At 41.5% G+C, this 144,179-nt stretch overlaps 1 protein-coding gene and 1 long non-coding RNA gene across 6 annotated transcripts; one reads left to right on the top strand and one right to left on the bottom strand.

Moving 5' to 3' along the window:
• Window positions 1-987: 987 nt before the first annotated feature.
• Window positions 988-3,502, bottom strand: ADO (2-aminoethanethiol dioxygenase). The gene has a single exon (XM_019444291.2). It carries the CDS (start codon window positions 3,239-3,241, stop codon window positions 2,429-2,431), a length of 813 nt encoding a protein of 270 aa, XP_019299836.1. The 5' UTR covers window positions 3,242-3,502; the 3' UTR covers window positions 988-2,428.
• A 45,358-nt stretch (window positions 3,503-48,860) lies between these two features.
• LOC109264308 (uncharacterized) lies at window positions 48,861-106,445 on the top strand. Of its 5 annotated transcripts, XR_008425067.1 has the most exons (9): window positions 48,861-51,348; window positions 51,921-51,966; window positions 52,047-52,183; window positions 56,121-56,169; window positions 60,194-60,374; window positions 63,681-63,872; window positions 67,486-67,551; window positions 97,220-97,438; window positions 101,557-106,445. It is a non-coding gene; the product is annotated as an uncharacterized LOC109264308 (long non-coding RNA). The 5 variants fall into 5 exon arrangements; XR_008425065.1 differs by having other exon boundaries at window positions 48,863-51,966; XR_008425064.1 differs by adding an exon at window positions 65,837-65,910 and having other exon boundaries at window positions 48,864-52,183.
• Window positions 106,446-144,179: the final 37,734 nt, after the last annotated feature.

The raw sequence follows: 144,179 nt of genomic DNA, 5'->3' as shown, positions 1-144,179 counted from the left end.
TAGTCTATATTGCAGTAATATATGGAACGCAATAGCAGCACATGAAGTCAGTCATGACGAACAGTTTAAGCGCAGAGGTGCCAGGTTTTGCTGCACGACATTTTGTCTTTGTAGTAAGAATATTCTTCTTAGTGGCTAAAACAAGTTCTGTTTTCACCATTAATTTACTCAATATATTAGTGAACCACAAGTTTCACTGTCCTTACTGAACTAAATTAGAGAGATACCATATTGCTATTTTGGCCTGCAACAATTTCAGTTCTTTTGAAAAGCACCTTAGTTTTTTTTCATTCAGCTTGTTTGCACTTGAGAACTTTAAAACTTTTCACAATAAAGTTTGGAAAAACAATTCCTTCTTGCTTACTGTTCTATTGCTAGAATGTTTTTGTAGTTTTAATGCATTCTAGGGTGTATTATAGCATATACATCACGGTCAATAATTTTATAAATTCATCAACTTTTTGCTATAATTCAGAATGGGTAGGCATGTGATTGATAACCACATTCATTACTGTGCTATTAAAAAAACCATTTTGTGAACATTTTTCTAAGAAAATCATCATTTGCATATCTAGGATTTAGTTTTAAATTGAATGGCATTATGAACTGCTTCAAACTGCCCCAAGGCATATTAAACTATAGCATCATGTGAAGCCACCATAAAACGTTAGCAACCTTGGAGGAAAGGCTTGGCATTATGCCTGTTTCAGGTTTTACAAGGGTGGCATTTCACATGGAATAAGCGTCTTTTTTGTTTAAAAAAAAAAATCAAGAATTTGCTTTCTTAATCTATTTAAAAAATTGGGAACAAATATTCCTTCACTCTGGGCCACAGTAACCCAGTATGCATAAAGAGGCAAAGGCACATACTGTCTCTCCAGTGTCAACACTTTCCACCAATAGCAAGTCTCCCTTTATTACATACAGACCTTAGAACTCGATTGCCATTTGGGCAAGTCAATCAAGAGGGCTTAGACAACAGCTGGGCAGATTTTAATGTGTTTATTTCTACAGTTTGTTTTTATTAAAAGTGTTGTGAAAAAGGAATCCTATAAATAGTAAAAAGAGGGAAACAATAGTGCTCCATAGCCTGAAGCAAATGGTGTAAATACATTTGTAAACAAGGTAAAGTTGCTGAGCTTACCGAAAGGACAAAAATAAAACTAGTTACAGACAGCACAACTGTTTAAGAGGTTGGTTAGTGTTTTGTCCCTCGTTCTGGTGCCCTAAAATGGCCAGCAGTATAGGTAATTCTCTATTCTGTAGCCTTGATCATGTGTGCCTTCTCTCTTCCTATAGAAACCACACCAGATGAGGCAAGCTCTGGCTCACTACTGTTGGGAGAACACTGCCATCAAAACCACACAGCTGGAACCAGCAGCCTTCTGGAACATTTGAGCTCCTGAGAATTTGAAACAGTCATCAACATTTTTCTCTATTTTTGCAGGAAAATACTGGAAGTAAACAGGGGCATGGAATTCAACAACTGGCTAGAAGTGTTTTACATTCAGTTGTTTGGAAGCATGGCGATTCAGCTCCTTTGAATCTTCTGGTTAGAAAACCCAGAATTAACCTATCACCTCTTAAAGCTCACGAAGACCCTCCCCCCAAAATGAAAAGTCATTTGAAGGTAATATAGTTTTTGCATTAAAGGTGAATCTGCAACAAGAAATCTGCTTAACTCCCAGATCTGGAGACTCAAGGGGACAATAAGCTCTAAGTGATCATCTGTCACTGAGATATGCAGGCGCTGGATTTCTTGGTAGATGCTGCCAGAGTAAACCAGATGTGGCTACCGGGCAAGAGGAGGAAAGAAAACAAATCTTGTCCTCTACATGCATAGTTATGCTTTGGGGGTGATACTCCAACTCTGGAAAAATGATCTAATTTTCACTTTACATAGTAGCTCATCTTGTTAAACCTAGTTTTTACCAGTGACTTGAACTAAAAACAATTCAAACCACTGGGTCATGCAATCAATAAATTAGAATTATAACAATAAGGAGTAAAAGGGACATAGGTGGAAAACAAATCCTATTTACCCGGGGTAGGGGGTGTGGGGGCTTTTAGTGTATTTTGTATAGTATAAAGAACAGAGAAAAGACTATTTTCATTATGGCTTTAGGATGGAAGCGCTTCAGATAGTCCCCTGCCCCCCTTTCCCCCAAACCAAAACCCCAATGGCAGTGACAGAGCCAGGAAACAACCTAGTCTACTAGCCTTCCCCGCCCCTTAACCCGACCCCGCGGCTGCACTCCAGTCGCCAGTGCTTCCCACGGCTCCGGAGAAAGCAGCTACAGCCCATTCCAGTAGATCCAAAGCCCAGGCCTGCGGGTAGGGAGAGAGCCCTTATGGTGGGTCGCGGGTAGCCAGGCCCAGATGTGAACAGGGCACGTCTTCGCCCCACGGCAACCGGGCGCTGGCGGCTTCAAGGGAAGACCTTGGGACCTGGATAGGGCTCCCCCTCGCACCAGAAGTCATCGGCTTGAGGGGTCTCCAGGAGCCACACCTCTCGGGGCAGGTCGCAGGCCGAGCCGGAGAGCTCCTTGTCCCTGACAGGCTCCAGCACCCGGTAATAGTGGCAGTCCCGGCCATCGTCCGGGTCATAGGGCGGGGCCAGAATGTCCAGGAAGGCGGCGGGCCCGTCCACAGCGTCGATCTGGTGCAGGTTGTCCTGGTGTGGGGTGAGGACGCAGGGGCCGCTGGCCTCGGTGTACTCGGCCCTCGAGCGCAGCACGCCCAGCCGCACGGCGTCCCGCTCCCGGGCTTTCAGCGGCGGCTCGAACTGCTGCTCTGGCGGCGGGGCCCGTGGCCGCTGCCCGCCGCCCGCCTCCAGCTTGTCCATGCAGCTGATGCGCACGGTGCCGTAGAGCACCTTGAGCATGCCGTGCATGCCCGGGTGGTCATGAAGCGGAATGGACGTGCCGCTCTTGAGCAGGAACACGCCGAGGCTGAAGCCGTCGGTTTCGTAGATGTGCATATAGGTGACCGGTGGTAGGTTGGGCGGCAACGGCTGCACCGTGGCCTTGCGCGGGGCGATGTTCAGGTCCTCCGCGCGGACTTGGGTCAGCAGGTTCTTCAGCTTGCTCAGGTTCTCCGGGAAGCCCTGAGGCATAGGGGCCTCGGAGCCCGGCGCCGCGCCGTGGTCGGAAGCGCTGCGGCAGCCCCCGCTGCCCCGGAAGGTGAGACACGCCTGGCGGGCGATCCGTTGGATCAGGGAGGCCATGTTGTCTCGGGGCATGCTCGGCTGATCCTCTGCGTGTCGAGGCTGGCCCCCGCCGCCCCCTGCTTTCCTCCGCCCCTTGCGGTCTCCGGTGGCCGCCACGGCTGCCAGCAGCCCGGGGCGAAGCGAGGGGCCCCGCAACTACCGGTCTTACGGGCGCGCGGCACCGCTGCCGCCAACCTCAGCAGCCTCGCGCCCGCAACGGCCCGGCGCACCCGCCCCGCGCCTCCGGCGAGCGCGCACGCGCACGACCCACGCGCCGCACTCACGCCAGAGGAGCAGGTACCGGCCGCGCGGACGGTGTAAGGCTTTGCGTTACGCCCGACGTTCCATTCAAGCAGCCCACACCTACGACGGTGGCCGGGCGCGCTGGCCGCCTTACAGAGCATGCTGGGACTTGTAGTCCGATATTACGGATGAGCGCTGACCGTTTCCTTTGCCAGCTGGAAAAGGAAGGATTGGATTTGTTTCTTATAAAGAGCCTTTCTTTAACTGTTTCAAGGTATTTGCTTGTTTGAGAAGAAGGTGAATTGGGACGCAAGAGAAGTAGCCAGTTAACTACAACTCCCGGCATCCTCAGCAGGCCGGAGTGGCGCACTTCCGGCAGCTGCCCGGAGGCGTGGTGGAGGCTCTTGGCCATCGCTAGGAACGGGGCAAGAGGGTTGTTAACCTTTCTGGCGCCGGTCGGCCTGTTCAGCCAGCCAGGGTCGCTCTTCTCTGGCGCCTACCTTTGTGAAGGAGGCTGTTGAGTTAACTTCATGTCTTCCTGGCCACCTAGGCAGCACAGGCTACCCACGGGGATTACGGGACAGCACTTTCGTAATTTTCCAAGTTTCTTGGGAGATGAGAGGGTCGAGGCCGTCCCTAGCGATCAGGATTCCTCTGCACAGCCGTCCCCAGCTGTTGTTTGCATCAGGGTGTGGTGACGCTGCTCTTCCGGTTAAAGAACCGGATAGTTTTGCTGGGATTCGAGAGGCCATTTGCTGTGGCCAAGGATTGTGTATACTAAAGGTTATTAAACCATGGTTTGCCTGAGAAGCACCTGGTTGTAAGGGGGAGGTAGGGAGGAGCTTAAAAAAAATACAAATTATTGCTTGTCATGTAGAAACTGATTCACTAGATGATTCTAGGGCATCTTATGAGAAACAATGGTGTGCGAGAACGAGGCACGCTCTCGATCATCACCTTACCCTGAGTTTAAAATCCTTTTGGGCTTCCAAAGCTAAACATGAGTTTTTTGCTCATTTTGTAATTATAGTGGTTCCATAAATCCTCTCCAGCTAAAAAAGGCATACTTTTTTAGTGGGCTGTGTAACCTATCTAATGAACACTTGATATATGCGAGGCACTCTGTTTGCATTATCTAATGAATATTATACTATTTAATCCTCATAGCAACTCTTAAAAGATCGGCTCTGTTATTAATCCCAGTTTGCAGGTGAGCGAATAAGTTGCTCAAGGATAGTAATCAGCAGGGCCTAATCAGTAGTGAAGAAAAAAGTACAGTTTTACACACACACACACACACACACACACACACACACACACACAAAGTTTGAGTTGGTATTAAAAGCACTAAATGTGGAGTTAGGAAATTGTTTTTTCCAACCTATTGTGCTAATAACAAGTTGTATGTTTTAGGCGGATCGTACCCTTTCGGTCCTCAATTTATTTACTTGTAAAATGTTGGGGTTAGGAGAACAGTCCTTCTGAACACTAGTTACTCATCAGAAGCCCCTGGGAGCTTTATAAAAATAAAGATTTGGAGGTCATACCCCAGAGATTGTGATACAGAAGAACTCGTGTGAAGCCTAGATTTTTTTTTTTTTAAAGATGCTATGCAAGTGATTCTTAATTTTCAGCCCAGTTTGAGAATCACTGCTAGATCTGTAAATTCTGAAGCAGTTCTTAATATTTGGTGATTTTGATTAAGACAGTGATTATTTGCTTTGGAAAGGACTCCTAATATTTGCTTTTCAGATTGCCATGCCATTGTTAAGGTATTTAAATTGTACTGTCAAAGTTCATCATGTAATGAAATCCCATGCAGTCTTTTTCTAAATTTTCTTTTAATACTTATTTTTGAGAGACCTAGACAGAGCGCGAGTGGGGGAGGGGCAGAGAGCGAGGGAGACAGAATCAGAAGCAGGCTCCAGGCTCTGAGCTGTCAGCACAGAGCTCCATGCAGGACTCAAACCCACAGACTGTGAGATCATGACCCGAGCTGAAGTCAGATGTTTAACTGACTAAGCCACCCAGTCTTTTTCTAAAGTGAGGAATATTTAATTTAAGAGAAAGAATCCCTGTCTTTATTTACAAATCTGGATTTTTATTTACTGGTTTTGCTTTTATTAAGATATAATTAGTGGGAGGTATAGATAGACTCGATAGAACTCAGACTTGAGTAACACATAGATGTATTTGATTTTCAAATCTATCACTTCTTGATAGTTACCTATACTTATTTAACTGAAACTCATCTATAAAATGGGATAATAAGAGACATGTGTAGAAATGTCATAATAGCATATGGAACATAGTAGCTATCCTATAATAGTAGCTATTATTATGGTTTTTAAATGGTTAAAAGCAATTTAAAAAGTAGTTAACACCAATGAATTTAAATAATACTCAGCAAATATTGAGATGGAATTTGACTTGAGAATCAATTTCAAGGTAGAGATAAAAACTCTTTATTGGTTAAACCATTTACCTGGTGATGCCATCCTTCAGGTCCTTGCTATTGTTTGGCGAAAGAGTTGAAAATTTTCAAAGACTGGTTGTATCAGAATAACTTGGGGACATTTGTTGCAAGTGCAGATTCCTAGATCCTGTCTATACCTACTGAATCTGAATCTTTTGCGTATTAAAAGTTTTAATAACTACTGAGTGTCCACAGGATATATAGTACTTTTTTTAGGCCACAGACAGGCTATCTCCATAATTCCTTTTGATGCTGTCCTTAAGAGCTGCACTAATGGATGAGGTCAATCCTAAGAGCTTTTGCCTTTAAGAAGCACTTCACTTGACCTTCTGCACCACTGCCAGTAGCATTGGGTGAGTAGGTTTCTATTACCATTAATGTTCTTTTTTATGCTCGTTGTTCTGTTTTCCTTTGTGTTGGAGCAAGCAAAATGAAGATCAAAAGAAAGTCAAAAAAGGGAACAAAGGAGAAGTGACAGTGAACAAGTGATAGAAATACAAGACAGACACAAGATTTTGGAAAAGTTTGGGATGGACAGAATCTATCATTTGATAGATTCTGGATACCAGGCATTGTGCTAGGTTTTGGGGTTTCAGCAAGGAATATCTGCTTTCGCAAGGAATTTACCTGTGTGTGTGTGTGTGTGTGTATTTTGGGGTGGAGGTCGTTACCCAGTATAAATCAGTGAGCAGCATAATTTCAGACAGAGATAAAACTTATGAAGACAAAACAGGATGATAGGATGGTGTGATATTTGTGTGTGTGTATGATGTGTTACTTTAAACTGGGTTGTCAGGGGTGATCAGAAGGTAACGTTTGAGCTGCTCCTGAATATTAAGGAGTCAGCTATGGAACAATGTGGGGTCAGAACATTTCAAGACCAGGAAACAGCCTTAAGGTTGTTAACCAGGGTATAGGATATTATGACTTTGACTCATTGGGAAGGAGCTTGGTATAACTGGGGACAAGAATGAAGGGCTATGAGATTCCTGCAGGGAGATGAAGTTGGGGAGGTAGGCAAGGGCCATATTTTATAGGCCTTCTAGGACATGGTTAGGGGGTTATGGGAATTGAGGCCCATGATGGGGAGGTGGATTTTGTCACAAGTAAATACAGTGAGCTTTTGGAGAGCTTTGGTCAGGATAATGACTTATCTGTTTTACATTTCTGAGAGACTGGTGGGAGAAGTGTGTAACAGCAAAGAAACCTTGATTGGAGGCCGTAATCCAGAGGAAAGACAAGAACTAGTGTAAAGATTGGGAATCTGTTGTGTAGGTGGATCTGACAGGGCTTGCTGATGAACTGTTGCTTTGATGACCTATTTCTTAAAGTGTATTCTCTCCACATTTTTTTTCATGAGTTCACAGCGATGTAGTGATGGGTGAGACTGACAAAACTTAAATCTCACCTCTTGTCCACATTTAACTATTAAATTTAGGAATGGGCAAGGCACACAGAAGCATGAGTAAAGCTGAATTTCTTTTTAAATAGTTAGTCAATTAACCAGGAAGCAAGAAGAACTGGAAAAACCCCCAAATACACCCCCCCCCAACCACACACACCCCTCTTAACTCCACAGTTCTCTGATCTCTTCATTCTTTGGGAATAGGCTTGTATTTTATCTTTTCCCCTGGCCTTCCTCTTCATGAGGACTTATTTTCCTTAATTCATGAGATAGATTACATTCTGATTTTTTTTTTCCCTCAAATCCTTCCTCAGGATTCATTTTGTCCATCTATTTTGGTCATACTAGGGCCCGGTCAAAAGAGTACCAAAGTGTTGACATTCTCAAATGCTCAGAGTTCCTAGCCTGCAGTTGTTTGTTTGTTTAAAGGCAGGCAGGAAGGTTTCTTTAGCTCTTGCCACCTTATTCCTAGATCTGTCTTCTATGTTAGTATAGAACATGGTAACTAAATTGGTAAAAAATTTTTCCTACTTTTAGACTAACTTACTCATGCTTAATTATATTTGAATATTTGGGGTTTATATTGTGGTTTTCCTTTCAGTTCTTAGAAAATGTTAGCACGTATCTCTCATCTATTATCATGAATGTCAGGTTATAAAAAAAAATACTTTTGAAGGCAGAAGAGCTGATTCTAGTCAGGGCTTTCCTACTAACTAGCTGTGTGTTATTGAGCAAGTCACTTGTCCTCACTAGATCCTAGTTTCTTAGTGGTTCTGGGATATGATCTCTAAGATTCCTTCCAGCATCTCATTGGCTCATCATCGATGATGGAGACAATTATAAGGACAATTCAGACAAAACCATGTATTTTGTTTTACTTATCTAAAATTATTGCACCATAACTCTCTTGGCTCTTTCCATCTCCACTAACATCTTAAAAGTAACTGCTCCACTCTACTCTGATTTAACTTTGTGTGGTTATCTGAAATCAAATCATTTGTATGTATGGGCTGTTCAGTTAAATATGCTAAGCTCAGGAATTTTTAGTGTTCAGGTTAGACTTTTGGTGTGCACATGGCACCAAAAAATTGCAGGGGTTGTGTTGTGTGATATAAGGTATAGGACATTGTTTTCTAACTGTGTGATTTCTATAGACCACTGCATGTAGCACTGAGATGGAGAAGGACTTAAAACTGGTTCATCTTTTTTCTTCCTTGCCAATGTCTTATTTCAGGCAAGGGGAGGCAAGGGAGAAAGAAGTTAAAAATTAGGAGCATGCAGAGAGAAGGTAGAGGGGGGGAAAAAGGTGTGGCTTTTGCAATAAAAGAGAATGAATGAGGAGAAGCTTTTGCTGTGCTCAGTCTGAAGCACTGCCAAAGGCCAGGTATTACTATTTTTGGAGGTGATTTAAGAGAACACTCCCCTACCAATTTCATATTAGAGAGGTTTTCCTCTTCTTCTTGAAGGAGTGCAATTATGAGAATCAAAATAGTTCTGAACTGTAAATTAAATCCAAACACCTTTTACCTCTCTTAATTAACTTTTCCCCCCAATTTCATGCTTTTTGTTTTTCTTTCCCTTTTTCCCCCTCTAAGAAGACATCAGCTGTCTCCACCTCCTCCGCTTCCCCATCTGTCCTTTTCCTCTTGGCTGAAAGAAAGATTTTTACTTTATATTTATTTTAATTAATGGATTTGAATCACAAGTGGTGAAACAGTTGATGTTCATCTTCAAGAGGCAGTAAAAAGGAAAATCATCTTCTCTAACTTGGCAGAAAAGAACTGTATGTTCATTGCTGCTGCCTGCCTGAGAAGTGACTGTGGAAGGGGAAGGGGAAGATGGTTCCAGAGTTCTGTGTTGGTGCAGGGAACAGATATCATGTCCCAGGATCAAGAGAAATGAAGATGGGAAAAACTCTTTAGAATGAAATGGTACTTTCTTGGGAAATGTCTTTCTCAAAGGATGCATAGTAAATATTGCTTGATGGTTTATGGTCCCACCAATTGGGGATCAAATTCCCTAGGAACAAAACACATCCTAGGGCATTTGACTGATTTGAAATAAATAGGTATAGTATTATACATTTCCTTGGATGAGTGAAATGCTATACAGCCTTCTTTTAAAAAGCCACTCAACAAATAAACAAACACCAAAAACCTTGTCCAACTAGATGCTCTATTCAGTATTTTAGAGAAAGCATGAAAAGTGACAGTATAATTTGAAAGTGGAACAGCGGAATCAAGGAAGAAAGCATACCTGAGAGGATACCAGTTCTTTTCCTGGTTCTAGCAACCCATTGTGTGACTTTGGATAAGTCATTTCACTTCTTGGCACCTCGTTTCTCTTATTTATAAAGCGAAGAATTTAGTTCCCATGGTTTACCGCTTTCCTTCTAGCTTAAAAAAAAAAAAAAACCTATGAATTTTAAAAATTATAATTATATGACAATAAGTAATATAATTTCATACTGTGAAATACTGCAGAGCACCACAAAAGACACTTTGAAAATGTATTTTTAAAAGCAACTTGTGAAAAGAACACTTAGTAACATGCATACAATGATATCGACTTCTCCTTTGTACCTGTGTTGTCTCTACCTAAAGCAGATTATATAGACATTTCTTGAATATAAATCATTGAATAAAATGAACAAGACTCTTGCTTAAATAATATTTACCATTGTTATTAAGTTTCCACAGTATTTTTTAAGGAAAAACTTAAAAAAAAATTCTAAACATAAATTATGCACCAAGAGTACCATGTATTGCTATTGGGAAAAGCAAAACACTCCTTGAGTTAACTGCACATTTCCACAGGACCTGCTGAGGTAATTGACAACCAACATCATAGCGGGCGAAATTCCTCTAAGGCAGCAGAACTTTAGTTTAATTAGATAATTAGCCCTGGTCAGCCTATAATGAATGCACAAGCAATTAGCAATGAATTTGAGCTGCTAAAACCTATTTTTCCTCTTTTGTGTTTCTTCCCTTTCATTAACAACTCTTAACTACTGAACAATTTATATCTTCACACTAACAATCAACTTTATTATCATCAAACTCTTTGTAAGCGATAAAGCAATGAGACCTGACTGTTGGTTGCACAACATTAAGTGATTATGTTAAGTAATGCCGTTTATTTCCCTAGCCATCCCACTGCTATATTATGTCAAACAAATAGGGTTTTTGAAAGCAGTGCACACTTCTTGATTTTGATGATTGCTTTATTTGTCAAATCCAAGCAACTAGTAAGAGATGTACTGCAATTTGGAGTTATTTCTTAGTGGCTTTGAGCAGACTTGAATGAAAGGAAACAGTTCCATAAATCTACCTACAACAAGACCGTCAAAAAAGACCCCCCTGCTTTTTTTTAGTAGCTTGGAGATTCTTCTGTTTGGAAGCCCTTGCAAGTGCTTGAGATGCATTTCAGTAAGTGAAAGTCCTTACTTGGCCATCTTTTCCTATTTGGGAACAGTTTTCAATCTCATGAATGACAGAAGGAACCATCATGGTTTTTCCTCACATGGGGGGAATGGCAGAAAAAGGAAGAAGTGAGGGGAGTGATAAAGTTAGGAGAGAGTGTTTTCCAACGTGGAAAAGCAGAAGTTACCAAAGTGCGCAGGTGCTAAGAATTAATGATACTAAAGTATAAATATTAAGAAGACATTTGGGGTGCTCTGGTTTGGTGCATATGAACTGAAACATCCATTACATTTCAACCAGAAATGGGTTTTGAAAATTGGACATTAAACATTTCTATGGGCAGATTATACATTTACAAAGAGATATCCTTTGCCACATCAGAAACCATTTTGATTCTATTCGAGTTTATGGAATCCTTAATATACAGAATGTTCTTATAAACATTGCTGTTCTACTTATTAATAATTTAACAAGATTTAGGGGATTAAATTCAGTGTTAAAAAATTAGTGAGCTAACCATTTGAATAAATATATTACTTACTTTTAAGCAGAACTAAAAATGTATAAACAGCAATTTTCTTGTGATTGGAATAGGAGCATTGGCTTATAATTTCTTATCTTGAGACTTCCCATCTGGTCGGTCTTGGAAATAATTTTTTTCTTTCTTTCCCCAGCAATAACTAGCAATTAGAGTTTCAGAAATGCCAATTTTAATCAAAACTCTTATTTCCAAAATAGAAAAACTTACATGAACTATATAAAGCCTCTTCATTTTATTCAATTGACTGTTTTGAAAAAGTAATTTAAATAATTCGGAGCCAGAATTAAGATGTTACAGAAATGTTAAGAAAATAGTCTTTCCAAATTATGGTCATTTTTACTCTTACCATGGTATAGTAATTTCACCGGCATTAATGTTTACACCCTCCAGATAGCAACTGTATAGCAGCTAGTTCATATGAAGCAGGTTTTCTCAACTTTAGCACTATTGACGTTTTGGATTGGCTAATTCATTGTTGTGGGGGTTGTCCTGTGCAACATCCTGGCCTCTACCCTCTAGATGACAGTAGCACCAACTGTCCCCCATTTCCCTCCACTCTGGGATAACAGTAAATATCTCCAGATGTTGACTAGTCCCCAGGCTAGGGAGCAAAGTCACTCCAGGTTGATAATCAATGATGTAGAATAAGACCGTGGCAATTTCTTCCTGTACAAGTATTAAAACATGAAAAAAAAAATAAAGTGTGTTGAATTTGAACATCTGGATAGTGTTTAGTAAGTGAAGTGTTAGTAGAGATAAAACAAATGAGCCTTGCTGATCTTCCAGTTTGGAGTGATTTTGGGGGCACTGAAAGAATATTCTTGCTCCCAAATTCTACTTGAATTTTCCAAATGGCCTACTATAATATTGGAAGTTGGCACTCTTATTTGCTCCTTCTATTAAAATGTAAATATTCCTAAAAGGATCATTTTTTACATTAAAACTGAAACTTTAGTTTTCAGCTAAAAACTAGCATGTTTTAATGTATATCTACCTACCTTTTTCTTTATGAAAAGGTCCTTCAGGAAGAGAACCCTGAAGAAAATTTCCTCAGGAATTGAGAGCTGGTAGGTGTATGGGAAGCAAGCACCACGTCTGGGAAAAGGAAGGATGAAAGGGAGGTGGGAAGCACTAAAAAGATCCTTTAGACCACATTTTTAATGGGTCACCCTTAGTTGCTCTTGCCTTGTTTCAGTTTGTTTTTTCTACTACTCCCTGTATCTTTAAATCCCTGCCCCCCCTCCTTTTTACATTAATCTAAAAATTTTTTTTAAGTTTGTTTGTTTTTGAGAGAGAGAAAGAGAGCATGGGCGAGTGCATGCCTGAGCATGAGGGGGTGGGGGAGAATCCCAAGCAGACCTCGAGCTGCCAGTGTAGAGCTCTACTTGCAGCTCAAACTCATGAACTGTGAGATCATGACCTGAGCCTAAATCCAGAGTGGATGCTTAACCTACTGAGCCACCCAGGTGTAGTACCGTCCCCCCCACCCCAAACTTTTTATACTGCAGCAAAGTCTGTAGTAGATTGTATGGTAGTTGTTTTTTAATGTACTTTCTTTGCCACTTTGTGTTGGGTATCCCAAGTTAATTTTGAAAAGTTAGGAATAAATGAAATCTAAAAGTCGACAGAAGGATTGACTACATTATCTAGCATCTAAACCTATCATCCATGCTGATAGAGGAGATCTGAGCCAGGTGAAGCCTGTTTTCTTCCATTGTTGTCAAACACATCAGTGACTGGTAGTTTCAGGCCTATAAGGTGGCTGCCTGGACCTTCTAGCACCACTCAGTGGAGACCATAATGGATGGCCCTGCTTGTACAGTTCACAACCTCTCATAAGTACGTGTTCAGGCTGATATTCAGCTAGAAAAAAACAAAAACAAAAACCAAAAAAACCCAAAAAACAAAACAAGCAAAACTCTCTAATGATTAAAATAACTCTCCATTTAAAGGAGCTTTCTGAAACATGGGAGAGACATGGATACCTGAAGGCCAGCATGCTGCAACTGATCCCAGGGTATTTGCATAAAAGTCTTAGTATAGCTCCCCACACTGAGCTTCCATGTAGCTCTAGGCTTTCAGTTTTTCATGCTGGGTATTTGTCTGGTTGGCTTTTTTTTAGGGAATTACTGTATCATGGCACTTGGACCATGGCCAAACTACTAAGTATAGGTTCTGTGTATTTCTGTTTTTCCCATCCAGTGTCACTTGCCTCTTCATTTCCTGATTTCTTCCTAAAGTGAGGAGGCCAGAATACATTACAGATTACAGCTGGATTTAGACAACAGGCATCTGCTTTGCAGGAACTTGCACAGAGCCTGATTAATTTATGTAAACATTTTACTGCTCACTATGTAAGATTACAGATTCCTTGGGGCGCCTGGGTGGCTCAGTCGGTTAAGCGGTCAACTTCGGCTCAGGTCATGATCTCGCGGTTTGTGAGTTCGAGCCCCGTGTCGGGCTCTGTGCTGACAGCTCAGAGCCTGGAGCCTGCTTCAGATTCTGTGTCTCCCTCTCTCTGACCCTCCCCCGTTCATGCTCTGTCTCTCTCTGTCTCAAAAATAAATAAACGTTAAAAAAAAATTAAAAAAAAAAAAGATTATAGATTCCTTGACTAGTTACTGGTCTCATGTCTTCTAGTGGTTAATCCAACATGCTTTCAAAACTGAACATTGAAATAAAATATTCTCATTTGTTCACAAGTTTTTACTTTCAGGCTGTATAGTGTAACATTCTGCATTGACCTCACTGTTTTTTTTAGGTTCTTTGCCTCAAACTGGACTAAATGGTTCCTGTTTTTAGTTTTGACTTATACATACTATGTAAGCAGTTGTCTTAATATTATACCCCACTGGCAAGTTTCACATTATCCCTTTTGGCATAATTTTTCCAATCTAGCATTATGTTTTTACCTTTCGTCTCTCAGCTCAAGATTTTCCTACAAGATTTCGCATAGACATAGGTTTTTTATTATTGATAATAATAGCAATAGTACATTAACACTGATGGCCATATGAGTGTTCACCTTTGAGTAATTTGCTCTAGCCTTTTTTCTCCTTAAAATATAAGTGTCTCTGAAAATGATCCCAATCCTGCTTTCAAATGTTGTTGCATGTTTCCCTTAAGGTTTTGTTTGTTTTTGCAATACTAGACATTTTCTATAGCATTTCTAACTCTAACAGATATGCGTGATTTCATAGAGTGAAAATTACAGACAAGGTGAAACACGGACTGAAAGTTTAAATTGTTCCAAAAGAATAAAATTCTTAAAGGATTTTAGGAACTCTAGGAAAAAAATCCTTAATGATTCTGAATTCATGTTATCCTTACTTAAGTTACCATTTATTCTTTATTGTTAGCTATCCTGGCCCCCATTTATTCAGACAGACATTTGTAAACTACTACCAACAGACAAAGGTGAGTAGAAATCCAGGGACAGGATATGAAAACTAATGTCCACATCCAGGACAGTAAGAATCATGCCACCCAGCTCTCCTTGGATTATAGTTCTCTGAACAAACACAGTTTAGAGAAACTTACTGCAGAAATTGTTTGGTGTTGTCAGCAAACAACCATGAGATACCGTAGACCAGAACAAGTGGTCTGTTACTGTCTTGAAACTCCATGGATTTTGCAGCAATTCCCTGAATTATATTACTGATAGAAAATACTTTAGTTAATAAGTTGTCAACCAAAGAACCATCCTATAAACATTTTATAAGGCAACATTAGATGGAAATATATTTGTTTTAAGATTTTGCACAAATCTGCGCAATTTAGTTCCTTTTGAGAAACTCCCACTTCAGGCTGTGTGTCTTACTGGAGTTGATGAATATAGTCACCAAAACCCTAAGGGGTAAAATGGCAGAAGCCCCAGAGCGCAGCCAGAGGATGGGAATCCAACATGGTGCCACCTGGGCCATCTCCTCACTGTTGGGGGCAGGGATGGCAGGGGGAATTCATGGATTGGCTTGTACATTTCTTGAGGACAAAGACTACAATACATCTAACTGACATATTTTTAGCAGAATTCAGAATGGTACCATGAATATCTTAGCACACGTTAATGACTGTGGGGCTTATTCCTTTTGCACTTTTTAAATCAAGGCACGTTCTGGAATACACTCCCAGAAGGAATAGTAATTGGGAATTTTCTGGGGAAGTGAGGACAGCACTGCAAAGGAAGAAAGAAAATCTGGTGCAGAGAGTTGCTTTAATGTGTAATTTGCCCAAGTGACAGAGGGTTAGATTCTGAATTACTTTCCTCTTTCTATTAAAAAAAAAGTTGGGAGGGGGGATAAACAGTCTATTTTAGATTTTTGAGCATCAGGTATGAAGCATTAAAATGAATGGTCAAAGACATAATAAGTCAATCTAAGAATTTGTGATTAAAGGGGCACCTGGGTGACCCAGTTGGTTAAGCGTCTGACTCTTGGTTTCGGCTCAGGTCATGATCTTGTGGCTGTTGAGTTCGAGCCTTGTGTTGGGCTCTGTGCTAACATCTTGGAGCTTGCTTGGGATCCTCCCTCTCCTTCTCTCTCTGCCCCTTCCCTGCTCTCTCTTTTTCTGTCTCTCCTTCTGTCTGTCTCCCTTTCTCTCAAATAAATAAATAAATAAATAAACTTAAAAAAAAAAAAGAATTTGTGATTAGTGATGGCACTGTCACTTTTCCTCCTCTCCTTTCCCTGGCATGGGGCGTAAGTTGGGAAGCATGTATGACTCTGGCTGCAGACTTTGGCCAAGACGAGAGCACCATTGATCCATGTGTGTTACTGCTAGAGAACAAGTTTTACCTGAGGCTGGAAAGGGTCCCATGAGGAGACTGCCTCTGCCTCTCATATCTTCAGCTGGTCCTTTGAGTCCCACAGGGAAGCTGGTCCTCTCCTGGGCCCTTGTACTGAGTAGTCAGGTGATCTGGGAAGGCTGCCCCGAATGGCCAGCAGTGGACACTCGGAGAACTGAGCCCCAGCCATGACAACTTTGATTTCCTGAGAGGCTTTATCTAATTATTTCTTATACTACCTTGAAAGAGAAATGAAGTGCCAGAAAGTATCAACATGGAAACGAACACCTTAATCAGGGGGGAGACCTTGGAAACTCTAAAGGTTTCAGTTATCACACATCATGAGAGCTGGGTGTGGCTTGGGAGATAATATCCTGGGAGTGCATCTGGCACTGGAAAGCAGTTTAGGGGAAACCTTCGCCTAACAATTCTTCTATATCTGGCAGATGAACTTGGTTGTGCTATAACTGTGGACTGTTCTCCCATTCACCTTTCTCCTACCTCAGTACCCCCCTCACCCACACACACCCAGAAATGTTCACTTTGTTTCACTCTTGGCTCAGCATTTGGCACATTTTTTCTGGAAACCCTCTTCTCATTTTGGTTTTAGTGCCACCATTCTCTCCTGACCTTGAGTCTTTGCTCCTTCTGGATCCCCTCAGTGCTTCCTGTCCTCTCCTTGGCCCTTAACTTGTACTGTTTGGTTCAGAGGTCTTTCCTTGCCCTCTCCTGGGTGAATGCCAGTCTTCTTTACCTCTTCCTCCTTAGCCTAATGTGTTTAATACTTTGTCTTCCTCCAATCATACTCCAGTGTTCCCCAAAGTCCAGTTCTTATGCAAGGGCCCCCTGGTCTTCAGGAATGAATCCTGTGAGAAAATAATTTGCTAAGTCATTCTGCCAGCTTTTATTAAATAACCGATTTGCGAGAATACTGTACCAAACTGTGGGGAGATAGGGGACGTACATCCCTCATGGTGGGGAGATTGTAGGCTACCTCAAGACAGGACACAAAGTGGCTTGAATGAAAACAGCAGATTAGGGGGATTTGGATAGTGTCTATTACAAATTAGTAAAGACAGGTAGGGGCTCACAAAATCCATCAAAGTCAACCCTAGGCAAGATGTGTTAGAAAAAGCTTTGCTGAAGATGTGCAACCTGACCCAGATTTCCACGAAAGAATTGGGAACAACTTGATGGAAAGGCTAGAGCAGAGAACTCCAGGCAGACAAACTCAGAGGGAAGGCTCAGCCTGAATCTTCCCACTTGTCTGTATGTGCAAGAGTCCCACATTTTTCTGTTTGGCTTTGTGTGCATGGTGTATCCCATGGAGGCATGGAGTCTGGCTTGCTTAACGGAATTCTCTCCAACCATCTGGTAATCCTGCCCGAACTTTCCCATAAGAGCATCTCCTGTCTTCTAGCTTCTCCCGTGATACAGTCAGCAATGTGTGTTCTCTCCCACCTGGGCTTTTATTCTCCTGTTTGGGGAAGCCCACAGCGATGCACTGTAGCTGAAAGCCAGACACAAGCAGCAGATCCCAGTTTGTCATGTTTTCTCTTTAAATGTACCAAATGTATGAAGTGGACTTTTGGTAGTAGTGCAGTTTTCTTGCTCTAAAACTAAAACAGAGAATTTTCTGCCTAAGTGAACAGGATTAGTGAAAATGAATTTTCCGTTTAGCCATAGTCTCACTGTATGTTTTTAGTCCATCATAAAGAATGTAGGAAGCCTGGAGGATGCAGATATTTTTACCTTGGCCCTTTGGCATCCAGCTTCTAATTATTTAATTCGCAAAGTACGCTAAATACTGCAATGTTTATTTTATCTGCAAAGACAAATCTTCTTGATACTTCTTACTGGTTGTGGAATTTTTAGCTTAGCAGGTGACTTTTTTAGCATGGTAGAATCACATTGGCATAGCCAGAAATACTGTTGGTGGGGATAATAGATTTATGTAGCATCTGACTTCTAGTGTTTCCAGATGTAGGATTTGGGGCTCTGCTTAGATTTCGCAGAAGGAGTGGAGGTAAGGAGGATGCAGGGACGTGGATAAAACAGAAATCATTTTGTACAGCGTAGGTACTGAAAAAGATGCTCAGAGTGCAAAGTAAAGCTCTTGGTGGGCTTTTCAAAGTTAATGATTTTACTCATACCAAGTTGCTTTAAAATAAAGAGGTGGTCCTTGGGTGCAGCAGCTCCCTGGGAGTCAGAAGAAAGATGAAGTGATGGTATATATCAGTAAGAAAAAGTAAGGAATAATTCTGTTTTACAATTGTGATTCATAGTCTGGTAGTTCTATTCTCTAATAACAGCATGGACTTAGAAATTTTATTCCTTAAATTGTTTAGATAGTCTCAGCGACAATAGTTTTTCCCATTTACATGCTTCATTTGCCAGGTACCACTGGGAAATGAAATTCTCCTCACAAGAACATTTATTAGAAAATCCATTAAAAACAAGAAAATCCACTATTGATTTGGTCATTCATTCATTCATTCGTTCATTCATCCAACAAAGCTGTATGAACCCACCCATGTGTTAGGTACTCTTCTATGGGCAAGAGTCCTATTTGCGTAGAACTTACATTCTAGAAGAGAGAAATAGACAAAGAAAGAAAACAAAGGAACAAGATAATTTCAAAACACCCTGAGTACTGAGATAAAGATCACATAGTGACTATGACTGGACAACTGCCTTAGTCTGGAAACTGAGAGAAACTCTCTTGGTAAATGTAGCTTTTGAGAGGGACATGAAGGATAAGAAGGAGCCAGGAATCCTAAGATCTGGGTAAAACATTCCTGGCAGAGGTTCTAGGCTGGAATAAGCTTGGTAGTTTGTATAAACTAGTTTTGGAGTATACTTCTGTAGTGTACATTAAATATAGTTTTTTATTAACAATTCTTACCTCCTGTCCTTCAGACCCTCTGTCTTTTCCTGGTGATGGTCTTATTCTGTTGACCGTCTCAGTGGGTCATCCTCAGAGAAGCCCTCCATCCCTTCTTGGTATAGCCTAGGAAGAAACAAAGCAGTCCCAGATAGACAGGTTTATAAATTGACAGACTCAGTTTATACACACATTACAAAAAGAGCTGAGGAAGCAAAGAGGAAGCTATGGGTTCTTAGAGTGCTAACCTGTGTGGGTCCCATTCCTTTCTCCTTGCCTGGATTTTAAACTTCAGCACTGAGGTATGGGTCTACATGTTTGGAGTCAACATTTCCTACCTCCTGTGTCCTCCATCTTCTCATGCCAATTTCTTTAGCCAGGCATTTTCCTTTGCTAGTTTTTAGACGAAATGACTTACTTCTGGTTCTTCATCCCAGCTGGTTAATAGTTAAGATGAGTAGAGCCATACAAGCTGCTTCTGTTTCATTACACCATGCACTTGGACTATAAGTAGACATAGTTTTGAGTACATGTAGATTCTGTCCCAGATTTTTCTTCTCTTCTGGTTTGTTAAGGGGCTGTTACCATGAAAGATATTTAAAAGGACCTGGTGACTTGATGAGTGTCATATTTTAATCCATAGAAAGTGAGAAAATTTATTCCAAAATTCACTGGCATTTTCTGGTGAAATGTTAGTGGATGAAAGCTATTCGGAAGTATTTCCAAGACCTTTGATACGTGGTAAACATTTGGGCATTGCCTGCAACTAAGGTCTCTTCAATATTTTAAAAAGCAATCAAAAGTTTTCTGCTCTGGGGTGCCTGGGTGGCTCAGTCAGTTAAGCATCTGACTTCGGCTCAGGTCATGATCTCACAGTTTGTGAGTTTGGGCCCTGCATCGGGCTCTGTGCTGACAGCTCCGAGCCTGGAACCTGCTTCAGATTCTATATCTCCCTCTCTCTCTCTGTCCCTCTCCCGCTGGCACTCTGTGTGCATCTCTCTCGAAAATAAACATTAAAAAAAATTTAAAAAGAAAAGTTTCCTGCTTTGTTCAGATGCTAATGTATAATGTAGTTGTAATGCTGATACCCCTGGACCTGACTCCTCTTGATGGTGCTGCCAGAATATCTGACAGTTGCGATAAAAGAATGAATTGATCAAGGAGGTGTGTATATGTGAGTCAATGAAGATAAATGATCTTTTACTGTGAAAATAGTACCTAGTCACTATTTCACAACTGAAAATCCCCCTCTCTTTCACACTCACTAGTCAGGCTTCTCTTCTATTTAATATTTAAAATAAAATAGTTTAGCTCTCCAGGGGCCTTGGGACTTCCCCGGTGCTACAGGTTGTGATGTGCCTTTTCACACATTTGGGCTGGGGAAACCCCACACTGGGCAAAGGGCCAATTTTAGACCTAGCAGCTCATTAAGGGGATTCAGAATCTAAGGAGCTACAGAGAGACAATTAGAGGAAGGAGAGAAATACAGGGAAACAATACCTGAAGCTGGCACTTTGGCCAAGTTAACAGTTATCTTAATATCTTAGAGGCATGGGGATTGGTGAATGAGGCCATGTGCAGATTGGGAAAAGATACTAGTTTGGATATGTAAAGGGAATTTCATGGGTAACAATCTTTGGGAGAAGATAAGGCCATTTATTTTAAATGACTCAAAGAGATGGTATATGAGCTGTGAGAGAAAATCATTCTCAAAACCTCATGGTCACAGCACTTAGGAACAAAAACCAGCTCTAACTATGGAAGGGGCTCTTGGAAAACATCTGGTTTATCCTCTGACTCCAGGTGCAGGAACATCTTTCAGGAGCTCCCTAACTGATGGTCACCTGACTTCCATCTGGCCCTTGTGGTTCTGGAGTGCCTATTGCTGGACATACATGGGTGACACAGCCATTCCTTGGCTGGCTAGTACACTTGGCAAGAAAGTTCTCATGTCAAGATGAGATTCCCTTCTTCTTTTCTGCAGCCAGAGTTCTTCCTTTGACATACTACATGTCTTCTCTCCTTTTCTCATGACTTATTCCAAGAATTTGAGGTCAATTAACCATCTTATAACTTCTAAGTTTTCTCTTCTGCATGCTAAGCATGTCAGATGCTTCAGCTGTTTTCATGTTTATAGCTCTCATTGTTCTAGTCATCCTTTTCTAGACTCATTTAGTTTGTGGAGGTCCTTCATGAAACCTGGGGCGGGGAGTAGAACATAATCCTCTGGATAGGGTCACTTCAGGTGAAGACTATTTGTCTTTTTATGGCACAGGATGTGGTTTATCTTGGTAAATGCGCCATGCCAGCTTGAGAAGAATGTGTATATTGCTGTTGTTGGATGAAGTGGTCTATAGGTGTCTGTTATATCCAGTTGATTGATGATGCTATTGAGTTCAACTATGTCCTTAACTGATTTTCTATCTGCTGGACCTGTCCATTTCTGATAGAGGGGTGTTGAAGTCTTTGAGAGTGGTTTCATCTGTTTCTCTGTGCAGTTATGTGTTTTTGCCTTATGTAGTTTGATGCTGTATTGTTAGGCACATTGTTAGGTTAAAGATTGTTATGTCTTCTTGGAGAATTGATCCTTTTGTCATATGTAATGCCCCTCTGTATCCCTGACTACTTTCCTTGCTTTGAATTCTACTCTGTCTGAAATTAACATAGCTACTTCTGCTATCTTTTGATTAGTGACAGCATGTATATTTTTATCTATCCATATACTTGGAATCTATATGTTTTTATATTTAAGGTGGGTTTCTTGTAGACAACATATAGTTGGGTTTTGTGTTTAAGCCATTCTGATAATCTCCTTTAATTGGTACATTTAGACCACTGATGTTTAAAGTGATTATTGATATATTTGGATTAATGTCTACCATAGTTGTTACTATTTTTTATTTCTTGCCCTAATCTTTGTTCCTATTTTTGTCTTCTACTCTTTTTCTGCTTTTTGTGGTTAAAATTGAGCATTTTATAGAATTTCATTTTATGTCCTTTATTAGCATTTCATTTATACTTCTTATTTTAGTAATTGCCTTACAGATTCCAGTATACATATACCCCAACTGAAGTCCACTTTCAAATAATGCTATACCACTTCACAGGTAGTGTGACTACCTTACAATAGCAAAAGAATCCAAATTCCTCCCTCTCATTCCTTATACATTGGATACATAAGCATACATAATTGAATATATTGTTGCTAATAATAATTATTATAATTAATATATTATTATTTTGAATAAACTGTTATCTGTTAGATCAGTGAAGAATAAAAAAATAAAAGTTCTTATATTATCTTCACATTTCTTTTTTGATGTTCTTCGTTTCTTTGTATAGATAGATCTGAGTGACCTATATATTTTCCTTCTCTCTAAAGAACTTCATTTAATATTTCCTGAAATGCAGCCATGACTTACTGGCAAAAAATTTCCTCAATTTTTGTTTTTCTGAGAAGGTCTTTTTCTCTCCTTCATTTCTCCCATCCAAGTACTTACCAGGGCCGACCCTGCTTAGCTTCTGAGATCAGACGAGATCGGGCACGTTCAGGGTGGTATGGCCGTAGACACTCTCCTTCATTTCTGAGAGATAATTTCACAGGGTACGAGGTTCTAGGTTGGTTGTATTGTTCTCTCAATATTTTAAATATGTTACTCCACTCTCTTGTTGCTTGTGTGGTTTCTGAGGAGAAGTTGGGTGTAATTCTTATCTTTTTTCCTCTATAGGTAAGGTGCTTTTCCCCTCTAGCTTCTTTCAGAATTTTTCTTTATCTTTTATTTTCTATAGTTTTAAAATTATATGACTGTGTGTTGAGTTTGTTTTTTTTTTCTCATTTTTTTTTCTGTTTGAAATTTATCCTGCTTAGGGTTCTTTGAGCTTTCGGGGTCTGTGGTTTCATGTCTGACATTAATTTGGGTAACGTTCTGTCATTATTGTTCCAAGTATTTCTTCTCTTTCTTTCTTTCATCTCCTTCTAGTATTCCCATCACAAATTTATTACACAGTTTTCGTTGTCTCCCAGTCCTTGGAAATTCTGTCCCCCCTCCCCACCACCAGTTTTGGAGGTTTCTTTCTCTCTCTCTCTCTTTTTTGAGAGAGTGAGAGAGAATCTTAAGCAGACTCCCTGCTTAGTGTGGATGCCCAACACGGGGCTTGATCCCATGACACTGGGATTATGACCTAAGCCAAAATCAAGAGTTGGATGTTTAACTGACAGAGCCACTCAAAGTGCCCCTGGAGGTTTCTATTAAGATATCCTCAAGCTTATGGGGCACCTGGGTGGCTCTGTCAGTTAAGCATCCACCTCTTGATTTTAAGTCAGTTAAGTGTCTGACTTCAGTTCAGGTCATGATCTCATAGTTTGTTGGTTCAAGGCCACGTCAGGATCTGTGCTCACAGCTCAGAACATGGAGCCTGCTTCGGATTCTATGTCTCCCTCTCCCTCTGCTCCTTCCTCACATGTGCTGTGTCTCTCTGTGTCTCTCAAAAATAAACAAACGTTAAAAAAAATTTTAAAAAGATATCCTCAAGCTTAGAGATTCTTTCCTCAGCCATGTCCCGTCTACTAATAAGCCCATTGAAGACATTCTTTGTTTGTTACAGTGTTTTTGCTCTGAAGCATTTCTTTTTGGCTTTTAGGATTTCCACCTCTCTTCTTAAACTGCCCATCTAGTCTTACATGCAATCTACTTTATCTAGCATATCTCTTAGCATATTAATCATGGTTGTTTTAAATTCCTGGTCTGATAATTCCAACATCCCTGCATGGTTCTGATGCTTACCTTTATTTCTTCAAATTATTATTATTATTTTTTTTTTTTTTTTGCCTTTTAGTATGCCTTGGAATTTTTTCTTGATAGCTGCACATGATATACAGGGTCAAAGAAACTGCTGTAAATAGGCCTTAGTAATGTGGTGAAGTGTAGGGAGAGGGAAAGTGATCTGTAGAGAGATTAGGTCTCAGTCTTCTAGTGAGCCCATGCTTCTAGACAGTGAACGTCAGAAGTGTTTCTCAGTTTCTTCCTATCCCCTTAGGTGGGATAGGATGACTAGAGTAGGCTAGAATTGGGTATTTTCCCCCAGATCAGTGAAACTTGGATAATAATCCATAAGGTTAGGCTCTGGTTGACTAGTTTCTCCTGAGTGCTGGCCTTATTAAGAAGCACAGTGTGCTCTGGTGTATTTCTGAATGGTTCCTTTCCTCCTCTCTCTCTCTCTCTCTCTCTCTCCAGTCCTGGGACAGTGGTTTATCCTATGTCCTCCTACCTCTTAATGATCCAAGAAGAGTTGTTGATTTTTCAGTCTGTTCATCTTTTTCCTTATTGTTAGGATGGAGTGATGACTTCTAAGCTCCTTACATATGGAATCAGAAACTGGAAGTTTATTTGCCTTTTTAGATACCAATACTGCCCTAGTGGCTTATATTGAACTTGTCAAGTAAGACTTACTTTATATTGAATGTGTCAAGTAAGACTTACTTGCTGTTGTTATTTATTTGTTAATTTGTTTTAATATAAACTATTATAAGCCAGCTTTTCATACTATATCTGCAATTAAAAATTATTGTGTTCATATTTTATTGTGTACATATATGTACATATATGTATTTATGTATTATGTACATATATGTATTAAATATATGTTAATATATACATATATTTAATATATATAACGTATGATGTTGAATTCTAGGTCAATTTTTAAGTTTCCCTTTTTAGCATTATGAAGTGCAGATTTGATAAACATGTTTGCTATTTCTACCCCAAGTCATTAATATAGCTGTGTCGATGGGAGGCATGCAGCACACAACAGGTGATATTCAGTCCTTTATTTGCTATGGCTGTTAAACCACCCAACTCTTTTATATCCTCCGGGATGTTACCAGCATGCTGCTATATTTTTCCAACTTGTCTACAAGGCTATCACTAGTAGTGTTAAAAAGCTTTTTGTGGAGTGAAGATACATGGTCTCTGTGGTGTTTCTCGGTCTAATTGTTTATTAAAGATGGAATTTGTTGTGACTTTGTGGATTCTATTGGTCCTTTTCTGAGCCAAATTCCTTTAGTGACCATAACTTGATTTTTTAAGTGTTCTAAGAAAACATCAGGACATAACCCAAGTTATTATCTTGATTTCCCCATTATGCTTAGTTTTATGATGGTAGGCAAGTCAATTTGTCTCCTTTACCTTCTGTTTTTTTTTAAACCTGTAAAACTATAACCTTGATTATTTTTAGAATTTTATAATTTGGAGTCATCTGTTTAACACCCTGTTTTAGAATTTTTCTAGAAACCATGTAGTTTCTGGATTCCACATTTTCCTCTACTGTACCTTCCCTTTGAAATCAGAGGTTTTGATCTATTCCCAGTCTTTCTCCTTGATTTCTTAAATGTCACTGACTATGGTTCTCTGATTACATTTGGAATGCTTTTTACCTTTCTTTGTGTGTGTGTGGTGGGGGAGACACGTGGGAGATAATACTTCTCATTTAAGTTAGTATTTTCTAACATCTGTCTTAAACTTCAGTGCCCTCTTGTTGTTGTTGTTGTTGTTGTTGTTGTTGTTGTTTTAAAAGTTTTTATTTAAATTCCAGTTAGTACAGTGTTATATTAGTTTCAGCTGTACAATATAGTGATTCAGCACTTCCATACATCACCCAGTGTTCCTCACAACAAATGCATTCTTTAATCCCCATCACTTGTTTAGCCCATCCCCCCATCCACCTCTGTAGTTAGAAGACTGTTTCCTGGTTTGCCTCTCTGTCTCCTTTCTCCCCCTTTGCTTATTTGTTTTGTTTCTTAAATTCCACACATGAGTGAAATTTGTGTATGGTATTTGTCTTTCTCCGACTGACTTATTTTCTTTAGCATTATACTCTCTAGCTCCATCATGTCATTGCAAACGGCAAGATTCTGTTCTTTTTTATGGCTGAATAATACTCCACTATATATATTCACCACATCTTCTTTATCCATTCATCAATCAGTGGACATTTTGGCTGTTTCCATAATTTGGCTACTACAGATTATGCTGCTATAAACATCAGGGTGCATGTGTCCTTTTGAATTAGTATTTTTGTATACTTTGGGCAAATACCTAGTAGTGCAATTGCTGGGTCATAGGGTAGTTCTATTTTTAACTTTCTGAGGAAACTCCATACTGTTTTTCAGAGTGGCTGCACCGGTTTGCATTCCCATCAACAGTGTACGGGTTCCCACTTTCTCCACATCCTCACCAACACCTGCATTTCTTGTGTTGTTGATTTTAGCCATTCTGACAGGTGTGAGGTGATACCTCACTGTAGTTTCATTTTGCATTTCCCTGATGATGAGTGATATTGAGCATCTTTTCATGTGTCTGTTAGCCATCTGGATGCCTTCTTTTGAAAAGTGTCTGTCATATCTTCTGCCATTTTCTAATTGGATTATTCTTTTTTGGGGTGTTGAGTTTTATATATTCTTTCTAGGTTTTGGATACTAACCCTTTATCGGATATGTCATTTGCAAATATCTTCTCCCATTCCACAGGTTGCCTCATAGTTTTGTTGATTGTTTTCTTTGTTGTGCAGAAGCTTTTTATTTTGATATAGTCCCAATAATTTATTTTTGCTTTTGTTTCCCTTGCCTCAGAAGGCATATCAAGTAAGAAGTTTTGATGGCCAATGTCAAAAAGGTTACCGTCTGTGTTCTTTTCTAGGATTTTTATGGTTTCAGGTCACTTAGTACCCTCTTAATAGTAACTGCTTTATCTTTTCCCATTTGAAAATTGTTCTTTTTGGTGAATAGGTGAATGTAAAACAGCACTAACCTAAGTTGGTAAATGACCTCATTCACTAGAGTATATCTCAAAAGATTGTTGGCTACTTCAGTCTCCTCACAATTTCTCTAAACTCTGCCCACCCATCACCGAACAGAAGAAACAGTTAAATAATAAAGGTTCACTACTATTGAGGATATTCTAAAGAACTTGCTGAAGGCTCTGAAGGAAATGACAAAAGAGTCCTTCATGTTTTAAACAATAGCAACATCCTTAGGATAAATGTATACTTTCCAAACTGCCTACCTAGAACCCTTTCTAGGTTGAAAGGTTTTGTTATGTTTGTTTAAAAACCAGTGGTGTTGCTTTCCATTGATCTCCCAGAGCATCCTGAGCTACAGTCGCTGACTCTGCTCTTTTACTTGGTCTGGAAAACAGCACTTGATTGCTAGGAGCAGGTTTAGTTTCCACACTGCTTTTGACTGAATCAGTTCTGACCTCAGTCATTTGATCTGAAGGTGTCACTGAACAGATTGGGCCTTAATTGGCTTCTTTGGGAACCAGTCCCTTCCCAGACTGCATGATTCTAGGTATCTTTGACAATGCAAATTCTCCTCATGGAAGAAGGAGTAAGTGAGGGGGCATTTTTATAGCAACCCTGAAATGGGGTTCAGAGAAGGCATGGTTGCGGGTCATCAGAAGAGAGAGTGTAGGGGCGCCTGGGTGGCTCAGTCGGTTAAGTGTCCGACTTCGCTCAGGTCATGATCTCACGGTCTGTGAGTTCGAGCCCCGCGTCGGGCTCTGTGCTGACAGCTCAGAGCCTGGAGCCTGCTTCAGATTCTGTGTCTCCCTCTCTGTCTGACCCTCCCCCGTTCATGCTCTGTCTCTCTCTGTCTCAAAAATAAATAAACATTAAAAAAAATTTTTTTTAAAAAAGAGAGAGTGTAGCTCTGGGAGTCCTGGATATTAAGAACGATACATGATTTTCTTTTGCAAGATTTTCTTATATAACAAGCAGGCAGCTGTGCACCACAACTTTGTTTCTGGAAAAGAAAAAGTGTGTGTATCAGTTGATATTTTAGATACTTAACTACATTTGAAATCATTTCTATGAAAAGATAATTTATGATTAAACTGTTTAATAGAACCAAATACTTTTTTTCCAATTTTTTTCATCTCTCTATAAAATTTGTGCACAAGACATATAATATCTTAGTTTATAGGAATAAAAGCCCCAAGTTATAGTCATTTTTTTCAGGCAAATAACTTTTTTTTCAAACTATTTTATGATTTTCATAATTATTCTTCTTTAAGTTTCTGATGCTCCTTTGCCTGTGACTTTAGGAGCAGTATTGTGTGCCCTCTTACAATTAATGAGGGACATCCTTATAGGCAGTTGTGGGTGACTGAGGGGAAATAGAGAATCTTTAAGTGGTGAACCTGCAGAGCCTCAAAACCTTCTTTCACCACGACTGAGGTTGTATTTTCTGACCACGTGGATTTCAGAATATCTGGTTCTGCTAAGGCTGATCTAGCAGTGTGGAGTACCATGATAAATCAGCTTGAGCTTATCAAAGAGCTGCATAGTGTCCTAAAGATAACTGGGAATTGATAAGAGCTTGATGCTGCTGATGGCTAAATTAGCTTATTAATGTAAATTTAGAAACCGGGACACAATGCATATGAGTGACAATGCTTTGGGCTCACAAACTGTAAGTCTCTTAAATAAGGAGGGATTTATTATCTCACATAATAAAATGCTTAGAGGTAGGGCACTTTCAGGGTTGGTCAATTCAGTGTTTCAACAATGGTATCATGACACTAGTTCCTCTTTTGCTATTCTCAACATGTTGACCTTTTCCTAGATTTATTCCCTCATGGTTGCAAGATGGGTGCTAATGCTCCATGCATCCTATCGTCATCTATTTTCTTTGAAATGAAGAAAAGGACAATTTGTGTCTTATGAAGGAAGAAAACTTTTCCTAGAGGGTCCTTAGCAGACTTTTCCTCATGAATCATTGGCCAGAATTATGTTGCATCCTCATTCTTAAACCAATTCCTGATTTAGGCAGTAGAATTATTATGATTGGAGTAGATTAAGACTCACCCCTAGATATTAAAAGGGGCATCTTCATTGAGTATATGGTCACACAGAGGGTGATCAATAACAGGGTTTAATTAACAAAGGAGAACTGGGGCAAATTGTTGTGGGGTGGGCAACCAATATTATCTGTTACAAGTGCTTTCTCTTTGAACAGTATACCTCCTATCTCACTTAATAAAATGATTCTAGGACACCAGAAGTGAGAGGGTAATGCATTTTCTGCCATGCCATCATTGGAAATAATTTAGAAGAACTCTGCAAGGAAAATAGAAGTCTTATTTTTTGCTTCTCTGTAGCAGCAAAAAGAAAACCTTAATATTTTCATCAAGATGGAAAATAAAAATGAGGGAACACTTAAGACACTATTCTTTGACTACTCAGCTGCCGTTTTCACCTTCTTTGCTTTTTCCTCCTTGCTGATGAAACTTGACTTCTTCTGGAAGCATTGTACTGACTGACTGCTGGGGCTGAATCATGATTATCCAGGCTGATCACAGTACTCTCATAACCAAATGCACACATTTCCAGCTTGCCTCAGTGGCAGTAGTAGCCATATGATATAGTTCTGGTCAACAATTAGAAATCCAGTAGAGGTGAGGCTTCTAGGAAAGCTTTTGTGTCCTTGATAAGAAGGACAAGTGTTAGAAGAGGACTAACTGGGCCCTCCCCATCCCTCTTCTTCCTGCCATAAATGTAAATGGGATGTCAGGTGCTATAGCAACTCTTGACAAGATGGGATAGCAGTCATGGGGAAAAAACATCATGTTAGCAAATGGTAGAACACAAATATATATAAAAAAAGAAAAAATTCCGAGTCACAAGACCAAACCTGGAACTACCTACTTTCAAATTTCTGGTTATGTGAGATAACTTAACGGCCTTGTTGCTTAAATTACTAGAGTTGAGTATTCCGTTTCTTGCAACTTAATGCATACTAACTGGCACAAAAGAAGTGAAGAGTATCTTATGTCGCTTCTACAGCTATCCTCTCACCTCTCTGCCCCCAACTCCCTTCCATGTTAGTTTTACTTTGACTCTGGCTTCCGACAGCCTCAATAACTTGCCCACAGCTATATAGCCCTTCAACTCCCTCTCATTCAGGTCACTTTGTTCTCATATACCTTTAACACTTTAGGATACTCTATTCTCTACTTCCTTTCTATATCCCTTCATGTTTTCTTTCCCAGTAAGATTTGAAACTCCTTCAGAAGAGACTCTGGGCCTCTTACTCTTTTGGTGTTAATTCCTGTACTCAGTGTAGAGGAGGGGGTTCTCAGTGACAGGGCAATGAATGAATACTGTGACTTTGCTTCTTTATCTCAGCCAGTAGTGAGGGAAGTAGGCAAACAACGTAAGAAGATACAAACTTACCACCTTTTTGGTCTGTAAATTGGAAAGCAGAAACCCTGGAATATCCTGTGGAGATTATTTCAGGTTACATCTCTAATCCAAGGAAGTGGATGCTATTTGAATTTTGGTTACATATCAATATTTCTATTCTTTATGAACAATGTAGATGCAGGGTTCAGTCTGTAACCATCCTGTAATGGTTAGCTTGTAACAAAGCATTTTAGGGAAGAACCCACAAGTATTTGAGTTCTAGTTGGCAAATGTGGAATAAGGGAACTTCTTAGTTTAAGGAAGATCTTCAATGGACGTTGTTCCTTTGGGGGCGTTTGGATTGCTACAACGAAAAAATTCCCTTGCGTGAGTTTGTCAGTTTCAGGGGATTTTGGTCATGATTCAGTGAAGTGGAACTTTTCAGTTCAAATGGGAATCTCATGGCCTTTGTGTATCCTTGCTTATAGCCAGGGTGGCACCTTGTGAGTATTGATGCCCCTCACCAGCTTTGCACATGTCCCTGCTTATGGCACATGGCTCTCACTGGGTCACCTTTTCGTCCAAAGCCTCCGTTGCCATTTATTTCGCTACAAGCACAAGTGCTTTCTGTGGCCATGAGATGTAACTCCAATACAGTGCTTTATACTGACGACTGTGGGTTTTCCTTAAGGTAACTGTGGGTGGCCCTTCCATTTATTTTCTTGCTTCCTTTTTGTTTCTGTAAATTCTGCCCTCCGCTTTCCCCTGAAGCACATGCTGTTCATGTAATCTGAATGGCCATTTAGAGGAAAGATCAGAAGTTTGTTGTTTCATTACCAACATAAATCAAAACTTTGTGTTCGCACTGCAATCCGAGTGAGTCCAGGAATAGCTTTGGGATTGCTAAGTGTCTGGAGAGCACTGACTACACAGACATGTTTTGAAGCTGGCTATAATAGTTTCTACAGCTGTTAACAGTTCATAGAAGAATGGCAGCATTATATATCAGTGTTTAAAATGTGCATAACTTGCATTGCACAGAAGTCAGATTGGGATAGAATCAGATTTTTTTCTGAATCTTGGCCAGGAAAGTCTTTAATAACTAGAGAAATTCTTTTCACTGCTGAAATCAACATGAAGGACATTGTGTTATTATAATTGCTTATAGCTCCCCATGAAAGTTGTCTTTGTATGAGTGGATGTACGGGCTGTACTGTTTTGTTTTTATTTATTCTGCATTCTTTATTCTAATGTCCTTTCCTTTTTCCTGACCAGAAAGATTGTTATTGAGCCCTTCACAAAGCTGAAATAATGCAGTGTGTTAAAAAAAATGCTAACAATTCAAAGAAGTTATAAAAATTTATAAGTTGGCTAAATGCTTGAGAAATTTCTGCATATTTTAATATAAATAGGTAATGCAAATATTTGTTCTTTGCATTGAGAGGTGAGTCTCTGTTTTCTGAAAGGCCCCGCTATTTAAATTAGATTTACTTTATTGTATTGAAATAAGGATAGTTTCCATTTTGAATGATGGTAAAGATTAAATATCATGGTTGTTATCAAATGCAAAAAAAATCCTTGATAAGCTAGATTTATTACTGCATCATGGGGTTAAAAAATTTCCAGAAATTGGTAGTAATTGCTTTATGATTAGAATTCCCATGATGGAAACTTGCTCAAGAATTTTCTTGAGATTTCCAAGTTGAGTCTGAGGTTTTGCATATGACAAGAACTATTTGGACCACCTCTGTACCCTGTCAGTTTCACTATTTCTTTAAAGACTTAAGTGACAGACTTAATTCAAGGTAGGAGTGGGAGAGATATCTTGGCAGAATATGTATAAATAAAGGAAAAGAAATTGAGTAAAAATTAGAAATCAAATTGTGAGAGAGCTCCCTCTAGAATGTCAAGATACACACATTTGGAATGACTATGGGTCAGGGATCCTTGCAGAAGGATTTGGATCTAAGGTCTAAGGCCTTCGATATTTCTGAGGTAGTATGCCAAGGCTCATCCAGTGGGAAGCCAGAGCCACCCTGGTGGCACCACACAGGGGAAAACCCACCTGGCAGAGTCAGTTTCCAGAGGTAAAGTTGAGATGCCTCAGGGATCAGGTTCCAGGCCTTGGATACTCAGCATCCTGGACACTGTGGGCTGCTCCTTCACGAGCCATGCAGGCTGTTGTGTCAACTTGAAGATCTGGGAAAAGCTCAGCACAAACCTTGAGGTTCCCTTTGAGAGTGCTGATGAATTCTCATACCTCACCTTTGTCAGCCCCTCATTTACCACCGAATGCTTGGGCAGATATCCATTGCGATGAGAGAGGGAGACAAGAAAATATGAAGGAAGGCTTCCAGGGTGAAGGCAGTGTCTCCCACAAACTTTACACACCAACCTCAGTTTTACCCGGGATTTGGCCATCCCCTCACATCTTCACACTTGTGGCATGCATCACCTGGGAAGCCAGCCTGCACCTTCCCTTTGGCCTCTTAGGCTTGTGGAAACTAAGGACACATCTGGAGGAGTTTACCTTTCCTTGGGAAAAGGAATTAAATTGATAATGTTTTCCAGGGAGAACTGCCATGAAATTTTATGAACTTCATGAAAATGCATGAAAATATTCCCAAACTAAGAGGCCCTGTGTGACTGAGAAATAAGATTAACGGCTAACATTTTGTGTTGGGTGCTTATGATGTGCCAGCACTGTATCGTCGTTTAAAAACAGAGATGCCAGTGGGTAGGAAATACAAATGTAGTTTGATGGAAGGTGGAGCCATAGGCCAAAGGTGAACTAGAAAATAAATAGGAAAAGTAGACTTAAGTCTAGGTTTCTCCAGACACTGAGAATCCTTGGTAAATACTTCCTCCTTACTTAAGCCTGGTTTGGTTACAAAATAAGAATAAAAACAGTCTGGAATATACAATTCAGATTTCTCAGTTAGCAAATGGCTCTAGGGCAGTGATTTTGTTTTGTTTTGTTTTGTCTTTTTTTGTCTTTTCATCATCAGTACTTACTGAGAAGTAAGTACTATGGGCTATCTCTCAAGGAAGATACACACACATATATGCATGCAAACGGTTACACACAACTTCTGGGGTTACCAGCTCCTGGAGTCAGTGTTAGGTTGGTAGAATGTAGCATCTGAAAAGTCTGGTAATAGGCAACACTTCTAGGTCCAGGCAGAGAGGATGGCTGGCAGGAAGTTCAGAGATAACCTAGTGGATTTTCCCAACCGTAGGAAGGGAGCAAACAACAAATTATATTTCATTGAGGTTGGAGCTGGTGCTGGGTATGTCTTCTTATAGGTGTCAAAGCCTAAGCATGGGGACTGAGATTTAAAGGTATAATGACGATATGGAGACTCTTGGACTACTGAGAAAGGAGCCAAGAGAAGGCATCTGGACTCATATAAGAAGAGAGTAACTAGGCCTGGGTTAGAAGGTGCAGGCCAGGTCACAAAGAAGCCCAATAACCAAAACTAGGGTTAGAGCTGATTTGAATGGGCTCAGGATTACTCAGCAAGATTTTCCCATCCATCAGGTAGGGCAGTGTGAGTCTGTCTCTGGGAATCTGGTGGGAAAGACAGAGCTAGGCAAAGACTGCTTAGTAGGTACCACTCTGGTTCAGTCTCTCATCAATGCGTTAGTAACTTGGCTAAGGGTATGGTGAATTATCATTTTCAAATCCTCATAACTCATTAACTCTGAAACTAGAGAATGTATTTTTGCACTTCTCTCATCTTGTGGATTTTGTCCACTTATATACAGTTACCTTTAAACCTGCCACTCCTGTACCATCAGCCAGTTCATTTCCAGTCTCACTGGGAGACCCCACTGATCTTCATCCTGTGGCCTTCCTCAGCAAAATAAAAAGTTGTCAGCATTTGTTAGTCCATCAAACATTTTTGGAATTTTACTGGTCTGTAAAATCTAAATATTGGGAAACTATTGTATTATAGTGTCCTAGATTGGGTAGAGTAGGTAGTCAAGAAATATTTATAGTTATATTGAATGAATGATTAAATGAAACATGAATTGTATCACATAAAAGTAAGGGCTTAAATATCCACTGCTTGCTTACCTTTCTTTGATATCTCTTGAAAGCTTATTGCTGAGGCAGGCTGAGTTCCACATATGCATGGCAAATTGGGCCATCTTGACTATTCAACAGAGTAGACAGTCTGTCTACTTAAGTGCTGGCAGTTTCTTTTATGACATTTAGTCTATAAAATAGTGCTGTTGTCTTTGGTAAAGTAGTGATTGTTTTCAGCTATTAGTTGCTGGAATTTTGAAGGAGAACATGCATAAAGAAAGAGACAATTTAGCTGATGGGGTAAAGAGGGACAGGAGAGACTCCCAGTTCTGACTCAATCTGGTGAGTGCTGTGTCATAGAGTGAATCTGTGGCCTAAATCATGGATATTTAGTAGCAATTAATGACACCGCTGTAGGAGCTTAAGTAAATTCTAGCTGAAATTTAAGATGTGAAATTCGAAAAGTCCTAAGTAAAATGAAGATTAGAGGAAACAAGTAATGAGATATGAGAGTCATAATTCTGGCACAAAGGTCAGGCCAAGTAGTGCAAGAGAGCTTTTGTGCTTCAATTGATGAGAGTTGTCTTCTTCAAATTAGATTAAAATTATAAAGGGGAGGCTTTTCTTGCTTTTGATGGCTGTATTTAGCAAGAGATTAGTTGCTTAAATTTACCCTTTTGTCCAATAAAAAGAAACACAATGTAACTTGAAGTCTAAATCAATGTAATTTAAAATATAATTATGTGTGTATGGGAATGTCCATGGTAAATTAGATGAATGTGGTTTTGAAGAAGGAATAGGAATCTAAGGATTGAAGAGATTCTTGTCAAATAGAAATCGATAAGTAAACAAATTTTCTCATTAAAAAAATGGAGCTCCACATTTCTGAGATAAATGATAATGTAAAAGTGACTGAAAAGAATATAGCACGGCTTGTAGAGATTCATAATGCTTTTAAGTGGCTGGGTTTGTGTGTGTGTGTGTGTGTGTGTGTGTGTGTGTGTGACAAAGCACAGGGTAGTAGGAAAAGAAGAAACAATGAGAGACAGAGGAAGGAGATCCGTTGGCTAGGGGTGATCCTCCTAATTTTTCTCTGCTTCTTCATTAGCACTCTGACTTCTCACCGCCTTTCGATGCCAACACTTTCTGCCTAGGTGAGCACTCAGTTACTTCGAAAATGGATGAAACACTTTAATCTTGCTTTCTTCTTTACAATGGTTAAGGGTGTGGATCAGGACAGAGGGAAAGAATGAGATGGAATTTCAACGTGGGCCTTGGGAAATGGCAAAGTTTATGTGAGGTGGATGTGATACCAATAAAGGAAGGATAGAAATAAATATTTCTAGAAGTTCTGAAGGAGAGATTACCTTCATGGGCAGCCAGGCAAGTAAGTCTTCAGAGAAGAAGTGACATTGAAACTGGGTGTGGAAGGATGGGTAAGGTTTCGAAAGGCATGGCTGGAAGAACATTCCAGGAAGAGAAAAATGGGCCAGACAAAGGTGTCATGGCAAAAAATACAAACCTGTTCCAGGAATGATATGTGATTCAGTGTAGCTGGAATGATAAAATGGGTGTAGAGGTAGAAGGCAGGTTATAAGAGGCCATGAATGCCAGGTTAAGATTTTAGTTGATATGTAAGTAAACTCCTCACACAACTCACCAATATGAATGTCCATCTCCTAAAATTTCTGGTTGATAAGGATTGATTTTTTATCAACAAATATTTTCTTAAAGAAGAGGCACGATTGTACTTTGCTAAACCTTCTGAAAGAAGAGGCACAACTGTACTTTGCTAAACCATCTTTTAGTGTCTTAAAGGCAGGAGCTTGGCCAAGTTAACCTAAGCCTGGATTATATATGAGGTTCAGATTATCACAGAGCACTTTGGGATTCTAAGATGTTGTGTGGGGTGTTTTTTTTTTTCTTGTTTTTAAGATTTATTCATCTTTATCATGTGGTCACTTACAGGGTAGATGTGGCAGATTGCATTTTCCATAAATGACCAAATCAAGTTCTGTCATCCCACACAATCTTATTACATAGTTATCTTGACTTTCCTCTTGTCAAGTGGTGGGATCGTGTTCTCCTCCCTAGGCTGGGTCATAAAAAGCCAAGCAGCTTCCTCCTAGTTTTCTTTGGATGTTTTCCTTGGGAACTGTAAACCTCAGTGGAGGAAGTCAAGGGTCTCCATGCTGTGAGGAAGCCCAGGTCACTTCTGGTTGGCAGTCAACATCAGCCACCAGAAATGTGAGTGAAAAATGTCTCCAGATGATTCTTGGTCCTTGAAGTTAAATCACTCCAAGCCTAGAAGTCCTTCTTGCTGAGGTCCCAGATGTCAAAGAGCAGAATAAATCACCCCCACTCTGCCCTTTCCAAATTCCTGGCACACAGAATCAGTAAGCATAATAAAATGGTTATTGTATGAAGCTAGGTTGGGGTAATTTGTTTGCTGTGGTAGTAACTAGAACATTAAGAAGAAAATTAACAGTAAGCACTGATGACCTTTTGCAGTTATCTCTCTGTTCAGCATGATCATTGTTGTAAAGAAGGGAGGGAGGGAATTATCATTTTTTAGAGGGCCTTTTCAGGTGATTTACATATATTATCTCGTTTGATCTTCCTCATGACATTGTGAAATTAACATTATCAACTCTATTGTATAGAGAACCAAGGCTCAGAGAGGTTAAATGATTTCCCTAAGGTCACACAACTAGAAAGCAAACCTAATTTTTGTGGCTCTACAGTTCAAAGGATTTCCCCAACCACATGAGTCTTCCCTAGGCTGGGTGGGGGCCACTGCAGTATCATATGAACAGTGAATTCTTCTGCCTAACTTACCTCTCCATCAGATGGCACCCTTGATGAGCACCAGGGCCAGGAGCTGTGAGGGAGATGAAAAGAGAGACACGGCCCCTGCCTTTGTAACAGTGATAAGTATTTTGGTGGCTAGTCAGCTGTAAGTCCTATGGGAAGATACAAGCAACACAAGGCAGTATCTGATCCAGTACTGTGAACCTTCACAGAGGGAAGGGGTCACTTTGGAGTCTTGGGCAAGTAAGTGGCCTCCTGGTGATCTTCTTTCTAACTGGCCAAAGTAGGAGGGACCATATCTCCCACTTCTCCCAGACAGTTTTGTTTTGTGCTTGTTGTCCCAGGGAAATTATTAATAGCACCTCTTTTTAGTGTCACAGATACCCTGTTTTGGACGATAAATTGCATGGTCACCTTCAAATTGAACTTTTTTAAGGTAATAGGGTGAAGCACTATTGAAGTGGCATGAAGGCAGTAACTAATGGCCCCAAACAAGTAGCAGAGTGTGTTATTTTAATGAAAAAACTTGTCCATTCACTGTAGAGCAAAAGAGCCAATTCGTGATTTTGTTCAACTAAGTGAATGTTTATTGGGCGTCAACTGTGTGCCATAATTAAAAATGAATTGACAAAAACAAACAATAAAATCTCACCAACCAGCCAAACAAACAACCACAATTGAATTGGTCATCTAAATTGACCTAATTGGTTTGTGTCTGGCCAAAATGGCAAGGACAATCTATATCTCTTTTGAGGAAAATGAAGGTAAATAAATCTAGTATAAGGACCAGGCTATACATCTGAAAGTGTGGGCATTTGCTTGGAGTAGGAGATGAAGATTGGGGAAGAGAGCTTAAAATACAGATTCTGGGAATCTATCCCAGACCCCAAAATCATTCTCAGAAAATGGACCCATATCTTGGCATATTTAGCAAGTTGCCCAGGAAATTCTGCTGTACCCTAAAGTTTGAAGATATCTGGGATTAGATACTTAGTATCAAGGAAACACTAAGGCCCTAGATAAAGTTCATTATTTGGAGAATGTTGTTAGTTTGATTTAAAGTCACACATACATTCAGAACTTGGACCAGTGGACTGATCCCAGGGGTAGAATTAATCTCAGTCAGCACTGTGAAAAGAATATGAAGCTAGTCTTAATTCCAAACCACGTCCCCATGTTCTAAACCCACCCATGAGGATGGGGAAAGGGTTGCATCATATTACAAGAAAAGGGGATATGTTTAAACATCAATATTTTTTTATTACCTCTGTCATTGGGATTAATCCCATAATAGATTTGCTAACTACTCTCTAAGTAGTTTAGGAGCTGCAGAAAATGAGTTGTGTTGATCTGAGTTTGCCCCATTTTGACCAATTCTAACAAAATGAACAAAGGGGAGAGAGGTACAAATGGTGCCCTGCAATTCAGTGTGGTAAAGATTGCATAGGTCACTTTCTGAGGATATTTGTGCCTGTGTAAACAGAACTTCACAATGGAGTGGAAGAGCTGGGATGTTAGAGTTGAAATGGAGCTTTGAGTTCATCAACCCAACCTTCTTATATATGGATAAACTGAGGCCCAGAGAAAGGAAGTGGCTGGATAAATCCCAGCTCTGCTGCTCCCTCTCTGTGTATTCTTGGACATGTCACTTGCTTGTCATTTGTCATAATGATGCTGACTTTTTGTAGCTTTGGGGAGGAGTAAATGAAATGAGAGCATGCACAGGACGTGTTGAGCACACCGCTTGACACTCCTCGTTGACGTGCTCTTTACCGTTATTATTAGCTACAGTCATAGAGCTGGTTAATGACAGAGCCAGGCCCAGGCCCCAACTTTCCGACTCCACATTTTCTGTGGTGTCCGTGGGGTTCCAGAGATCAAGCACATGAGATACCTGTGTGTTTCCACGTTGTCAAATGCTATTTTAAGACCTTTCAGAAGGGCCCCGGGACAATGAGCTCTGGCTGGATGCCTCCAGCCGGACAGTCTGTTCTCAGGGGCGTGTGGCTTCTGTGCTCTGGCTGGCCATCTGTCTGTGCCCTGCAGGGCCCGGCACTACTGGCTCCTCACTGCTCCTAAACCACATGGTGGTGTGAAAGGGAGACTGAGGCCACAGTTGCCAGAGCCACTTTGTAGGGGAACACTCCTCAATTGTGAGAAAATCAGGAGGCCTGGGAAATGTAGGGGTAAAGTGTGAGTGTTATGAAGGCACACTGCCTTGTTCTACCACTTACTGGCAATGGGGCTTGAATAAGTTACTTGCCCTTGGGAAAAATCCTCAGTTTCCTCATCTGTAAAATCTACAACAAGCTTACTTCACAGGGTTGTTGTGAGGGTCAGTGAGGAGATTCACACACATCAAAAAACCTGGCCCACAGTCTACAAGTAATGGCTTTTGGTTAACTTTTAATGATGTTTCATGAATTTAGAGCATAATTAGGATATAGAGAACTTCTCAAGGGAGGGGACAAAAATCAGAACAGAGAATTTTCATTTGTAATGAGTAATGCAATAGGATTTTGAATATCATAGAAAGGTAAGGCTGAAATTGAGAACTGGTTGAAAATATTGTATAGCCATTGGTGGGCAAGTTAAAAAAAAGTTGGCAGTAGCTTTGCAAAGGAAAAATTGGAAGTGCTCTCCATACTTCACTGCTTTGTGAGGTTCTCCCCTTCCCCCCATATGCCTACTTCTCCTCAGGGATGGTTATGGCTATTTAAGAAATTGGTGTAAAAATAAATTTGCTGGAAGTTTCTATCCGTGTTTATTAGCTCACAATGTACTTTGAAAGTACATTGTACTTTGCACAATGAACTTTGAAAGAACTTTTAATTAACAATAAATTATATCAGTAGAATTTATTATTAGCATTTATACTATTTTATTTATTTATTTTTATTTTTTTAATATGAAATTTATTGTCAAATTGGTTTCCATACAGCCCCAGTGCTCATCCCAACAGGTGCCCTCCTCAATACCCATCACCCACCCACCCCTCCCTCCCACCCCCCATAAACCCTCAGTTTGTTCTCAGTTTTTAAGAGTCTCTTATGTTTTAGCTCCCTCCCTCTCTAACCATTTTTTTTCTTCCCCTCCCCCATGGTCTTCTGTTAAGTTTCTCAGGATCCACATAGGAGTGAAAATATATGGAATCTGTCCTTCTCTGTATGACTTATTTCACTTAGCATAACACTCTCCAGTTCCATCCATGTTGCTAGAAAAGGCCATATTTCATTCTTTCTCATTGCCATGTAGTATTCCATTGTGTATATAGACCACAATTTCTTTATCCATTAGTCAGTTGATGGATATTTAGGCTCTTTCCATAATTTGGCTATTGTTGAAAGTGCTGCTATAAACATTGGGGTACAAGTGCCTCTATGCATCAGTACTCCTGTATCCCTTGGGTAAATTCCTAGCAGTGCTACTGCTGGGTCATAGGGTAGGTCTATTTTTAATTTTTTGAAGAACCTCCACACTGTTTTCCAGAGTGGCTGCACCAGTTTGCATTCCCACCAACAGTGCAAGAGGGTTAGCATTTATACTATTTAATTAATAATCGAAGCCCACTGGCCACTATATAGTAGGCAAGTGAAATGTATTCTGCTAGGTTTCAAAGTGAAGGAAAAAACTACTAACTGTCTTTAAAAGAATTGCTGCTTTAGGTTAACTAATTTGGGTGATGACCAATGTAAACCTCTGGCTGCATAATGCTTCTGCCATGGTGGATATTTACTAGTCAGGCTAGGTCAGGTAATGCTGAGGTAACAAATAACTCCAAAAACTCTGGGTGGCTTGAACAAGATTTATTTCTTCCTCGTGAGACATGCCCATATCAGTTTGTCTAGGGCTGTGCTCCAAGCTGGGGACCCAGGTTGATGGAGCAGCCACCATGGGGCATGTTGCCAGTTAGCATGGCCCAGAGAAACAGTAGTGGATTGAGCCCAGGGTCTTAAAGCTCCCACCTGGAAATGGTACACATCCATTTCGAGTGGACACACTCGACTGTAAGGAAGCATAAAAGTACAGTTGTACCATGTGTTTGGCTAGAGAGCAGGGATGTTGGGTGACCAGCACGAATACTACCACATTTACATACATGTCTTGCCAACCATAAACTTCTTGAAGGTAAAGACACTGACTTGTTCCCCTGTCTGTCTGTCAGCACCAGCCCGCAGTAAGAAAGTGATACATGTTAGGCAGTTGGCTGCCTACAGAGCTTAGTATGTGGCTGGAAAAAAAAATGGGAAAGAGAACCAGTAAACTTGACTTTCTTTTCCCCTCCCATTTGGCACATCTGTCCTTCCCTTGTGCCAGGATTCTGACTGCAGCTGGAAAAGGGGGATATTGTTACTGTCTTATAAAGATGGAGTAAGATGGCATATGTGAAAGGCACTGTCCAGTAAAGTCTTGTGGCTCTAGCTATTGCCAAATGCCCTCTCTGGGGCCCCATGGGTGTCCACTACCATCTGTTTTGCTGCCCCACTGAGGCCGCTGTCCCCAGGCAAAGCCTTACTGTGCATTCAGTCTCCTCTAATCTTTTCCCCAGTTTTCTCTTTAGATGTCTCTATCAAGACTTACCTGCCCTATATCCTGTTTCTTCAGAACTCAACTTTCTATCTACTAAGTAGGATAAAATAATCTCTATTAATTCATTAATAGATATTAATGGGTTAAAAAAATCCCCCCAAACTTGGCAGTTGCTTGACTGAAGGGACAGTTGACGCAAGGTAAACTGCTGGTAGTCACAGATTCTCAGTGTGTCCAGAATAAAAGGTGCCTTAGAGATCATCTAGTATGATGGTGTTGAACCTTTTTTTCTTTCAACTGAAAGATAATTCAGGACACTACCTATAACACAAAAGGGGCAATGCCCTGATTGAGAGGAGGTAGGCAGCACGTCCCTGCTCAGCTTTCCCCAACCTCAAAGTGCTAGAGACATGCACAGAATTCCACTGATTCTACACTAAGACCCAGACAGAGGAAGGGAGCAAGGATCCCCCAGATAGGTAGGACCAGGGTTGAAGCACTCCTGTCATGTGAGTGCTGACAAACCTCATCTAATCTGACAAACTTACTTGGGAGAAGGTGGTAGCCAGAGAAGGCGGGGGTTATTTTTGATGAGTCATGGAATTTTTTCATCTATGGGCAAAACACGTGTGTGTGTGTGTGTGTGTGTGTGTGTGTGTGTGTGTGTGTGTGTTTCTTCTAAGGATCTAAACGACTCTAGCCAGAGATAATAAGATACAAAAACTTTACTTCTGAGCTACTCGTTTGAATGTAGTACAGACTGTTAGTTACTCAGGGTCATTATCATGTGATGGGTTATCAAAGGCCTGTGTGGAACGTGTGGGATTTTTATGAGCTTGTTTTTATTATAGTAGAATGTTTAAAGGCCCCTTATGTACAAAGGGCTTTGAAAACTCTAATGGGGCTTCATAATCACCCGCATGATTATGAAGGTCAAATTGTGCTGAACAAACTTGAGAGCTATTTTTGAACAAAGTAGTGGATGAACAGAACAATATTAAAAAAAAACCCTCCAACTCTTTTGGTCACCCCTCTTAGCTCTTCTGGGTACAACACAGTCTCTCTCAGAGCTGGAGAAAATTGCTACTCTGATGCATGTTCCCACTTTGTTATAAACGCAAGGAGGTATTCTTTCCCTGGGTTTAAGATACAGAATGGACAGACTGTACACTAGGTTTCAGAGTAAAGAGTTGGTTGTCGTGAGTATTCAGACATACTTGCTAAGGAAACTTGCTCCAGTTTGTTTTTAGCCCTGTCCCCCATTGCCCCACAATCAACACGTGCCCTCAGGAGCAGGTTGGGCCTCACCGGATGTCCTTCTATAGAGACGCCTGCTGCTTTCACTTGCCATCCGCAGTTTTCCATCTCACACTAGGAAACTACAAGGTTAGAAAAACAATGGACCGTTTCCTTCCTCTTTCTTTAAACTAAGAGGCTGAGAGGAGGGCTTCGTATTCATTACTCACAAGCCAGACTTGAGGATAAAGGTCATTATAGTTCAAGTGTAACAAAAGTGAAAATCCACAGGTCTCAATGGATCCTCAGCCCAACTGGGGTCAAATAGCCCTCATCCTGTCCTTAGGGTGCTGTCTCAACCCGAGGTTCGCCTTAAGCTTTGCAAATATTTTGGGCTGACATTTGGAATCTGAGCTTGCTAAAAAGAGCTCAAGATGATGGGCACAGGGAGAGGGGAAGAATGGCCACAAAACAGCGTCAAGTTGGGGAAAGTCTCCCCTTCTAGAGCCTTGGCTGCCAGGCAATCTGGAACTGTTATTATTATTGGTTGTGACAGGTACATTTCTTAGAACCCCAGATTTGAGTGCTCCCATTGAGCAGTTAAGATGGGTTTTCCTGACATTTTGTTTCCTCTCTGTAATATCCTTTTGCCGTAGACTGTTTTCTCGTGGCTAGACACTTTGTGGCCAGAAAACCCTCCTCCAATGGGTGATGCAGACACCCTGGTAGCAGTGTTTCCTCATCATGCTGAAAGGGAGAAGGAAACCACCTTCTAACAACTTGCACCAGTCTCCCAGGGTATGCTGTTTATGCTAAAGAGGTGCTGTCGTGCTTTTTACAAGCCAGACTCTGTCACACTTGACATCCACAGAGCCCGAAGTGACAAGCTGCGGTAGTGTGACCTTGGGGGCAATGGGAGAGACACATGAAAAATTGCATCAATGACACAGAGTGTCTGAAAATCCTGCAGAGACAACAGGCAGGGCCATAGTCAGACTTTCAGGGGGCCCTCAATGTTTTTGCCATTGTGGCCGCTTCCTCCATGAAAATTAAATAAGTAAGTAAATCATTAAATTTCATGACTGCATTGGTATAAGACAACATGTTAATGTTATCTATCACAATATTTCTTTCAGCCTAAAGGTTCATTTATTTCTTCTTACTTTAGAGGAAAGTAAAAAATTTTTGTGGTCCCCTGAAAGTTTTTTTGGGTGGAGGCACTGTGCCTGTTGTACCTAATGGATAAATGAACCCTACCAACAGGAAGCTTCCTTGGCACAAACTGGAGAAACTGACTATGAATTAGGCCAGTTTCATTACTTTGAATGACAATGCTGGGGCGTCTGGGTGGCTCAGTAGGTTGAGCCTAGGACTCTTGATTTCGGCTCAGGTCATGATCCCAGGGTCAGGTAATCGAGCCCTGCATTGGGCTCTATGCTGAGTATGGAGCCTGCTTGAGATTCTTTCTCTTCCTCTGCCCCTCTTTCCTTCTTGTGTGTCTGCTCTCTCTCTCTAAAATTAAAAAAAAATTTTTTTAAATGACAGTGCAAATGATAAGTGGGTTTGGGTCATAAAAAGAGAGAGATTAATTAAATGTGTGTACAAATCCACAAACCAAGTTCTCACAATTAGCAATAGGCTTGTATACAGGCCTTTGACATTTTGAAGTAAATTTTGAAACCTTGGTTTAGAAGTAAAAACCAGAAGTGTTAGAAATATTAAGGTGGTATGGCCTTGGGTCAGAATCCTGGTTCCACTACCCACAAACTCAGGCAGCCTACTTTACTCCTGGAGTAAGTTATTTTATTCCTCATTCTTGGCTTCCATCTCTGTAAACGAGAGATGATGAAAGCTACCTCATCAGGTTACTGGGAGAACTAAGTGAAGTCCTATTTGTAAAGCACTTGGTAGAATGTCTCTGCTATGGTAAAATGTCCAATACATGTTGTTATAATTAGTATTATTATCATCATCATGAAGTATGGTTATCCCATTAATAAGATGAAGAAACTCAAGGTCCTCCGTTATTTTGCTGGACAGTCATTTTGCTAAACTCAGACAGGTAATAAGTACTTAAAAAGAAGGATTTATCTGAGATTAGAATTAATCAACAGCATGTAAAGAGAATATAGGAAATGATGGGAAGGTTCAAAGATAATCAAGATACAGATCCTGGCCTCAAGAAGAGTACTTCATAGTTAGGGAGACAGGACACATCTAGAAAGGATCAGAGACAGTCACAGTGGCGGTGGACAAGTTCTAAGCCCTCAGTAGGTTGAGATTTCCAGGAGGAGACTTTTTCTCAAAAGCACCTGTCACATCCTATCTAGAATTGTCAAATCTCAGTTTGTAAAAATGTCCTATTTCAACTGGGTAGGGAGCAAAGGTGGTTTGGTGCTGCCACCACCACACTGGCAGAATCCAACCACGTGAGAACAGAACTCTTGGGCATCCAACGGACAACAGGACAGAGAAAGCAGCAATAGACACATGCATGCACACACAAGGTATTTGAATTACATGAGTTATATGAATAATACTTTATGTAGTGCTTTTAATTTTGTAAACATTTTTACATTTTTATTTTTCACCATTAAAATGATATACTCTACAAGGATTCCAACTGTTATTTTCATTTAAGGGTGAGGAAATTGAACTTGACTGATTTACCTAGTATCAGACTGCTAAGTCTTGGGCCTTTTTGCTTAGGTCTTCTGATGCCCTGTCTTTGTTGAATTACTATAAAATCTTCGTGTTGATCACAACAATAATGGAGTATTTATTGATCCCCTACTATTTCTTTGGCATATGTACTGTTTCTCACAGCTACCTTATAAGGTGAGGCTTCCTAATTCCATTTATAGTTGAGGAAACCCAGTCTCTTCCAGGTCAAGTAACTTATTCCAGGTTCTATTTCTATCTAATAAGTTGAGATCTTACTCTAGCTTTGTCTGACTTTAAGGGTCAGGTTCTTTTTTGCATGCTTCTTTGTCATTAGTTATTGGGGCTTGAGGGGATATAATTTTACTTTAATTTTTAATGAATATTTACCCAAATGATAAAGAAGTAAAGATTATTCTCAGATAATCAGCCAGTGACTTCAGAAAGATGTCTTTGAAAATAATGCTTAGTGTTGTTTACACAAATGAGCTGGAGTATAGATTTTTCAGATATTAGGATGAGGCATAGGAAAAACAGTATTTATCCCACCCTTATATTTGATCACAGTAAGATTATTATGTGTGTGTCTGAAGGACTTGGTTCTGAAGGTCTGGGCTAGACGGTGTCAAACTTTGTTTTCACCTTGCTGACAGAGGTAAGAGGAACCTTTGGTCCGAGCCTGAGTTGGGAAGCCCTCACTGCTTCTATGTTGCCTGCCCAGAGTGTTTTCATGTTTCTCCATGCGGTCATCTGAAACATCAAGTTCTCGGTCACATGTCTTATGTAGATTTTAATGTAGACAGTGTTGAATATGACACTCCCTACCCATCAGAGTGAGAGCATATTGCAAATGGTGGGAGACCAGTTGTGAATTGGTCTTTTATGCCTGAACCTGAACCTTGTCCCCATTTAAAGGATTCATTATTCACAAAAGCTTGCCTATATACTAAAACAATACTCACTTTCCACCTCATTGATTTTTCATATTGCTTTTGTGAGCCTGAGTTTCTTTGAAGATCATGGGTTTGATAATAATAATTTTGAAAAATAAAATTCTTCTTAAGCATCCCAAGCCAAGTTTGAAGTTTGAAAAGAACTCTACTCTCTTTAAGTATGTGGAAGCATCTGTTGAGAATGCAGCTGGCCATTTATTACTGTTTTGTATTAGCTAATTGGAAAACACCTAAATTATAACTAGTCACCCCCGCAGTTCAGGGTTGATTAAACAGCCCATGACACTTTTTCCCTTGTAGGCTGTCTTAGGAGTAATTATAATGACCTGCCCATTGGATTGAGTTAATTAGTCCTCATTCTTTCTAGTGTTCCTCCTGGCAAATGTCCTAAGAATATCATACCATCTTGCACCACTTTTCCCCTCATATTTCACAATGGGCATGTATAACCAGGAAAGTTTAAGCAATTGCTTGGTTTGGTTTGGTTCTTTCAAAGGAATAGATAAATCATTGAGCTACACTTGAGAGAGGAAATGACAGTTTTTATCTTTTATTCAGGTACCTTGTATTTACAGGAGACCACAAAAGTTACTGACAGGATGTTATTGATTGCATTTACCCAATTGAGGCTTGAGATGAGGCCCTGCCATACCACACCACACAGTCTTCTCATTCCTGCCTGACAGCCTGATCCCAGATCTTCTGGACTCTCTCATGAAATCGAGAATTTTTATAATAGAGATTTCAGGCCTTCTGACCAATTTCCCATGAATTATTCTTCTAATTTAGCTCCCTTCTCTCTGTGCCAGTCAGTAACAGTATCCCCTTTTGTTGGCTACCTTGGCTAATTACTTGAAGGAACTAATGAAGATCAAATATTCGTTGTAGTAACTAAGTACCAGTAACTGAGTATTAGGCCCTCTTATAAGTGATTTATCTATTAGCTCTTTTAATCCTCACAACAACTTTCAGAGGGAAGGGCTATGTTTTTTTTTTCCCCTCATTTTATAGGTGAGGAAACAGATACATACTGATTTGTGATTAACCTGAGGCATAGGCCTTCCTCCCCTTCCTTTTTTTACCTCCCCTGCCCTATTTTTTCCTTCCCCTTCCCACCACTTCCTTTCTCTTCTTTCCTTCCTCCGCTCCCTTTTCCCCTCTCTAGACCCCCCCTTTTCCTCCCCTGTCCATCTCCTTCCTTCCTTCCTTCCTTCCTTCCTTCCTTCCTTCCTTCCTTCCATCCATCCATCCATCCATCCATCCATCCAAGTCTAGTTGAGCCCTTAAAGTGTGCTGAGTAGTAGTATAGGCACGTGGGGTGACAGTGAACACAGAAGACAAAGTCCATGCACTCAGGCAGCTTCACCACTATCCTGTAATACCCCAAATGACACATCTCCCCCAGGATTTCCAGATTAATTCCACCCAACTTCTAACCCACCTTCCCTTTCAATCCATTTTAGTAATTACAAATTTCAAAGGGTCTTATTTTAGGTAATGTGACTGCTTCAAAACCTTTGTGTGCCAATAGACAGTGTCTATCTTTATCTGAAGTACCTTGTTACATGGTCTTGCCTCCTGTGAGTGGTCACAAAATTCAGTGTAACTGTGAGACTGTGTTGCAATGAGAGAGAGCTCTCTGGGACATGACTGGACCCATTTCAATAAAAGAAGCTGATTTAGGATTTCCTGAATGACATTTGCAATTTGGGAGTGGGGCATTTAATCCCAAAAGCCATGGATCATGCTAACTGTGGACATCAGCCTGAGTTAAAACATTCACCCCCAGGGAGAATTTCTAGATATTTTAATTATAGTCAGTTAAGATCACTCTTCCCTCTCCAGTTTTCTCACTTCTTGTCATGTGACATTTCTTCTCGTGTCAGCTTGTATAGGGGAAGGTATACCTTTTATATATTTTCAAAATCAGAATACCTAGATTTGTATTTGTCCTAGCTCATTGCTTGTTAGCTATGTGACCTTGCACAAGACATAATCTTCCAGAGCATCAGTTTCATTAACTTTAAAATAGGAATGATAATATTATCGGCCTCACCTACTGCATAGGTTGTTTTCAGGGTCAAACAAGATCAAAGGAAGAGTTTATTGTACCCTGTGAGCTACTTTACAAAAATAAGTACCCTTTGCTTTCCTCCTCCTTCTCCTCTTTGGAGATTCCACTTTTACTGCCAGGATGATATGTTGTATCTATCTGACTATAAGGAAGACCCATGCTAATGCCTGTGTTAACTAGGAAACTGAACATTGTTTTCAATTTTCCCTCAGGGACAGAATATTTATTACATATATATATATGTGTGTGTGTGTGTGTGTGTGTGTGTGTATGGAGGCCTTTAGAATATGATGATACATATGTGAGAAGTGTGGGCTCTTGAAATATTTTCTTTGGGGAAAGAAAGCAGAGGGAAAAAAAGAGTACCATCTTGAATTTTTCTTGAGTTGAGGTTATTGAACACGTAGTGTATTAAATGGAGTAGAATTTCCGTAATGAAGATGTTTTACATTTTAAATATCTTCATCACATCTTATTGAGTAACTATTGGTATGCACATCTTAATTACAACAAACCGTAAAGGATTGATTGTTTTTTATCCACGTAAATTATTTTATGGGCCTCTGGGTTTCTGTCTTGGATACCGAAAGAACCTCTCCCAAAATGTATGCAAAATATACAGTTTGGAGATAATGACAGGTGTGTGTATATGTTTTCTTTTTTTTCACAATTTCCTTACTTCTTTGCAGCCTTCCACCCATTGTTTCAATGGAATTTATTACTTTAGGAGAAGGCTAAAATAGCTGATCCCAAAAAGTCAATTGAGTTTCTGAACTTATTTATTAAAGTTCTCAAAGAGAGAATACTTTTTGAAAGCTGAGACTTTTAGTATAAAAGCCTGAGCTGGAAAGCTTAAGATTTTGGAAGTTTCAATGCCCAGAGTTTATACCAAACCACATGAGTATTTTGCTGCCCAAAAGAGATCTGGTTTGAGCAGCAGGTACCCAGGGGGAAAAACAGAAGTTAGAGGCTAATGAGGAGCTGAAGCAAGTTTTTAGTGCTCTGCTTCCCTCCTACAGAACCTTTGGGGAACCTGAGGATAGGATGGGATAGGATAGGATAGGATAGGATAGGATAGGATAGGATAGGATAGATTTGGGGCCCTGTACCTTGATTCCTGATGAAGGTCAAGAGAAGGAAAGCAATTCTTGTAGGTAAGTCCATTCCAGCATGGTTTTGCAGTAGCAAAGTATAAAAGATGACGGGAAGGTCTAGGCAGAGAAAGTCTTAAGTAGCACCCCAAAAAGCCTGCAGCCCCTAGAGATGCCAGATTCAAAAATCCCCATTCCCCTGAGATGAGTGTGGCCATTTACATTTACCATTTTTTAACACACAAAATTCGTAATGGCTACAAGTGAGTCATTGCAGTCTGATTTTCCTTTCTCATGTCTAGATGTCAAATAACCCAAAGTCTCTGGAGTCATCTGTGTGACCTTCAAAGACCCATCAACCTGAGAACAGAGCAGTAGGATGCAGGTTTTTCAACCATGGATGCCATAGTGGTAGGTCACAAGGTCATAGAACAAGTTCCACTACAAATCAGTGTTGGATGGATGCTGATGGACAGGGTTGACATCATCTGGTACTCACCAGCAAGGCCCTATCACTTGTGTCACTTGGTGCCTATTCTGGTGATTGGTTGGTGCCTGTACCCTATTGCTTGTTAAATATTTTAAATATCACATCTACTGATGTCCTTGGCCTAATATCAGGAAGTTTCAAAAGCCCCTTCCCCTGACGTGGATCACCCCATAGGGATACAATAAAAGAAAGGGATGGAAACATCCTGAAATGATGATGATCCTGTCCTAAGGAGACCAGAATGAACCCATGACTAAGCTCACCTTGATTGTCAAACTTAAGTTTTCCACTATCAGTTTGTGAACAAATTTAAGTTCATTTACAGTGAATAAAAAGCTCCATTTTTAACATGTAAATTACGATACTGCTACAAATGTGAATCACTGTATTCTAGCTTTTGCTTCTCATCTCTAGATGTCAAAGCCTCTAAAGCCATTGGGCATTAGGTTGGGGAGGTCGAAGGGGAAACCTGTTCTTCTGCAGTTTTAAGGAGTGGGAAAGAGGGCTCAGTGGTAGTGTGTTACCACAGTGGAGTTGGACTTCCAAGCTGGCATAGTGGAACTTTATTTTTCTACCATGTAGGCATTGAGAAGAATTTGTCAAGCAAACCCCACAACAGATATGAGGTTAAAGGATATGTTTCTTTCACATGGGCTAAAACCAGGAGAGCTCGATATCAAATAGGAAAAAAAATCAACTAGAGGAAGAGTAAAAAACCAAACCAATACAAAAATACCAGAAAGGAAATGGGCTGATGTTCATAGCTTACCACAAAGTTAATCAAAGGGGCTTAAATGTTCTTGGAGGGAAGAGATTTATCAGCATGTCTAAGAATGAAATTTTAAAAGAAATAAGTGTTTTGAGTCTATGTTTGAAAGTAGCAGGTAAATTCAAAGGGATTTAAGGCATGGTCTTTGTAGAAAAGTTACTTGCCCCTTAAAAAATGTTGTATTTGCCTGGGTAGACTAGGATGGGGCCATTGGATGTCTCTGGTTAGGACCCTGGTTGAGAGATATGTTCATCAGATCAAGGATGAGTTCCTCATATGGGAGCAGCGTGGATATTGTTAGGTATTGGAATGGGTGACCAGACAGAGCGAGGGAGTCTTTTCTCAGAGGTTATGAAAATCAGGAAACATTTCTATTGGTCTATTTAGGTTTTAAACTTCTTCAAAGTAAGAGGAAGAAAAGATGAAGCAGCTGAGTCCAATGTAGTGAGCATCCTGAGCCAGTGCAATACTAGGTTGTCTTCAAATATTAATTATGTATATTTGAAACTTAAAACCATCATAGAAGTTTCACATAAAATAGTGGATAACAAACATAGGTAAGAATGGTAAGAATGAAGAGCATGGGGGAACATTACTGACAAGGGTCAAGGGAAATGGTCTTATTGGTCTCAACATTTATTTTGATTTTGAGTCCATCTATTTTTCAGAATTCCATTAGAAGGCATTCCATTATTGCTACAAAGTGTCACCAAGTGACCCTCATACTGATACTGGTCACAATCTGGAAAGCCTTCAGAGGATTTGCTATGCTAAAAAAAAAAAAAAAGGCTTGAGAAAGGTATTGTTAATTCAGTATCTCTAGGTTTCAGGGTGATTTAAAAAAAAACTCATAGGATCAGGGTCATCTCTATGTTGTATGGGGCTCTAGAAATATATTTTTTTTGCAGGGCCCTGTTCATAGAAACACTTTGATTAAAAAACATAAAGTCAATGGACCCCTGTGAGGTATAACCATTTATCAGTGAAAATTTAGAATAATGGATGGACAAGTGTTACTTCTGTGTTTGTTATGTGTCCAGTCAGCACCTGTGAAGGTCCTCATGCTCTCTGGGCACTAGCTCTTCCTGTTTAGGTCCAGGGACCTTCTCTCTCTTCTCCTTTTTGTCAGATGCACCATTCCTGGCTAACTTCATATCTCCCACTGTGGGAAAAAGGTAAGAAATACATTATTAGTCCCCACAGTCTTTGGAGCCTGTTGGTATTAAAGCAGTATGGACTGATTTTACCTCTTTAGCTCTCCCACAGTCCTCTGTTCAGTGCTGGTCAGGTCGGTACTCATGACACCTTATCCTCTTTGCGCTGCCCGTGAATATGGGCCTCCAGTGACTCATAAGCATCATTAACCAAGCTTCTTTGCCGATGACCGCAAGGGTGAGTTTTACCCGGACAATGCAGAAAAGTGGGAACAGTCATTTATTTTTTTGGTCATGTTAAATTGACTGCTTGCAATTACATAGTGTAAATGTAGAATAACACATCTTCAAGTATGTCTTCTGTCAGGTGCTGCAGACTAGTGATCTCCTTCAGTGTTGACAGTGGGAGAGGGTCCTGCAGGCCCAGCAGAAGAGTGGTTCCCTACCTACAAAAAAGCCAACATGAGAAAATGCAATGTTAGCACATTGATCAGAGACAAGGGGACATGTGTTACAAGGGTATGTGATACAGTTAACAGTCTCCAAAAACCTTGGAGGAGATGAGGGACTCAGGCATTCCTGTAGACTGACATGTGGCGAGGAGTGTGTCAGGGGACGGTGGCTACCCTTAGGCCAGCAATGAGGGTGGGGCGTCCTGGTGTTGAAGGACCCCCACTGCCACCCTGCTACCCTCGGGTTTTGTAGATTGGAGACAGCACTGCAGTGGGAACACTGACAAGCCCACAAATGCCAGGCTCAAGTCCAAAAGTGGTTACTTCACCCATTGCCCTGAATAATCCTATGTCCGATGTGAGTGAGTCACCCAAAGTCAATATGCCAGCACCCACGCTGGCAGCCCAGTCGTTTGCAAGGAAACAGCATGCTGGCTGTTGAGGGGGAGGGGACCTGTTTGCCAGGCTAACCTCCTGGAACACATCTGGACCACAGGCCCCAGAAAACCGAAAGGTATGAGGTCAGGGGTTCCTTGGGGCATCTGATTGAAGCCACCCTGGGACAGAGGGTTGGAGAGTGCCCTGAAAAGAAGTGGAGGCTAGCACCCCTGCAGGCACTGGTCTGGGATGGGGCTGCCAGACCTGGATGGCACTGCTAGCCAGCCCTGGGAGATCCCAGGCATCTGAGGAAGACTTAGAAACATTTGCACAGGTGCTCTGATGGGATTGGGCCACTTGCCTGGACCTAAGGTTGGTGCCGTGTAGGGTGTTTTGTCGTAGATCTGGAAGCATGCAGGGATCATATTTAGAGGGCCATACTGTTGACTCAGAGCTGGATACACGTTAACCCTTCAGTTTGCAATGGTCTGTCAGAGTGCAGGGGTAGTTTTCCAAAAACAACACCTGTATAATAATTTGTTAGGGAAGCATATATATGTGTGTGTATTCCCCTAACACATGCATGTGGTCACATATATACATTTTTATATACATTCATATAAAAATATATAAGCACATAATTTATACTTTTTTATAAACAGGTATAAACATAAACATGTGTATGTCTTTCACACGTATATCTCTTTCATTTGATAGAAGAATTTGGCTTCATTAATTCATTTTAATTGATTTTTTCATTCATGTAACCTATTTATTGCAAAGCAACCATTTTCATGTTTTTGATCCAATAAAGTATTCCAATATGTGAAATCATGACACTAATATGACATTAATCTTCATTTCTTTTTTTTAAATTTTTTTTAACGTTTATTTATTTTTGAGACAAAGAGAGACAGAGCATGAACGGGGGAGGGTCAGAGAGAGAGGGAGACACAGAATCAGAAGCAGGCTCCAGGCTCTGAGCCATCAGCCAAGAGCCCGACGCGGGGCTAGAACTCACGGACCGCGAGATCGTGACCTGAGCTGAAGTCGGCCGCTTAACCGACTGAGCCACCCAGGCGCCCCTTCATTTGTTTTTAAAATAATCTCTAGGCCCAACATGGGGCTCAGATTTACAACCCTGAGATCAAGAGTCACACACTGTTAGGCACCTGGGTGGCCCAGTCGGTTAAGCGGCCGACTTCCTTTGGGTCATGGTCTTGCGGTTTGTGAGTTCAAGCCCCATGTCGGGCTCTGTGCTGACAGCTGGGAACCTGGAGCCTGCTTCAGATTCTGTGTCTCCCTCTCTCTCTGCCCCTCCCCCATTCATGCTCTGTCTCTCTCTGTCTCAAAAATAAACACTAAAAAAAAAAAAAAAAAAAAGAGTCGCATGCTCTACCCACTGAACCAGCCAGGAGCCCATTTCTTCACTTCTTAAGGGAGCTGGATAGATACACTTATGGCACCTTGGTTTCTCTTTACAACCATATTTTCTTTATGGCTGATACTTTTGTGTAATTTTGTATAAGTTGGGAGATTTCTTACTAATTTGACCCTGCTTGTCTAGTCTTTTTCCTTTCAGTATATAGTACTTCTTGTTATATTTTCAAAAGAATACTTTATAAAGAAAAAATATTCAGCAAATAAAGGAAATGAAAACCCCAATGGATGTTGTGTAAGAATAGGATTGTATCATTACCAATGAAATTTTCTTTCCTATAAACAAAATGAGGAACCAGACTAAGAAGTATTAAGTATGCTTAAATATGCTGAGGTCTTGGAAATTGTAACTGTAAGAACGTGTATCACTGTACCGTGCTTAAGGGGTATAGCTTTCTCATTCTCTACATTCACTGGAATTTTGAGAAGTAGTGCCAAGTATATGTTGTGAGCTTTGTCCACTCTGAACTCAGTGGCAATGCAAGAGGCTCCTGGTTTGGTGGCCACATCTCAGGTTCGAAGAGGGAGGCAGTACAGGGGCAGAGTGGGCTGCATGGTGAGGCAGTGGTGCATATGGGCCTCAAGGGCTGGGCAGTGGTTTGGAAATTGCAGTAGTGGATGTGGTGAGGTGCTGCCCAGATGTCCCTTCAGGAGGAGACAGACACACATCGCCCAGCTGCAAGGAGAGCTGGCTGCTGATGGATCTCAGCTGAATCCCTCTCTGAGAACTGCCTTTTGCCAAAGGTTATACCTCCTTCCTGGGAGGAAGCCCACCTCTGGTGCCTGGTCAAAGGGGGGTGGAGGGCACAGCACCTTGACATAATTTCTGACATCCTGAAGGGCCACCCCAGCTCCAGAGCTTCAGATGGGATCCACTGAGGCCTGAGTTGTGGACGCATCATGGTTCACCTTCCCCCTTTGCCCAGTCCCGCACCCCTCGCTCCCTCAAGGGGCTTCCTGAGAGCTCCCCACTAAGCCCTGCATGCAGATCTCAACATCTCACTGTCGGTTTCCAGGATGCCTGATGTAAGATAGTAACAGGCTTTCCAGGCAGAGGGTGGCTTTGGGAAACAGTCGAGATGTCCAGTTGGCTGGGGTGTTGTGTTGAGTGTAGGGGCAAGTGAGATAGAAATGTGGCAAAGGGGCAGGTCTGGGGGGTGGTGAGGATCTGCAGTTTTGAGCACAGGGCAGCCTTATGGCCAATTTAGGTCAAATTACCAAAAAATTTTGTGGTATATCTCAGGGACCATATTATAATGAGAAAAGTAACTGAAAGAAGTCGGTTTATAATGTACTGTCATTTTGAGATGCAAATCCCATCATTAGTGAACCATAGTTTTTAAAACATTTTTTCAGGAAACAGGGATAGATCTGAGAGGATTGTCTACATAAGCAATCTCCACATGCATTTACAAAATAGCTGGTAGGGGTTAAAGAGATTGCCTCTTCACTTTCGAATACTTGTTCCTAGGTGAACAGAAACTATGTCCTACTAGGTATTAGAGATTATGTATGTTCTCTCTGAACCTACAACAACCCTGCAAGGCAGTATTAATGTACCAGTTTTAGGGATAGGGAAACTGAGGCTTAGATGGAATAAGGGACTTGCCTGGTGAGTAAGGGGTAAAGATGGGATTCAATCCCAGATTTCTTTAACTTAGAAGCTTCTGCTGTCCAAATCAGATGAGCAGGTCTCATGGAGCCCATGACCTGGGCCTCGTGCTCCAGGGCTCTGACTCACCAGGCCTAAGTGGTGACCAAGACATGTGCTTATTAACCCTTGTAAGTCATCTGTTCAAGTAACCAAAGTGGCGCTTCAGTAACTTAGCCGTTGATTTCAACAACGGCTCCTTCTTCAGTCACAATAATAATCATAAATAGCACTTCTATTTTTATTATTTGCAGAGCCCTTTCTATGCATCGTGTTGTCTGAGCTTCACAACAGGGCTCTGTGGTAAGTAGAACAAAGCATTAGCCCCGTTCTGTGGATGAAGGGACCGAGGCTCAAAGAAGCTTAGGTGCTCACTCACTTGGCTCAAAAGGGGCAAGACCAGACCCTGAATTCTCGTGTTCCCTTTTGTGTTCCAGGTCGCTTCTCTTAAGCCATTTACTTAAACATCTGAGAGGGAATGAGGCTCTAAGGAGAATGTATCTCTGTCTTTGACCTTGGTTGAACTTAATACTCTGTAAATACACCAAGATTGTCTGTGAACAATTCATCAGCCAAGAAATAAAAATGGCAAGTTCAAAGTGATTAAAAAGGAGGTTCGACCCTACTGTAACTTGCTGGGTAGACACCATATTCTGGCACCCTCGTACTTGACTATAATTATCTCTAATTATCATTCCATTCTGGTGGATGCTTTCTACTTTTATCAAAACCTGATCTTTCCCCTCATGTCACCTGCAAGGCCCTTTTTTCTAAACTCCGTAGGATTTGTCATTTAAAGGTGATTGCCATGTCTCACTAGCAAAAAATTCCCAGGTTATTGAAACAAGCACCTTCTTCTCTATACTTGGGGTTTTATATCATTGTTTACCTGACCCTTTGTGCTCTTTAAGTTTTAAGGATTTTTGTTAATTTTTTTCGACCTTTCTGATGCCTCTAAGCATGGTAGTTTTTGTTTGGGTTTCTGGCTTTGCAATATACCTGGTATTTGTTAGCACCACAGTCTTGCAGGAAAAAGGAATAGAGATGGGGATTCTCTGTAACTAGGAAAAATGGGATATACCAGATGTGGATGGGAAGAAGTATAGGAAGAAAGGGGGAGGGGAGGGACAGAAATGGCCTTCCTGAGAAAATACTTCCCTCTGGGCTCAGCCAGGCATTGGGACTTCTCTGTTTCTCAGAGAAATTCCCCCTCCCCCCCCCTTTTTTTTTTTAAATAAACTTCATGAAAGTGAATTGTGTGTGAAGGAAAAATGACCTCAGAAATTACTCTGCTTTCCATGAAGTAAAAAAATCATCGTGGAAAATTTACAAGGAAAACAATTTAATTTCTCTATTTCTCTTGCCATATGATTTTCAATATTACTCAACACTTGGACCATCCCTGCTAAGTGTCTGTCTTTTTTGACCTCATTTGTATTTCCCAATCACTTTGTTTAGCAGCTTGCTAAATATAATGCCCCTTCACCCTGGGTCCTTTTTTCAACAGATGAAGGATGAGACAGGAAGTAGTGATATAATTTCCCTGGATTCACACTGCAAGTTAATGGCAGAGGCCAGGGCTGTGTGAGAACTTAGCACCAGCCCTTTTCCTAGCTCTGCTCTTGGGCACAAATAGTAGGAGACAGACCAGCCTTCCAGGGTGAGGACTTTATCAGAGATTAACAATTTGGTCTTATAGAACACGGGTGGGCAAACCATAGCTAAGGGCCAAATCTGGCCTGCTGTCGGTTTTTTTACAGTCCTCAAGGTAAGAATTTTATTAGAGTTTTAAAAATCAAAAGAATAAGGATATTTCACAACACACAAAAATTATATGAAATCAGTTTCGTGTCCATAAATACAGTTGTACTGGAACACAGCCACACTTGTTTGTTTACATATTGTCTTTGGCTGCTTTCATGCTACAATGGAAGAGTTGAGTGGTTGCAACAGAAACTTGAAAAGCCTAAAATAGTTTATAATTTGTAAATTAGATGGCCTGCAAAGCCTAAAATATTCACCATAGTGCCTTTTATAGAAAAAGCTTACTGACCCCTGATATAGAAGATTCTGAGGGATGAGCCATGAAATAAGTATTAGTTTTTTGGCTCATGCCTGGGGCCCGCGTCTGTCAGCAATGGGAGGCAGAAAAGGGTGGGGCAGTGGAGAAGCTACAGGAAGATTCTAATTTTTCTCAGACTAGGGCCTGTATGAATCCCTAAGTATATCAAAGGACCCCACTCCCCTTTTAAAAACCAATTCTGAGGTTTTCAGTTATGGGAAAGGAAAACGACACTTAGAAAAGTTCAGTGACTTTCTGAAAGCTATGCACCCAGTCAGTGGTCTGCCTGTGACTTAAGCCCAGGAGTTTACGTTCAATGCAGGGTGCTTGAAGCACACCGTGCTTCTTCTGCAAGCTGGGCAGCCTGGGAGAAGCCAGGGCTGCTGGCGGGAAGCCTCTGTACTGAAGCAGGGGAGGCGGCCACCAGGCCTCCACTAGCGCTCCCAGATCACACCACTCTTTTTTTTTTTTTAATTGAAATGGCCTTTTTTTTTTTTTTTTTTTTCCAAGTTTATTTATTTTGTGAGAGAAAGAGAGAGGAATAGAGAAAGGGAGAGAGAGAGAATCCCTGGCAGGCTCTGCACTGTTAATACAGAGCCCCTCACAGGGCTCAAACTCACCAACCGTGAGATCATGACCTGAGCCGAAATCAAGACACTTAACCCACTGAGCCACCCAGGCACCTAGATTGCAGCACTCTTGTGTTCTCTGCTAAACCTGGCAGTGCTAAGGGCCCGTGCGGTCACATCTTATTTCAGCAGCTGGAGTATGAATCCTTTGAATAGGGTTTCCAGATTTAACAAGTTAACATGCAAGATGCCCAGTTAAATTTGAATTTCAAATAAATGCTTTTTTAGTTCATGTATGTACCATGCAATATTTGAATCTATTTGTATGAGATGTATTTAAAAAGTTACATGAAGAATTGTTTATTGCTTATCTGAAATTCTGATTTAACTGGACATCCTGTAATTTTTCTGATTACTCCTCTTTTGAGGGCAGGGATCAGGTACTTTACTCTTTATTTATCTACCTCTTTCCTCCCACGTCACCATCACTCCCACACGCAGCCCCACAGCACCTAACTGTGCCTTTCAAAGACACTTAGGTACTAAATTTAATGAAAACCACCCTCTTTCAGGCTAGGCACTAGCTCCCACCGAGGCTGAGGAGGCAGACATGTAAACAGATTCATTTCACTATATTCTGATTCCCACCAGTGGCAGGGTGAATCAAGAGCTGCGGGGGTCTCAGGGAGGGAGCCCCTCGGCCTCCAGGATACAAACTGAAAAGGCTTCCCAAAGGATGTGATCCCCAAGGTGAGATTTGAAGTATGGGTAGGAATTGATAGACAAGGCGAGGGAAGGGAATAGCATGCGTGGAGTCATATCTAAAGAAAAGGGAGGGACGCCTGAGTGGCTCAGTTCTTTGAGCCTCGGGCTCTTGATTTTGGCTCAGTTCATGATCTCGCAGTTCACGGAATTGAGCCCAAATTGGGCTCTGCGCTGACAGTGCGAAGCCTGCTTGGGAATCTCTCTCTCTCTCTCTCTCTCTCTCTCTCTCTCTCTCTCTGCCCCTCTCCAGTTCGTGTGTTCACGTGGGCTCTCTTTCTCTTTCTCTCTCTCAAAATAAATAAACATTTTTAAAAAAGAAAAGAAAAGGGGATGGTGTGCCCAGGAACAGAGAGATAAGCTGGGTGATTGGTGCACTGGTATCTGGGACACAGTAGGCACTTGATAAACAGTGATCCAGAGATTTGCCCCAAAGGCTAAATTCGGTAGCTCTTTAGAAGTGGCCCTAGAATTAAGACCACACAAGATCCTTGTGCTCAGTACTGTGACTCTAACTACCAGTGCTTGGGCCATTAACCTTGCAGCCTTTTCAGTCAAGCAAATGTTCTTGGAAACTAATTGCCTGTTTGCTTCAGGTTAGTTTCATGATATAGTTGGCATGTCCTACACCATGGCATGAAAGAAATCCCATAGTGAAGTCTAATATTCACTTACTGTTCTTGAACTAGTGATGGGAAAGAGACCCATGCCTACTTGGGCCTGAGGCTGAGCATTTCATCTACCTTGAGGATCTAACTGGCCATGGTGACTCTCTGTGAGGTAAAAAGGAGTCTGTCATTAGTCAGCCTTATTCCTGTTAACATTAACCTCATGCTTTGCTGTCCTTAGTCTTTTTTCAAATAACACTAATAGATAATATAATATGCATGGTATCTTGTATGTGTCCCTCTTCTCTACTTTTCCATCTTGCTAGGTATCCAGGAGCCTGCACTGTATGGGCAGTCTCAGTGGACAACCTTACCCTCACTTTGGAGGGCAGTTGGTCAGTGAGGTGGCTCTGTCCCTGCTGAGTCACTCTAAGTTCACTGTGTCCCTCTACAAAAGTCTACAGTTTTCATCAATCACCTTTTCCTTATAGCAGCCCTCTGGTTCCAGTAAGTGCTTCCTTCCCTTGGTCCTCCCCTGCTGCAGGCTTTGGGTAGTAATGGCTCCCCACTCTTGCTTGCCATAGGGTATGCATTTTTCCTGGTTGTTTTTCCTAAATACTGCCCACACCTTGATAAACAGTCATCACTTTATTAAACTCTCCTGAAGTGTACCATTTATTTCTTGATGGAATCCTGACTGATGCAGATAAAATAAGTATCAGGACAATAATTTATTTGCTTATTAATTTCTATTTACAATACTAAAGATGGAGGAAAAGCTAATTCAAGGTCATACTTCACTCTATTGTACATTTTGAACAACAGGTGACTGTTATGTAGGAAAATACGTTGGTTTGGAAAATAAACTGCATTTCAACTTAGTTAATATCTCTAGGGTGTCTCTGGTGTTAAACACAAAACAAGTGAATTATTCAAGAGAGTTGCCTTTTTTTTTCTGCAGGTGCAGATATAATGGTAAAGAACATGAGTTTTGATGTCAGGAAGATTTAGTTTTGAATCTGAGCTCTTTTAGTTACTTCCTTGTGGTTAAGGGATAAGTTGCTTCCCGTGTCCTTATCTATAATATGTGAATGATAATTCCTCTCTCACACAGTGGTTGTGACAGTTAGGTGAGATATCAGGTAGAGGACCTGAATAGACATTTTTCCAAAGAAAATATACAAATGGCCAATAGGTACATCCCTAGTCATCAGGGAAATGAAAATCAAAACCATGAAGAGATATCACCTCATACTTGTTAGGATGACTATTATTAAAAAGACAAGAGCTAACAAATTTTGGGGAGGATGTGGAGAAAAGGGAACCCTTGTACAGTATTGGTAGGAATGTAAATTGGTGCAGCCCCTCTAGAAAACAGTATGGCCGTTCCTCAGAAAATTAAAAAAATAGAACTGCCATATCATCCAGCAATCCCACTCCTGGGTATATATCTGAAGGATATGAAAGCAGGATCTGAAAGAGAAGTATCTGCACTCCCACATTCATTGCAACATTATTCACAATAGCCAGAATGTGGAAACAACCTGCATGTCTGGCAATGGATGAATGTGGTGTTTATACAATGGAATATTATTCAGCCACGAAAAAGAAAGAAATCCTGCCATTTACAACAGTGCAGATGAATCTGGAGGGCATTATGTTAAGTGAAACAAACCACACAGAGCAAGATATATATTGTATGGTATCACTTATATGTGGAATCTTTTTAAAAAAGCCAATTTTGGGGCGCCTGGGTGGCTCAGTTGGTTAAGCATCAGACTTCGGCTCAGGTCACGATCTCACTGTCCGTGAGTTCGAGCCCCGCGTCGGGCTCTGTGCTGACTGCTCAGAGCCTGGAGCCTGTTTCGGATTCTGTGTCTCCCTCTCTCTCTGAACCTCCCCCGTTCATGCTCTGTCTCTCTCTGTCTCAAAAATAAATAAACGTTAAAAAAAAATTTTTAAAAAGCCAACTTCATATAAACAGAGAGTAAAATGGTGGTTGCTGGTGTCTGGGGGAGGGGAAAATAGGAAGATGTAAGTCAAAGGGTACCAAATTTCACTTATAAGATGAATAAGTTCTGAGGATCTAATGTATAGAATGGTGACTGTAAGTAAATAGCACCATATTTTACACTTGAAATATCCTGACAGATCTTAAGTATCTCACCACACACACACACACACACACACACAGACACACACACACAGAAGATAATATTTATAAAACACTTAATTTGTTGCCTGATACATAATAGGAATACTAAAATGCCTAAGTAGGTATTTCCCCCCAGAATGCAAAAAAACACCAATTTAAAGGGATAAGGCATCTCTGTGCTGATTACCTCATTATTTACAATATCCAAAAAATGAGAGCAGCCCAAGTGTTCACTGATAGAGGAATAAAGAAGATATGGTGTATATATACACACACACACACACACACACACACACACACACACACACACATATATACACACAATGGAATATTATTAAACCATAAAAAAAAAGAATTCTTCCCATTTGGAACAACATGGATGGGGCTGGAGACTATAATGCTAACTGAAAAGAGTCACTCAGAGAAAGACAAATACCATATGATTTCACTCATTTATGGAGTTTTAGAAACAAATGGCCAAAGGAAAAAAAGACAGAGAGAGACAAACCAAGAATCAGACTCTTAATTATAGACAGCAAACTGATGGCTACCAGAGGGGAGATGGGTGGGGGGATTGGTGAAATAGGTGATGGGGATTAGCACCAGGTGATGCTCATGGAATTGTTGAATCACACCTGAAACTAATATTACACTGGCATTAAAATAAAAAGCTTAATAAAAAATACCTAAGTGAGGCTTACAGACATCATTTTAATTGTGTGCAGCAATAAGCCTTGGATTCTAGAACAGAAGCTTCCCATAGAACTTTCTGCAGTAATGGAACTGTTCTATATTTGCACTAATATACACCCATTGAATACTTGAAATGTGGCTAGCTGAATTTTCAATTTTATTTAATTCTAATTAAATTGAAATGGCCACATATGGCTCATGACTACCATAGTGGACTACGGTAAACAGTAGGTCAGAAGAATAAACTTAAAAGTAACAAGTCATTTTGTAAGATCACCTGTGCCATTTGGACACGTGGTCATAAAAGCTATCAGTCGGATACAGTCAGAAGTATCAACTGTTCATGCTCCCAGAAGCTGACATGATAATAGTGTATGCTATACTCATATAAGAAATTTTTGTACTAGAGAAAGCAGATAGATTGAAATTATATGCAAATACATAAACATGCACACACTTTAAAGGGAATATTTTGGATAAATTTATTTTAAATCAGATTACCTGGATAATTATTCCCAATTTCTCCTTCTGCTTTGGTTCACTGAATATGAATATGAATATGGATCTGGATATGAGGACTTCTCTGCTTTTGCCCTTCCACAGTCCATGGTGTGCATACTTTCATAGTGGCATGCTTGTAGCACTGCCAAGCCCAGTTGGGCCTCCCAGTCCTCAACAAGACCATGTAGGAAGGTACAACCCACTGATTGGAATTGACATGTGAGACACAGCCTATTTCCCGCCCTGGATTTAAGAACATTTTTTTAAGGAATGCTTGGGTAATCTGGAAAGAGATTTGTAACTTATATACTAAAAAATAAATAGAGTTATATAATTTTAGAGCCAGAGAAGGCTCAAAACATTGTTATATTTTTCTTGGACTTGCTCTATTTTCCTATACACAAATGTACCATATCTGCTGCGGGTCTTCTGATTACCACCTCCCACTCCCCCCCTCCCCCCAGATCCAGTGCCCACCCTTCTCCACCCAGATGTGCGCCCTGGAAGGCTGACCTGTGGACTGATCACTGGGCTTCCAGTTGAAATTGGCCAGTTGGATGCACCAGCAGATCTGGCAATCAGATAAGAGTGAAATTGGGGTATTTATTCTGCTCCCTTCCTGTGAGGACAACGTGGACTGTCTGGATCCTAATACTGTGAGTCATAGCTCCTGTCACCTGTTAGGGACCCTCTCCTCACAATTCTCTTTCCTTGGAAACAGCTCTTTCTCATGGCCTCTTGAGGCCTAGGGACAGTAAAGGGAGTACTGTTTTTGCTGCCCCAGATGCTACACTATTTCTTGTTTCCCCATACCCTGGCCAGTTCTCTGAAAAGAGCCTCTTTATCATAAACTCTCCTCATATTTCACAAATTGAGTGTGCTGTTATTTTCTGATGGAACTTTGATATATCTATGAAAGAGTATCTGGATGTCCTCTCTCTGGGCCTTTCTTCCTAGAGGCCATTGCTACAGGGATAATTTAGGACATTGCTTTTTTAAAGCAGTTCTTTAATCTCACTGCCTTACCAGACATCAACTCAGACCCCTCTGGGGTGAGTCATTCTATTTGTGTGGGTGGGGTTTGTTAAAAAAATTTAAGAATTTTCTCAAAAGTCCAAGTGCATAGCCCCAAATAAAATAAACAACTGAAAAAAAAAAAAAAAAAGGACTGTGCGTTTAAATGCCTTGGACAGTGACCCACAACTCAGCCCCTCCTTTCTGGGCAGGATGTGGTCAGAGTACTATACACGGCTAAGAAATTTCCCTTTGGGGCCGTTTGTTCATGCAGTTTGGTGTGGATGAAATCAATTCCAAGTAATACCTAGAAGTTGAGGTGTTATATGTACAGTATTAGTTGAAGAGCTTTGGAAGAGTCAGGATAGCATATTAATTTTCTCCTCTCCCAAAGACTGTTAAAAATGGTTCTTGGTAGGACTCCTTTCCTTTATTTTGGTCACAAGCAGTAAAAGGCTGGCTTTCTATGGCATGCAGTGACAGACGGAGACCCACCTGGACCCTTGCCTATCTGGTGTAAAGCGTGCAAAAGTGCTAAAAACTCCCTGCTCAGAAATACCTTTCTTCCCAGAAGTTCTGTCACAATTCCAAAAATTCCCATTATGAACATGTTACCTTAAGGGTATTACAGAGTGATCTGTTTTACTGGGTTAAGGCATCGTTTTGTGGGATAAGGACATTGCACATCAGCTGGTTGATGTCTTGGCAGAACGAAATGTAACGATCGCCTCCTGGCATCATTTGTAGAGAGAATGGGAAGATAAGGGTCCTGGTTGGGAAGGAGGTAAACAAAGGTGTGAGGCTTACAGAATCACTCAGGAACTAGACCTGTTAGGGAGAACACAGTGGTGAGTTAGTGAGTACAGGGGCCACTGAGGTGCCTGAGTGTGCCTGGGTATGACTAACACTGTCATCAACTGTGCTGAAACGTGAAAATACGGTCCATGTAAAGTGTTTGGGTCAAAGCTTAATAAATAGATTTCCTTTTCTGTGCCACTCATAATGTGGCTGAAAGCTGTCCCAGGCAGGAGATTGTCAAAGGATACCTAAGGATGTGTCAGAGCTTGAAGAACTAGACCATTATGATAAATCAGGAGCCAGAATGGCAATCATCTGTCAGGCTGACTGTGATTAATTGGTAGTGACTGCCTGAAGTGCAGTTAAGGAGTGTGAGGTGGCATCTAGTCACAATGAATAAAAATGACATTGTTGATTACAGTGGGCTTATGAGTGTGGGCTTGGACTTGGAGGTAAGGGGAGGTGATACATGTGCCACACATTTGCTAGGCCTACCAAGGGTCTTTTTCTGCTTTATTCCATAATCAATGTGATTGCTGGGTTTTGGGGGGCCTTAGACAGGCTTCAGGAATCCCTAGTACCACCTTCCTGGGGATTTCCTGTCACTGGATCAGTTTACAAAGAGTATATGCACGAAACTTTTCATTTCTTCCTATGATAAAATCTGTTATTTGGGCTAGATGCCAGATGATGGTTTGGGGATCCAGGCTGGGGTCTAACAGGCCAGGAAGAATCGTCTCCAAAAGGAATGACTGGTGAGGAACATATCTTCATATGCTTGTTTTCTCATTCCATACCTCTACACCAGGTCAGGACTGCAGGAAGCCCTAGGAGTCATCCTTGACTCCTCTCGTTCCCTCACATTCTCCATCTAATGTATCGGTAAGAGCTGACAGAATATATGCTCATATGATGCACTTCTCACCCCTACCACTGCCACTTCAGTCCATCTCTCCTCTGGTCTGATGGCATAGGTTCCTGTCTGGCTCCCTGCTTTCACTCTTGTGCTTTGCAGTCTGTCTCCTCACACGTTTTTAAAAACGTAAACCAGGTTACATCATTCTTCTGCTTACCACTGTCCAACAGCTTTCCAGCACACCGGAGTATAATCAGAAGGCCTCACCATGGCTTCAGATATCCATGTGATCTGTGGTCTGATCCCTGTGCTCTGGTTTCTCTGGCTTCATCCCCCCCGTTCTCTTTCTCTCTCCCTCTCTTCCAGCCATCCTGGCCTACCTTCTGTTCCTCCATCTTGCCAAGCGCATTTCCATCTCTGCCCCTTTGCTGGATATGTTCTCCCCCCAAATCTGATGTGGCTTTCTCTCTCATTCTTTCAGGTCTCTTTCAAGTGTTACCTCCTTTCTTGACTCCTTTATCTGAAGTGACACCTCCTCCCCAGGTTACTCCCTGTTCTCTAACCTTTATTTTTTCTTCTTGGTGCTGCTCATTACTAGTGGATACCATGTTAAATCATTATTTACGTATAGATTTTTCTTTCCTCCTCCCTGGAATGTAAGTCTTTGAGGGCAGGATCTTGTTTATTGTCATAGTATTTAGAAGAATATCTAGAACATAGTACGTATTCAGGAAATATTTATCAAATGGATGCACGGATTTTGAAAGTGAAGCGTCTTCACTAGGCCATGCGGTTGCATGTCAAATCATGTGGAGGATCAAGACGATGTGCAAATCCATGGCAAGGAGTGGTGCCTGAGTGGCAGGACCAGCTAACTGGTGGTCTAACTAAGGGCTGATTGGGGAGCCTCGTAGCAGGGGAACAGTCAGAAAGTACAGAGCTTCCAGGGAATTGTGAGTCAATGTCAGAATCCAAGAAAATGATTGTGACAGCACACAAGAGTTCCTAGCACGAAGACATTAACATTGAGACACTTTCTCAGATGGAAGGCTTTCTAAACACTTATGCCTAGAACAGGGACCACAGTGTAGGGACTGAGTAGAGTCTGAAGTAGAGCTTAGTTCAGAGATGGCAAACAGGTTAATCAATCCACTGAATTCTACAGAGTCTGGAGAGAGACTCACAATCAGCTCCTAATGCACCATGGCTGCCACCTCCTTGCAGATGCTGTCCCAGAAACCAATTCTTCAAGGGAGATGTCACTGTGCTGATGATCCCCAAGAGGCCAGAGACCAATGAGTTCAGTGGCCCACTTACATCTCACATTGGGGAACTCCGCTCAGCAGCAGGGGCCTCTGCACTGGCTGGGAATCCCCACTGCAGCAGCAGCCTTTGCGGGGTTGAGCTGCAAGCTACTTTTCAGATTTAGCACACAGCCTTGTGAGGAGACAAAGTTGTATTGCCTCTGACGAGAAACAAAGCCAGTGATGTTGACATATATGGGAAATGGGAAGATATCCAGAGGTTGGAAGCAAATCTCCAAGCTGGAAGTGTGGCTTGTACTGATCTTTGTGTGTCCCCATCCTCAACTGTGTTTGCAGGCTTCCAGGATCTATGTAGAAAGAAGTACATTGCTGTGTGTTTGTAGCTCCGCCCATCATTTGAGGGTAAGTAGAAAAGAGGTTTGGCGTGGCTTTCAGAGGAAGTAAGGTGAAGATTCTTCTCTCCCAGCCTAAGTAAACCACTTAGGCCTTTCATGACTCAGAAACCACAGACCCCACAGCCAACATGCATCTATTCATTCTTGTCTACAAATATTGATTGAAAGCCTATTGTGTGACTAACACAGTACTTGGTTTGAGGATGTAATGGTAAAGTAAGATTAACTCTCTCCCCTCAAAAGTAGATAATCTCATTCTAGTGTGGAACATTTTGCAACATGGAGGACAACGTAATCTAGTAGCAAGGAATGTAAGCTGCTGCCACTCACTAGACTGTGTGATATTGTACAAGTCACTTCCTTTCTCTGCATTTTAATTTTCTCATGTATATTTCCAGGACATTACCCATGTTAGGGGATTTAATAAAATAATGCCTATCAAGTGTTTAGCCTATGTGTCAGTAAATGTAAGCTATGATTCTGGTTATGATTTTATGGTAAGAGTTGGTAGACAATGCTGTGGGGGTACATTTATATATCAAAATACCATATTTCTAGACAAATGTATTTATATTCAAGACTAAGCCCATAAAACACTTGAGTAATTGGAGATTACATTTTTTTTTCCTTTCCTGTCCAAGACCCTCTCTATCCAAATCTATCTTCTTTCCCCTTTCTGGAAGCCTTGAGTGCCCTGGATCTTTCTCTGATTTTCTCTGTCAATGCTTCTCTCAGTGGATTGGTAGATGGGAATGAATCCAAGCAAGATATGTATGTCACATTGTCACTGATTTAGAGCATTGCCCTTCCTGGAGGTGTTCTCATCTCACCCAAAGAATGGCATCATTTCAGGTTATCAGTAAAACTGCCTTTTCTGAAAGTAATGAAGGAGCTTGGTATCTGTACAGGAGGAGAGCAGATCTCTTCCTGTACAAAAATGGAATGGTCTCAACAGTAGACTCCACACATGGGAACTTGGTTCACAACAGAGACAGCAATATAAACGTACGGAGAGGGGAAGAATTATTCTTCAAGTGTTGGGATAATTGGTGGAAAGGAAATCCCTACCTCAGAGTTTAGACACAAGTAAATTCCACATAGAATTAAGATGTACATATGAAAGGGAAATTTTATAACTTTGAGCAGAAAACATAGGGGACTTTTAAACATAGGGGCTTATGTCTCAAAAGGCATACACCAAAAGGAAAAGTTTTAAAATATTATATTGAAATATAATTCTGTACCAACAAAGACACAATAAACAAAGTATAAGCTTCAGACTTAGAAAAGATATTATAATGCCTATAACCAACCAGGAATTCTTAATAAAAATTTATTTTAAAAAATTCCTATGGATCAATAAGAAAAGATAATCAAAGAAAAGTGGGCAAATAATATGAACTGGACCCTCACAGAAAAATAAACTTAATCTCATTAATAACAATGAAAATTCAAATTAAAACCATAGTGTGATACTATTTTACACCCTGAGCCTGGCCAAAATGATAATATCTGGTAAACCCAGTTTTGATGAGGCTGTGGGGAGACACATCTCACATATTGCTGGTTAGAGTGTGTTGGCAACATTACCCTGGAGAGCACATTGGCAATATCTATCAAATCGAAGAAGTGCGTAACCTAAGACCTAGAAATTCCACTTGTAAGTATATATCCTAGTAAATCTCTTGCACATGTATACAAAGAATGATATTTTCATTATTGGAAAGGCAAAAAACTGGGATGAATTAAGGCCCATCTGTAGCAGGATAGATAAGTAAGTTGTGAATTAGTCATATAATGCAATCTTATATACAGCACTTAAAATGAATGAGATAGAGCTACATGTACCAATATGGATCAATTAATCTCTGAAGGATAACATTGACATACAAATAGCAAACTACAGAAGGATCTAAATTATATGATACCTTTCAGATAAAAATATACAAACACACCAAACTTTATACTGTTCACATTATATGTTTATTATATGTTATATTATACTGGGTTTATTATATGTTTACATAAAATATATGTAGCTTATATGTATTTATTATATATGTACATCCAAATCATATGTTTATTTATTTTTTTAAAGTTTATGTATTTTTTAAAATTATTTTTAACATTTATTTATTTTTCAGAGAGAGAGAGAGAGAGTGAATAGGAAAGAGGCAGAGAGAGAGGGAGACACAGAATCCAAAGCAGGCTCCAGGCTCCGAGCTGTCAGCACAGAGCCCGACGCAGGGCCTGAACCCATGAACCGTGAGATCATGACCTGAGCTGAAGTCGGATGCCCAACCGGCTGAGCCACCCAGGCACCCCTAAAGTTTTTGTATTTTGAGAGAGAGAGAGAGAGAGAGAGAGAGAGAGAGAGAGAGAGAGCAAGCAGTGGACGGGCAGAGAGGGAGGGAGAGAGAGAATCCCAAGCAGGGTCTGCACTGTCAGTGCAGAGCCTGATGCAGGGCTTGAACTCATGAACTGTTGAGATCATGACCTGAGCCGAAATCAAGAGTTGGAGCCACCCAGGCACCCCTAAATCACATGTTTTTTTTGTTGTTGTTGTTTTTTCGTTTTTTTGTTTTTTAAATACGTATATGTTGTTTGTGTAAAAATACTAGAAAGTATCAGAAATGAACATGGGCAGAACAAATATCAACCTGAAGACAGTTTGGAGATGGAAGAAGGAGAAGGGGATAGTAGTAGTTTGGTGGGGAAAGACTTCAATAAGATTTGGATGAAATATGATAAAAATGCTATTATTAAATCTCAGTTGTTGAAAGATGTTTATACTTTTCCATATGTTTGGCATTTTAAAATTGAAAGAACCAGTTCCCTTTCTTGATGGTGAGACTGGCCTTCCTTATGGTTTTATCAGTTAGCTCTCTGATAAGATATTGTGTGATGGGGGTCTATTTATTCCCTATAGTACCTCCTGGATTTGTAGTACTTGGTTTGAGTCTACCTCATGTTCTCTTCTTTGGAGAAAGGGCTTATCTAGGGCAGGGATGCCATGTGTAGGTGTGCAGTCCCTTCGCTGTACAAAGGTGCTGGCCAGGTGGGGTCTGAAACACAGTCCATGTTCTGCTCCCCAAGCGATGGCCCTGATACAAGACTGCACCCTTGCATGGCTGTGTAGGGGCCTTTTGCTAATTCAGGTGTCTGAGGAAGAGTCTTTCTAATCTGACCATGTAATAGGCAGTGCCTTTTTCTATTTGCACAAAGGCACACTCTAGTGGAAAAGCAGACCTGACCTAGGAGATTAAGGCCACAGCCAGAGTTTCCCAGGCTTATTGGGGTAGATATTCACCCAATCTTTGAGAAGACGGTTGGAAACATGTTTATCCTGCATGGGACAGCCAGAGAGAGGCTGGAGGAGAATCCAAATCACTCACCAGTTGTTTCCCAACATGTTCTAAGTCCACAGCACATAGGAGCCAACCAGGTCCTGCAGACCCGCCCCCTCCTCACCAAGAAGCACCCACATGAATATCACTTGGCAACTTCTTTTATAAATTTGTGGGCATTTTCTTATGACTTTGAATGGGAAGGTGTGATTGATGTGTGAATTAGATCTTCACTGGGAAGGCAAACTTAGGTGTCAGCATTTATTTGAGGTGAATTTTCTGATTTAATTTATTTCACCTGGTGTGTTTACTTAGCATCTGCTTTCTAGGTATTGAGTACAAAATAAACAGGTATTTATATTCTGTGCTCCAAAAGTTACAACAAATCCTTAAAAAATTTGTATTGATACTGCTTTGAGGATGATAGTTATTGGATTGATATATTATTGTTGAATCCTTCTGTCTGAATAAAGATACAACTATAACTTAAAGTCAAAATAGTTCAGATTCTGTAAAGTATAAGATTCATCACTGGCCCATTTTTCCTTTCAACTAATCATCCAAGACACATGAGTCTTGAGTGCCTCATGGTTTTATCAGTTAGCTCTCTGATAAGATATTGTGTGATGGGGGTCTATTTATTCCCTATAGTACCTCCTGGATTTGTAATACTTGGTTTAAGTGTGCTAGGTGCTAAGGATAGAAGATTGAATAATCTTCTTTTCCTCAAGGAAGCCAGACATTCAAAGAATTACACTTCAGTGTTTTAAGAGCAGTAAGAGAAGGGAATCCAGGAGACTGGCATGCCTAACTCAGCAGCTGGTTGAGGGCATGTGTTTGTGTCACTGCAGACTTCCTGGGGGAGGTGATGTCTGAGCTGGATTAGAGTCTGCAGTGGGGAAGGACATTCAGGTAGAGGAGGCAGCGTGATCCAAGGCACTATATATGACATTTGGTTTTTGTTGTTGTTGTTCACCCAGATGCCGTTTTCTTTTCCTGATGACCCTTTGGGAACTCCCCCTCTACTAAGAGCAGTCTTGGTGGAGCTGTCAGTCAAGGGACTCTGAGATCCAAGCTCTAGGCAGTTGAGCCAAGCTAGGCTCATGGAATTCTCTTACCCAGGAATCTGACTCTTTAGCCCAATTATTGCAATGAAGGAAAATGGTTGTTGCAGAGACCTAAAAATAAAGTTCATAGTTCCTGCCTAGATCCCAGACTTGTTCTGGTTCTCAGATTTTTCCATGCTTGATTCTTTAGTTTTTCCTTCAATTCTGTGAGCTATCTCATATCCTTACAGTAAAATCTGTTTTGCTTGTTATCCAGAATCAGTGTATATTGCTTACAACTGAAAAACCCGAAGTGATACAAGAAAAAAAATCAATGGTGGAAGCTATTAGTAGCAGTCTAAGAAGTCTACTTATTATCTACCAGAACTCCTTAAGGAAAATTTCCAAATGCTTCAGAGATGGGAAGGAGAGAAAGAAAGAAAGAAAGAAAGAAAAGAAAGAAAGAAAGAAAGAAAGAAAGAAAGAAAGAAAGAAAAGAATGAAATGAAACTAAAAGAAAATAAAAGAAGAATAAGAAAGAAAGAAAGAAGAGAAAGAGAAATGGAAGGAAGGAAGGGGAAAGGAAGAAGGAAAAAAAAAAAGATTTCTTTATCATACCATGACCAAGCACCTTCCCATATGGTGTGATGGGAAGGTACATTCCTGAGGATGGCTGGGTTTGCAGGGTGGACCCCATCGGCATCATTTAAACTCCTGCCCCTGGCCAGCCTTGGTCTCTTCCTCCCTGGACTGGCTGTTACCTACAACATGCAGGAGAAAAGGAACAGTTTGATGCTGCTTCACACAGAGCCCAGCTGGAATCTGCCAGAGACTGCTCTGCATCCGGAGACAATTTACCTTGTTGGCCCTCAGGGCAAAAATGAAGATGACAATGAGCCAAGGATGTCAGATTTTCAGACTGCTGCTGGCTGAGTTTCTTAGGTTCTAGTCTGCAAGCCTGAAGTCTATATTAAAGTGGAAACAATTAAAAGCTCTGACTTTTTCATTGTATTGTAATTACAGCAACATCTCTGGTACAAATTATAACTCACTTACTATTCTAGGCAGTTAGCATCTGGACTGCCACCAAGGAGACCCTTTTTAGGTTATAAAGGGGTATCACTGGGTGCCCTCAGAAAGCTGGAGACTCATAAGGAAGAGGCTTTACTCAAGGCAGGAACAGGGGGAGGGTTATACTCTTCATAGATGAGGCGTCTTACTGAAAATACTTGGGTTCTGACACCCCCTGGAATATTATTGATAGTTAGAAGCCTTTATTTGTTATCTTCATTATTGTGTATATTGCTGTTATCAGAATTTATCCGCAAAATGATCATGGGAGTTTAGTCTGCAGGGAACTACTTTATGAATTTATGTGAATTTTTACTTAAATTAAATTTTTGCTTTCTTTACCATTTCTCTGTTGGAGGCAGCCAATGGAGAATTTCCTTTGGCAGATATATAGGATGTCGTGTCTGAGAGAAAGCAATCAATCATAAATTCTGTAGCAGCTCAGATAAAATCGGGATTTTATCTCTTCTGATGAGTACTGATTCAGATACTCTCAGGTTGCCTCTAGCATCAGTCACAAATGTTTCCAGTGACAAAGATCCTGGCTTGAGCTGACTTAAGCACAATGGGGAATTTACCGTCTCTGGCCATTGAAAACTAAGATGCTGATTTGGCTTTGACTTGATTTAGAGTTGAAGTTTCTCTCTTCTTGAATAGATTTATTCCCAGGTTCCACGTAATACCCCCAGAAACTCCAGGCTTATTCCACCACAAGGCAAAACCCATCAGAGAAGAGCAATACGTTGTCTGAGGGTTTCTTGTCAAATCCTTGAAATTCACCATATTGGACCAACTTAGGTCACATGCACACTCTTGAATGATCTCTGTGGCCAATGGAGGGCCATGATCCCACTGTGTTAAACATAAGGTATGGGTGGAATCTCACAGCCTGTGGGGCTGAGTCAAGGAGAATGGATCACCACAAGCAAACCCCAAGTAAACAATCCCAATAAATCAGTGCCTTTGCAGGAGGAGAGGGGAATAGTTTCTGGAGAGGAAAATTGCACATGTCCCTCACACCTCTTTAGTATGGACATCTCTAAATGTAGTCCCCAAGGATGGCAGAAGGAGTGGGGCCTCTACCCCAAAGCGTTGCCCTCATTTCTTTCAGTTAACTCCCAAAATTCTGAAATTATTCTAGACCCAGAAATCTATGGAGAGTCATAATCCTGTTGTGAGGGGGTGATGGAGAATGAACTAATGCATAATCAGAAGGTTTTCCTGAAAGATAAGATCTTCCAATTACTTGCAAATCTCCCCAAAGCATATGAAACAGAGTTTAAATATTTCTTTTCTATGAAGGAATTTTGAGAGATATAACTAAGCAATCTAATGATTTTAAATAGGATCCTCCCTGAAAATAACAAGACTCCCATTAACCAAAGACCTACTCTATGCCAGACTCAGTTCTAGATGCTTGGTTAATTATTTCCCACAGCAGCACTCTGGGGAAAATATCATCGTCTCTATTACAATCCAAATGAAGAAACTGTAGGTCAGAGAGCTTAAGTAAGTTTCTGGACCCAGCTAGGATTCAAGCACCCTCTGTTCAACCCCAGACCCCAGAGCCCCAGGCATTGCCCATCCTTTGAAATTACACATGACGGAGAAAATCCATCTCCCTTCCCTAATGGAGCAACAGGGATGAGAAAATCTCTCTGCGGTGTTAGGATGCATTTTTATACTTTTTGTAGTAGGAAAGGGAGAATAGTACTAAACAATTCCGGAGCATCAGCTAGATTTGGGCCACTGGGAGCGGAGGGAAAAATGCTTTGTAGTCTACTCAACAATGAGTTTTGAGTAGAGAAGAATATGATTTCCCAGGCCTCTTATCAGATTCAATTCATGCACCAGGTTTTGCACAAACTGCAATCAGTGCCGACAAGAGTGCTGGAGGTCAGCATTAGCAGACACCACGTGGCTTTCCACCTAGCAGCTACTCCCAAGCACTAATGAAATGATGCATCAAAAAGCCGCCCTGACTCACTACTGGAGTCTGTCCACGCCAGCCTCTGCCACCCCCGCTCCACAGAGACCACACTTACTAAGATCACTGAAGATCCTCTTGCTCCTAAACCCACACGGAAATTCTTCTCTGGGACTCTTTCTGGTCTCCGTGGTGCTTGATCCAGTGGGCCGCTTCTATGCTCTAAATCCTCTCAAACAAGCAATAGCATCACTGCTGGGCTGTCTTCTCTTCCAGGTCGTTTCTAAGACACTTCTTACAATTGGCAGGAGACCCTTCGTATTTTGTTTGGGGTTGATGACCGTGTTAATGACAGATCAAGACCCTGAGCAGTTCCACTTGTTTCTGTGTGTTCAGTATGCCCCCAACAGGTTCAAATCTCGAGATTTTTTATAAATGACCTGACTTTTGCCTAAAGGTCACCCAACAAGAGCACTTGATTCACAAATCCATGATCCTCTGTCCCATTGTAAACCTGCTGTAGAAACTTTTATAAATATTTTGAACTTTGGTATACAGATTTTTGTCATCAAGTTAAGGCAAGCACAGTATATCTTTCCTCATTTAAATAGAATTTAATAAGGAAGTAGGGAAACAGGTGCTGGAGGACTGAAAATATACAAAAGGGAATACTGAGGCATCACAGAAAGTAGCTAAGGGAACAGAGGGAAGAGGTTGGGGTGATTAGGAATCTAGAATCTTGGAGAAGGGGGTATACAGAGAGCTAAGGCCCAGGCCACTGAGGAGGGGCCATGGCCAACTGGTGTGGGGAACTCTGAGGAAGGTCTAGTAGCCTTGGAAAAACTCAGGGAACTGGGACCAATACCTACTGCCAAGATAAAGGTCTTGGAATAGAAACAGTATAAGCAAAAACCAAAACAGGAATGAGCAAGTCCCTTTTCCCTTCCCCTTCAGTCTCTTTATTTTGCCCCCGGGAGCACCTAAAAGGATCCGCTGGCAAAAGTGAAATAGGTTTGCTGAATTCCCAACCCCAGCATCACAAAGCAGAGCATGGAAGAGTGCCTTGCAGCTAAGAGACAAGAGCTTAATAAACACACACCTCTGACCCATTCACTCTCACCACTGTCTTTGAACTTTCTGCAAGGAGCATTATTTGCCCAGAATTTCCATTCCCCAACTCTGCCGGGTCATTAGCCCTAATTACAAAAAATCCAAGGGTCTGTTTGCTCCATGAGATCTTCCTGGATTGATCACAGGAAGGAGAGCAGTTCTTGCCCGCCATGCTGCCCACACTGCTCTCCAGCTGTGCCTGCTAACATCTACAGTGATGAAAATCCATCTCTCCAGCTGCTTTTCCCTTGTGGTTTAAGCATGGCCTGTGCATTTGGTATACTGGGAATTACTGAATAGTTGCCTCCCTGCTGTGTGCAAACAATGCTTAATTTTCTTTGTGGGAGCACTTATGTTTCTTTGACAAGTTCCCATTCCCTCTTGGAAGAGAGGATACTCAATTTCACCCAAACTGTGAAATTAGGTTTGATCCTAAATATTTTAAGTCACTTATGGCTTAGAATAGTCTCATTTCAAATGAATATTCAGTCCAAATCAGGTGCTGTGACCCTTAGCCGCTGTCTAATTTAAAACATCAATTTCATGGTTTCTGTCTGTTTCTCAAGGATTTTTCTTCCCTCCCCCTGGGACCTTGAGCTTGCCTGTGTGCCTCCATTGCAGGGAGAGGAGGAAGATGTCCTGCAGGTGAGGGTACATGAGTGGGAAGAAAATTGATCAGCTGGGATGAAGTCAAGGACTTTCCAGCAGAGCCCAGCTAACTGGTTTCTTGTTGGTCTGCTGTCAGGTGCTGGTGATGCCAGCCGCCCTGATAGGTGGCTCTCTTGGCCTGGATAGTACCTGGTGCTGCTTTCTCATGGGGCATGTTGGATGGCACTCTCTAGCCTGAACATGTCAGGGCAGCATTGGATAGTACTGCTTCCTCACCTTCATCCTTGGAGAACAGTCTGCAGGGGGTCCCACCACGTTCTTCCTTCCAACAGTGGAAGTTTCTGGGGCGTGGCTATCTGGCTTCTGCTACTCTGCCAGTCTCAGGCATTTTACTCTTGAGCTCATTTGTCATCCTTCCCCTGCTACCCTTTGTTATCACAAGGGGCTGATCCTACAGGCTATGTTGTCCAGGCTGCCAGGTCAGCTGGGTTTTGTCCAGAACCAGCAAATAGGAGGATTGGCAAGAGATTGTAGGTGGCATTACTGGCAGCCATGGGGTGTCCTCTGTGGCTCCAGCTCCCACTGGATGGGTTCTCCATGGTCTTTGGCCCTTGCATTCCAGTACTACCTCCATCCTTTGTCTTTCCATCCTAGAGCTAATATTCATTCCTACTTTGCTAATTTCTGGGTTGTTTCATCATTCTCTGTTTGACTCTTGGCTCCTTCATCACCTGTATAACCAATTCCTTGCCCTAAATTCCTTCTGTAATACATACTTAAGTGGATTCTGTTTTTCTGTTTCCCAAGGCCCAGCCTGGCCTAGATCAATGGGAACCTTAGGAACCCCCTCCATACCTACCTTGGCTCTATGAACAGTTCAAGGGTGATCTGTGCCAACTCTCACTCACTACGCCACCTTGCCAGGGCAGGTTGGCAGATCCTACCACCCAGGAAACTCCAGATGAGTAACTGGTTCCAGTCCCTGTACTTTGAAAACCCCCTAAAATTCAGTGGAGAAATGTCCAGAAATTGCAGCTTCCCATCCCACTACATGGTATGCTAGGGAGGAAGGACAGAGTGCTGAAAGCTCCCCAAATGTTCTCCTTCAACTCTCTCTCCCTCCTAAAGTGCTCTTCTTTTTCAGGCACAAGAGCTGCCAAACCAGTTGTGCCTTGTTCACACCTCAGTGAGGATTAGGTGGATTTGACCCTGGGACATCTGTCTTCAGTAACTTCTATAACTTCTGCTTGGCCAGTGGGTGAAGGGCTGACAGGCTAGTCAGGTAACCTGGGGGAGAAAGAAGGAGTCTCAAGGAATATTTCACACCTTATATCATATATGTTCCTGTATAAGATATGCCTCTGGCCTAAAGTTTTAAAGATATTCTTAGAAAACTGTAGGATCTGGAGTAAATCCTATGACTCCACTGGAGTAAATCCATTGTGTTGGATTAAATTAAATGAATATCAAAGGAAATCTTGTAGAAGCAGAAGACATAGCAAAAGAGAAACTTGAATTCTTGCAGGAATATGGGCCTACAGAAAGAAAAGAAGAAAGATCTCTCCCTAATGATATTATATTCCTGGATATTCCTAATACCGTCTGGTAGAAGTTACCTCTTTTTCCAGTGAACTACACATCCATTATGCCGACATATGCTTCTCAGAGAGTAAAGTGTACTCTATGTAGATTCATTCATTGTTTTTCATTTCTGGCCCCTTACCCTGTAATCACTAAAAGATACATTGAAAAACAGGGTGGCTCCATGGAGCCTTCACATGGAAGTGGTTCAAAGTAAAACAAAACAAAAGCCCACTAAGCTAAAACAAACAAAGCCCATTTGTTCTAATTCTATATGTCATGCCAGACACAATGGATTAAAAACTGTAACGCACTTATTAAGTCTTGAACTTGCCACAACCCCTTTAGTTTTATTTTTATTGTCTGAAATTCTCTAACGATTCAATGTCACTTTTTCTCTTTGGGATCATTAATTTTCAGGGTTAGATAGAGATCAATAGTCATAGTTTGAAATTGGCATTTTTGGAGGAGAAATATGTTGTGCCACTGTGCATAGATTGGATGGTGCCCCAGTTAAGAAAATGGTGTGCTCTTTTATGATTGCGTTCATCGATAGTACCCTGAGCATTATTTTATTCTGTTGTGAAGATTCTGACAGTCTCTTATAGTATCTTATCTATCACTGAGTTTTCTTTTCTCTCCTTTCATATTGGGTCTATGGAGTGGAACTTTATTTAAAAGGCCCTGACATGAGAAAGAATGGCCATGGCCAGGCCATTCTCTTTTAGCATCAAGGAAAGTGGCCAAGTGGTCAGTCACCCAAGTCAAGAACTCAGTGTAGTGCCTGTGCACCTAGGGTGTGGCTTTAAAGGTAATCAATTTCATTTGGGGGACTATATGACAATGGATATTTTGACATTACAAAACACTTGGCAAAGTTGGCAATCACTTCCCTGAGCAAGACTACTGCCTGAAGCCTGGCTCAGAGGAGGCAGCCCTCAGAGGCACTCATCTAGGAGGCAGAAATTCACCTTATTTATTTTTCCTTTCAACAAATATTTATTAAGTGCCAGGTGCTATAAATACAACAATAAACAAAACTGATAAAAATCCCTGCCCTCATAGAAATTGTGTGTGTGTGTGTGTGTGTGTGTGTGTGTGCATGTGTGAAAAGACAATAAAAAAATTAACCAGGGAATTATGTATCTGTTTGACTAGCTGCCCTATCTTTTAGGTGGTGATAAATATGAAGAAAATATAGCAGGAAAGTTTGTGCCAAGGTATGGGTATAGGAGGAGAGTTGCCATTTTAAACATAGTGGCCAGGGAAGGCATCACTGGGAAGGTGATGTTTGATCAGAGACATGAATGGGGGACAGGATGTAGATATTTGGGGAACAGAAAATGCCAAGTCTCTGGGGAAGAAGCATGCTTGATGGACCAAAAAAAATGGCCAGGGTGGCTTGAGCCAAATGACTGGGGGGAGTGGTAGGAACTGAGGTCAGAGAGGTAGCAGGGACCAGATTGTCCAGAGCAAAAACTCGTACTCAGGGTCTACTAGATATTGTTATTTAAGGTAATAAAGAATCTCATGTATTCACATATTACAAATTTGGACTTAATTTTTGTTCACTGTGTTTCAATATGGTTGGTTTCTTTTTTAACCCCATGTCTTTTACGTACTTAAAAATGTTATTTTGAGAAGGAATCTATAGACTTCAACTGTCTGCCAGAGAGATTCACTTCACAAAGAAGGTTAAGAATTCCAGATGCTACTGCAGTACTTCAGCTTTTCCTCTGAGAGATATAATGAATGATCACTCTGGCTGCCATGTTGAGTGTAGGCTAAAGATGGACAAGGGTGGTGGCAGGAGATAAGTTAGGAAGCTATGACAGTGATTCAGGCAAGACATGATGGCAGCTTGTACCAGAGTAGTAGCAGTGGAGGTAGTGGGGAGAGGCTAATTCCTAGAGAGATTTTAAAGGTAGAGCCAACAGGATTTGCTGATGGGTTGGATATGAGCTTAGAGGGAAACAGAGTCAAAAGTGATCATGAGATTTTAGTCCTTAGCAACTGGAAGGATGCTGCTGCTTTCTTTTGAGGTAGGGAAGTATGCAGGGGAGCCAGGGAGGAGGGATGGGGAAGACCAGATTTCGTTTTTGGATATCTTGTTTGAAATGCCTACTAGATATCCCAGTGGAAATATCGTATAGGCAGCTAGAGGTAGAAGTCTAGAAGTGTGGAGGGGAAGTCCAGGCTGGAAACACAAAGTTGGGAATTATCAGTATACACCTGGAATTAAAGCTGTGTGACCAGATAAGAATTTTTATCTTGCAAAGTGGTACACATGGAAAAGAGATGAGTTTTGATGGTGGTTACCTGGGGTGACCTAATGTTTAGAATTTGCGAAGAGGAGAGGAATCAGACAGGAGAGCAACCAGTGACTTAGGAGGAAATTAGGAGGATTTGATGTCCCTAAACCCAAGGGAAGAAAATGTCAAAGAGGAGTGATTACCTGTTACATGCTGCTGATAGGTCAAGTGATATGAGGCCTGAGTTGAGCATGGATTTAGTAACTTGGAAGTTGTTGGTGACCTAGAAGAGAGTTTTAGCCAAATGACTGGAATGAAAGTCCTATTGAAATAGGTTCAAGAAAGAATAAGGAGAGGGAAGTTGGAGACAATGGGAAGAGGAAACTCCTTTCCAATATTTCCTTCAAAGGGAAACAGAAAATTTAGGTGATAGCTGGAGGGGGTATGAGGATCCAACAATTTTTTTTGAGCTGGAAGAAGTTTCGGCATATTTGAACACTGATAGAAATGATTTTAAAAAGAGATCACACAGATTACTCAGGTGAGTTGGAGGCCATCATTGAAGCAATGTCTTAGAGTAGACAAGATCAGACAACTTAGAGTAGACAACTAGAGGGAGAACAGAGGGGTTGACCTTAAACATGACCTGTGGAGTTCACCCATAGTACCAGGTGGGAAGGCAGGTATAAGAGCAGAGTATTATGGGGAGAAGTGACAGTGAAACATGGAATTTCTCTTTTGGTTTTCACCATTTTTTTTACAAGAAATAAGAAGCATGATAATCAACTAAAAATGAGAATGGATAGGGATAAGAGGTTGGAAATTTGAAAAGAGAGGAAAGGTGTTGAATGGTTGTCTAGTGTGGTGGAAACGTGAATGGAACAGCAAAATGCAGTAGGAGTGCCAAGAAGCATTCAGGACTCTCTTGCTAATTAGTGAGTAAGAATTTCAAATGAATCTATTCAAAAAGTTATATTTTTCTTCAGTCATATTAAACTCGTTGGGTACAGACCTGAAGTAGGTAGAGAGTCAATCAAGATTGGGTTTTGTCATGTAAGTTGAAGGGAGGACAGAGCAAGAGAACTGACGGCTGACCCAAGGGAATAACTGATTATGGAATTTATGTAAAGAAATGAGGCTGTGAGGGTGGTGTGGACAGTAAAAAGGTGGTAGAACCAATAGATTGTAGATTCTAGTGCCGTGGAACAATTCTCAGAGTCAAGGCACTAGAGGGAGAGAGGTGAAAAGATAGGAGGTGGAGGACAGAGAACATAGTTAGAATAGAGATTATGGGAGTGATGTGGCTTTTGGTAAGGAGTAGGTTAAAGTTTGACCTTGAGAAAGAGAAGCTGAGTTAGGGTGGAGAGTAAGGTCATCAGAGGGAAGGAAGTTAAGGAACCAAGAGTCCAGCCTCTTGGAAAGATAATCTACTTGGATATTTAAATCACTAAAAATTAGGTAAGGAGTAATGTTGACAATGATAGTAAGTAAGCCTGGGGATAAAATCTTCATGAAATAGCAATGGTGGCAACCGTATCTGCAACAAGAATAGACAATGCCTCATTGTCTAATTGTATATGATTTAAAGCTGGGGTCTGGAATAGTGATCTTCCATTTGCCAGGGTCAAGGCAATGAAAATGATCTTTTTAACACAAACTCGCCTCAACTCTATCTCTGGGAGCTCTCTTCATTGAGTAGGTAGCTGGAGGAAGCATATAATTAACGCTTGTCTTTTTTTTTTTTTTCAGGCAGATTTTATATATTTTTTCATTTTAATTTTGGTTGTTCACCTACTTTTTTCATCATTTACTAGGGTGACAGACACTCTTTGTGGGTGATGGTGAGGGATAACCTAACTTTTATCCATAACTGCCTTTTACCTAGTCAACTTCTAGCTAGTGATGGCGATGTGACACTATTCTGGCCAATGAAATACAAGCAGAAGTAATTGAGTGAGGTTTCTGAGAAAGTTTTTCCTTTCCTGAGAAAAAGAGACAGACTCAATAGTCATTTCCCTTTTACTCTTTGCCCTTGTTTTTTGTTTTCTTTTCTGCAAAGTGGATAGGCAGCCCCAAGGTGCGACAATCATCTTGTAACCATGAGTGACAAATGGCAGAACAGAAAGATAGTAAGAGTCTGAGTTCCTGATTCCACTGTGCAGCCACTGCCCCAGCCCTAACTATTACCTCTGGAATTCTTGTCATGTAAAACAAATCTTCTTCCTTGAAGCCAGCGCATTAGCTTTGTTTGTTTGTTGTTTTTGCAACTTGCTGCTTCCCTAACTCATAAAGCTACTTTCTTGTGAAGATAGAAATTCTAGACAGTTGAATTTAAGAGGGAATTTCACAGACTTATTTGTGAGTAACCTTATTTTTATAACATCTGTCGACCAAAATGTTTGCTTGAGTCTTCCTCTTCTTCAGGTTACTGCCTTATCCTCATTCCTCAGTCAGATTTATTGTATGAGTAGCCCACACACGCTTTCTCCACTCTTTTGCATTCTACCGTATATCAGGCCTGTAGAGTTGATCTCTAGATAACTTCGATGGAAACTGTTATAACTAACATTACTGATGACCCTGTGGCATTTTGTTTTTTGATCCTTATCCCCCTTGAAACCTTTGTAGGGATGGCTCAATTGGCCATTTCCTCCTCCTCTTCCTCCTTGGGCTTCTGCAATATGACCCTTCCCTAGTAGAAGTTCTCAACTTCTGAATTATTTTCTTGACCCTTTTCATAGCTCCTTGTCATCTGCCTAACCCTCACTGTTTCTTCTTTAGTAGTCCCCTTGGTCCTCTCACCCTATTTTTCCTCCACTCCCATCTTCTCGTCTTTCACTCTCTAGGTTTCCCCAAGATGGTTTCATATGCTACTAGGTTTCTACCTGCTTCCAAAAGGTCAGCAATATATAAGTGTATCATTTCATTCTAGACCTCTCACTAGAGTTATAGATGCCTATTTCTAACTGCTTCCAGAACACCTTATTTTAAATATTATTTTATCAAAACTGGATTCTACAGAAATCCTACCTATTCTATCCTATTTTGTTTCTTTTGTCACCACCATTTATCCAAGTGTCCAAGCAAAGACTTTGAAGGCAACTTCAACTCTACTGTATTTTCCCCCCATTTTTCATATCCAGCTGGTGAATAGCTCTATTAATTTGTGCCTTGGAAATATTTCTCAAACATCGGTTCTTTTCTCCATCCTCATTACCCTGCTTCTATTAGGACCTCCCTTACTTGTATATACCCTCCCTTGACTCACTTCCACAGAGAAGGTTTTCTCTTATGTTTTCTCCATTCTTATGAAGAGCCATCCTCAACCTTTAGAAGAGATATCAGTCCTTTCTTCAACTTGATTATCTACTAAGACAAAAAGACTTGTGATTAATGGCAACATAGAGTAATTTGAGACTCTTGTTAGTTGAAGCCCTTTCCCGCTTTGGACATCCAGTTTTTATTAAGAATTCAGCTCAGAAAAGGGAGTGAAGGATGGCTTGAAGATGAAATCTAACCCTGTATCAAACCAGATCTTCAGAGAGCTAGTTGAAAAGAGATTATCAAGGGTGTTACTCATGACTTCACAGAGACCTCCTTTTGCTCTGTGTTCCTGTCTCGTGTCAATACCGAGAAGAGTGAGTTGTACTTCCCTTAAGCAATCAGTAACAAATATATAGAGCAATTTATTTTTAACTCTTGATTTGTGGCTCTACCCCAAATGGAGCCTTTTGATCCTTGTTTTTCATTTTTCATTGGCTCCACATTTATTTTATGCCCCTTATATTTATGTATCTTTGGATGGTAACTTCCTTTTTTCTCTAGAATATGGTGAAAACAAATATATAAATAGTCTAGGTTCTTATTATGTTTTTCCCTGGTTATTGTAATATTGGCCTTCCTTGCCCACCTCATATCTCTCCTTCTATATATCCTTTACTTATATATATCCTTTACTTACTCAAATTATTCTTCTGTTTAAAAGCATTTAGTAGTTTTCCTCCTGGCTCTTTAACAGGATATACATATCTCCATATGTACATAATCTTCACAATCCTGCAATATAGTTTCCTAGCCTTGGCCCCGTGCCTCCCGCATGCCCTTTTTTCCAACTATGCCAAGCCAGTCTCTTGGAAATGTGTGTCTCAAGCTTCTAACCTTCATTTTGTTCAAAATGGTAAATATAGTTGTTATATATGTTACATGTATGTATATATGCTGTGCCTGCTACTCATGCTATGCTCATGGTTCCTATTCATCCTTGAAGACACATGTCAAAAGTTACCTCCTCTGTGATGCCTTTTCTGATTCCTTCTAAAAAGAGTTTTTCTTTCCTATAAGTGTTCCTGTAATACTTTTAGGTTCTTTTGCTAATAGTAATTATCACACTGAATTTTATTAATTTGTTCCTTGGTATATTACTTAACCATTTGTTTTCATTCATCTCTGTACTTTGCTTGGCATAGTGTACTGCTTAATAAGTTTGTTTTGATTGTGCAAGTGAACACTACAGTGTTTTTGGGTGGATGTCTGTGGCTGACATTTCACCACCTCATGTGATACTGTGGCCACATGACTTTTTGGATTTGTGGGGTTTGTTCAGTTACAACAGTAAGTTACTTAAAAAAAAGTTTTGATTCCAATAATAGATTTATTGAGTCATAATAATCATCTCTAGGTCAGAATAACTAGAACACAGTTTACTGACAGCTGCTAGTATCTTTTGGGGTCCCACCATTCTATCTTTAAAAAAAATCATTCTATCAATCTCTAACAGAATCTCACTGACTAGAAGGTTAATGATAAATTAGCAATGGTTAGAAGTCTTGAATTAAAATTGGAAACAAGGCCTATTATTAGGGATGCCATTTTTATGGTCGATAGCCACATAAGAATTATTATGAACCGAGACATTTTTGAAAAACAGATTTGGTATGTTTTACTAACTAGTCTTCAGACATTATTTTAGCACCTGTTTGCCAGCAATTTACTAGTCATTTTAGGTGTCAGCAGCTTATTCTTCAACTAGATTGAAGGTAATGTAAGATCAGGGATCACACATTACCTACTATTGGACATGAGCTGAGCATACTGATGGCAAAATACTAACTGCTATAGCCTATCAAACATGTGCATGATGTGGGAGGGATTCTTCCTGCATCATGGGAATACAGTCTAGTTTAAGCTGTTTTGAAAGTGGAACATCCCTCTTCTTCCTCCTGCTATACCACCCGGTGAGTTTTGTTTTGTTTTCTCCATATTTGGCTCTGTGGGAAGTCATCTGATCTTTGGCCCTAGCCAGGGACTAATGGGCACATGAGATCTTGAGGGTTCTGATCCAAAATAAAATGGGAAAAAAAACCCCAACCAACTGATAGGCTTTTGTCAAAGCAGAACAACTAGTCACCTCTGAAAATACATCCAAGAAATGAAACATTCTCAAAATGTTCACAATAAAGATTTTCCTGATCCTGGCCCAAAGTAGTTATGGCATTCATCCAAAAGGATCTCCTGGACATGAAACCCAAGAAAACATTAAACATAAATTTTCTGTTAGGAGCACTTAAAAGGGTTACATTTTTAAGGAGAAGAGCTGACTTAGCAAGGATGTGCTTTTAGGAGAACTTGTCCTGGAAGCCTTCACTGCTATTTAGCTCTGGCACTGGAATTCATGCAAAGGTTAAACACACTGCCTATAACTATGACCTCAGGAAAAATGGGGAAAAAGCACATAAATACACAAAATCAATCTGCTAGTGCAGCAAGAAAACATAGATGATTAAACCATCATAGAGTGGTTTCTTTGTGTGTTAAAAATAAAACAAAACAAAACAAAACCCAACAACAGAATTCCATTTTAATGTTATTATTGCCAGTTTGAATCCCCAAAGGATCAAATGGTGGTTGAGAGTGATTCTAGTTATGAAAAGATGAATATTTAGCAAATGTATTTTTTCCATTGGTATTAGGCTACAGGCATCCATGGGAGCCAACTATTTATAGTCTCGGATTTGTATTTCTCCTTCTTCTTCTTCTTCTTCTTCTTCTTCTTCTTCTTCTTCTTCTTCTTCTTCTTCTTTTTCTTCTTCTTCTTCTTCTTCTTCTTCTTCTTCTTCTTCTTCTTCTTCTTCTTTAGCATCAGTAGAGTAGGGGTGGGCAGGGTGAAAATAGTCTCACACTAATTTTAGAGAATTTACATAGCATTCTTAGAACATGGTCTTCTCTTTGACTTTCATGAAATGAGCAATTGGACCAAGGAGAACAGGATACAGATGAGGCATTTTAGTGGGGATCTTTCAGTCTTTGCTGGCATAATACATCTATAAGGTATACTTGAAAAATAACTTGGAGGGTCCTTACTGTGTATGCGAAGTGGTTGCTTTTCTATTTAATAAACTTAGACAAGGCTAAGTGTTAGAGAAAAATCTTCCAGTGTTTCTCTGTAAAGTGTTGGTAACATACTGAGTATGTACGACAGAAGTCAAAGTGATGGCAAGATTCTGTCACTATGAGTAGTTACAGTTCCTAACAAATGGCAAGGGACAGGACTGTAACTTGCAGTTCCCTTGTGTGGTGTAGACATGTGGAAAGAGAATGGCAAAAGGAATGGAATGGATTGAATACATATTTTGAAGTTCTCTGATCTTTCTTTCTGTTTTTGAGTGAAATGCAGCCATTATTACATCCCTTACAATAAACATAGAGGTATGTGTGCTGCCCATATCCAGAAGTAAGCCAATCTTCTTTGCTTCAAGGACCAAGAATCCTATAGAAAGGCTGATATTACAAAATTAAGTTTTCAAAAGAAAATACTTTTGCATTTTCAAGCAATGCAATTATTCTATCGATATACAACAAAACTTAACCACATGCCTCAAATGACTTGAGATACTTTTGTTCTTCTTAAAGCTTTCATCTTTTTTAGCCAGCTAGTACAGAACAATACTGAAGTGAGTGAACTTTGCCCAAACATAGTTGTTGTTGTTGTTGTTGTTGTTGTTGTTGTTGTTGTTTTAAGCATAGGGCCTTTTAAATGCCTTAACAATGTCTAAGAAAATTCATGGATCAAGGACACTAGTAGTTGTGTGCTGAATGCCAGCAGGCCAAGAGTTACTGCTATGTGGCATTCCACAGTGAGAGTCTGGCCGTTCTCATGTCAATCTACATATATAGATCCACTTTTCTCCTACTCAAATCCCCCAATGCCAATCTGGTTCTAATTTTATTAAAATTTTGTCAAAGCTGTTCCTGGACTGGAAACTTGCCTGCTGAGTTTTAGCCCAAGGCAGATTTTAATGGCCAAGTTCTACAGGCATCAAAGGGAGGAGGAGTTAGTTTGAGGGTGCCGTCTCTTCCTGAACGTGACAGCCTGCTCTCCTGCAAAAACTCCACAGATGTGTCGCAAGTTAGGAGACTGGAGCATCTCTGACAGGCAGCCTGGAGTTTAATGACACCTCTCCTTTCCATAGCACCACCTCAGCATAGGCATTTCCTGCCCTTAGAAGTTTTAAATGCTCACACTGATCGAAGCATTTGGAAGTCAGAACTAATTTCACCTACACCCTTTCCTTCATCACAAGCTGTGCTTTTCATGTATTAATTCACTTCTTCTTCACTTGGATTTAGCTTTGGTTATTCATGAATCCTTCATTTTCCCATTTCTCTTATCCCTGAATGAGACACTTGAAGACAAAGGAAAGGGAATTGAGAGCCTGAATTGCCTTGATGAATTCTGAGTTATTGTGAAGACATTTAAGTTTTGCTGAAAGTTTTTAATGAGAAAACAATGCCCAGATAGGCCATGGCCCAAGTCTTACCTTCCCATTGCCTTTACCTTGCAATGGGGCATAATTTTAATTAAACAAAGTTAAAGACAGAGAGGCAGAGGACACAATTACTGTATTAAATTTTCTGGTAGTGGAGACTGAGGGATGCAACTGGACCAATTATGCTAATGGGCACCTCCTTATTAATGGGGTGGTTCAGAAGTAAGTGATTCCCAACCAGAAAGGGGTTGACTAGAATCTACACATTGGTGGTTGGTTCAGGAATAGCCATGTAAAGTCCAGCTTCAAGGCTGATTGACAGCTTTGCTCTGCTTAACCTCCCTAAGGTCAAGAAGCCAAAGAAACGAGATTCAGCAGAATTTGAGGCCACCCAGGTTCTATATGACAATTTTTGACCCCCATTGCATGTGTGTGTTGGGGGAAGGAGGAAGAGGAGAAAAAGAGGAAACGTATCTCCAAAGGGGTCATGACTCAAGCAACAGGTTAATCTATTTGGAGAAATGTCAAACCCTATAAAATCCATCACAGATACATCAGCCTCCTTCCCATCCAACCACACACACTAACCAGCAAGAGGTTCATAGATTCTGGGGCATCTGTAAAAGGAAAAAGACAATACAGGGTTGGGATAAATTTTTCCTTCTTCTATGGCATTGACTCCTGGCATCTTCACTGCCTTTGTCTTCAGCGAGGGTAGGTAGGCTCAATGGCTCATCCATGGATCCTCACCAGGAGTCCTATTACTTGGTACAAAGTATCTTGCCAAAAAACAAAGTCAGCTGCTACCATTTTAGACTGAGTCCCTCCCAGAACAATTGAATCAGAATTTCTGAGGATGGGACCTGGACAACTATTGTTAGTAGTACCCCAGGTGATTCTAACTTATACCAATGGCTAAGAACCAAAGAACCACAGCATTACATAATTCTATACACCCTGTGGATACAGAATGAATGCAAGGTTGCTGAATAAAAGCAAAGCTGGCACTGTTCTCCTCCATCTGTTCAGAAAAGCCATTTATCCAGACATTTGCTAAGGGCCAGCATATCTAGGTCTTGGGTTAGTTCTCACAATTTCATGTGCATGAGAATTACCTGGAACCTTGTAAAAATAGTCTGGTTCAGTAGGTCTAGGGTGAGGCTGAGTTTCTGTGTGTCCTACAAATTTCCAGGTGATACTGGAGCTGCAGGCCTAGAGACCATAATTTGAGTAACAAGACTAAGAAGGTTCTTTTCCTCTGTCCTGCAGCAATTTCTTGGGCTTCCTTCAGGGTTGACACAAAGTCTGTTTGGACACAGAGGTCTGCTTCTCCATCTGGGTCCTCCTCCCTTCCTGCCTCCCTACCTCTCTTTTGCCTTCTTATATTCTGGCTCTTTTATTCTCATCAAAATATTATCTCTGAAGAGAATACACATGTAAGAGTGTTTTATGAGGACAGTGACAGCAGCTTTGCTTTAACTATTTATTTCTGTTCCCTCACACCCTTCTCCCTACCCCCACCCCCACCTTTTTGACTAGGTTATAAAAACTTAAGCTGGGGTTTTCATGGGAATATTTCAGGCATCCATGAGGCTTCCTGAGAGACAAATTTTAGGGGTTGGAGGAGGGGCAGGAGGGTCAGCACCTTGATAAAGCCTCTAAGGTCACATCACATAGCAAGAATTGATGACATCAATGACATCGTTGATGACATACCTTTGTCTAACAGCCGCTTTGTATACAGACACCTTGTGTTTCTCATTGTAGCACAATTGTGACCGAAGTGAAGATACATTTCTTTTTGGCACTTTCTATCACAGCAGCTAATATTTATAGAGTGTTTTTTTTACAAAGCATTTTTATTATAGAGAATGTGAACGTATCCTAGAAGTAGAGCCCTATGTGCCCATCACTCAACCCCAGCAAACATTAGCCCATGGCTGGTTCTGCTCCATTCATACCTCTGTCTATTTCCCTGGAATCCTAGATATCACAACAATTACAGAATGCTATTTATGAGGCAGGCATCATTTGAGTGATTGATATATACTGGCTCATTTAATTCTCACCACACCCCTATTAGGGAGGCCTCATTATGATCTCCATTTTATAGACGACAAAACAGAGGCAAAGAAAGATTAAGTGACTTGCCCACAGTCATACAGCTAGTAAGCACTTGAACCCAAGCAGCCTGTCTCTGGAGGAAATACTCTGAACCACTATACTGCTCAGCTGATCAAGATTTGGGAATTTGAGCCGCCTTCTTTTCCTCTTCTCCCCATGGGAGCACTCAGGACTAGAACTATTGGTATTTCAGCTCTGGATTTGCACTCAATTTTCGAAGCCCACCTACAATGTTGTTCCTTAGGGAAAATGAATCAAGTCTCCCAGTTCCCACCATTTTTTCCAGGACCATTCATAGTGAGCCATGGGTCCCGAGATGATCGAGCTTCCTGGCTTTGTTGCCCTCAGGGCTGTTGATTGCTAGGTTGCCTATAACATTTATGGCATGCTAGGTAGAAAAGGAAAAAAACAGTACAGTGGGATCTTATTTTTGTGAAGAAAAATGGTATATAATAATATTTACATCCACACACACACAAGATTATACACATAGACACACACCAGATATACACACAGAGACTCATACCAAATATACACACAGATGCACATAGTGTTTACACAGAAACATACACACATAGAAACACACAGGTAAGTTTGGTATTATCCTTCTATGCAATTTTCTGTGCTGTTAAAAACATAAAGTTAGGAAGTGCTCTTTGTTCCATTTTTCCCTTCTGTTGGTTTAAAATTATATGTTCCATTTCTATTCTTTTATTGGTTAAGGGTTTTTTTTAACATTGTAGTTTTTGTTACATATCCATGAATATATTTTTGTAATAAAGACAAGAGTTATAATCAGTCTGTGTCCCTCTCTAGGTCAAGACAAGAACATTTACTTCTCTTTGTGCTTCCTCTGCTTTCAATGTTCATATGATCCAGAATGTTACTTCTAAATCGCTCTGACTGTCCTTTTAAATAAATACTTATTTAGAACTAATCCATTCATTGTATTCTTTGCTTATAAATGTTTCTTGGGGCGCCTGGGTGGCTCAGTTGGTTTAAGCATCTGATTTCAGCTCAGGTCATGATCTCACGGTTCACGAGTTCAAGCCCCACATCAGGCTCTGCGCTGTCAGCATGGAGCCTGCTTGGGATCCTCTCTCTCTCCTTCTCTCCCTCTCTCTCTCTGTCTCTCTCTACTCCTCCCCTACTCTCACTTTCTCTCTTTCTCAAAATAAATAAATAAACTTAAAAATAAATAAATGTTTCTTATCTCCTACTCCTTCCTACTATGTTCATTTGTTTCTCTGTTGGAGTACATTCTGGAGTATTCCTTTAGAAGATCACCAGTGAATGCTAAATCTTCTGAGATTTGAATCTCTGAAGATATTTGTTTTCTTTCTTAAAGCATAGTTTTCTTTCAGTATTTTATATGTGTTCTTGAGTTTCTGAAATTTCACTATGATGTCTAGAGACTGATTTAAAAATTTTGTTGTGTATATGAGTAGTGGCACTCATTCGATCTGAGGATGCTTATCTTTTTTTTTTTTTTTTTTTTTTTTTTTGGTTCTGGCAGTTTCTTGGTGATAATTTCCTCAAACATTGCCTGTCTTCCATTCTCTCTATTCTCAGAACAGTAAACTTCCCAAGTATCATCCTTTAGTCTTGTGTGCTCTTGTTCTTGTCATTTCATTGTACTTATGCCTATTCTATACACCCCACGATGCATTGTTATTTTTATGGTAAATGATTAAAATTATTTTAAGGAAATTTAGACATAATGCACATATATGAAAACGTTCAAAATAATATTGGGTATACTGACATATTTTCCTTTCTGGAGTGCTTAATTCCTTCTTGCACAGCCAGGTTTTCATCTGGTACAATTTCTGTTCAGCCTGCAGAACTTGTCTTTGTTGGGGCTCCTGGGTGGCTCAGTCAGTTGAACATTGGACTCTTGATCTCAGCTCAGGCCTTGATCTCAGGGTCACGAGTTCAGGCTCTGCACTGGGCTCCATGCTGATGTGAAGTCTACTTAAAAAAAAAAAAAACCGGGGCACCTGGGTGGCTCAGTCAGTTAAGCATCGACTTCAGCTCAGGTCATGATCTCACGGTTCGTGAGTTCAAGCCCTGTGTCAGGCTCTGTGCTGACAGCTCAGAGCCTGGAGCCTGCTTCAGATTCTGTGTCTCCCTCTCTCTCTCTGCCCTTCCCCCACTCACACTCTGTCTCTCTCTTCCTCTCAAAAATAAATAAAAAGCATTAATGAAAAAAATTAATAAAAAAAACCCCAAAACAAAAAAACTTCTCTTTGCATTTCATGTGGTACGGTCTGTGGAGAAAAATTCTTTCAACTTTTGTCTAAGAATGTTTTTATTTCATCTCCAGTTTTGAAAGATGTATTCATTGGGTATAGAATTTCAGAGTTGGCAGGTTTTTTCTTTTAGTACTTAGAGATGTCATGCCATTGTCTTCTGGCCACTATTTTTGATGAGAAGCTAGTTCTCATCCTTATTATTCTTTCCTTATATAAAATATGTGCCTCATCCCACCTTTTGAAGCCTCCATTTGCTTTCAAGATTTTCTGATTTGGTTTGTTGTTTATTTTCAACTGTTTGACTATAATGTGCCTAAGTGTGGATTTTTTGTTGTTGTTGTTTTTAGATTGTTTGGGGTTTGCTGATCTTGTATCTGTGGGTTTATATCTTTCAACAATTTTGAAAAAATTTCAGCCATTATCTCTTCAAATACTTCTTCAGTCCCTTTCTTTTTTTTCTCTTTCTGGAATCCCAATTATATATATACAATCTGTTATATGTGTGTGAATATTTCCCTCCAGACTATATAATTTGTCTTCCAATCTTATTTACGGTGTTTTTCCCCATTCTGTGCATAAATTTGAATATCTTATATGGATGTCACTGAATAAGAACATTATAACTCTGTACTGGTCTTTTTTTGGCGATTTGGGCATTATGTACAACATGTAAAATTGGGTAGCCTGCAAATGCCATTGTCAACTTTAAAATAGTTTGTCAGTTGAGTTATGAACACATAGCATGCCATGTTGTAATGACATGTTGAAGACAGTTGTAGTTCTAGGTGTTTTTATACATTTTGGGTAACATTAAAAATACTTATTCATTTATATATTAGAGTTCAGCTTAAGTTTTGGTTCAAAAAATTCGCTTTCTAAAATTGTTGCAAAACCACTGATCTAGATGATACTCTGGCAATTGGGTTTTGACTGGTAGTATGTATATGAAAGTCTGTTCTGATTGTTGTTTGGGCTTTAGTTTTGTTTTGTTTTGTTTTAACTGAAGGAGCACTCTTTTGCTGTTACCTTTATGTGATAGGAACTTAGTTCAATATTCTCTGTGGCTCATTAGGGACAGACCTGCTCTGAATCCTATACCATTTCTCTGCCTTAAGAAGCTGTTGTGGACTCCCAAAGATTTTTTTCTTAGCTCTCCTGCCCATGGAGAGCTCTAGGTATGGCAGAGGACCTTGAGATTAACTTTTTTAAAATTATAAAACTTTAAAAAATGAATTAATATTAAACATAAGGTGGCTAAAGCAGAAAACTTCGCAAATGTTAATAAACATTAATGGGCATTTATCAAATGCCCTTGCTAAATTTTGTAGTGTTGGGTACTTAAGTTACTTTTTAGATTGTTTGATTTGGAGCCATGTTAGTTATGTAAATTTACTTGTGAAAATAGTATCTGGCTCTGAGTTTATCTGCTTTTTCTTTCTCTAAAGATCAGAGCCAGATTTACTATGGCGCAAGTGAAACACAAGCTTCATCCAGGGTCTTTCACTTGAGTGGACCCCCAAGACAGCTGAGTTGTTGCTGAGGGTTGTAGAGTGTTCATGGGCAGGGGAGCCAGACTGAAACCTGAGAGCACTTCCATATAAGCATTTCTGCTAAGTTACAAGAGAAAAAAACTAATCTCTAAAGCTCCAGGATTTGTGTGTGTGTGTGTGTGTGTGTGTGTGTGTGTGTGTGTATGTGTGTGTGTGACTTATTTTCTCATTCTAAATTGAAATACACATCAGTCACTGATTTTATAATTAAAAGTTTATATTCTTTTTACAAAGAGGCCTCCTAAACTATATAAGCCTCAAGCTTCACATAGACTCTTATCCACCCCTGGTATTGATGGTATTATTCATTTTTTATATTACATTTTTTTCTGACCATAAAAATATAATTATGGAACAGTATCCTTCATGGTGCCATTGTATGAGTTTAAAAAGTCATCCTCTCAGGGTATCTGAGGGGGCTCAGTTGGTTAAGCGTCTGACTCTTGATCTCAGCCCAGGTCACGATCTCACAGTTCGTGAGATCAAGCCGCGTGTTGGACTGGACTCTGCACTGACAGTGTGGAGCCTGCTTGGGATATTCTCTCTCTCCCTCTCTCTCTGCCCCTCTCCCTCTCATTCTTACTCTCTCTCTCTCTCAAAATAAATAAATATACTTAAAAAAAATTTAAATTAAAAGTCATCCTCTCTGAACAGAGGTAGTGCATGGGTCCATGACATGGAGTGCTCTGTGGGCTTGGTTCCCTTCTTCAGTGCACAACTGCATAACTGCATGTGGCAACCTGAGGTCCATCAAAGAATTTAGAAAATGCAGAGAAGTTTATAAATAGAAATAAAGATTACTTATAATTCCACCTAAAAATAACTAGAGTTCACATTTTGACGTACTATACACACACACAAACACACAATTGGCATCACATTGCATATCCAATTTTTTGTCACTTTTTTTGGCATAGCATTATATATTAAGAATGTTCTCATGAAGTGAAATATTCCTTGAAACACCATTTCTAATTAATTGCATAATAGTTCATCATAGGGCTATTCATTAATAAATTTTGCATTTTTCTAATACTGGTCATTTGGTTTGGTACCTACTTTTTCTATTATAAATAACATTATGTGGAACATCTCTATGCATACATTTTGATTCTAGGTTCTTAATTTCCTTGTGACAGATTCCTGGGAGGTTAATTGTGGATCAAATGGTTAAAGCTTTTATTTTAAAGCATTTAAGGCACGTTCTCAAATCATTTTCCCGAGATGTTGTTCAAATACATGGGCTACCATGAGTTCATTCTACTCCATGTCTCCCTGACATAGTTTTAATAAAGGCAGTGGCACATTATTATTATTATTATTATTATTATTATTATTATTATTAAAGGCAACTGCCCCTTTACTTTCTGTAATCCTCTACAGTGCTGATTTGGTTATGTGGCTCTAGACCAGAAGAACAGCTCACCCAAGACAATGTAATGTCTGGCCTAAATTTTACAAAACTATCTTATTTCTTCACCCTGGAGTGAAGCAGACACTCATGTCTGACAGCATTATAAGTAACTCCAGATCAAAGTATTGATCAGGAGTGGATATGTTGTTTTCCAGTGGGAGGATAAGGATGGAGAAGCCAATCTATTATTGCCTCTATCAGCTATCTCACTGAAAAGCGATTGAGCTAATGATACCAACTTATAATTGTCAATTTGTTTTAGCTAGAAAGTAGGCAAGAACTCATTGTATTGTCAAGGCATCTGTTAAGAGGATACTGTTGAGGATGTCAGTTTCCAAATTTGATGCTCTTCTCCTTTGTGTACATTTTTTAAAAAGAGAAACAAAACCCAATCTTTTCTTAAATGAGAAATGTAGATGGCTCTTCAACCTCTTTCTGATCTCCAAGAACATATGTTTTGCCATTTAATTAGAATTCTGTTCTGACTACCTGATCTTTGCTAGTGTCAGAGCTCCATCTCCTCACCTAGAGTCTATAGATAATCAGAAGCTAATCGGTATCCTTGCTTCCATGAAATGAAATCATAAAACTTTAGGGAACCTGAAGAAATCCTTGGAATCCTGTAGTTCAGAGTTGTAAACCTGTAGCCTTTAGGCTGAATCTGACTTATAGCTATATTTAGTTTAGTTTATAGTATTTTTTAAAGTTATTTTTATTTAGTTTTATTTATTTATTTATTTATTTATTTATTTATTTATTTATTTGATATACCAAATTGTTACACCTTTATTTTAATTGCTTTAGAAAATAGCCATTGTATCAAGCATGGTAACTTGGCTGCCAACATAGTTATTCCCAACAGTCAGAGTAATACAAAAATCTGCCAAAAAACAAGAGTCCAGGGCCAGATGGCTTTCCAGGGGAATTCTACCAAACATTTAAGGAAGAGTTAACACCTATTCTCTTGAAACTGTTCCAAAAAATAGAAATGGAAGGAAAACTTCCAAATTCTTTCTATGAAGCCAGCATTACCTTGATTCCAAAACCAGAGACCCCACTAAAAAGGAGAACTATAGACCAATTTCCCTGGTGAACATGGATGCAAAAATCCTCAACAAGGTATTAGCCAACCTGATCCAGTAATACATTAAAAAAATTATTCACTGCGACCAAGTGGGATTTATACCTGGGATGCAGGGCTGGTTCAATATCTGCAAAAAAATTAACATGATTCATCATATCAATAAAAGAAAGGACAAGAACCATATGATCCTCTCAATAGTTTTTATTTATTTTGAGAGAGAGAGAAGGAAAGAGAGAGAGGGAGAGAGAGAGTAAGAGTGGGAGAGGGGCAGAGAAAGAGGGAGAGAGAGAAAATCCCAAACAGGCTCTCTGCTGTTAGTGTGGAGCCCATTGAGGGGCTCAGTCTCATGAACCATGAGGTCATGACCTGAGCTGAAATCAAGACTCAGCCGCTTAACCGACTGAGCCACCCAGGTGGTATTTTTATATCTTAGGAATAATTATGGTTAATATGTAATAAGCTCTTATCCCTTCACATATGTTGTGTTATTTAATCCTGACAATTATTTTATGAGTATTATTATTGTCTTTATTTTACAGGTGATAAAACCAAGAACTAGTGATTTTAAGGAACTTGCCAAATATTGGAATCAGTAAGAGGTAAACCTGGGGTCTGAACTCAGACAGCATAGTTCCAGAACCTACTTTCCTAACTGCTACAAGGAAGGAATTGCCAACATTAAAAAAAAAAAAAAAAAAGTCAAGCGATTTCACGGAATCATGGGATTCATGCCCTCTCTTGAACAGTTGTAACATATGGTGAGTGTCCACTGGAGGTGAAGAGTATTCTCCCCTTTTGATTGGATACATGTTCTCAAATTTGCCTTTCTTTAATCTAGCCTAGTTCTCTCATTTGTATAATAGCTTGACCTTTGTCTGCATTTATTACCCCTGATCTAATTCAGTTGTTCTCAGCTGGGGTGATTTTGCCTCCCCACCGCAGGGGACATTTGGCAATGTCTGAAGATATATTTGATGGTCCTAACTGGGGTGGACTGGGGATGGGGGTGCTACTGGTGTCTAGTGGGTAAATGTCAGGCACGCTTACAAACACCTAAAGAATTATGTGTTCCAAAATGCTGAGGTTGGGTGACACCCATTGGATTTAACATCCCCATTTCATAGGTGGGAAAAAAGACTAGAAAGGACATGAGTTGCTCCAGATCCCAAAGCAAGTCAAAGTCAAGGGTGGGAAGGCCCACATATCTCACTTCTCCCTGACCATTTCCCAGGTTATAAGCTTTGCAAGCCTTGAACAGAGATTTAAAAAAAAAATTTTTTTAACGTTTTATTTATTTTTGAGACAGAGAGAGACAGAGCATGAACGGGGGAGGGGCAGAGAGAGAGGGAGACACAGAATCGGAAGCAGGCTCCAGGCTCTGAGCCATCAGCCCAGAGCCCGACGCGGGGCTCGAACTCATGGACCGTGAGATCATGACCTGAGCCGAAGTCGGACACCCAACCGACTGAGCCACCCAGGCGACCCGAACAGAGATTTTTATAAATGGTATCTTTCTAGTTTGCTTTGTTAAAATGAGAAAAAGAGAACTAAATATTACAATTGTTGTGAAAAATCTTCATTGTCTGTCTATTGAATGGAAGATTTGCCAATTAAGAATCCTCTAATTAGCTTTACATGAAAAATGGTATGCTTTCAAAGTAGCTGGCAGGATCCAACTATAAATCACACCCTTTTCAAAGAATCTCTAATATGTATTTATTACATAACAGGCACATGTTGGCTGGGAATATTGCTTTTTCTTCATAAAGTGTGCAGTTTACAAGGAAGAGGAGAGACACTACTTTCAGTTTTGATTCAGTTAATGACCAGGAAATTCACAGTAAATCTCTAAACTATATCCCTTTATTGTGGGTTTTTATGATTTTGTAGTCAGGTGAGATAAGGTGGTAGTCTTAGCTCAAACCTCTATACTCCTTTGCTTTACATAGATTCTGTTCAGACTGTTGCTATAGTTCAACATACATGTTTTAGGTTGAATATTTCTGAGACTTCCTGAAGACCTGAAATGGATTACATAGACCAGTTACCTTCATTATTTGCCTCTTTACTCAAAGGGCAAGAGAGAAGACAGAGCTGGGAATTTAAACACATATGAAGGATATAATCATAGCTAAAATTTCCTACCTGGCAGGCACTGTCAGAAGTGCTTAGTGTGGACTATCTTATTTAATCTCATTTTACCAGTGTTTCCTGCAGGATACTCTATTGATATACATGATGAAAAATATATATCTTACATAATCAAAACTCCAAGGTAGGAGAGCTCTGGGGTTGGTTGATTTGGTGACTTAACAGTGCCTTCAAGGACTCAAGTTCTTTCCATCATTCTAGACTCTCCTTTTCAGGGTGGTAGCCTGAGGTAGCAACATGGCTGTTGTAGTTCTGGTCATCACATTATTACTTTGTGTGTGTGTGTCTCTCTCTCTTTTTTAATTCAGTGCAGAAACCTTTCTAGAGCCCTCCTGCATACATCCCTTTGCACCTGATTGGCTGCAATTATGTCATTTGTCCATTCTTTAGTTGCTCACTGTCAAGGGGAATGGAGTTACCATATGGGTATAGTGAAACACTGGACTGTGAGGAGGAGGGTTAGCTGAACAAGATCCGGGTTCTATTAACAGAAAGAAAGGGGATGACTGACAGGTAGGAAATCACAGGGTCTCTTACAACCATTTTGAGCTCAACCCAGCTCAAACTGGGCATGATAGCAGCCCTTTTCTAAGCAAGTGGGTTGAAATCCACGTGGTAGAATTACTCAGTTCAAACTTTTAGGAGCCCAGGACAAGCTAGTGCAAGCAGAGACAGGGCTTAAAGGGTGCGCTGCCCTGCCCTACTGGCAGGCCTAGGAACCAGACCCCTACACGCTGGTTTGTCACCAGGCAGGCAGTCCCAGGTGCTCCTCTCTCTGCCCGTTGGCGAAGACCAAGCTCTGGCTCTACAAGCTGACACCAAGAAAACCAAACTCATACTCACCATCAGCTGATAAGCTTTCCCTCTCAAAACCAAGGAAAGGCCTGGGTCTTTCTCACTCACTCTGGTGCCACGTTTTCTCCTTTGAGACTTGCCTTGAGGTTCATTTTCAACTGATTTCATCCAGATTAACACTGGTGAGGAATCCATTAATGAATGCTCCTATGCTTCATGGTTGTTTCCTTCTACTGTGATAGTCCAGACTACTGGACAGCAAATCAGTATTTATGTTGGCTCTATATCGACACTAGAGTCTGAGTCTGAATCCTAATTCCAGCAACTGCTAGTGGGGGACCTGGTGAGTTACTTGATTTCTCTAAACCCTAGATAATGATGGTAATGACATCTCTCTCTCAAGGTGCAGATTAAATGAAAATATGCACACAAAATGTTTAGAACAATGCCTGACACATAGTAGGACTCAATGAATAGTAACTATTAATATTATTAGTTAGGAAATAGGCACAAGTTCTGGAGTGTTCCATAGCTGACCAATTAGTAACACTGCAGTGTCAAAATCTAGAATCAGACAAATAGGTTTCTTCTACTTTTGGCTGATCCTCTAGGCCTAAATTTTATCCCTTAAAAAAATGTCCTGTAAATGTAAAACAAGACTGTTGTGAGAATTTAATAAAATAGTACACCCCGTGTTTAATTAAATACAACTATTAATACATATTCCAATTCTCAGAGACAATGTGTCTTTGCTCTGTCAAGACTCGGTGTATCCATATTCCATGAGCTCTTCTGATTTGGGTTTTTTTTCCCTCTGCCTCCCTGCTAGTGTCATCGGAGCCCTCTCCCAGCCTCCAGAGATTGTGGAAGTTTATTTAAACTTCAGATTTACAAACTGGCTGTCCTCCCCCATTCTTCAAAGTCCTGGGCCTAATTGGAATGCAAATGTCTCCCCTGGTAGCTGAGCATTGCTTCTGTCACTCCGGGAAGGCCCTTGGCCATCCAGGGCTGGATGGGAGGCAAAAAGTACCCCACCCCCGGGGTTTTCCATCTTTGTGGGGAGAAAATGATGATGATGTATGAGACAGTGATGCTTTGGAGTCCAAGGAAGACATGACAGACGGGATAATATGGGAGGAAAATACTGTCTTCGTAATGGAGACTGATGGCCTTTGCTTGTCTTCCTGGCATTGTTAGGACTGGGGCTGAGCCGGGCCTTCCTCATGCAGTGGCAGGTTGGGTATGTCGTCCATGATGCCCTCAGTGGTAGTCTTCAACCAAGGGGTGGGGGATGGGAGAAGCAAACAGAGGGGGCTTGTGGGGGTGTTGAGCGCAGGCCTCAACCCCCCTTGGCTTTGACATGCATGTTTGTCAGGAGTGACAGGCCTCTCTGGATCTGTTCATAACTGCTGGCTTTGGGGTCTTTTGCCTTCCACCCACTCTGCCTCCCCAAACCCCCAATAAAAAACAACTATGTTAAACTAAAAACTCTTAAAAAGAAAAGGCCCCAGATCCCTACCAAACCACTCCTACTCCCCCTTCAGGCCCCTACTTGGCTGCAGGAAAGAAAGCCTAAAACTAGAGTAGGAATGTCATCTTTAGAAATCATCTTTTGGAGCAGTTTTATTAATTTCACTTCTCTGTGGTTACCACATGTTTGGGGAAGACAATTGGTTTCACAGATCTGTGTGGGAGGCTGAAGATTTGGCTCTGAGGCGGCAGAGAAAACCTACCGCGAGAACAGGCTCACTAATTGACATACAGCAAAGATGTTCTTTAAGGAAACTTTTCTCCTACTGCCTGTTTTTTTTTTTAATCTAATTTTTAATTTTTAAGTTAATTGTATTTTTTAAAAGAGAGGCTCTATTTTTATTTTTCCTCTACTCATCCATTTCCCACCCCGATTCCCTCCCCACAATTTCCATTCCAGAAATGAAAAGGAAGACTGGACCAAGTATTAAGTCACAATTTTAGCTTCAAAGTCACTGCCAGTGGCTACCGATCCAAGGCCAGGGCTCCAAAAGAAATGAGTCCTTGCCTCCTGGGCTCCCATCTCTGACACCTCCAGCTGAGACGTTTCTGGCTGGAGCATGGTCCTGGCAAGGTACAGAGAAGCAGGTGATTCCGGGCCATGCATGAGCCCTCTTGTACTTGGGAGAAGTCTGTTCACAGTTACTGAGGGCACTGTTGCAGGACCTCCCTGGTATATTTTTTGAGATGTCAGCTTTTTTGAGATGTCAGCTTGAATGACTGCATCATCCAGATAGAAATCAGTTCTGATTCTAAATAAATAATAGGCCAAGCTAAAAAAAAAAAAAAAAACAACTCAATTGTTTGATCTGCGGGTGGTGGTGGGTGAGTAGCTGCTGTTTTAGAACTTTGAATGTGGGTCCCTTGGCATTAGCTTTATTTAAAATAGAGTAGTAGCTCTTCATGCTCTCTGAAAAGTTAATAGCCCACCTTAAAGGAGATGGTAGCCCCGCAGCGCTTTTACGTTGCTAATTATACTGCCCTAGTGGGAGGAAGAGTACATGGCACTTTGGAGAACTCCCAGAAGACAGGGTTCCTCCCCAGCAGCTTCCATGATGACTTGAGATGGGTAAGAGGTTTACCAGCAGATGTTTGAGAACTTGACGCGAAATAGGAGTGACAACCGGGACTTACATCTTTGCCCAAACATTCAAGAGATCCCTCAACTGGTTCCCCAGGTGTGGTTGGAAGCAACCATGGTCACTTTTCCTTTCCCTCTGTTCTTTCATTTGCTCCATCCTCTACTTCTTTGTGCCATGTAATCAGGTCCAGAGTGAGCTGGGAGGGGTTTGTCCCCACTGTCTCCATTCTGCCCCAAAGTTTCCCCGACTATCATGAAAGTGAGCAGTGTGGCTGAGCCAGTCACTTGTGTGAATCCCGAAGAACTGGCTTGGTGAAGTTATGGCAAGGCAGGGAGGTGCTCTAGAGGTCCTGGTGTGGGTGGGAGGCTGGTCCAAGTGCAGACCATGACAAGAAAGCTGCCATGGAGCCCTTCTAGAGCTCCTGGGGTGAGGAATTGAATCTTAGCTCTGTTGTTTTTGTGACCTTGGCTGAGATCAAAACCCTCCCCAGAAAAATGGGAGTTATAGCATATCAGCCTGCCAAAGAGGGGTATTATTTCAAACGCGAAAGCATTACGTTAAAAAAAAAAAAGTGAGACCCAGGGGAAGGAAGGAAAAAGGGGGCCGTCAGTGGAGAGGAAGTGACACGTTTCGTGAAATCGGAGCTTTTTAAGGTTGTTTTGGGCACAGTTTCAAGAGGAAGTGCCGGTTTATTAAGACAAACAATTGCTAATCTAATCTCTACCAAGAGACATATTTAAGTTCAAGCACATTTTTTTTTTTTTTTGCCTCTTCTGGATTCTGGATTTTCAATTGAATGCTGGAATATGAGTGTAAATCCAATGGAAGCAAAACAATTTACGGAAGAACCATTTCTGATTTCTGTTACATGTATGAAGTTGGAGAAAATTGATCAGCAATCCAGAATGATTTGATTTTTTGGACTTCTGCCTCAAGCCCCCTTTCCTAATTAAGTAATTAATCTTCCTTTAATGAAGACTTCCTCCTTTGAAGGTTCCCCAGACCCCTGTTCTTGTCAGCCTGCCCTCTTCCAGGCTCTGAGGCCCCTCAGGCACACGTACGTCATGACCACATCGCCAGGCTCCAAAGGCCTGATTGCTTGCCTGCTTTCTCTACTAAACTGGCTTCTTGAAGACTAAAAACACCTAGCCCATGTTAAATGCTCAATAAACATTAGGTCAATGTTGAATATGGTTGGGATATAGAGAAATAAGGATCATCTCTTTATTAGTTTTGTATTGCCATGTAACAAATTACCACAAATCGAGTGGCTTAAAACAACACACATTTATTAACACAGTTTAATTCACTAACGCAGTTTCCCTGCATCAGGAGTCAGGGCACAGCTTAGTTGAGTCCTCTGCTCAAGGTCTCAGAAGGGCTGCAATCAGGTGTTGACCTGGGCTGCAGTCTCACCTGGGGGCTCTGAGGGATGATCTGTTTCCAAGCTCATTGAGGTTTTGTTAAGAATTCATTTCCTTGTGGTTGACTGATGTGGTCCCTGCTTCTTTCTTACTGGCTGTTGGCTGGAAGCCACCCTTAAGTCCTAGAAGCCACCAGCAATTTACAACGTGGATGTTTGCATCTTGAAGGCTGGCAGGAGAATCTTTCTCACTGTAACTGGCTAGGATGGAATCCACATAGCATAACGTAATTAAAGGAGTGACATCTCCTCACCCATGCCTACTCTATTAGCTAGAAGTGATTCCCAGGTCTTGCTTACACTCAGGAGATGCGATTATTCAGGGTATAAACCAGGGGAGGGGGCAAGCTCAGGGTCTATCTACCTCAATCTCTATGTATAACTAATTCCACTAGGACAAGAACTTTCATTCCAAAAAAAAACCCCAAAAAACAAAACAAAACAAAAACTTGTTTCTTTTCTTTGAGGCTTGCGGGAGAATAGCTTACTATTTCTAGTATGTGCTCTATTATCTGAATCAGTTTCTATATTTTGTAGTTGCTTGTCCAGAAAAATACAGTGACCTGATATTTATCAAATAACATGCTATATAAAAGTCTTTGTGTTAATTATTCAACTATTGGTTCTCAGCTCCAAGTCCCTGTGACAATGGGACTCTGCAAACTGTATTTCCCCTTTGTTAGCTGGCTTCCTGTTAGGTTCTTCCGATAAGGGGAAGAGGAGAGGAGCAGGAGAGGAGACTTGTTCCTTCCTATTTGGCTGCTCATGCTGGCATCTCCCCTTCACCCAGCAATGACAGTTGGTTCTGGTTCAGCTTCTTCCAGCACTTCTAGAGCCAGCCTCAGTATACTCCTCAGAGAGCAGCACTAGCAGGGTGGTATTCCCTTCATGGAGGTCTGAGCCCAGCCCCATGGGATCTTTCTCTAAGCTTGTAGGTTCTGATCACTCCATTCTTCTCTCTTCATTCTCCTTAGTGCTGGTGGCAATTGCCTGCAGTTATTACCTTGGTGTTAGTTCAGTGTTTTCATTTTGCTTTTTCAGTCCTCCAACACATATTTAACCAAACCCCTATATTATATTCTCTCTGTTAAAATACCTAGCATGGTTTGTTTTTCTGACTGGCCCTGATAGATACAGTATCATAATTTTCATCCAAGTTGCCAAGACATTATAGGGTTTCAATAACTGCTATTGGAATTTTATATTCCAAAGGAACTGACATTTAACAAAGAATTGAAACCCACCTTCTGGTTCCCAAGTTGATGCTTTTAGAATGTTGGGGCCATAGTTGACTTTGCCAGTCTGTATAAGGCTTCCTGGCTAACTAGTAAGAGATATAAATAGGCTCACAGGGGGTGATTCATTTATTTCCCAAACTATAGTGAATCATGACTAGAGACTCCAGCCTCTGAGAAGCCCAGACTTAGAAATTAGTAAAGCTATTTGTGTGAAGTTATGGAATATACTCAGATATCCCTATTTTGCAGATGAGGAAACAGAGTAATTTCCATGCAAGGCCTTCTTGCCAGTAGAAGGCTTCAAGTCAGGCACTATAGTTACAAGTGTCTTCTCACCTGGACACTAATGAACTGATTTCTCTTCCTGTGTCCCCTAACTTTTTTTAATGACATCTGTACCCATGTTCAAAATCTATGAATTACTAAAAGATGACTCTGTCTGACTTTCTCTCTTAAATTAGGTCTGCTGATCTTACTCCATAATGTCTCCTTCATTTGTGTTCTATAGTCCCTGAGTTTTGTTAGGCCCTCTTTATCTCTTTCCCACGCTATTAAAATAGCCTTGTGATTAGTCTTTCTGCTGTAATCTATTTGGTCCACTCCTACCAGAAAAACATATCTCAAATAGAACTCATAATATTGCTTCTTTCCTCAGAATGCCCTACAGGGTAACAGTCAAATATCTCAGGTGGAAAGGTAAACTTCCTTCAAAATTTGTTCTCAACCTCTGTCCTGATTCTCTCTTTTATGTGTTCTTCATGCCAGCCAGACCTGTCCACAGCCACTAGAGCCTGGCCTACACTCCTACTGAACCTGGCTTTCCCCCTGCTGCAGCTCACACACCCCCTTATCATGGACTCCTCCTCCCCAACCCTATCTCCTCTCCCTAGAGACACTCTCACGTTCCACTTCCTCCACTCAGCCTTCCCTTAATTCTCCTAACTGAAGAACCTCTTCTTTTTACTTTCTGAAATGACCATATAAGTCACACGTAGATGGTGATGATAACTATAGGAGCAGTACAGCTAAGCTAACACCTGACGATGGTCTATTCTGCTCCCCAGCACTGTATACACTCTTGACCCACATTATCTCATTTAACTCTCATGGAGTTCCTATGAAATATGAACTTTTATTTGTATTGCTGAGTAAGCCGCCTTAGTAAGGTTACATAAATTGTTCAAAATCTCATAGCTCATTTTATGTCTTATGTAAATTATTTGTATTCTCTTTTGTTTATCCTCCAAATGGATAATTGAGATCAGGGAGCATTCTTTGTTCAGCTGTGACCCCTATTCTAAGCCTATGGAGTATCTTGTGCATGGTGGGCAGTAAATCACCAATTTGCTGAAGAGTCTCAGAATTCACAACTTTTGCCACCAAATTGGTCATGTTTTTTGGTGCTGAATTTTATTTTATTTAAATTTTTTTTTTGTTATCTATCAAGCATACACCTGTGTTCTATGTAATGTAAGTCGAGATGGGGAGCAAAAAATTGTTTCTAAGAAGTTTGGAATAAATTGATTCCTGTTTTCCTTCTGTTATAGTTTGAGAGAGGGTCTGTTTTTTTTTTGTTTTTTTTTTTTAAACATTTATTTATTTTTGAGACAGAGAGAGACAGAGCATGAACGGGGGAGGGTCAGAGAGAGAGGGAGACACAGAATCTGAAACAGGCTCCAGGCTCTGAGCTGTCAGCACAGAGCCTGATGCGGGGCTCGAACTCACAGACCGCAAGATCATGACCTGAGCTGAAGTCGGCCGCTTAACCGACTGAGCCACCCAGGCGCCCCAGAGAGAGGGTCTGTCTTTATTTGAGAGGGATCCTGAAGTCTCTGCTTCAGGAAGTTACAAACAAATTTAGGAGCACTTTCAGTTTGTAAAGAAACTCTGCTCAAAATGCAAAGAATCCTTCTGAGTGTCTGCTGGTGATCCCTCTGTTTTCAAAGTTTGCATTTTTGCTTATTGGCATATATTTTTTAAAGCAGGGCATTGCCTGACACAATGTGGGAGGCACATCCCTTTGGAAAAACTGAATGTCGCTGGGCTTGGGGTAGGAATCATTCAAAAGCTACTCAAATGATTTATTAAACAGAAAGTCAGGAGCATAGATTTAAGGTCACGAGTTAGAACCGTGGGGTTGAGAAGGAGCTCAATTTTCTTGGAAATAATAAGGCTGACCTTTTAGGAGGGTAGCTTTGGGGAGACGGTTGTATAGAGAAGTCCTCAAGATTCACATGCAGAGGGACACAATTTTGGTAAGTGCATTCAGCTGCCTTTTGCTCTGATTTCTGAGCTGCTGGTTCTCCTGGATTTGAGACGGCTTTCAGAGAACCAGAGGCTCCTTATGCAGCCCCACATCTAGGTGGCCATTTCATATTCTTGTGAGGGGCCCAGGGGACAGAGATGGAAGTGTCTGAGGTGTGGGGGAAGAGTGAGGAAGGTCAGGAAAGAGGCTAGGGTAACCAGACTGCTTGTCAAACAAGTGGAATAGGCATGGAGGGGAAATGGTCATTCAGCGTTTCTCTTTCTCTTTTCTGGGCACCTTGTCCAGGAGCCACTACTCTAACCCTTGATGAGGGATGGTCACTAAAGTATCCCCACTTTGTACATAGAGGCATCATAAATGGCCTGCCCTTGGTGGCACCGGATTTGCAGCATTTCCTGCACTGAGCATGAAGTCCTGTTACTTTCTCTGCACTGTTCTGGCTTTGGTTAGGGTTGTTCTGGGTCATAGGGCAGAGATACCTGGCCACCATGGGGTTGTGCCCTCCTTGAAAGCATTACGATGCTGGATGCCTTGACTGGCTCTAGCCCCCTGGGCTGCGTGTACACAGGCATTGGACCGTGCATTGGCACACTCTTCGGCCTGGACCCACAACTGTGCAGACCTGGGCCTGCGGAAGCCATGGATGTTGCTCTGCTGGCCAACACTGGCAAGGAGACCTGAGCCCTTCTATTGTCGGCCCCACAGACAGGCTGAGCAGGCAGTCTAGGGAGATGCATTGTGATTCAGAGGATACTGAAAGGCGGCACAACCATATAATATGTCGTAAACATGGATCACTTATAAGCATGGAAAGGGGCACTAATTAATAATTACGTTGGGGCCACAAGCAAAAAAATGGAGTTGAATCTGGAAAACCTGGAATCACTGTACCTAAAGGTACCTTGGTCTCAATTCAACTTAACATTTCTTAAGCATCTCTGCACCAGTCATCATCCCCTTTCACAACTGGGCATGGACCTGTCAACAAGTAATGCCAGGATAGAAGATTAGATGCAATTGTGGAAGCAGGGAGAAACCAAAAGGCAACAAAAGGAGGGAAAGTTTACTCTCTGGGCAGGGGTGGGAAGGGGGCACAGGGAAGATGTTAATGCAAGGAGTTTTCAAAGACATGTTTTGGAGGCATATGGATGGCAGAAGGGGGTTCTAGAAAGGGAGAACAGCAAATGCAAAGTCACAGATACTTGAAAGCACAGAGCACATTTGAAGGATTGTAAGAAAATGGAGAGTAAAGTGGGAAGTGGGAGTGACAGGAGATAAAGCTAAATGGAAGCCAGGTCACAAGCCGCCCGTAGGCCAGGCCGGACAGGTTGGACATGCTTGGAACAGGATTGGCAATTGTGGCCCATGGGCTAAATCTAGTCTGCCTTTTGTTTTTGCAAACCAAGTTTTATTAGACTTCAACCAAGCTCATTCATTATGTGTCATATAAGGCTGCTTTCACACTACAACAGCAGAGTTGAGTTGCAACAGACTACATGGCCCACCAAACCTAAAATACCTGCTCTCTCTGGGGCACCTGGGTGGCTCAGTCAGTTGAGCATCTGACTTCAGCTCAGGTCATGATCTCGCAGTTCATGAGTTCGAGCCCTGCAATGGGCTCACTGCCATCAGCCTGTCAGCGCAGAGCCCATTATGGATCCTCTGTCCCCCTCTCTCTCTGCCCCTACCCCACTTATGCTCTTTCTCTGTCTCTCGCTCAAAAAAAAAAAAAATAAATAAAACATTAAAAAAATGTGTATCTGCTCTTTCTTTACAGAGAAAGTTTGGCGACCCCTAGCTGAGCCATGGTGGACCACTGAAGGACTTTAAGTAATAACATAATATCTCTGATTTAGAAAGATTTCATGGGGTATGAGGGAGGATAGATGGGTGGGAGAGGAAGGGTAGGAGGCTATTGTGATAGACTTGTGAGTAGCATTCAGTCTTATGAAGGGACCACCATATGCCAGACACAGTGCTAGGCTGGGAATTCACAGAGAGGACACAATCCACTCCTCATGCCCATCACAAACCAGACAAGAAAAGGTAAGGACTTGGACCAAGGCAGTATAAATGATGATGGATATGAGAGGGTGAACCAGAGAGAGGTTTAGAGAGTTGGAGCAAAAAATGTTAGGGCTCTGGGTTTGGGATGAGGTGGTTGGTGGTGACCTTCTCTGAAATGGGGACACTTGAGGAGAAGCAGGTTTACTTCTACTTAGCTCTCTTATGGCCTCCTTGAACTCACTATATTTGTCCTATTAGATAAAATTCTTAACAGCTTTCTAGAGGCATAGATGTTTTAAGTGGGTTCAGATTTATCTGATACTGACACTTGAACAAGAATTCATTTACCAGAATGTATACCATCTTAATTCATGTTGACCTAGAAAAGAGCTAATCCCTGACCAAATTTGGAGGAAGAGGTCCTATATGGTCTCATGGGAAGTCTATGCTACAAGTGCTCCCCTGAGCCAACAGGTGGAAAGGACTGACTTCCTCATGTTGGTAACACCAGTGCCAGATTGACTTCTAGAGCATAGTAGGTGCTCAGTGAATGTGCACTGGATGAAAATTTGAGGTTGGATCACTTAGGGTCCTAGCAAAAAAAGACGGTAAACTCAAGATAGTAGGCTTTAATTGAAGCCTGTTTTGTGGAGGGTATCTACAGAGGTGGGGGCAGGTGCGTGGAAGCATCGGGGATAGTGATGCAACTGAAGACTAGCAACAATGGAAACTGACCTAAAGGGGAAGGAAAGGTGTCACCAAACCAGTGTGAGTCATAGCCATAAAAGAGGGGTGCCATTCAGAGACAGCTGAGATTAGCTGGGGCTGCAAGGAATTTCAGCCACTGAGGAAACTATAACTTGTCATGGAGTTGAGGGGGGTGGGCGCAGAAGGGGAGGAGAGGCGAATCAGCACTTCAGCCCCTCACTCCTCCTTCTGATCTGCTGATGTCTCCCACTGGCTGAACCCAGTCAGGAGTCTGGGAGCAGGGGAACCACAATAACACAATGGGTAGTGGCTATCCTCCCAGCACAAACAGCTGGGAAGAGAAGAGCCTCTCTCATTTCTTTTAGTTTTTGGGGAACTTGGGCCTGGCCACACTTGTACTATTGAATTGTAGTATGGAATTGTTAGTAGCAATATTGAAGTACTTGGACAAACATGTCATTATTTAGCAAAATAAATACTTATTGTTCATATATTTCTGTAAATAGTTCTGGCACACCTAGCAAGTGCCAGGTGCTTTACTGAGTCATAAACAGAGATGATAGACAGTGCCGGATGGAGCATCCTTGTACACAGGGCTTTCTGCGTATTCTAGTAGCATAGATCCCTGGTAGTGAGGTCCTGGGCCAAGGGGCATTCACAGTTTATACTCTGACAGACCTGACAAATCACCTCTCTGATAAAGCTACTGTATACTCTAGGGGCATTTGAGCATATGTCCACTTTACCACATTGTCTCCTTGGTCACTGGTGAGGTGAAGAATTTTTTTTCCCATATTTTTATCAGTCCTTTGTAATTTTTCTTTGGTGAAACATAGTGGTTTAGAGCTTAGTGCTTGAAACCAGGCTGCTATGTGGATTCAAACCCTATCTTTGTCACTATTGGCTGTGTGAACTTAGGCAAGTTATTTAACCCCTTGCCCCCCCCCCCCTTCTTCATGTGTGAAATGAGGATAATGATGTTATCTACCCTTTGGGGTTTTAGAGATTGTTAAGTGCCTGGCGCATAGTGAGCTTGATGTAAGAATTAGCTGTCATGATATTTGCTCACATCTTTTGCCCATTTTTCTCTCCCAGCGATATTGATGTGTGACCAGGACTAAGGGCCGCCGGATAGAAGACAGGCCATTTCTGTAGCTCTTGTCCAATTTCTGAAATGGTCTGCTATCCCTGTAATGTGACCGTGCACTGACACGGTAACACTTCACTTTCCTACCTGGACGATAGCCAAGGGTGCATTTTGAGCAGGCAGAGGGTCATCTGAGTGTGTTGGTTCTTCTGATGTCTTTGGGGTCCTGGTCATTGGGATTTCACTGAGGTTCCCCCAGAGTCACTTTTGTGCCAGGGAAGGACGGCCAGTTCCTGCAGGCCCACAGAGGCCTCTGAGCTCGGCCAGTCTTTTCGCAGGCAGCCACCAGGTGGAACCGCTTCAGAGCTTGGGGCCTGCAGGAGTCCAGGTGCTCTGAGGCTCACTTGCAGAGGCTGAGGGCTGTGGTTGTGGCTGCCTGAGCTATTGCTGCCTTTGGGGAGATCACACGCCCACAAGGGGAATGCCTCAGGTTGCCGAAAAAAAAATTGAAGGAGGAAGAGAAGAGCCGCTTCCTTTACAGGCCAGCCTCTCAGTTACGCAACTCTGACTGTACATTTTCAGACTTTCCATACAAGTGAAGGTCACCTGAAGAGAGATTGAAAAGTTTGTATCATAGTCACAGGAAAGTTTAAAGGTGTGAGTGTTTGTAGAGTCCTACTGAGGCTTCCACAGGCGACAGAGGGAAGTCACCGTTAAGTCACCAGCGCTGGCACCAGAGTGACTCTTCTTTATTGATGCCAGCTATGTGCCAGGAGTTGTCCGACGTGCTAGCTCTAATTCTTGTACAGCAAGGAACATGTGATCTTGGTGATGAGGAAAAGAAAGCTCAAAACATTTAACTATCGTGACCAAGATCCATCAGCTGAAAAGCGGCAGGCCATATTTTGAAAACAGGTATTTCTGGTGTCAGTTTATGTTCTTCCCGCTGTCCAGTGTGTGGGATTGCAGAGTTTAGAAGTGGAAAGGCCGTTAGAATTCGTGATTCCTCTGTGCCCGAGATCACAAAGTTAGTGGCAACACTGGAACTAGAATCTTCTATCTCTTATTCAAGTACTTTTTCCAGCCAATGAGTTTATTTCATAAAAGTCGTGGCTAAAAACAAGTGGTGAATGAATAAGCAACATGTAATATCTGGCAGTCAGCTGGGGAAGGTGGCAAGGAGTTATAAGTTGTAGATTCGGATTTTGTTTCTACTGCTTCCTAGCTGTGTGGGCAAGTTACAGAACTTATGTGAGCCCCAGTCTGTCATCTGTAAAATGGTAATAATAATAACACTGAAATAAAAACACTGAAAGTGAGTTGATGTAAGATGTGTAACATACACTAGGTACTTACATTATCTCTAAAAGGACAATTTTGAAATGGTGTTGGATCCAAGGTTATTTTTAACTCAAGGCAGCTTGAAAGTGGGATCTGAAAAGGTAGAGCTATTTGTTGAAACTGGAAGCTGTGTAATGCTTAGTTCAGAGTCCAGGTTCTAGAATCAAGACTGTGTGTATTCAAATATCAGCTCCATCACTGGTTAGCTGTGTGGCCTCAGGCAAGTCACCTAACCCCTCTGTACCACAGTTACTCATCTGTGATTGAGAGTCATGGCATTTATCTCATTAGGGCTGTGCATGGATTAAATGAGACAATGCAGGAAGGGCATGAGCATGGTGTATTGATGCAGTAGATCCCCAGCAAATGTTCATCATCATTGGAAGAATCAGGAAACCTAGGGTCTGAGGTTAGAACTAATATGATACAGTCATAATAAATACACAGGCAGAAAGATCTACTCTGTGGGTTCAGAGTACATTTTGTAAAATAGTCATTGACAGTCCTGCCTATACATAACTTGATTTGGCAGGTGGACTCCTCCAATACTGTTGATGTAATTTGGCCAGTTGTTTTCAATTGACTTTTAGAAAATAAGTGATGGTGGGGTGCCTGAGTGCCTCAGTTGACCATTTGACTCTTGATTTCAGCTCAGGTCATGATCTTATGGTTTGTGGGATAGAGTCCCACATCAGGCTTTGCGCTGACAGCATGGAGCCTGTTTGGGGTTCTCCCTCTCCCTCTCTCTCTGCCCCTCCCCTGCTTGTGTGCTCTCTCTCAAAATAAATAAATAGACATTTAAACAAATAAGTGATGGTTTGATTGAAGGCATGAAAAAGGAAGTCCTTCACTCTACATACATACTAATGACAGGAATAGGAATCACTTCTTTTCTGGAGGACAATTGAACAATGTATGAAAAATCATAAAAATGTGCCTGGTATTTGAGCCATGCTTTGGCTTTATTTAAGAAAATTGTTAAGGATGTCCACAAAGATTCATTCATTTATTTTTTCAGAGACACTAAATGTCTACTATGTGCCCTTGCTATGCTCTGGGGTAGCATAGTGAAAAATGGAGTCACAGATGCTGCCCTCACAAAACTGATCATCTAATAGGGAGGATCGCCATTAGACAAAGAATTACATGACCAATTAATGAATCACAAATATGTTGAATGCAACAAAGGAGCTGTGTAGGGTCCATGAGCACAAACAACCAGGGGACCTAATCCAGTCAGGACAATCTTGGAAGGCTTCCTGAAGAAGCTACATTTTGGCTGAGACTTGAGAGGCTGAGAGTGGAGAGTGAGAAGGAGTGCTCCAAGTAGGTGAATCACTACATGCCAAGGCCATGTTCCTTCCAGCTGCAGAGTGTCAAGGGATTTGGAGGAAGCTGTGAGGAGCCTGCTTGGAAGACTTCAACCATACAGATGTCCATCACAGAATTTCTTACAAGAGTGAAAAGCTGAAAAACCAAATGATACCCAAACCCTAAATGTCTAACAATAAAGGTTGGTTAAATAAGTTGTGGTATCCATTCAAAGGAATATAGCAGCTCTGTACAGCCTCCTGTAGCACAGAAGACTAATTTATGATAAAAAAGAAACGCAAGATACGTTGTTTTATGAACAAAAGTTAACTATATGTGCTGTATAATTCTATTTTCATTAAAGAAAAATAATGTGTATAGGCATAGAGAAGTATGGCGGCACACTTACCAACATGTTAACAGTAGTTATTTCTGGATGGTGAGGTAGTAGAAATTTTCATTTTTTAAATATTTATTATTTATTTATTTATTTATTTATTTATTTATCTTAGAGAGAGTGTGCCTGAGCAGGGGAGAGAGGTGGAGGGACAGAGAGAGAGAAAGAATCTCAGGCAGGCTTCACGCTCTGCACAGAACCTGATACAGGGCTCAATCTCATGAGCCCGGGATCATGACCTGAGCCCAAATCAAGAGTCAGACATTCAACCGACTGAGCCACCCAGGGTCCCCTTCTTTTGTTTATCTATACTTTATAATGACCACACACACACACACACAGACACACACACAGTATGACTATGTTACTTTTGTAACAAAACACTTTTTTTTTAAAGGATATCCTAAGTTGCAAGTTTAAGATAGTGGCGAAGTGTAGGGGGCTCTAGAGCTGGCAGTCTCAACCCTGGGACCCCAGGTAGATTTTTGTGAGCCTAACTTGCCTCTTTGCAGAGCGTGGTTGTTGTGTGGATTACATAATGTACTTAATGCCTAGAAAGTGCTTAGCGTTTTGGCCCATTAGTAAGAAAGAGCTTGACTATGTTAGCTAGTAATGTTAAAAAGAAATATAACAAATATTTACAAACACCCTCTAGAAGCGCTTCTCGAGGCTGGTTGGTTTTGCATTTAGGATGATGTCAGGGGAAGAGGGTCCCATTCTACGATCATGGTTGGCCATGTTGTATGTGTGTGGATGGCAGGGAGGGGTGAGGAGGAGTGCCCAGAAACAGCCTAGGGCAGAGCAGACCCAAGGTTTCCATGGCAAACCATGAGACTAATAGATTCCCTCCATAGCCCACACCCAATTCCCTTCTCCCCTGTGTCCACCTCCCACCCTTTCCTCTCACCTTCCTCCCACCACCTCTCTCCTATAGTCTCTGCTGAGTTGGAAATTCCTCTGAGGCCAGAGGCATGCATTAGGCAGGTTGTACATCAGTTTCCCTGTGCTGTGTGCAGGTGCTACCTTTGGCTGTTATCAGTAGGGAGACGTGTTAGAGACTCCCCCATGGGGTCTGACGTTAGATAGGAGTGGTAGCAGGGAGACAGCAGGGATAGACAGATGCCAAGAGTTATTTTGGGGGGAAATAAAAGATCTTGGTGAAGGACGATGAGAACACAAACTTTGGAGTCCAACAGGGGTGGACAAGGGGTGATGATAAGTAGCCTACCTGGCATTCTATTTAGATTAGTTTTCTTCCCTCGCAGGTTTTGTGAGCATGGTTGCTAGAGGGAGAGATGGGAATAGTTCTCTGATGCCCTTCAGAGAACCAGGGAAGCAGCAAGCCAGCGTGTCTCGTGGGTAAAGATAAGTTTGACTTTCGGTATGTTGTATGTTGACTTTGAGTAGCTATTAAGACTGCCAGTTGGAAATATCCCATCTGGTAACTGAAATGAGGGATAGACAGAAATTTCTGAACCATCTTATTAATTTATACCTATCCTTATGGGGGTAAATAGGAGAAGGTAAGACCTTTGAAAGAGAGCACAGAGAGGAAAAGAAGAAAAACAACATTCAGAGTTCAAGTTTGTAGAGGGGGCAGTTTCAAAGTTTGATACAGGTTGATGAATCAAGTTGGGTGATGGTCAAAATCACCAGGATCAAGTAACTAAAACCTGCACTTGTTTTTTAGGAAACAATTCTCTAGATCCTTCAACATAATCCATTTGGTGGAGCCAATGTGAACTCCTCTATTGCCCAGATCCTCTGCTTTTTAAACATACCGGGCACATTCCCCTATTTATGCTGTTTGTTCTTCACCATCCAGGAAGCTCTGTCAGGATCCTGGCAATCTTTCAAGGTCCAGTTCAGGTCCTACCACTGTGAATACTTTATCCTCTCTCTAGCCCACCACAGTCTAACTCTCTTGCTCCTAAACTCCTAAAGTGTTTCCTGACTGCTGCTCTTTTCACATTTATTCTTTATGTCTGGGATGGGAAGTGGACTTCATCCCACATGCTGATACTGGTCAGCTCCCAATGACTGCTCAGAGAATTCTGGGATGTTTTCCAGATTCAATGGAAAGAAGCCATGGTCAGTATGCATGTCTGTCAAGAGCACTGGAGTGGAGAGGGTGGTGCATGTGCTATTTGCTGACCATAGTAAATGATTGTCTTAGTTTGAGTTCCCCAAAAGAAGATGCTGAGACAAAGGCTTGGGTTCAGGTAGTCAATCTGGGAAATGAATCCTAGAACCCACAAATGACAGAGTGTGAAGATGAGACAAAGCAGGGAGAGAGGGGAAGGAAGAAAGTGTCTGTTAAAATATGGGCTACCATGCGTGTGCAATCGTGGTCTGCCTCAGAATCTCCCAAACCTCAGGAGGAGACCAGAGAGCTACAGACACCTGAGTGAAAAGCTGCCGGAATGTGGTCAAGACTCTGTCACAGACGCAGCCAGGTGAGTACAGACAAGGTGTCCACAGGTCCACCACAGATGCCTGGTCCTGTTTTCTTTTCACCTCCTCTCAGAGGAGAAGCACAGAGCCCTGTGAAAAGCAGATGGCAAAAACACCTAAAAAGTGTTCAACCATTATACAATAAATGATTGTTGATTACTCTATGAAGAGAGGGAAAAGGGAGAATCATGATATTCACCAATCGGAGTTCCTGGTTTCAAGTCCAAGATTGTGCTGGTCTGATTAGCTGCTATGAAATCCAGCTGTTGGGGCAAAGCAGTATGCTTCTAATTTAGATCGTTTTTATCACACAGGTATCACTCAGAAGGCCAGAGAATATATTCCTAGGAGAACAACTTTGGGTTCTGAGAAAACGTGGGGGATGTCTTAATGAAAGCTCTTTTCCCTGTGTCACAAACAGAGCAGCATGGATTGCCCTGGGAGGCAGTTGAAGGGTCTTTTTAAAGATGCGGTACTGGGCTATCCCATCACATGGTATTTATGCACTTTGCATTTTAAAACTATCTTTTGTAGCCAAAAGTGCTTCCACCTTCAACTTGCCACAGGTGATGATAATGATTGCTAAGTAAACCAAACACAAAATGCTTTCAAAGGTGTATACTCTGGGGCATCTGGGTGGCTCAGTCGGCTAAGCATCTAACTTCTGCTTAGGTCATGATCTTGTGGTTCATGAGTTTGAGCCCCACATCAGGCTCTGTGCTGACGGTGCGGAGTCTGCTTGGGATTCTCTCTCTCTCCCTCTCTGTGAGTCCCTCCCCGACTTGTGCACTCTCACTCTCAAAGTAAATAAATAAACTTAAAAAACAAAAGGTGTGCACACTTGTAGAAATCTATACCAGAATCTCACTGCTATGAACTGAATTGTGTCCCTGCAAAACTATGTTCAAGCCCTAACCCCTAATGTGACTGTATTTGGAGATACTGCCTATAAGGAAGTAGCTAAGGTTAAATGATATCATGGGGGGTGGGGGTGGGGCTGATCTGATAGATTAGTGTCCTTAAGAGACACAGACAGCTAGAGCTCTTGTGTATGCTCTTTCTCTCACCCTCTCTGTCTTTCTCTCCCTCTCTGTCTCTGTCTCTCTCACCACCACCCTCTTTCCACTATGTAAGGACATAGCAAGAAGATGGCTGCCTGTTAGCCAGGAAGAGATCCCTCACCAGAAATGAATTGGCTGGCACTTTGCTCTTGGACTGAGCCTCCAGAACTGTGAGAGAAAATAGTTTCTGTTGTGTAAGCCACTCAGTCTGTGGCATTTTGTTACGGCAGGCTGAGCTGACTATTACAACCACTCGAGCCCATCTGTAATGGTTCATGCTGAAGTCTCGGAAATAGTGCTACAAAAATAAGTCTTACACTGAGAAGGGCTTTGTCATCTAAACATCTCACTATGATTTCCACCATGGCCTGGAGGGAGAGTTTGGCCAGGAATTCCTATGCCCGTCCCAGAATCAGAGAACGTGGTTCTCTAGCATTTAGGAAAATGACTGGCTCACAGCAGAAGCTTGATAAAAGTTTGGTGGATGTAACCTTTGAGCATCTCAGGGCTGAAATGGATGTATTCCATCTTCTTTCCCAGGGCTTTTTATTTTAGTCAGCACTGCCTTTTCTCTAATGTCACATAGTTTAAAGCTACCACACGTCAAAGCTACCTTAAATTGTAATCTGGAATCAAAGCCATACCTGAGTAATCTTGGGCCAGTTAAAAGCCTTAGTTTGGGTTCCCCCCGAAAGTTTCAAATCTCAGTAGTTTATTTGGGCCGTACAGGAAACGCCAGTATGGTGGTGGGGAGACGACAGGGAAAGGAAGGCAGCCGATCAAACTGTGTTGCCAAACACATCACCACTGTGGGCCAGTGGAGCTTAGGCCCCCTGGGGAACTTGGAAGATCATGCTAGAACATATGCCTCATAATTAAATCCCCACCCTGTCAACCAAGGGGTGAGGAGGCCAGGGAATGTGTACATCACCTCCTGTCAATTACTGGTTGGTGACTGCTCCTAGAGTATGTTAATTCCCCAACATATCTGGCATGCCAGAACACAGCAGGCAGAAGGTCTTGGGCGACATCCTGGCATTTAGAAGTTGAGCTACTAGGTGCTGAAATTGTAAGGACCAAGGACATATGGACATAGCATCTGCTATCTGTGAAAGGAAGTTTAGTGCCCAATTCATTAAATGAGTTGCTATTTGCAATGCACTTAGAACACTGTAGGGTACACAAATGCTGTGGGTAAGTGTGGCTTATTATACTGTCCATACACAGACACAGTTGTCTTTTTTTGTTTGTTTATTTATTTTGAGAGAGAGAGAGAGCAAGGTAAAGAGAGAGGGAGAGAGAGAGAATCCCAAGCAGGCTCCAAGCTGTCAGCACAGAGGCCCCTGCAGGGCTCGATCTTACGAACTGTGAGATCATGACCTGAGCTAAAATCAAGAGTCAGGTGCTCAACTGCCCCCAGACACAGTGGTTTTCTGATCCCATATGCTCTTCAAGAACTTTCTCATTCCCTAATAAGGAGTAGAGTCTGTTCCTCCTCCTCCTGGACCAGTGGGACTTGGTGACTACCTTGATGAACACAATACAGAAGTGAAGTCTCTGGCTTCCAAGGCTAGGTCATGAAGGCCTGCCTATCTTTCTGTCTCTGTCTTTCTCTCTGTGTGTATATGTATATGTAATGTGTATGTGTATGTGTATGTATATGTACTGTATATGTATATGTATACACACACATACACACACGTACACACACATGCCTGCACCCTGGGATTCCTACCCTGAGGCTGCCACCCTGGAGAGATCACATGAAGAGACTACATAGGAACAGAGAGATGGCCATCAAGCCTCCACTGTTGGAGGTATCCTAGAACTGGTGTCCAGTGGGGGAGCAGAGAAGCCTCTGAGATGACCCAAGACACAGCCATCTAAAAACTACAAGCACAGGAATGACCCTGAGCCAGATACGCCCAATGACACGGGGCCTGAATTCCTGATCCACAGAAACCGTGAGAGATAATAGATGATTATTGTTATTTTAAGACACTAAGTTTTGAGATAACTTCCTATGTCACCATAGTAACTGGAACAGTGCTTGTTGAATAAAATAAATAAAGTCTCACCTCCTTTACTCACAAGCTCTCCTAAGATATGAAAGGAAACTTTCATATTCTGGATTCCATAGTCTAGCAGATGGTCATAGCCCAAGCTCATGTTCCCTAAAAGTCAGATCCCCACAGTGCTGATATGGTAAGGTTCTTATGTAAGGCTGAAATGTTAAGGGTAGTGTGCAAAGGTTAGGTTTAGTCTGGGACTGCACATTGTGCTAATTCCTCAATACCAGTTTTGCTCAACTTCTACCCAGTAGGGGCCTGGTTGTCTGGTCACTCACCTCCAGCTCCAGAAACAGGCCCCGAATGATCTAAGCCACTGGGGAATCCCAGGCTTCTGGCCATGGTGATTGGACCACACAGGTCAGGCATAAGCCAATCAGCATTTGGATTTCATTTGGGATTGGTTAGGGATGGTGTAATCAGCACCATATCCAGGACTTTTGCTCGGGATTCTAGGATATAGGAGCATCCTTCCTCTGGGAAGTTGGGACTTCAAATAGACACACTGCAGTCATTTTGCTCCCATGAGGGAAGCCAGACTGAGGATGGAGTCTACACAGAGAGAGGCATATTGAAAGAATCACATAAAAATTAGTCTAGAGCCTTGATCAAACCATGCCCAAAGCCCAGACTACATCTGCATTTTCAGGTGCAGGAGCCAAGAAGTCACCTTTATTGTTTAAGCCACTTTGGTATGCATTTTCTATTACTTGCAACCAAAAGTATCCAAATTGATTCAGGTATCCACACATTAGCCACTGATACTAGAACCCTTCTCCGGAGATCAAAGAGAGGAGTAATATTTAATCTATATAAAATTTCTTAACATTCTCTTTGGACATTTTTTGATAAAACCTTGAGTGTTGCTAAAGAAATAACTACCAATTTCTTGCTACATCTTGGGTGTAAGTGTGTATATATTGTAAAAACACCAGGGAAAGATCTGTTCCCTATCTCTCTCTTATCTTCTTGTGGAGTCAGGCATTCTTTGTCTTGTACATGGATATCTCGCCCCTGTCTCTTCAGATCATTTTCCTTCTCTGGGTGTTTGTCTCTGTGTCCACATTTGTCCTTTTTAAAGGACACCAGTCATATTGGGTTAGGGCCCATCCTAATGACCTCATTTTAACTTCATTACCTCTAGTATGGGCCTGATTTAAATAAGGTCACATTCTGAGGTACTGAGGGTCAGGGATTCAAGATATTTTTACTGGGGGACATAATTCAACTCGTAAGAGTGGGGTAGAGGGAGTGGCTTGGGAGGATGTATGTGGAAATGACAAGACATCAGACATAGAAAAGTTCAACAAACCAAACACGGTTTCGGAGTTGTCCACATGTAGGAAGGCCTTGCTGTGATTTGTGGAAGGGATGACAGGAGCTCCTGACAGGAGACACTGCCTCTACTGAGACACAGAGGTGAAGCTGAAAGAATCAGAGCCAGGTTCCTAAAACACAGAGCCTGGTTTTTTGTTTTTGTTTTTTTTTTTTTTCTAGCCTGGATGTTTCCATTATAACAATCTCTGTTTTGTTGGGTAATTTTTTTTTTGAAGGAATACACACAAAGCTTTCTCATTGCTTCCAACTGAATGAAATTTATGAAGCTTCTTGTACAGTGTGTTCATTGTTTAGATTGGGATAATTGAAGTGTCAGGAATATTTGCTTATTGAAAAACAACTCAGGGAGGCCCTGAGCACCCAGCCAGGCTGGGGCCACAAGTCGTACCACCTTCAGGACAGCCTTTTTTGTAATGCCTTTCACAGCAGTGCTGTCTTCCCAGGTAAATTAATTTCACACCTGGGGAGGAGCACTGGATTAGGAGTCCAAGAGCCCTATTTTTAATATGAAATTCACCATTCACTCACTGTGTGACTAACTTTGAATAAATCATTTAACTTCTCTGGGTTTCTCTGACCTGAATGACAAGGTCTTGTCTACCTCACAAGAGATATACAGGGGTACGGTGTGCCTCAGAAGGGACAGCCTATGTGAAGACACTCTATGAAGCATAAAATGTTACACAAGTATGTATTATTAGTGATAAAAATTAATCATTTCTACTTTTGCTCAGAGGATGACATTGAACTAAGAAACCCTACTGGGTCAATGTTCTGCTTATTCTCCATTTTCTCTCCACCCTTTTCTGGCCCACCCTGTGCCTTGGGAGGCTAACAACTATGTGTTGCACTAGCTATACTTCCTTATCTTGTGGCTTCTGCTTGGGTTTGGCCAATGAGAGCTGTTCATAGGAAATGGGGAAAATGTGGCCAGAGAGAAGCTCGGGTATGTATTCCTCTTGCTCTCTCCTTGACCATTGGAGGTTGAGGCATGAGCTGTGTTCTCATATAGCCACCGCTCTGATGGGACACCTCTTCCAGCCCTGTGGTCCTTACTGGGATAACATCATTCCCTCTTCTCCTCTTCACATTGAGGAGGATGGATGATCCTTGATGCCTGTCTCTGCAAACAGCCCCTTCATGATCACTCTTTGGCTCTTTGAATGTGCCATCTGATTCCCAAGGGACCCTAACTGTGGCCATGATGACCACCATGTGGACACTAACTCAACTTTTCCTGAATGAAGAATTATCTCTCTTGTTTGGGACAGTCTGTGTCTTCTCTTGTTTTTAGCCACTGGGAAGGTCTGCGAAAAGGATTCTGTCCTGAAGAAATGTGTACAACTGGATCTTGAAGGATTATAGGGATTTGGAAGCCTTTGCTGTTTCCCATCAGCAAACCAGATGCTTTCTGTCAGTTGAAGGGAGGCTAGGGCCCTGCCTGCTCTTTCTCTGGTCCCTCCTGTCACTCCCTGTGCTTGAACTTGAACTCCCAAATTCAGCCAGTTCTTCCTTTGCACTCACCCCTTCTGCTGTCAACCACCTGCAGACAGGTTATCCCGATCTTTGGTGGGACCCACGGAATGTCCACATGGGACACAGCTACTCTCCTCTCTCCTGCTCCCAGCACTCAGCTTCCCTGCCTGTCTTCATGCTGCTCAGGCTTGGAACCCTGGCTCATTCTTAGCATCTCTGCTCCTATGTGTCAGCAGGTACCACCAATCATTGTTTCTCTCCTTCAGAATATTTCTTGTGTTCCTCTTTGCACTCTTATCATCTCAGTTCAGAGCCCCCTGTGCCTCCTGAATTTCTGTGTCAGGATTTCCAAGTGGCCTTCCTTTTTACAGTCTGTCCCCAATGAAAGATAGCCCATAGACTTTTGCCACACTAGCTTTCCTGAAACTTGGCTTTCATTTTGTCCCTTCTCTGTATGACCTTCCACGACTCTCTGCTGCCCATGAGACAGAATCCGAACCCTGATCTTGGCATTCAAAGCAACATACAGTCTGCTTCTTGGCCTATTTATTCCCTGATGAACCTGCTCTTCCCTCTCACTCCCATCTGACCACACCAGGGGCTTTCCAGCCTCCAGCCTAGTACTCACTTCCTACCCATCCCAGGGGGGCTCCCATCTTGCTTCCTCAGGTGAACACCACCTATTCTCCAGAGCTGGACTCCAATGCTACTTGCTTTCTGAAACCCTGGCTACCTCAAGCCACGGTGATATTTCCCTCCTTTCGAGCCCCATGGGAAGTCTCAGGACATGTTTGCCAAAGTGAACTTCAACTCCTGAGGACATTATTGACCCTAGTCATTTGAGGCTTCTAACAATGTTGGGGCTACGTGTCCTGTAAGGTAGGAGGCCCATATCACTTACTAAATGAACAAATAAATACACAAAATACATTGGCTTATTCAAACTGCTGATTCTTTGAGGGATTGGGTGCTTGTGTATATTCTGCATCTCAGTGGGTCTGTGGCACTAATGCTGCTGCATGTTTACTCAGTTGGGCAGTGGGTCTAAGAAGGAATGGGGCCATGATACGAGGATGGGGATGATGACAATACAATTTAAAATGTCTATCATGTATTGAGTGTCTGCTGTGTGCCAGTACCTCACACACATGATCTGCTCCTTTGCTTATAATCCGCCTGTGAAATAAGGATTGTTACTGTCTCTGTATATCAGGGAATGGAAGCCCAGAGCAACTAAGTAAATTGTTCTACATCATACACCTGGTTGGGGGCAAGGCTGAATTGGAACCCAGTCTGATGATGCGAAAGCCTCTTCTACCAACCAAATACCGACAGCCCTCGGAAGTCTCCAGGGCTCTGCCATATGTAAATGCCTGCGTGGATTGTGTCTAACTTCTCTTCCTCCTACTGAGGGCAGGTTACTATCTTTTTTTTTTTTAATTTTCTATTTTATTTTAGAAAGAGAGAACGTGAGCTGGGGAGAGGGGTGAAGAGAGAGAGCGGGAGAGAGAGAATCTTAAGCAGGCTCTACGCTCACCAAGGAGCCCAATGCGGGGCTCAGTCTCCCAACCCTGGGATCAGGACCTGAGCCAAAATTGAGAGTCAGACGCTCAACCGACTGAGCCACCCATGCGTCCTGGGCAGGATACTATCTTAAAGCTCTTTGTATGCCCCCAGTGATGCCAAGGACAGTGCCTTACACACCATAGTTTGTTAATTGGTTCCCAGCTCTCACCCACTCCACGTCTGAATTGCAAGTGCTCCTTGTAGGAGGAGCTGGGCAGGGTTATTCGCTGACATTGAATAGGAATTCCCTTGCCACCCCCCCCGCCCCCTTATTCTAAAACCTTTAGTTTTTCTAATTACTTGTCTTTGAAGCTCTCCCCTGTTATGGCTTTGTTTTGTGTCAACTTGGCTAAGCTGGTAGTGTTTCCCAGAACCCCTTTCCCTGCATGGCTCCAGGTCAGGCCTGGCCACAAGGGGCATTTGCTTGATACTGAGAAGGCAGAGGGGAAGCAGGGGCAACACAGGACAGGTGGAGAGCGCCAGGCGGGCCCCTGAGCGCACGCTCACCCGGAGGCTGGTCCTGTTGGCCAGCAGCCGCACCTGAGCCTGCTTCTCTTCCAGCTCCCACCCAGGCCCCTCCTACAGACTCCGTGAGCCACAGGCTTGCTGTGCATGCAGGCCCACAGAGAAGGTGCCAGCTTTTGCAGGAGCCCTATGCTGTCCGAGTTGGAGGCCATGAGAGCCATGGGTTCCAGCCTGTGCTCATTGGTTCCAGTGCTTCCCGCACTTCCAGTTTGGGTAGCTTCCCCCACTTTAAGTCCCATGTCCCCTCCTGATTACCAGGGCTGCTGACCGACAGTGAGCTGAGGCCCCCAGCAGATGCAGAGGCGACAACCTGCCGTCGCCTCCTCCAGTTCCCATAGTTGTGCAAGGTCTAACCTTTATGACAAATGCCTTGTTCTGTGTTACCGAGAGCATCTCTGATCAAACTAGCTGCTGCAGTCATCGTCCCAGGTCCCCAGGGTCCAGTGTCCTTGGTCACGTGGCTGCCCCACAGAAATGTGTTCATGGAGATTGGGCAAAGTCACCATCAAAGCAGGAAGAAGCCTAAGATTGGGCAGCCCCTCATAACCCTTTCTGATTTCCTCCCCACAAGACTGTGGTGTTGTTTCTGGAGGCAGGAGCTAGATCAGATCTGACTCGTAGTGAAACCCAGTGTAAAAGGCCACAGAGTTACTCAGGGCTGTATCTGCCTGAGCAAACTTGAGCTGAACTCAACTCTGCTCTCACTGCTTTTGGAGGTTGTGTGGCCACCCCCACCCCTTTATGGTTGCTCTCAGATGTCACTGGCCTCCAGCTGCTGTGCATGGAGCTGGGCTTGTGATTAGTCACAGTCAGACTAGAGTAAGGTCTTGCCTGTAGTAAGCGTTATGATCCCAGAGGCTCTGAAGACTGATGCTCAAAGGTATCTGCCTTCATCCAGGTGTTTTAAAGTCTAAAATTTCACCATTAGAGAGTCATTCCTTTGGATTACTCTCCTGATGTTTGTTATTAAAATGACATACACCTTTGGTAAAGGGATCATCTGCAGAGTGCAGTGGAAAGAACATGATTTCTGGAATTATCTAGCTCTGAATGCTGTGAGACTTTGATAAAATAATTACTAATCCTTTCAAGCTATAGTTTCTGCCTATTAAAATGAGAATAATAATATCCAATTTGGTGTATGTCAGTCTGTTTAGGCTATAATAACAAAAATATCATTGACTGAGTGGTTTATCAACAACAGAGATTTATTCTCACATTCTGGAGGCTGGGAAGTCCAAGATCAAGATCCAGACAGGTTCTGTGTCTGGTGAGGTCCTGCTTCCTTGTTCAAAGATCATCATTTCGCTGTGTCCTCATGTGGTAGAGGGGGCAAAGAACCTCTCCAAGGGCCCTTTTATAGGACACTAATCTCATTCATGAGGGCTCTATTTCACATCATCTCCTATCCCCCCAGAGACCCCACCTCCTGATATCATCACAATGGGGGTTTGGATTTCAACATATGAATTTCAGGGGACACAGGCATACAAGTCCCTCATAGTATAGAAGCTAACAAATGTGAAAAGGAACTGGCACAATGCCTGGCACACAGGTGATGTTGAGTGAATGTTAGCATTTACTACGGATTCCCTTTCCGTGAACTGAGTAGTGCACTAGAATTTTTGGTAGGGTGCTGGGTGTGTGCCACCATTGCTGTGTTCTCGTCACAGCTGGGACCTAGCAGGGGAGTGCGTGAGGTTTTGCTAGGAATGTGTGTCCATGTGTTTCAATGGGGTAGGAGGGGAGGGAGAGACAGGGACAGAGACAGAGATGAGAGAGAGAGTTTTAGAAGAGAGAAAGGTCACCAGAAGAAGAGATGAATAGATTATTTCAAAAAACTGGATTGTTTCCATCTGCTTTTCTCTACTTCCATTGCCACTATCCTAATTCAAGGTCATCCTCTCTGTCCTGGATTACTTCAATAGACTTACCTGGTTCTTTTGGTTTTATTCTTATTTCGAGTTTGTTCTCTTCTTGGAAACTTTGGAAACTTTTTGAAAATGTAAATTAGATCTTACTTAAAACCCTGAGAACACGTTAACTCTTTGTATTATTCTTGGCATCTGATCGTCCTGGTCCCAGTCTACCCCTCCTCCCCTCAGCTTCATTTCCTTCTTCTCCCCCCTCAGTCATTATGGGTTAGCCACCAGAATTCTCCCAGAATCCGGGATCAATGAGCGCAAAGCCTTGCCCATGCTTCTGTCTCCCCTACTCCCCCTGCCCCTTTCCTCCTTCCCTTCTTCTCTCCTTCATTCTTCTGACAGCCTTCATATCTTTGTTCATATGTGATTTTCTCAGGAACACTGTTCTCCTAGGCCCACCTCTTATTCTTTCCTAAGGAAGATCTCTTCTTTGCTTTTCTCCTTAGAGCCTGTGCCACATTTCAGAATCATGGGATTACGTGAATAGTTGCTTTCTGAAACACAACAGTCTTGTTCCCTGTTGTATTGCCAGCAGCCAGCCCATTGCCGGACACACACAAGTTTCCATAATGCTGGTTAATGGTGAGTAAATATTCCACATCATAATCCTGGGATAAATCTAACTGTATGGAATTCACATTTTTTTCAACTTTTAGAAACTGTTTATTTTCTTTCTACCTTATTTCCATTTTGCTTGCCTTTGTGGAAGAGCCACTGAACACCACTCAATGGTTGTTCCTATCCATCTGGTGGCCTGAGCAGTGGGAGCTGGGGGGCTGAGCACCTGAGTCTTCAATAGGGAACTGCCAAGTAGGTACAGAGTGGACCTGCCCGCCTTCAGACGTGAACTGAGGAGCTGGAATGGCCCATTCATCTGGAAATTCCTCTTTGGTCACAGCCTTTTTTTTTTTTTTAAGTTTATTTATTTATTCTAAGAGAGACAGAGAGAGAGAGAGAGAGAGAAGGGGGTGGGGCAGAGAAAGAAGGAGAGAGAGAGAATTCTAAGCAGGCTCTGAGCTGTCAGTGCGATGTGAAGCCGGACGTGGGGCTCAAACTCACGAACCATGAGATGGTGACCTGAGCTGAAATCAAGAGTTGGATGCTTAACCCACTGAGCCACCCAGGCTCCCCAGGTCACAGCCTTTTAGTAGTAGCCTGATCTTCCTTTTCAGTCTCTTCAGGCTCTCTGTAGAAGTACAGATCAGACAGACCTCCCGTGGGTGTTCATGGGAGATGGTGCCATGTGTGTGCAGAACTTTCTGGGCCAGCATCTGCCACGTCCGACCCACTGAGTGAGCTTTCTTGCTGTTGCAAGGAATGACAATGTCCACACAGTGCAGAGGAGAGTCTGTGTTACCCAGAGCGGTGGTAGGTGGGTTAACAGAAGACACCCCTGAGAGAGGCTGGTGGTCAACACTGGGATCAGTAACCATCAGAAGACACTGGGGAGGCTGCCTGCATCTGGTTAGTGAAGGTTCCAGGAGTGAAGCGGCCCACGATAGGAGTGGCTCTGGTGGCAGCAGCAAACTTCAGCACAGCCCACGGGCGGGTATTCCTGAAATATATGACGCTCTCACTACCTGGGATTTCAATGGCAGCAATGGCACGAGCTGTCAGCAGAAGCTTCTCCCAGGCTCTCTTCAGATTTATGGTGTAGATGCCATCACTTTTCCTTCTGCAGATGTACTAGTTCCATTTGAAAGTCAAGGTTGGTGCCTCTGAGTGGGTTCCTGCTGTGGGTTCCTCCTCTGCTTGCAGGATGTCAAGGGCTCTGGACACTATGAATGTTCCCTTTAAGTTACAATGGGAATGCAGAACCATGCCCTGTGGGCCCCTCTCTGGGCAGCGCAGAAAAAGGTGGAATTTGCATTTTTTCTCCTCACAGATGGGTCATAGTTCTTAGGTTTGCAAATCCCAGAATCTTAGAAAAGCCACCCAGAAAACTGAGATCCTGTTTATCTCTATATTTAATTTTTTGTTTCCTTAGTTTTCTTTTTAAAATTGAGACATATAACTTAACACAGAGTAAACTGCATAAATATTAAATGCATAGATGGTGAGTTTTTCGTTCGTATACATCCATGGAACCAGCACCCCAGTCAAGATCATCCCAGAATCCAGTAGGTTCCTTTGTACCCTTCTGGTTCCCTAACACCCTCCCTGCTCTCCCTGGCCTGGTGAGCTGACATCGCTGATTTCCAGCTCTCTAGGCTATCCTTGTCTACTTCACACCCTCATGTACATGGGATCATATGGTGTATATGTTTCTTGTTTCTGGCTTCTTTTCCTCAGTATGTTTTGAGATCCTCTCAAGTTGCTGTGTATAGTGATACTTCCTTGTTTCACTCTGCTTTTGCTTAATTAGTGAGTATTATTTTGTTGAGCATATACACCACAATTAATCCATTTTACTATTGCCAGACATTCCGCCATTTGCATCTTTGGGCTGTCATGAGTGAAGCTGCTTTGGACATTCTTGCACACATGTTTTGGTGAGCCTGTTGCTGGGGATAGAACGAGGAGTGGAACTGGTGGATCTTTGTCTTGAAACGAGGTTCTTTTGTCCTATGTTCTTATGTCTTATGTCCTTCAAAAAATCCTGGCACATCTCAATCTGAACTTACAACTGAGATAAGCCATGGGTGCACTAGGCTTCTTGCCTGCGAGGAGTCCTTTCTGTGGCTGTAAGGGCATTTCCAGGGTTTGTGTCAAAGTCATTTTACTATTTGACACTGACCCTATGTGATAGGCCTGAGCAACATAACATCATAATCTGAAGGGGGTTCTGCCAGTTGAAGCCTAGGCAGCCTAAGTCATCTCAGAAATGGACCTCTCAGCTAATAAGAATCCACTCTTTGTTTAAATCAGTGACCCCCAGAAACATTTCCAGGACACTGTTTTTCAAATACAGTGATCCTAAGGCAATAGTTTTTGGCAGTTCCTGTAAAATGCTATAGCTGTTACTTACTAATCCGCCCTTGATTTGCTGACTGATACTACAGTTGGCAGGAAAATTGACTGTTTGCTATATCCTAGTCAGGGGAGACTTTCTGACATAACCCTGTAGTGATTTTTTTCCCCTATCAACAGAAGCACATAGGATAATAAGCTGTGACTATTGAACAACATTCACCAAATTCTGCGTGCCCTTTTCCCAAAAGATACATTACACCAAAGGAGGAAAAAATGCAACGCCTGTAGATTCTTTCACTAAAAGTCTCCTTATCCAGAAAGGGTGCTTGCTTCATGTTTCATACTTCTTCCAGAGAGTTTGCAAGCATCCTTCAATGCCCTTAAAGAGGTAAGAAAAACTCAGAGACTGTTCCAGGAGAGGTGACACGTGTAGTTGGAGTACCTTCCTCATTGGAGGCAGTGGACCTATTGCTTCCCTAAACCACAGACAGGGCTGAGACCTCCCCATAGCTCCTTCTAAGAACTCAAAAGGCTCATCAGCTTGGAGGGGGAGCTAGGATCACCCAGCAGGGGAAGAATAAAATGTTCAGTAGAGAGGTGGAAGCATATAGGAAATATCTGAATCATGCTCAAAGTGGAAACTCAGAGACAACCACGTCATTTGGACACCTGGCTCCTGCAACATCCTTCTCATTGCAGTGAAAAGCACCCCAGGAACAGGAGGCAGCCCCCAGTTTTGGCTACATTCTAAAATAACATTAAATGATTTCATTCCATGCTCACTAGAAGCCTACTAGAAGCAGATGTTACCATCACCCCCAATTCTAAGTGGTGGAATGGGAATTTGAACCTAGGCAGTCAAACTCTAGAGCCCACAGGGGTTCCAGTACAAGGTGACACCCTCCATTCTCCACCCTACCTTTTTTAAACTTCATCTGAAAATATCACACAAGGTCAACTTTACCACAGAGGAGATAAAGAAACAAATAAATATGAGGGAGGAGGAAATGGAAAATACAACTCCCACTAGGGTCTGGCTATTAATGTGTCTGCACTGTTCCTACACTTGAATAGATCTGGTTCTGAGTCTGCTACTGAAAAGGAACCAAAAATGACCTTGAATTGAAACTCTTGCATAGGAAGGTGACGTGATGAGCTCAGAGAGACCACAGCACATCTCTGCAAGGGCTCTGAGCACCACCGTCATGGTTGCTTCCAGTTGGCTAGGCGGGGGGTGCTGCCTAGGTGGTTTCCAGTTCCGATGAACTTCCTGACTGCCAACGCCAAGCTTGGGGTTTCCTCTCTACCGAGTGGAGAAGATGGGAGGTGATATGGCCTTTCTAAGGGGGAGACTCTTCCATCAGTGACTTCTTAAGGTGTGTTTGTGGAGGCAGAACCTCAGTTAACACGAGCATGGGGCAGGATTCTCTGGAGCAAATACCAGTGTCAACCAAGCCCTCCCTGACCTCATTTCCTCTTGTTCTTATCTTCTCTGCTTCAACCACATTCGCCCTTTTGCTCTTCCCAGAACATGTCAGGCACATTCCTGCCTCAGGGCCTTTGCACATGCTTTGTTTTGCCTGGAAAGTTTTCCCCTAGATATCCCTTGATATGACTTGTGTTCTCTCTCAAACCTTTCCTCAAACATCTCCTTCTCAGCAAGACCTTCCCTAGTTACGTATTCTAGCCACAATTGCATTCTGAACTCCAACACTCCCCCCACACCAACACACACACCAACACACACACACACACACACACACACACACACACACACTCCCTCTCCCATTCCTTGTTTCAGTTTTCTCAGCACACCCCACTATACCATCTACCATACATTTTACTGACTTCTCCCGTTTTTGGACTGTCTCGCCCTGCTGAAAGTAAACTCTGTGAAGCAAGGATTTTTGTCTGTTTGGATGTGTATCCCAGCACCTAGAATACTGTGTATCCAGTGCTCAATAAAAAAGTGTTGCATGAATTAGCAAGTGAATTAATGCATCCTAACTCTGCCATTCAAAAACCAGGCAACCGTTCACAAATTAGTTAACTTTTTCTATGCCTCATTTCTGCAACTGTAAAATTGGGATGATAATTCCTACCTTCGTGTTGTGAGTTTCAAACAAAATTATAAAACGGTATACCAGCACAATTCTTGCATGTACTTAGTGATTTACTTTGTGAGTTTAATGAAAGTAATACAAATAATAGTAGCAAACATTTGTAGATTATTTCCTCTGAGCCAGGTGCTGCTTTAATCATTTAACATACCTTAATTCATTTAAGTCTTACAACATCCTATAAGGTGTGTACTATTATTGTCATCATCCTTACTTGAGAAATAAAGAAACTGCAGAGGAAATTTGCCCAAGGCCACATGACTAGAAAATCATTGAATGTGGATTTGAATTCAGGTCCATCTGTCTCCAAAGTTCATAACTTAACCACATCACCCACTGCTTCCCCATGGCAAGAAGACATAATTTATATAATACAGGTGATTCATTTTTAAACTACTAGAGTGTGTTCATGGATCATGCTTGATAATCATTCAATTTCCAAATCAATTGGAATATTTAGATAGTGGCCAAATTGGATTTAACTCTAAGCTACGAAATATCTTTGGCCATGAAATATTACCATTGAAGAGATACTTGGAAACTGGGTTTTATTTAGACACAGTCTACATGACCCAATACATTTACATTTTTAGATAGAGAGCAGTGTCACTTAGTTTCCAAAGCTGAATGGAAACAAACAGCAGGGCCATGTAGACACACCCTACACTGAGCACCTGCTTTTGAGGCTGCCTCAAATATTATCCTTGTTTTTCTTGTGAATTGACTTCCATCACTTGTGATTCCTGTGCACCTAGCATATCTCGTAACAAGCAGTCATTCATTGTCTATTTTAAGTTTGGTTGTTCAAATGCTAGGTCCCACTCATGGGAGAGAACTCGGGGAGGTTGTGTCTTCCCCATTCACGGTGTTGGTTCTGTAAGTCACTGTGTGCTCAACAGGGGGGCTCACACACACACACACACACACACACACACACACATTCACAAATCATCTTTAAAGGTTTTCAGTTCCCTTTTCTCTGTTTTTGGTTTCTATTGCCTTCCCAGTAGTGGCTAAGACAATGCCAGTTTGTCTTTCTTCTCATGATTTCTCTAGAAGGCTTCATGGCCCAGGAGTTCAGCTGGGACCCAGTTTTAATTTCTCATTGTTTTCAGTCTGGCTCTTTTTCTTGTGAGGGATAGTAAGCCATTCAAGCCAGCTTAAGACAAAGGCTTTCAGCATACTGTATTATGTCACATTATGTATCTAAAAAATCGTTTTTTAATGTTTATTTATTTTTGAGAGAGAGAGAGAGAGAAAGCAAGTAGAGAAGGGGCAGAGAGAGAAGGAGGCATAGAATCCTAAATAGGCTCCAGGCTCTGAGCTGTCAGCACAGAACCAGATGTGGGACTCAAACTTGTGAACTATGAGATGATGACCTGAGCCTAAGTTAGACACTTAACTGACTGAGCCACCCAGGTGCCCCTAAAATTTTTTTTTTTTTTTTTAAATTTTTTTTTTTAACATTTATTTATTTTTGAGACAGAGAGAGACAGAGCATGAACAGGGGAGGGGCAGAGAGAGAGGGAGACACAGAATCTGAAACAGGCTCCAGGCTCTGAGCTGTCAGCACAGAGCCGGATGCGGGGCTTGAACTCACCGACCGTGAGATCGTGACCTGAGCCGAAGTCGGACGCTCAACCGACCAAGCCACCCAGGCGCCCCTAAAATTTTTTAATTGTTTATTTATTTTGAGAGAGAGAGGGAGAGAATTTGAGCAGGGAAGGGGCAGAGAGAGAGGGGGAGAGAGAGGAGGAGAGAGAGAATTCCAAGCAGGTTCCACACTGTCAGCTCAGAGCCTGACATGGGGCTCGATCCCATGACCCTGGTAACATGCCGTGAGCCAAAATCAAGAGTTGGATGCTCAATCAACTGAGCTGCCCAGGAGCCTGTATGTCACATTATTTTTAAAAGATAAAGGAGTTTTCATGGAAATCCTAGAACAGGAGCCATGTTAAGTCTTGGCATCAAAGAGCCCAGAGCTCAAAGGTGACTCTAGATTCACAAAGGCTCCTGGGTTTCAGCTGCAGGATCTCATGGATCTTTGATTTCTATGACTAAGCAACACACTACATGTCTATTTCTGGCCCTAGTACCAATTAATGGCTGTTTGCTTCAAGTTCAGGGCCTTAAGAGAGAATCTTATTGGTCCAGTTCCTCTTTTAGTGCAGACTGTAAATCACTGACTGGGCTATGGATTCTGTATAGTTGGCCCAGGTGCCTAGCCAAGAGTCAGTCATCTATGGGCAGAGGAGGTGGGGCACTGAGTCCTTAATGTGGCCGTCTGGGCTTGCCCCTTTAGTAGGAAATGTGGGCAGGGTGGATCCCCACGGAAGAGGCTGTGGGTGGGTTGGCACAGTACTGACCTTTCCAGAATACCATCTTGTAAAAGAATGATGCGTTACCCAAATCTCACAGTGTTATACCAAGGTAAGATGTTGTTATATTGACAAAGATACAGATGCACCTGGGAAAGACATCTGCAAAGCCACATGTGTATGTCTTTGCCATTAGCGTGCTTAAAACATGAAACAAATGTCATCATTTCTTTGTGATATGTTTTATCTGAAAACATTCATTCTTTTGTCTGACAAGTTTAGCTGTTAGAGCTGTGTGGCTTTCTTGGTCAGGGTCTCCAAGTTTTGGTGAGCAGATTGCACTTAGCACAATTTTAGCTGATGCCATTCATAGAGATGTCAATGTGATAACTAAACTGAAGCTGCATTAACCTTTGCAGTTTCCCAGCTAGTTGTTGAGGTTTGCTGTGATTGAGCTGGTCAAAACCCATTGACTGGTTACTACCTTGATTAAGTATCCACAGTGCCATGGGCCTGTCTTACACAGACAGAATCTATTCACAGCTTCAGAGGTCCCTTGTGTCACATATATGGTGCCCATGGTGCTGGTAAGCTTTCCTCTGAGGACTGGCCCACTGCTATCTAGGGGCCCTGAAGAACAAGAAACATATAGAGGGGCCTTTTTGATCAATATGAGAATATTAAGGAGCAGGTCAAGGTCCAGGTCTGGATGCATTGCTGCAGTGGGTAGGAGAGTTATGGTGGGGGGTGGGGGCACTGCTGATATGAAGGCAGAAGGCCTGACAAATGTGACCTGCATTATGATCCTGGCAGAACAAAACCCCCCTGGACATAGACCAAATCCTCACACTTAAGGTAAATGTCTTAAGACAAGTTGAATCACTGCCCACAGCAAGCATCAGACCTGCATTTGTCTGAATCATACTCTCTTTTCTTCAGCCCCCAGCAGAAGCCAGTCTCACTGAAGATGCACAGCACCCGAGCTGTGCTTCTCTGTGGCCCATGTCACTTTCTGCCTGTCTTGATAACCTCTATCAGATCTTTCCCCACCCTCTGACAGAAACTTCTTTTAAAAAAACATAAATGTTTGATTCATCCTAGGGTTTCTGCCATGGCTTGGAACATGGCAGGCATCAAATAAATATTTGTTGGGTAAATGGAAGTAAGAACCTAAATTGCCTTTTCAGTCACCAGATTGGCTGTTGGTCCATGTTACTTCATTTTTCTCTTTGCACAGGTACAGTATTTGGCACTGGAGGAATGTCTGAGTGGGGAACAATTGCTGACAGAAGCTAATTTCAGTGTCAAGTTTATTTACAATTTTCAGATGTCTCTAAAGTAGGTTCTGTGAAATGCTATCAGTCTATCTTGTAAAATATGGAAGGGTACCCAAGCATAGTTAATTACCAGAAAGAAGACAGAATTCGTAGGGGCAGATCAGGAAATCTTTTTGAGCCTACTATAAGCATTTTACATACGTTAACTCATTTAACACAACAACCCTGTGGGAAAGGTACTATTATCCCATTTTACAGATGCGTCTGGTGTCCTGTGGTCCATGCAGTCTGAATCGCTGGGCTCTGGGACCCCCTTCTCCTTAGTTTTCTCCTTTTTCCCTCCCATTCTGTTTGTACCTTATAAATTCAAAATATTATTTGATAAATGTTAAATCTTGCTAAATAGAAAATAGTAAAATATGCAAAGTTTCACAAACCATTATCATGTGACAGATGCTTCTCCAACAGCACATGTATTTGCCTTCTCAGGAAGCCTTGAGTGGTCAAAGATGAGGTGATGATGCTTCCTGATTTCATCCTAGGGAGACCATGCTGGCTCTTTTTTGCCCTCCCTGAAGTAGGGAGATCTTTGATATTCCTCAAAATAGAGTGTCGGTAAGATATAAGAATCCATTTCTTACTCATATTAATGCTTCTCAGAGCATAATGTTGGTGCAGCATTTCTCAAAACCACACAAAAACTTCCTTCACTGGTGTGACGATGGAGAGAGATGTGACAAAGGCAAGAGTCAGACAGCCCTGTACTGTATGTGTGGCCTCTCTGACAACCACTGTGTCTGCCTGGGCAGATCCATTTTTCCAGTGACGCCAGATGAAGGAATGCACTGCTTTGAATCTGCTCTGACTTTCCAAGACAGGACTACAAAACCTCCACTGTTATCTGGCTAAACAATTCCCACTTCCTGGAAGGGACCCTTTATTCCCTGCCTATTTTTATTGTTGACATTTTTGGGTGGACGACAGAGAAATCCTCCTCACCAGAAGCTGGAAGCTGTGTCTGAGACACAGTGACCAAGTCAAATGGCAGAAAGGTTTGGTTGGTCCTCGAGGACAAAACAATTCACTCTTCCAGGAACTTAGATGTCCTGTGTACACACTGCTCAAAGAGCAGTGGTTACATAATTCAAGTATTATCCTTGGCCAAAGCAGAGAATTAAGGTGGCGTCCAGAGTCCTGGTTTAGCGAGACAAGTACTTCCCGATAATGCAACACTATTCCTACATCCACATACCTAGAAGAGCCAGGATTACACTGGCACTCAAATGTTTGTGAAATGAATGTGCGAACAAGAAAGAATCTCGGGGCGCCTGGGTGGCTCAGTCGGCTAAGCATCTGCTGCTAGATTTCAGCTCAGGTCATGATTGCATGGTTGGTGAGATCCAGCCCTGTGTGGGGCTCTGCATGGACAGCACCGAGACTGCTTGGGATTCTCTCTCCTTCCCTCCCTCAAAAATAAATAAATAAACATTTTTAAAAGATGAAAAAAAGGAAAAAGAATCTAGAAAGTTATCAATTATAAATATCAAAAGTAATTATCTTGCTAATAGCTACAAATTCTGATTTTTCTCTTGTAAATATGCATTACTTGCATGATAACCCCAATTTTACTGGAAATTACTGATCTGTAGGTGAGGTGAGGCTGTGTTATGGCCAAGCTCAGCTTCATTGTCACAGGAATGGCTACAAAATTTGTCGATCAGTTCCTAGAAAACTGGGCCCTTTACAGAATCTGGATCAAGTTAACATTTTCGAGCTAATGGAGAAGTAACTACTTTGTTCTCTGAGCAAAGGGTTTCTTGAAATCACAGAATATTAGAGGTCATCTTGCCCAATCTTCTTAGTTTTCAGATGGTTTGAGCCCAAAGAAGCTTGAGACTTTGGCGTTGAGCAAGCCAGTGATGAGACTGGGCATTGGAACTCGGCTCTCCCAGGATGTGGAGAAACGGGAACCCTCTTGCACTGTTGGTGGGAATGCAAACTGGTGCAGCCACTCTGGAAAACAGTGTGGAGGTTTCTCAAAAAATTAAAAATAGACCTACCCTATGACCCAGTAGTAGCACTGCTAGGAATTTACCGAAGGGATACAGGAATACTGATGCATAGGGGCACTTGTACCCCAATGTTTATAGCAGCACTTTCAACAATAGCCAAATTATGAAAAAGCCTAAATGTCCATCACTGATGAATGGATAAAGAAATTGTGGTTTATATACACAATGGAGTACTACGTGGCAATGAGAAAGAATGAAATATGGCCCTTTGTAGCAACGTGGTTGGAACTGGAGAGTGTGATGCTAAGTGAAATAAGCCATACAGAGAAAGACAGATACCATATGTTTTCACTCTTATGTGGATCCTGAGAAACTTAACAGAAACCCATGGGGGAGGGGAAGGAAAAAAAAAAAGGTTAGAGTGGGAGAGAGCCAAAGCATAAGAGACTCTTAAAACCTGAGAACAAACTGAGGGTTGATGGGGGGGTGAGAGGGAGGGCAGGGTAGGTGATGGGCATTGAAGAGGGCATCTTTTGGGATGAGCACTGGGTGTTGTATGGAAACCAATTTGACAATAAATTTCATATAATAAAAAAATTTAAAAAAATAAAAAATAAATAAAAAAGAACTCGGCCCTCCCGACTGTAAGCCCATTTTGCACTCAGGCAAAAATCCAGCGAGAAATTGGCCGCATACTCAATCAGGTAATTGAAGAAAGGTTAACAAAGGGACTATTTAAAAAGTATGGATGGAGTTAAGAAGACCATCAGAGGAAGTGGAGCACCCCAGGTCACACAAAGATGGAGAGCTGTTACACTCACAGGCTTTAGGAGGCAAGGGCAGGAGCAGTTCCAGAAGCCGAGGGAGGAGGGGCACCCAGAAGTCGCTCGACAGGCACTGGCTTTGGGTAGAGGGACCCAGCTTGTGGGCAGCAGCCTGAGCGTGGGGGACACAAATAGCCCAACCTTATCCTTTTCCCAAATGGAAGCCAAAGGTCAAGGGAGCCTGGTGATTCAGTTCAAAGAGGATAATACAGCAGGGCCCAGAGCAGAGTGAACACAGGTGGAAAGCAGGTTCCAGCATGTTCGCCCTCCAGTCCTATTTTCCCTCTCACTGCAGCTTTAGAACAGGTCCAATAACCTGGACCACTGAGGTTACATTTTTAAAAAGTCTTAGGATATGCATAATATAATACATATTAGAAATACAAATAGTATTTCATAATAGATAATACATAATAGAAATAATACATAATATTATAATACATAATAGAAATAATGTACATATATAATACAAATAATACATATAATACATAATAGGAAAACCAGAACATGTAGCTGTTTAAAGTGATTATAAATACTTTCAACATTTATGATTGATACACTTCTAGATTTTTTTCTATCCATGCCACACATATTTATTGGATGTCAATGTTCACACTGTTGTAGGCAATGTGTATATTGAAATGAAGAAAACGGACACAGATTCTTTCCCTCAAGGGGCTAACATTCTAGTGGGGATGAGTCATGATAAACAAGATAAATAACCCAAATGATAGTGTGTTAGATAATGATTAAGTGGTAAGAAGAAAAATAAAACAGGGGAAAGGAATAAGACTGTAATTGGGGAGGTGTTATACTTTTAAATAAGGTGGCCAGGTGTGTGTGTGTGTGTGTGTGTGTGTGTGTGTGTGAAGAGAAAGAGAGAGAGCGATGACTGTCTATTTGTAGGGCTTTTCCTCTGGCTAAGCGCTGACTGTTCAGGTGATGGGGAGTGTAGGTGGTGTGACCTCCCCCCTCCCTCGCAGTTTCAAAATGTCTCTCTTTAGATTTTTTAAAGGGCAAAGCTTTCTCCACTCCTTATATTAACCATTTTAAAAGTGCCAGGGGGAATCCTCAGTGCAAGTTTATTAGCCAAATTCTTGATGTCTATCTGTCCCTTTCTAACTGAGTGACTTGGGGGAAGTCATTTAACCTCTCAGATTCCTCATGTGCAAAAACCAGGGTTTGGGTGACAAAGGAAATGAGATTAGATCTGTGAGGGACCTAGCTGCAGCACAAAGTGGATGGTTAGTAGATGATGGCTTCTTTCCTTCTCTGGGCAGAACTGCATGAAAGACATGTTCTGGTAAAACTGTAGACTCAAGATCCACAGAACTGGACAGTTTGCTGAACAGTGTCTTAATAGTAATAGCTGGCATCAGTTGACCACTTATGTATGCAGTGGAGGGCCAGACTCCCCCTTGCATGGTTGATAGCTCATAGGTCATAGAAGCCAGGCTTGACTTCAAATGTGGCTGACATCAAAGCCAGTGTTCTCTTTGTCAAGCACTTGGGTTCCTCTTCTCACCTGCCCTCCTCAGTCCCCATGAGGAAAGGTCAAGGTTGGATTGAGCCACAGTGTAGGCAAGCGTTTCCTCATAGTCTGAAAGCCCATGAATATCTTTAGATTACCAGGTCTATTATGACCTTGGAAAAGCTTCTTGACTAAATCCAACCAATGCAATGGTTTTAATGATGGGATGCTGGGCTGATCGTGGATCGCCTGGGCAATTAAAAAAAAAAAGCCAGGACTTTACCCCTTGGAGTCCTAGTTAAGTGGGTTTGGGGAAAGGCCTGAGTGTCTGTATTTTTCAACATGGCTTCAAGTATTTCTGATGTATAGCCAGGTTTGGATGATATCTTCCTAGGGCCCAAAAATGCACCTCAGAGATCTGTTTCCTTTTCCCAGCTGCCACCAGACTCATGAATTACAAATCTTCCAATGGATGTTGGCCTCCTGGGTAATCTAACCCAGGCTTCATCCAACAACTTTGATATGAGTCCTGGGACAGGCCAAGGTCTAGTTGCCTTGAAGCACTAAGAAGAAAGACTTCCTCCTGGCCAGCCCATCAGTCAGAGTTCTTTGGCTACTGTAGGAACATTCTATCAGCTGTACTATCCTACAGTCCACAGCTTTTATAAGGATGTTATGAGAGAAACCTCGTCAAACGCTTTGCTGAAATCAAGTAATACAATGTCTATGCTGCTGCGTTTACTCCACACACGAGAAGCCCCATCCACAACAAAGTACAATGGCATAACTCTTTATCAGTGAGCCCACACTAACTGCCAGTGATTAGCAACTTCATTTCCAAAGGCTTAGCAGTATTTTTTTGAGAAACAGAAGGACCTACTGTCTTCTTGGTAGGTTTCCACAAATGTGAGCTGGAAAATTGTACTCACATCAATCAGTAGTAAAATCAACTTGGGCCTCACTTAGGCCTAACACTGCGTTTCCATCAAGAAAAAGGGCTCAGGGGGCATCTGAGTGGCTCAGTTAAGCATCTGACTTTGGCTCAGGTCATGATCTCACGGTTTGTGGGTTCAAGTCCCGCATATTTGGGCTCTGTGCTTACAGTGCAGAGACTGCTTGGGATTCTCTCTCTCTCTCTCTCTCTCTCTCTCTCTCTCTCTCTGTGTCTCTCTACCCCTCCCCTCAAAATAAATAAACTTAAAAAAAAGAATCAAGTAGACAAAAATAAAACAAGAATTTTAAAATTATCTTGGGCCGTCTGGGTGGCTCAGTTTGTTAAGCGTCTGACTTCAGCTCAGGTCATGATCTCACAGTTTGTGAGTTCAAGTCCCGTATCGGGCTCTTTGCTGACAGCTCCGAGCCTGGAACCTGCTTCAGATTCTGTGTCTGCCCTCTCTCTGCCCCTCCCCCACTATCTCTCTGTCTTTCTCTCTCTCTCTGTCTCAAATATAAATAAACATTAAAAAAAAAGGAACAAGTGCTCAGATTATCAGCATATCAGGGCAGGAAGAAAGTGCTGGAATAACTAATATAGTGGTCTCGAAGTTGTACATTTACCATCTTTCTTTGATAATCAAGAAAGGCAAAAGCTACACAGTCATTCATATTGAATGTTGATCATTTAGTTAGTCTACACTGGCAACCTCAGACCCACTACCCATCCTATTGCTTCCTTGATGACAGCAAGTGCACATGACCTCTCCCTTCATCCATAACAGCAAACGTGGAGTCAAGGTTCCTAATTAGAGGGGAAGTTTGTTTGTTTTTTAAATTGTTTATGTTTTTTATTTTATTTTGTTTTTCAGACGAGGTGATCTTCTCTTACATTTGGGTTGAGGGTGATTGTCAATTCCCTATGACTCTTTATGTGCCACAGCCAAGTACTTTGAAAGTGAATTTTATTTGCTTAAGGAGGTGACTTAATTGACATTTCCCAGTGTATCTGATCTCTTTGTTACCTTTCATCTTTTTGCTCATGGAGTGAAACCCTTTATTTGCCTCATTTATCCTAGGGTCCCCTATTTGAATGAGACCCTCTGTGTAAAAATCAATGTATTAAAAAATTATAATAGTGATAAAACCTTGAAGAAGTATTCTTTACTTTAGCAGGGGGTTCCCCATGTGATCCTTTAGGTAGTGAACACAGCCAAGAAAATATATTTAAATCTGTGCTTTCATTTTACTCACTGCATGTCACATATGCTAGTCTATATATGTAAAGATTGTCTTGTCATCATCCATTAGCTACTTTTGTTTCTCATAAAATAACAAACCCATATATTCTTTGGTCTTGTTATAAAATATGATTTTAGGTTATTATTTCTCTGGGTATTATTTTTTAATCATTGAAGAACATGTAAAAATGTTGAAGGATCGTATTGATAGCCAGCATCTATGGAGCGCATTGATAACAGACACTGCTCTCTAAAGGCCATACATGCATTCGATTATTAAAACTACTTATGAAGTTATGACATTAAGCTATCATTATTTTTCTATCTTTATCTTGAACCATTTTGGTTTTTTTTTTCTAAAAAAAGAAAAACTTAGAGGAAGCCAGTATTTTTTTCTCCCTTGGGAGAAAAAAAAAGAATTCTAATATATTAATAAAATACTTCCTCACTGTTCTTTTGGCTTCCCAAGTCAGCTTGAACTAAGCCTGCATGAATGAGTCTTTAATGTTAAGTCTAGAAACTTTTATCAAGGAGTAGTAGTAGATTTATATTACTAGACACAGGATGGGATTTAAAGATGACAGAGTTACTAATCATTGATTTGTTCATTCCCATAACAAGAATTTATTGAGCACTTATGATATGTAGGACACCGTGGTAGACATTAGGGATACAGGGATGAAGAACACACACTCTTCAGATTCCTCTTCAACGTCCATTACAGTAAATTACCTACGTGCAGGTTCCACTTAGTTCACTGGACAAATTATCTGATGTATTTTAGAGGCGGATTCCTTCTTCCCAGTGCTGACCCCAACTTGCCTGATTCTCCCTTATTCTTACTTGTGTACTGTTCTTGAGGACTACCTGAGTTTTTATTGGGCTACTTCATGCTCTACCACTTGGTCTGGATCCAAGGTTCTTGGTGGCACAAAATCCATTTAATTCCCAATCTACTCCCCAGAGACTTTCTGATGAGTGGATTCCTTGTGTCTCACACCCTTGAACTACCCAGTCTTTTAGACATAGGGGAATTTATCTACAGACAGTGATGGTTATCTGACCCAGTACAGGCATTGATTAAATGGTGACGCTCTCACCCAGCCCAGGGGTCATGACCTTTTCTTGGGTATTCTTTCTTCCAAATTGGGCAGAAGGTCCACCTTGTGATTTGTCTGAAAACCCTGTTAAAGTTTGTCTCTCTAGCTACTTCATCCTTTGACCCAGTGTTTGAAAATTTGTCAAAGCCAATTCCTGTAAAATAATAATGCCCCACTTAGTCTCTGATCTAGATGTAGGCTAGATTTCCAGAAACCATGGAAATAATTGGGAAGGGGAGTGGGGGAAATAAAACCTCAGAGCAACCAAAATAGCAGTCATTGAGGCCATGAGCTCAAGCCCATGTAGACTTGTAGGCTCAGTGTGTTAGCTGCCTGTTGCTGCTGTAACAAATCCCCCCCCACCCCCCGCCCTGACTTAGTAGTTTAAAACAGTGTAAATGTATTGTCTTACAATTTTGGAGATAAGAAGTTTGAAATGGGTCTCACTAGGCTAAGATCAAGGTGTCAGGAGGGCTATATTCCTTTGTGGGGGCTCTGGGGAGACTCCATTTGCTTTGCTTTTCCAGCTTCTAGCTTCCAGCTGCCTGGATTCCTTAGTTTACAGCCACCTTCCATCTTCAAAGCCAGCAATGGTTGGTTGAGTCTTCCTCATATCCAATCACTCCAACACTCCTGCTTCTCTCTTTCACTCACAAAGAATTTTGTGATTATATTGGGACCAACTCATAGTCCAGAATGATCTCCATATCTCAATGTCAGCTGAATTCCCCTTCCCATGTAACATAACACATCCAAGGATTCTAGGGATTCAGACATAAACATCTTTGGGGAGGGACATTATTCTGACTTGCACACCCAGGCTCAACTCCACACATCATTAGTCCATAGTAATACAAATATGGTTATTTGGTGTGTGAGCTGTTAAAAGCAGAGAGCACACTGTGAGTGACAGACAACTGTCTGCAATAGGAAATGAGAGCTGGGAGTCCAATGTCAAAAGAAGAGATTAAAACCGAAAATCAGCCCCAGAACCAGGAAATTGCAGGAGTCTGAGGTCATAGAGAATACAGAGACTTCTGTCTACTTCAGTGACTCCTTGGGGTGTTCTGTTTTATGGCACAAAACTTTAAACACTGTTCAAAATTGTGACCCTGAGTCATTAATAAAATGTTTAAAACTCAAGCAGCATACCACATTAAAATTTTTTTTGATATTTATTTATTTTTGAGAGAGAAAGAGAGAGAGGAAAAGACAGAGTGCAAGTGGGGGAGGAGCAGAGAGAAAGACAGAGACACAGAATCTGAAGCAGGCTCCAGGCTATGAACTATCAGCACAGAGCCCAATGCGGGGCTAGAACCCACAAACCATGAGATCATGACCTGAGCTGAAGTCGGATGCTTAACTGACTGAGCCACCCAGGCACCCTGATACCACATTTTTTAAAAAAGGATTTAAACAATGAAATCATAAAACATCCAGCAGAAATCTAATGAATATTCACTGACTTCCGAATGAGAAAGGATTTTCTAAGCAGGAAAATGAAGGAAGAAATAAAAAAACAAAAAGGAACCATATTTTA

Source organism: Panthera pardus, unplaced genomic scaffold (genome assembly GCF_024362965.1).
Source record: "Panthera pardus isolate Hobbes unplaced genomic scaffold, ASM2436296v1 HiC_scaffold_22, whole genome shotgun sequence".
Lineage (NCBI taxonomy): Eukaryota > Metazoa > Chordata > Mammalia > Carnivora > Felidae > Panthera > Panthera pardus.
Note: the sequence above shows the minus strand (reverse complement) of the source record. Positions and strands in the feature narration are given on the sequence as shown.

What these genes read in the sequence shown, in the direction of transcription:
- ADO (XM_019444291.2), bottom strand. Translation starts at nt 3,241, where the DNA reads ATGCCCCGAGACAACATGGCCTCCCTGATCCAACGGATCGCCCGCCAG.